Source organism: Juglans regia, chromosome 13 (genome assembly GCF_001411555.2).
Source record: "Juglans regia cultivar Chandler chromosome 13, Walnut 2.0, whole genome shotgun sequence".
Taxonomy (NCBI): domain Eukaryota; kingdom Viridiplantae; phylum Streptophyta; class Magnoliopsida; order Fagales; family Juglandaceae; genus Juglans; species Juglans regia.
Window position 1 is genome coordinate 5,025,600 of NC_049913.1, and position 102,396 is coordinate 5,127,995.

The 102,396-nt window shown below is 34.3% G+C and overlaps 13 protein-coding genes, 1 non-coding gene and 2 pseudogenes across 26 annotated transcripts; 9 read left to right on the forward strand and 7 right to left on the reverse strand.

Moving 5' to 3' along the window:
- Positions 1-10,501: 10,501 nt before the first annotated feature.
- On the forward strand, positions 10,502-12,704 carry LOC109012061 (polyol transporter 5-like). Its single transcript, XM_018993505.2, has 3 exons — positions 10,502-10,785; positions 10,997-11,343; positions 11,530-12,704. The coding sequence occupies exons 1-3, from the start codon at positions 10,632-10,634 to the stop codon at positions 12,652-12,654; spliced, it is 1,626 nt and encodes a 541-aa protein (XP_018849050.1). The 5' UTR covers positions 10,502-10,631; the 3' UTR covers positions 12,655-12,704.
- A 541-nt stretch (positions 12,705-13,245) lies between these two features.
- LOC109012068 lies at positions 13,246-14,348 on the reverse strand. Its single transcript, XM_018993519.2, has 2 exons — positions 13,949-14,348; positions 13,246-13,488 (listed from the first exon to the last, which is right to left on the reverse strand). Exons 1-2 carry the CDS (start codon positions 14,223-14,225, stop codon positions 13,433-13,435), a joined length of 333 nt encoding a protein of 110 aa, XP_018849064.1. The 5' UTR covers positions 14,226-14,348; the 3' UTR covers positions 13,246-13,432.
- Positions 14,349-15,941: 1,593 nt separating this feature from the next.
- On the forward strand, positions 15,942-18,412 carry LOC109012062 (polyol transporter 5-like). Its single transcript, XM_018993506.2, has 3 exons — positions 15,942-16,304; positions 16,628-16,974; positions 17,262-18,412. The coding sequence occupies exons 1-3, from the start codon at positions 16,145-16,147 to the stop codon at positions 18,312-18,314; spliced, it is 1,560 nt and encodes a 519-aa protein (XP_018849051.1). The 5' UTR covers positions 15,942-16,144; the 3' UTR covers positions 18,315-18,412.
- Positions 18,413-18,822: 410 nt separating this feature from the next.
- On the forward strand, positions 18,823-19,635 carry LOC109012069 (annotated as a pseudogene).
- Positions 19,636-20,855: 1,220 nt separating this feature from the next.
- LOC109012063 (polyol transporter 5-like) lies at positions 20,856-23,299 on the forward strand. Its single transcript, XM_035684191.1, has 3 exons — positions 20,856-21,216; positions 21,513-21,859; positions 22,147-23,299. The coding sequence occupies exons 1-3, from the start codon at positions 21,066-21,068 to the stop codon at positions 23,197-23,199; spliced, it is 1,551 nt and encodes a 516-aa protein (XP_035540084.1). The 5' UTR covers positions 20,856-21,065; the 3' UTR covers positions 23,200-23,299.
- A 312-nt stretch (positions 23,300-23,611) lies between these two features.
- On the forward strand, positions 23,612-26,127 carry LOC109012064 (polyol transporter 5-like). Its single transcript, XM_018993509.2, has 3 exons — positions 23,612-24,046; positions 24,420-24,766; positions 25,030-26,127. The coding sequence occupies exons 1-3, from the start codon at positions 23,893-23,895 to the stop codon at positions 26,071-26,073; spliced, it is 1,545 nt and encodes a 514-aa protein (XP_018849054.2). The 5' UTR covers positions 23,612-23,892; the 3' UTR covers positions 26,074-26,127.
- A 7,292-nt stretch (positions 26,128-33,419) lies between these two features.
- On the reverse strand, positions 33,420-34,775 carry LOC109012065. The gene has a single exon (XM_018993511.2). It carries the CDS (start codon positions 34,512-34,514, stop codon positions 33,603-33,605), a length of 912 nt encoding a protein of 303 aa, XP_018849056.1. The 5' UTR covers positions 34,515-34,775; the 3' UTR covers positions 33,420-33,602.
- A 3,487-nt stretch (positions 34,776-38,262) lies between these two features.
- LOC118344412 lies at positions 38,263-38,391 on the reverse strand. The gene has a single exon (XR_004798182.1). It is a non-coding gene; the product is annotated as a small nucleolar RNA snoR80 (small nucleolar RNA).
- A 4,772-nt stretch (positions 38,392-43,163) lies between these two features.
- On the forward strand, positions 43,164-44,310 carry LOC109012067 (mediator of RNA polymerase II transcription subunit 32-like). Its single transcript, XM_018993518.2, has 2 exons — positions 43,164-43,598; positions 44,159-44,310. Exon 1 carries the CDS (start codon positions 43,164-43,166, stop codon positions 43,515-43,517), a length of 354 nt encoding a protein of 117 aa, XP_018849063.1. The 3' UTR covers positions 43,518-43,598; positions 44,159-44,310.
- A 2,308-nt stretch (positions 44,311-46,618) lies between these two features.
- LOC109012066 (mediator of RNA polymerase II transcription subunit 32) lies at positions 46,619-56,852 on the forward strand. Of its 2 annotated transcripts, none has more exons than XM_018993515.2 (3): positions 46,619-46,957; positions 55,432-55,897; positions 56,445-56,852. In XM_018993515.2, exon 2 carries the CDS (start codon positions 55,466-55,468, stop codon positions 55,895-55,897), a length of 432 nt encoding a protein of 143 aa, XP_018849060.1. In that variant the 5' UTR covers positions 46,619-46,957; positions 55,432-55,465; the 3' UTR covers positions 56,445-56,852. The 2 variants fall into 2 exon arrangements, with proteins under 2 accessions (XP_018849060.1, XP_018849059.1); XM_018993514.2 differs by having other exon boundaries at positions 46,625-46,957; positions 55,451-55,897.
- A 5,657-nt stretch (positions 56,853-62,509) lies between these two features.
- On the forward strand, positions 62,510-69,264 carry LOC109012059 (dehydrodolichyl diphosphate synthase complex subunit NUS1). 10 transcript variants are annotated; one of them, XM_035684746.1, is made up of 9 exons: positions 62,510-62,776; positions 65,194-65,278; positions 66,299-66,400; positions 66,934-67,214; positions 67,337-67,398; positions 67,874-68,075; positions 68,175-68,271; positions 68,342-68,424; positions 68,912-69,264. In XM_035684746.1, exons 3-9 carry the CDS (start codon positions 66,303-66,305, stop codon positions 68,917-68,919), a joined length of 831 nt encoding a protein of 276 aa, XP_035540639.1. In that variant the 5' UTR covers positions 62,510-62,776; positions 65,194-65,278; positions 66,299-66,302; the 3' UTR covers positions 68,920-69,264. The 10 variants fall into 10 exon arrangements, with proteins under 10 accessions (XP_035540639.1, XP_018849044.1, XP_035540640.1 ...); XM_018993499.2 differs by having other exon boundaries at positions 62,510-62,758; XM_018993500.2 differs by having other exon boundaries at positions 62,513-62,758; positions 66,299-66,350; positions 66,944-67,214.
- Positions 69,265-69,465: 201 nt separating this feature from the next.
- Positions 69,466-72,016, reverse strand: LOC109012071 (BURP domain-containing protein 9-like). Of its 3 annotated transcripts, none has more exons than XM_018993523.2 (5): positions 71,944-72,016; positions 71,495-71,812; positions 71,145-71,366; positions 70,784-71,023; positions 69,466-70,692 (listed from the first exon to the last, which is right to left on the reverse strand). In XM_018993523.2, the coding sequence occupies exons 1-5, from the start codon at positions 71,995-71,997 to the stop codon at positions 69,619-69,621; spliced, it is 1,908 nt and encodes a 635-aa protein (XP_018849068.2). In that variant the 5' UTR covers positions 71,998-72,016; the 3' UTR covers positions 69,466-69,618. The 3 variants fall into 3 exon arrangements, with proteins under 3 accessions (XP_018849068.2, XP_018849067.2, XP_018849066.2); XM_018993522.2 differs by having other exon boundaries at positions 70,784-71,020; positions 71,145-71,369; XM_018993521.2 differs by having other exon boundaries at positions 71,145-71,369.
- Positions 72,017-77,933: 5,917 nt separating this feature from the next.
- On the reverse strand, positions 77,934-83,200 carry LOC109012058 (ATP-dependent Clp protease proteolytic subunit 6, chloroplastic). Its single transcript, XM_018993491.2, has 9 exons — positions 82,984-83,200; positions 82,818-82,879; positions 81,928-81,997; positions 81,183-81,384; positions 80,976-81,041; positions 79,783-79,923; positions 79,256-79,309; positions 78,589-78,681; positions 77,934-78,242 (listed from the first exon to the last, which is right to left on the reverse strand). Exons 1-9 carry the CDS (start codon positions 83,067-83,069, stop codon positions 78,195-78,197), a joined length of 822 nt encoding a protein of 273 aa, XP_018849036.1. The 5' UTR covers positions 83,070-83,200; the 3' UTR covers positions 77,934-78,194.
- A 592-nt stretch (positions 83,201-83,792) lies between these two features.
- On the reverse strand, positions 83,793-85,242 carry LOC109012056 (annotated as a pseudogene).
- Positions 85,243-90,383: 5,141 nt separating this feature from the next.
- Positions 90,384-91,271, forward strand: LOC109012070 (organ-specific protein P4-like). Its single transcript, XM_018993520.2, has 2 exons — positions 90,384-90,498; positions 90,799-91,271. The coding sequence occupies exons 1-2, from the start codon at positions 90,448-90,450 to the stop codon at positions 91,066-91,068; spliced, it is 321 nt and encodes a 106-aa protein (XP_018849065.2). The 5' UTR covers positions 90,384-90,447; the 3' UTR covers positions 91,069-91,271.
- Positions 91,272-92,781: 1,510 nt separating this feature from the next.
- On the reverse strand, positions 92,782-94,392 carry LOC109012055 (BURP domain-containing protein BNM2A-like). The gene is made up of 2 exons (XM_018993488.2): positions 94,181-94,392; positions 92,782-94,011 (listed from the first exon to the last, which is right to left on the reverse strand). Exons 1-2 carry the CDS (start codon positions 94,238-94,240, stop codon positions 92,944-92,946), a joined length of 1,128 nt encoding a protein of 375 aa, XP_018849033.2. The 5' UTR covers positions 94,241-94,392; the 3' UTR covers positions 92,782-92,943.
- Positions 94,393-102,396: the final 8,004 nt, after the last annotated feature.

Below are 102,396 nucleotides of genomic sequence, written 5' to 3' on the forward strand. Positions count from 1 at the left end.
AAGAGTTTAGTAAAATATTCGAATCATTGGCGCCCAACGATCACCGCCTCCTATTTGGTCCTTTGGCAGTCTCTCTCCACCCCAACCCACGAGTCCCACTTTTTTTATTTTTGTCTTCAGTACAAGAATCACATGTACTCTTTCAAGAGAGTGTGGAGTTTTACGATAACGTATAACGTAATAGAATTTGGGTTATTTAACTAGTTTTTTATTATAAGAGTTGTCTTATTTGATCATAGGATTGTGAATATGAGGCAATGGACTTCTTCAATAGCCGGTTCAAGACAAAATGCAGTCATTATAATCATTATGGCCTACAATCATGGAATTAAAATATCCTCCCGAATTGTATAAAAACTACCACTTTGTACAGCTCTCTCCTAACATAGAAAACATTTATTTATTTTTAAGGCTCATTTATTTATTATTTTTTATATAGTGTTGCATTGGTTAAGAAATTGTAATTATCGAAGTCTCCATACCTCTTATTCATGTATTATAATATATCGAGCTTGGTTAGAAGAAGAAGAACCAAAAATAAATAAAAACAGTCGCTTTTAAATAATTAAGCCCCCTCTTCCTCATATTTCCCACTGTTTTTCTTTTAATCCAAACACATTTCTCCGTTGCAAGTTAGGTGGGCTTCAGATAAGTGAAGGCCTGAAGGGTACCTGACACTTGGGTCGTCGAATCTTTGCTTGCAACGTGTCCAACCGCAACAGAAGCGACATGGCCATATCTTTCGACTTTCATCTTCGCTCGCTCCGAAGCCATGACGGGCATGTTTGCCCTCAGCAGAATTGGGCATTATCCAGCCGCAACAAATCCATCATCATCGTGTCCTGCTCTTCCACTTTTTCATGGCTTCTCTCCTGCCTCTCTTGCAAGTGAAGTACTCTCACTGTATGTAGCCAGCGATGAAAGTTTAAGGTTGTGTTTTTAGGTTGAACTGAATTAACTTAAATTGAATTGACTTAAAATGAGTTGAGTGAAAATGATAAAATATTATTAAAATATTAATTTTTAATATTATTATTTTTTTAAAATTTAAAAAAATTAAATTATTTATTATATTTTGTATTAAAATTTAAAAAAATTATAATAATGAGATGAATTTAGAAACTAAACTAAACTTAAAGGATTCGTTTAAATAGTAAAAAAGTTTCAGCTTAAAGGATTTGTTTGAATAGTAAAAATGTTTCATATCATATCATCATTATAATTTTTTTAAATTTTTACATAAAATATAATAAATAATTTAATTTTTTAAATTTTAAAATAATAATAATATTAAAAAATAATATTTTATTTAACTTTTAATTTTATCTAAAATTATCTTATCTCATCTCATTTTATTATCAAAATGGAACTTACGAGGATGAGAAAAGGATTAGGTTCATGTGGCAGTAAATAAGAGGTGATGATAAAGAACAGGATTTTGATGCGATTTGTACAGTGAATTGAAATGAAAATAAAAATTTAAAATATTAGTAAAATATTATTTTTTAATAATATTATTATTTTTAAATTTAAAAAATTTATTATATTTTATATCATAATTTTAAAAAATCATAAAATAAAATAAAATGAATCATTTTATATCCAAACCGGACCAACTCTCCTTCTTCGATTTTCTGTGAGACACAGACCGTAGTTATCTGTATCACTAATTACAAACTCTCAGATCAACATCTGGAGTTTTGGACTCCTTCTATCTCGGTTTGGGCAGGCATGGGTTTGACTAGGCCCGATTATAATTTGGACTGAGCTTCGACTTAACCCGGAATAAGCCCATTACTAACAGATAGCTGTTCTCGATTTTTTTATAAGAAAAATTATATTCATTATCTTTATATTATACATTACAGATAATTTTTTTATTTTTTATCTTATAAAATATGTGATATATAGATGATGAACAGATGCACTTAATTAGTTTAAAAAACATAAAAAAAAAAGTATAATATATAAGAATAATGAATAGTAAAACTTTTTCGACAATGAATATTTATCTTTCAAAAACTTTCTACATCTTATTCTCTATCCATTTTCTATTATAATAAAATAATATTTTTCTATTATTTCTTTATTACTTTTTTCTTTCACTTTCATTTACAAATTTAACTACTCAATATTTTTTATTATGTTTTGAACTATTACTCTAATGAATATTTTAAATAAAAATTTAAATTTTTTTTTATATTTTCATAATTATTTAAATTATTTTTAAAACTATAACAAATATGAGTATGAGAGAAAGTGTAGATGATTGGAATAATAATTAATTTAATTAAAATGAATAAAATGTTGATAAAAGTGATTTAGGAGATGAATAATGGTTTCTCAAATATGAGAAACTACTATTCATTTCCTAAAATAGGGATTTGAATGGAGGAAGGTTTTGAAAGTATTTTTTAAATTTTTCTTCAAATTATAAGAAAAAATAGGTTATAAAAAACTCAATGAAAATGCTCTAAAAAGGTTATACCCAGAAAATTAAAATAAATTATAAGTGGCAGATTTTTCCATTCAATCAAAGGCAACACATTTTACTCAACATTGACAAGTACTAAAAGCAGGTAATTGGTCCTATTATTGATGGTATTTTCGTAAAGTAGTGTTATTTTTATATGATAATTTACAATAATATCTCTCATTTTAAAACTTAAAAAAGAAATTGTTAAAAATGAATTGTAAAATTATCACTTATTTTAGAAGTTTAAACTGATGGGAAGAGATATACTTTATTATTTATTTTATATTTTAACACTCTCTTTCACTTGTGAGCCAGACTCTCCATTAATAGATGGCCCAACACGTATAATATTTAATTAAATGAGATAGAGTGTAAAATCTGGATTCGAACTCAAATCATCTACTTTGATACTATGTGAAAATTCAAGAATATAACTCATTTCATAAAATCGATTCTGTAAAAGAATATTGGTAATTTCTTATAAACATATTCAATATTTTATTAACAGATAATATTAAATTATTACTTAATATTATTAAAATATAAAATAAATAATAAATTCAACATTCTACACGAAGTACTATTACATAATGGATCACGTGGAAGTGTCAGACTCAAAATAAAGAGCCGCAAACAGAGATTTCCTTTACGTACTGTAGATAATTATGAGCAGCATTACTTTTTATAAGTGCAAATTAAAGACCTTAATTCTCATGCGGTAACGATCGAGAAACACAATCATTTTATAATTAATTGTTCTACAACTCTATTTTCAATATTAAATCATTTTTCTTTTGTACAGTATATATAATTATTCTTTTTTATAAAAATATCTGCTGTTGACAACAAAATAAAAAAAGATATATAATTAAAATTTATATATCCGTCATTATTATATGTAAAAGTACCGTTTATTAAAAAAATAAAAATGATATTTACACCCGAGAGGAGTACCCTCTGCGTACCCGGGGTTACACGTGAGATTAGTGAAACGGTGCGTTCGTATTGTAGAGTCTAGAAAGATCTTCGGTCAATGTTTCTTCTCTGGATTTCTCAAGCTTCAAGGAATGATTTCAGCTTTTATACCAGATAACATTGGTGATTTCATTTCTTATGCTTATTTATTTTCTCTTTCAAGCAATAAATTCAAAAACGAATTGGAGGATACCTGCATCAATTTGCAATGCAGCATACCTCCAAGTTCTAGATCTGTTTTATTTCATCTATTTTTTTTCCAACCACATGCACACGGAAACACCCACACGAAGCTGACGAACAGAGATGCACGTTCATCCATCGAATCTCATATTTGTAGGATATTCTATTGTGATTTTTCTCTATTTTCTCGGTAACCAAACAGACTGTTACAGACTATTGCATGATTTTTCTCTATTTTCTTGGCAACCAATCACACTGTTACGGACTATTGCGTGATTTTTTTCTGTTTTTTCGACAACCAAACACATTGTTACGGAAAATTGCGTGATTTCCCTCTGTTTTCTCGACAACCAAACTAACTATTACAGAATGTTGCGTGATTTTCTTTTGTTTTCTCGGCAACCAAACACTGTTGTAGGAACTTATTATTGTCCGGATGAAGAAGCAGCGCGAACCTGCGGGACAGTTTCTTGTCCATGGCTTTTGGGTGGTTTCAAATACTAGGCGAAGATAATAAAAAAAAAAAGAAAAAAAATAATAAAACTTACAAAAGAGAAGTGATGGAAGATTTGCCTTTGAGATCCCATTTTTCTAGGATGGAGAATTTGTAGAACCCATTTTGATGCTGTGTAAAGTTGAAATTGTCTTTTTTTATTTTTTTTTAATAATATCAGCTGACTAACCACGTCAGCCGATTCCCCAACAGTTATCCAACGCCAGGTACCTGTGTAGCAGAACTGATAAAATAAATTCTAAAAAAATTGTATCTCTATCGCTATGGCCCATGGGCCGAAGGGTTCCTCCACATAGTGGTGATAAGGTTGATTGAAAAAATGAGCCACGTGTTGCTCAGCAAAGCATGCAGCCGTCCATAGTGTCCATTGGCCATCGATCCAAAACGAGCCTTACATACCACCTAACACTGTATGACTATGGCCTGGACGAATGATTGCCAGCGTGAGAACTTTAATTAAAAAAAGGTATAAGAAAAATGCAAAGGTTATTCATTAAAAAAAAAGAAAAGGCCAAAGAAGTCACTATAATAATTGGTCAGTACGTCAAAATCTTTCAGCAGATCATGATGATGTATCTCAGCTAGTTAGTGGTCAGCTAGTTAGTGGTCCCAGTCATAGAGTCCAAGTTTAGTTCCTAACGTGTGATTTGGCTTTTAGATGGGTCCGAGTTCAATTTCCAGATGATAACTCTACCTATATAAGGGATTACAAAAACAAAACTTATAAATTATTGTGATTTTATAAAATCTATTAAATATATATTATAATAAAAATAATTTTACAATCTTACGTATCACATCAAGTCACATCAATTTATAAATTTATTTTTATATAATCTTTATATGACTAAAATATTTTCTTTTTCAGATTAAAAACAAACGTTCTCACTCACTAATCGTTTTCTTTTCTTTTTTCTTCTCGACAAAATAGGAGATTTATAGATAAATTAGCAGTTACAAGATACAAGATTTAATAGGATCAGAGTCTCCTACAGCCTTCCCAAACTAACATATTACAACACTCAAAAAAATATATATATATATATCTAGAGCTAAAAGTATAACTCCCACCTATTTTCCACAAAAGAATATTGTTTGGTGACAATTTTTATATAGTTTGATAAACAGATTATAGAACTGCAACTAGAAGCCGCATTATAGGGTTGCGTGCTACTACTTGCTGGTTTGGGCTGGCTGGAAAAAACTTTTACGTCTACTTTCTCTTGATCTTTAGTTAGGAAAATTAGGAACATAACATAACAACCGAAAATTGTGATGAATCGTCAGCGGAGGGGCTATTACTGGCGGTGGCAGTGCGTGCAGGCTACGCGCCACAACTGGAGTGAAGAGAACAATCAAATCTAGAAATAGTCGAGGCCTTGGTCTCGAAACTGTCACGCGTGCTAGCAAAACTTTCTAAGATGTAACGGTGCGTGAATCTCACGTGCTGCATAAGTCACGTGTGAGGCTTACGCGCTGTACTTATAAGCGTACTTCTTCTGCCTTCTAAACAATCGGCACTTGGAGAAGCTCTTGGAAGGGGGCGTGTCAGCCCTAAGCCGTAGAAAAACAACATATCGACAAAGTTAAATGGTGCTAATGAAATATATATATATATATATATAGATAAAGATGAATTGAAATAAATAAGGTCGTGGCTGGAATAAATAAGGTCGTGGGAAACCCGGCCTATTTTTGGGTGGGGCGATTGAGAGTCTAAAAAAATAATAATAAAAAAAAAATAAAGAAGGTCCCATCTCCTATCACCTGTCGTTTTTCACTTTTCATAATAATTATTTTGAAATTAATGCATGGAATTAGCATAAAAAAGTGACCATAAAATTAATGCGTCCAGTTTTAGATTGCGTTTGGATAGTGAGTTAAGTTGAGTTGAGTTGAGATGATAAAATATTGTTAGAATATTATTTTTTAATATTATTATTATTTTAAGATTTGAAAAAGTTGAATTGTTTATTATATTTTATGTTAAAATTTAAAAAAATTATAATGATAAGTTGAGATGAGTTGAGAGATATTTATCATCCAATTAAACTTGAAATGAAAAAAAGTTAGAAATTTGTATCATTTATTTATAAATTATTTGTAGTTGCACGATTGTCGGACGTAGCGATGGCAACGTTTGGAAAATTGGAAATGTTATAGCCACAAAATAAATAAATTAAATGATAAATTAAATTAATTTATAAAAAAAATTTATAATTTTTTTTTTATGAATGTAATAGTATCTTGAAAAATTCAAAGGCACGAGAGCTAGACCAATGACTTCCTACAAGATAGCACGTGGACCCATTGTTGGCTAGATGCTGCTTTTTCCAGCTTGTCCTGTGAAAGAGAGTAGTGACTTAGTTCAGTACGTCTCCAACCACCCACTCACTTTTAACAAGTTATAATTTTATTTGTAAACCTATTCGTTTTCAATTTCTTTGTGCTCACTTTATGTCCGTCGTTGACGTTTCAATATTAATTTTTATTAAATTTAAAAATATAAAATAATTTAAATTAAGATATTTTATAAAAGAATTATTTAAATATAATTATTATTTTTAAATATCCTCATCTCCTTATAGATATAAATAGATATATTTAACAAGTGTAGTCATCTACAATTTACTGTTAGGTTAAAATGATTTTTTATTAATATTTTTTTATTATTTTAGAATTTTTTAAAAAATATAAAAAAATTAATGTACTAATAATTACTTTGTTAACTATTAAATAAAAAAATTAGAATACATAAAATATCAATTAAATGAATAAAGTAATATTTTTTATTTAAAAATTACAAATAACAAGTTGTATAACAAGTTGGTAATTATAATAGGCGTTACCGGCGTGCGTGCCTTCGTTAACTTTTCGTTTGGATAAATACAAATAACAAGTTGCGGGAAAGGGAGCCAGCTGCAATCAGGATAAACCCAGGAACAACCAATACGAACCGTCACGAAGTCCAAGCTCAAAGGAGCTCTGAATCCAATGAATCTGCAATGCACCCAAAAGGATTTGCCATGATCTAGCTAGATAGGATAGATACGACAATATATAAAATGCCAAATGGGTAATAAAGCTCGCAATATTATAATTAATTACCTCTATTAAAATCTGTGTTAGCCTGTTATTATCGTAAAGTTTTGGTGGCATTTTTCTTAGGGTGTTTATTTAATATTATCATAAGTCAAGGATCAATATGTCACGTAGCAAGAAAAAGCCTACACTGCAGCCGCTCAAGAAAAATAATTTTAAATGCATTAATGTATTTTTTATATATATTAAAAAAATAAAAATAAAAATAAAAACTCATAAAGTATTATACGTCAAACCGAGCGGGCTACTCCTCCACGTAGCAAACTACCCAACGTACCAATCTCCCCCCATCACGTATTTCTGGCGTCAGATTGTGGACTCATATGAGTCAAACAATTCAGTCTGAGATATTCAACTTTCTTGCATCATGATTTGTTTGGAACGGATCAAAGAAACAAATATCTACACAGATATCTACACAGATGCATATAGAAAGGACTAGATATCTACACCCAAATTCATACTCTTGTATATATATATATATGTATATAATAAGAGAAATTATATTAATTGTAGTCTTAATGTGTGTAATTAATTCTAGCATTTCATTTTAAAAAAGTGAGTAAATTTCGAATTTTTGTGAATTTTTTTTTTTTTTTTAATAATAGACTCAAATTAAAAAAAAATACAATATACAAGCTTTACACATCTATTAACTATATATAATTAGTAATTGCTATGATAAAGATAGGAGAACGCGGATAAGCACAAATATATGATAACCCATATATATAAGAAGAAATAAATAGTACTATAGGGTATTAGAGCATTTTCAATGGATTAGTTAAAAGTTAAATTCATTCAGTGTTTAGTTATTAGAGAGTAAAAGATCCTCATAATGGATTAGCTAAATTTCAATTATTTAGAATTTAGCTACAGTGACTTTCAAAAATTTTTCTAAATTTAAAAGTTATTTTACATATATCAAATACATATTTTATCAATCATTTCTCTCCCTTTCTTTCTATAACATATTTTATCACAATTGATATATTAATTTGAGTTAGTGATATACTATTTTAATTAGAATAAGATTATTAATTAATATATAATAGGTAGAATAGTAAAATATGATAAAATTAAATAAATTAATAATTAAAAAAATTAAATATTTTTTAAATTATTAGTTACTCATTACTATATAATGAATAAGTATATAATTTAATATGAAGATTTGATGTGAATAACCAAAATCAAATTTATTTTATATTATTTTATTATTATATAATAAAAAAATAACTACTCTAATATAGAGATTTATGTAAATTGAATAGTTAAAAGTTAAAATTTTCTTATATTCATAAAAAATATCATTTAACTTTAAATAATCTGTCGAAGATACTCGTTTCGTTGGGAAGTTAAGCTCATCTCAACTCATCTTAATTCATCATTATAATTTTTTCAAATCTCAACAGAAAATATAATAAATAATTTAATTTTTTCAAATCTCAAAATAATAATAATAATAAATAATAATATTATAATAATATTTTATCATCTCAATTCAACTCACTTCAGCATCCAAACCCACTCTAAGTACCTCTAAAACGAATCTTGGACCCAATACTGATGATGAGCTTGCACGTTCACCCTTGCAAATAATTGATCCCTAATTCAATGGGAGGAATCCAGTTAGTACTTTTAATTCATTTCAAATCACAGATCCTGATATGTTAATTAAACCTAACTAGCCGATCAGAATGGCATATACGCGTGTGAGCGCGTAATTTTTTCAACATTGTTGACATTAAGGTCCCGTTTAGAATTTAGACGGAATTGGAATCGATTTCCTTCCGTATAATTTTAAATTAAATCTAACATCTAAATACTCAATTTTCAAATCATCTCAATTTAACTCAACAAATATTTATCTTAATATCTAAATACATGTAAGCTCATTTTAGATAGATTCTATAAAACTCATTATTTCATCTCAACTTATTATTATTCATAAAGAATTTAAATCATCTCAATTTAACTCAACATCTTGACATAATTTGTAATTAGTTGTCACTCATTTGTTTATGAATCAAATGGCTAACATTGTTTTATATTTTTCAATAATTCTCTGACGTCCCCTTAAATATTGAACCTTTGACATCATATATAAATATATATATATATATATATATGAGAAATGATAATTACAATCATGAATGTGTAAGTACTGTATAGTCGTTTTGAAAAAAATAAATAAATATAAAAATGACATGAAAATAAAATAATTTTTTAATAATAAATTATATTCTTTTTTAAAATGACTGTACAGTATTTATATATTTCATAATTATATATAACATTATTTTATATATATATATATATATTATATACACCCTTGACTGCCATAAAAGATTTTCATGGTCACATCTCAACAATGCAGGATCATTTTATGTATATTCTACATGCAAGTAGAAAAAAGGTAATTATAATTGGCAGAACTAGTGATCAGCTATAATTGAAGAATGAAGATGATGGGGCATTTGAGGGGCTGAAAATCTCTTATAAAAAGCTTCAAAGTGGGGTCCTTTCTTTGTCTGATAGATCAGCCCATCTTTGTTGACCCAGGAAATGTGAACACAGTTTGTCACTGCTAGAATTGACGATCGATCGACATGCATGTACATGTTCCTGTGGTTGTGGATTAAGCATATCCCTCTACTTTTTGCTGAAACTTCAATTATGTGTTCCTTATATCGAGGGGCCATGACCAACCTGCAATATGTGGACAGATTTCTCGGAAATTATAAAAAGAAAAAGAGATTTGGTGGCCGATGTCTTCAGCGTATTTGTATTAAAAAGTTTACAAATTAATTATTTCTGTAAACTTCCTCTCAAATGTTTTTCAATCATTACGAACTGATCAGCAGCATTTATAGATCATAGCAAGAATAATATTTCTCATTTGAGCATTCATTAATTTACAATATAATGATTTTAAAGAGCTACTAATTTTATTAACTCCAGCTTTTAAAATAATATATATATATATATTAGTTATTAACTCCATTTTAGCCCACAAAAAAGTGCAAGCAGCAACAGTACTAACACACAAGCCAATATATGGATCCACTAGTCTTCCATAAATGACTAATATATATGTTGCTTTTAAAAGCTGGAGTTAATATATGATTTTAAAGAGCATGGATGCAAATCGTGCAAATTAATAACACCGTTCGGCGAGCTAAAGCTCTTTTTCTTGCTCTATGGCCCACACGGTGACGCACGCGACTGTCTATTTAAACAGGCTCTCTGAAACTAAACACTCGGAAATGGCCACTTAATTCCTCTGCCAAATTCCCACCGCGACAAGCCAGTACTACTCGATCCCCTCCTCTGTTTGAGACTTCTCGCTCGCTCCATCTCTGTAACTAACCGACCGATATGGCTGACCTGAGATATCAAAATAATGTCATTTTAGCTGGCCAACCCCCGAAATCTCTGGAGGATTTTGATCCTCCAAAGAAACCCGGAAGGAACATGTACGCTATTGCTTGTGCTACTTTGGCCTCCATGACTTCCGTCTTACTGGGTTATGGTCAGTGATTCTGCACTTGTTGAAGGATGATTATAAGCCTATTTTTAAGTTTACTTTTGCGTTTGTTTTCATTGAGGTTTCGTTAACAAAGTGGCATACTCCTAAAGAAACGAGTTTCCATTTTCTAGATCTCCAATTTTCTTGGAAGTAATTTTCTCTGATGTTTGGAAATTAGTTTTCTAAATATGTACGTCCGCTTATGTTGTTTCAGATATTGGAGTAATGAGTGGAGCAATAATTTACATCCAAAAAGATCTCAAGATTTCGGACTTGCAGGTCGAAGTCCTCGCCGGGATACTTAACCTCTACTGCCTCATCGGTTCCTGCGCCGCTGGCAGAACCTCCGACTGGATAGGCCGCCGCTACACCATCGTGGTAGCCCAAGTCATCTTTTTCATCGGAGCTATCTTCATGGGCTTGGCCACTAACTACGCCTTTCTCATGGTTGGCCGTTTCGTTGCCGGCGTCGGCGTCGGTTTCGCCCTCATGATCGCCCCAGTCTACACCGCGGAGGTCTCTCCGGCATCCACTCGTGGTTTCCTCACCTCCTTCCCTGAGGTACGTATGGAGCACGATAATTATCTCAAAGATATTCCTTCGTTGCATTCCAAAGTTTTTTTTTTTGTTCCAACGTACTTTTAAACCGTATCTAATCATCTAAATGCATCAATGGACACTGAATCTCTTTCACATAAACTTTTCTACAGAACATTGACGAGATTCTCTCGACGTGTTTTTGTACAGGTCTTCATCAATCTTGGGATATTGCTGGGGTACGTTTCGAACTACGGTTTCTCTAAGCTCCCAACTAATTTGGGTTGGCGGCTGATGCTGGGCGTGGGTGTAGTCCCCTCTGTTATACTCGGTATCGTCGTTTTAGGCATGCCAGAGTCACCAAGGTGGCTGGTTATGCAGGGTCGACTCGGTGACGCGAAGAAAGTCCTTGATAAAACCTCAGACTCCAGAGAGGAGGCCGATACAAGACTAGCAGACATTAAAGGAGCAGCTGGTATTCCTGAAAATTGCACAGATGACATCGTTCCGGTGCCTAAACAGAACCATGGTGAGGATGTGTGGAAAGAATTATTTCTCCATCCTACACCGGCGGTTCGCCACGCCTTAATCGCAGGTGTAGGAATCCATTTCTTCCAACAAATAACGGGTATCGACTCTGTAGTTTTGTATGGCCCGAGAATCTTTGAGAAGGCTGGAATCGAGTCGACGGACCACAAGCTACTCGCGACGATGGCCGTTGGGTTCACCAAGACCATTTTCATCTTGGTGGCTACGTTTTTGCTGGACAGGATTGGACGGAGACCCTTACTCCTCAGCAGTGTTGCTGGTATGATTTTTTCTCTTGCAATGCTCGGAACGGGCATGACGATCGTCGAACACTCGGATACAAAATTAACGTGGGCAGTGGCTCTATGCATTGCCATGGTTCTAGCATTCGTTGCACTCTTCTCCATCGGGATGGGGCCCATCACGTGGGTATACAGCTCAGAGATCTTCCCGTTGAGGCTACGAGCGCAGGGCACTAGTATCGGAGTGGCGGTGAATCGGGTGACGAGTGGGGTCATCTCCATGACTTTCCTATCGCTGAGCCGTGGAATCACCTTCGGTGGGGCATTCTTTCTCTACGCGTCGATTGCCACGGTATCATGGTTCTTCTTTTACTTCATGCTACCGGAGACACAAGGTCGAACCCTCGAGGACATGGAGGGGTTGTTCGGAAATTTCGGATGGAAGTTTGCTGAATTCAAGAAGGAGAAGAAGCATCAAAATCATGACCTGAACAAGGAATTCAGGAGTACTGGTAATGGGAATGATAGAGGTCAAATTCAGTTAAGTACTAATGGGCAGATGTAATTATATTAAAAGGACAAGTAAAAATGTTTCGTTACAGAATTTAGATATTACCAGTAATGGCATTGAGTAATGCTACATACAGTCGTGGAATGCGCAAATGCCGTGCAGTCGCTTTGAAAAGAGTGGGGTCTACTATTAAAAAATTAATTTCTTTTCAGGTGGGTCCCTTATTTATTCATTTTTTTCAAAGCGACTGCACGGCGACTGCACGCTCACGACTGCAAGTATCATTTCTCAATGGGATTAATGCTGGAGAAATAATATTTGAATTATGGAGTGTTTAAATTTCGTGTAATCTCTTTACAAAAAATGAATAAATATAAAATTTATGTAAAATAAAAAATCTAACAATAAACTTCACTTTGTTTTTTAAAACAGTGGCCGTGAGTCCGTGACACTAACTCACTCAACATGCATAGCATTTAAAGATATGGAGAAGGCTACTGAAAGTTTATGGCGAATTATATATAGGGAAAAGCTTGTGGCCGGATGGGTTTAAAACCAAATTTCACACCGGCCAATTATATCTTGACACGTAAGCCATCCAAACAGAGGCTTGCTGCATCTCAAAGCAGGCGATTCCCTCCCTTCTCCACACGTAATTCTACCGTTCTCTCCATTCTCCCATTCTCGCTGCACTGCACCGCACCTGCATCAACCCTTCTCCAGACGAACAACCCAGACGTAAATCGTCCGTTCTCTCCAAGCCATAAGCCTCTCCGTTCCCATCAGCACCTGCACCAACCCTTCTCTCCCTCTCAAATGAAAGACTCATCTTTCATCTCTGAGCTTGAAATCTCATCTTGTTCTTCCCATCCCTCTCCAATACCAAGTCTGCACTCCCAAATTCATAAGTGTTAGTCACAGAATCCTCAATGTATAAGATTTTTAGAAAGAAAACGAAGATTCACAAATAACAAAATTGCAATAGTAATCACGGTTTGGTTTCAATAAATAAATAAAATTGATAAATTTAAAGCTTATTTATGCTTTCATTCTAAATATTTAAAAAGAAAATTAAATGAAGGGCACAAATAACTGTAGAACAAAAATAATTTGACAGAAATTCGAACAGGCTATCTAATTAATTTCCTCTGTTCAAGCCCCAAACAATAATCAACAGTATAACCCTTCATTTTCCAATTCTGTAACCTCTGGTTTTGCAGTAGCCAAATAGAGAGAACAAAAAATCAGAAGAAACCCAAGAGAAGGTTGCCCAACAATGAAGAACCCAGAACCAGAATCAATAACAAATAAAAAAAAAAACAATTAAAATCAGAGGGAGAGTGAATACCTTGAGGTTTACAAACTGGAAGTTTTTCAAAGAGAGAAAGGGAGAGCTGTTTATGAGCAACACCAATATCAAACAAAATGAGCCTTGAAGATGGATCGTTAACAATGATATCCTTAACCGGAAGCCATAGAAAGAGTTCTTCCTGAGACAAGCCCAACGTGTGGAGAAGGAAATAGATGGGAGGGAATCGCCTGCTTTGAGATGCAGCAAGTCTTTGTTTAGATGGCTTACGTGTCAAAATACAATTGATCGGTGTGAAATTTAATTTTAAACCCATCCGGTCCCAAGCTTTTCCCTTATATATAGGTGCAATTAAAAAGGAACACAGATGCAAGCATGCATTAATGACTGAATGGGAAAGGAATTTATTACATTATCGTTCTTATTTTGGTATCTTGAATTAATGGGTTGGATGTTTGGCCTTTAATATGAATTATGAGGAGTGGCCGATGTCTGTCATGGGGGGTGGGTAATTAATTAAACAAGAACAATGCTATTCATCAGCTTGCAGTTACAGCATATCTCACGTAATTTTTTTTTTTTTTTTTAACATCCAATGCATTAGTGTGCTGCGGCTATAGGCTGAAGTAAATATTTTTCCATTAAACAATGCTCGATGTAGATATGCACCTTAGAACAAGTGGTCCTATTTTGGTCATGGCCAAAAAAAAGGGTCCTCGCGCGATTACATTTTTTTTCTGTGTTTTTTGTTTTTCCATCTTCGACTTTACGATATACTAGGTGGGTAATTTTCCAATAGCTCGACCTCTGTACGTTACACTTAGCTAGTTTTTCAAGTAATGATGATGTGATCGCAAAGATAATAGTTCAGCAGCGTTGTTTAGATTAAGAAAAAATTTATTCATTATTTTTTTTCATTATTTCATATTAGATAATTAATTTATAATTAAAATATAACAACTAATCTATAATTATCTAATACAACGTGATTTAAAAAAAAAATAAAAAAAATTGAAACGATGGGGCGTAACATTACTCATGGAGTAGATTTTTCTAGTCATTGGAAAAACGATAGGAAAAATTGCGCATCGGTACGAAATAGGTCGCATTCAGACTTTTCATATTAAAATATTGGTATCTTTTCGTGTAATTCTTTAAGTTTGAAGGGCTGAAATTGTACGCCTTTGACTTGGGCTGATAATTAACTTGTGAAATATTCACCACCTGTCACGACTCACGACACAATTCTAGTTTATTTTTATAATTCCTTTAAATTCATATTATATAATTATTATAATTTTTTTAAATTATTATATAAAATAAAATGAAATAAAAAATTTTTAAAATTTTAAATCTTAAAATAAAAACAATATAAAAAAATATATTTTAATAATATTTTATTTAATTTTTTCACAGAAAGCGTACGTTGGACCAAATATATATTGATCTCGTGATCTGCGTATCTATTATAATTGTTTTTGAAAAATCTACACCTATGGTCTGAAATTTTCAATCTAATTAACTAGCTATGTCAGTGATTTATAAATATAACCAACTGCTATACTATTTCCGGCCTCCCGTGCCTCAATGAAATATATACAACACATTATATAATATTTTATATAATAATATTATAAAATAAATATATTGTCTTAAAATAATATAAAAATATTTTTTATTTAAAATATAATTATGTAAATTATTATATATAAAATATTTTTCATTAATCATATATGGAAGTCAAACAAACTGCTTAGTATAGTATCATAATATAACATAATATTTTACCGTATTGCATGGGTGGCAACTCGGTCGTGGAAACTGAGATAAAAATTCGTTTTTACTGGATTTTTAATACCATGCGTAGAATGATAAATCCAGCGTGGATAAGTGTATGGATGATAATCGCTCGCATGGTTCTACATATCCATCTAAAATCGAGAGATCGATCGTTGTGCATGCCTTTGTGGCATTTTCGTCCTTTCCAGCATTTCTTTATTTTATTTCAATAATTGGATGTTGGCCATGAGTTGATGATAATGATGACTAGCATTCTTTTGTTTTCTTAAATCACTCTGATCTTTAGCTCAACACAGAACTGACAGTAGTAGAGCAGAGCTAGCTTGCTTGGTTCATGGCCACTTTCTTGAATACTTTGCAAATATTCCCAACAGAACGGCCCCTCTAATTATACAAACCTCTCGATCCATCCCTGATCTCGATCCTGCCAGCTAAATGATCGGGATGGCTGACCGGAAAACTGAAAATAATGCCATTTCCGAACCCCAGAAGAGTAATATTGTGGATTTTGATCCGCCAAAGAAACCAAAGAATAACAGTTATGTTATTGCTTGTGCTGTTTCGGCCTCCATGACTTCCGTCTTACTGGGCTACGGTAACTTTCACGGCCTCTTGCTGCTTTTATTTATACTTTGTATTTATTTTTCTGGTTGATTAAATTAAGAAGTTTTTGTCGGAAATAAATTTGTTTCATTTTTCTTTGATAAAAGAAAGAGAAAGAAATGGAGACTGAGGTGTTGTTTCGAGTTGAGATGCGATAAATTAAAATTAAAAGTGAATAAAATATTATTTTTTAATATTATTATTATTTTAAAATTTTAAAAAATAAATTATTTATTATATTTAATATAAAACTTTAAAAAAATTATAATAATGTGATAATACATCTTTTTACTATCCAATCTTTTGTTGTTTCAGATTTTGGAGTAATTAGCGGAGCAATATTATACATAAAAGAAGACCTGAAAATCACCGACGTACAGGTCGAAATCCTCGTCGGAATCCTTAACCTCTACTGCCTCATTGGCTCATTTGCCGCCGGCCGAACCTCTGACTGGATTGGCCGCCGCTACACCATCGTGGTAGCCCAAGCTATCTTCTTCGCCGGAGCTATCCTCATGGGCTTTGCCACCAGCTATGCCTTTCTCATGGTCGGTCGCTTTGTTGCCGGTATCGCTGTTGGCTACGGGCTCATGGTTGCTCCGGTCTATACTGCTGAAATCTCTCCAACCTCGTCTCGTGGTTTCCTAACCTCGTTCACCGAGGTTCGCTTGTAGTATACTAATTATCTCAAAGATATATGCTCATCTATTGTTTTCCAAGGAACAAAAATACAAATAGCTATATATTGATAATTACTTTAAAGAAAAGCACTTCTAAACAAATGCAATCATTGTAATTTGGTTCCTGCGCGCTTTCGATATTATGTTTTAAATTCATGAAAAGTAACCACCGTACAACATATTACCACGAAAATTTTCAGATAACCATTTCATTGATGATATATGGCTTTCCAAAACATTCACATGATTATTTCGACGTGATTTTTTAGGTCTTCATCAATGGTGGGATATTGTTGGGATACGTTTCGAACTATGCTTTCTCTAAGCTCCCAACTCACTTGGGTTGGCGAATGATGCTCGGAGCAGGTGCTATCCCCGCCATTATAATCGGCCTCCTTGCTTTAGGCATGCCTGAGTCACCAAGGTGGTTAGTCATGCAGGGTCGACTTGGCGACGCAAAGCTAGTCCTTGATAAAATCTCAGACTCTAAAGAGGAGGCGGAGATAAGACTAGCCGGTATCAAAAGAGTCGCCGGCATTTCTGAGGATTGCATTGACAACGTCGTTCCTGTGCCGAAACAAAGTGACGGCAAGTACTTGTGGAAAGACCTGATTCTCCACCCCACACCGTCCGTTCGCCACGCCTTAATCGCAGCTGTCGGTATCCATTTCTTCCAGCAAGTATCAGGTATTGCTTCTATCGTTCTATACAGCCCACGAATATTTGAGAAGGCCGGAATCACGTCGACGAACGACAAGCTATTAGCGACAGTGGCCGTGGGATTCGCCAAGACCATGTTCATCTTGGTTGGCACGTTCCTATTAGACAAGATCGGACGCCGTCCGTTGCTTCTAAGCAGCATAACAGGCATGATTATCTCACTAGCAACCCTCGGAATCGGGTTGACGATCATCGAAAAGTCAGACCAAAAGTTGATGTGGGCGGTGGCTCTGTGCATTGCCACGGTTCTAGCATACGTGTCATTTTTTTCAATAGGAGTGGGGCCCGTCACCTGGGTATACAGCTCGGAGATCTTACCGCTGAGGCTAAGGTCCCATGGAGTGAGCATCGCAGTGGCTGTGAGTACGTCTACGAGTGCTGTAATCTCCATGACCTTTCTCTCACTGGGCAAATGGATCACAACTGGCGGGGCCTTCTTCCTCTACACGTCGTTCGCTATAGTATCTTGTTTCTTTTTTTATTTCATGTTACCAGAAACACAAGGCAGGACCTTAGAAGACATGGAGGGGTTGTTTGGTAATTTGGGGTGGAAGTTATCCAAATTGATGAAGAAGAAGCAAAATGAGGGAGCAGCTATGTAAGCAAAACTGGTTTAATAACAAAAAATAGTGTCCTTATAAGATATTATAAAAAATTCTACTCATAATCTTGAACTATAGACTGACCGACGTACTTGCTATATATTCGTTCTTTTTTTTCCTCTTTTAAGGTAAGTCTATACTACTTATTGAGAGGGGGCTGATGCTTCGGAGAATTTAGTTGTTGCTGGGTTGGATGTCTCTTTTCCTCCGATTACTCACTTACCAAAGCACTAATTTACATGGTATGTACATGTTGGATAAAAAGCTGGACCGCCTCGTTTTAGGCATTAGATTAATGTTTTTCTTTCTCTTATTTGTCATATAGTCTATTATAATTTTTTAATTTTAGTTTCAGGAGAGAGATTTCAATATTTAAATAGGATGTCGTCCTCGTGATAGTAAAAAATAATAAGAAATTGTCTGGGCATTTGTGGCCCGTTTTCATCCTTCCAAGCTGTTTCAACCAGTTCTTTGTCAATTGGGCATTAGAAAAATAATTGGATGTTGAATGTTACTCATTGATAAAACCTCAGACTCCAAAGAGGAGGCCAATACAAGACTAGCAGACATTAAAGGAGCAGCTAGTATTCTTGAAAATTGCACAGACGACATCGTTTCGGTGCCTAAACATAACCATAGTGAGGATGTGTGGAAAGAATTATTTCTCCATCCTACACCGTCGGTTCGCCACGCCTTAATTGCAGGTGTAGGACTCCATTTCTTCCAACAAATAACGGGTATCGACTCTGTAGTTTTGTATAGCTCGAGAATCTTGGCGAAGGCTGGGATCGAGTCGACGGACCACAAGCTACTCGCGACGATGGCCGTTGGGTTCACTAAGACCATTTTCATCTTGGTGGCTACGTTCTTACTGGACAGGATCGGACGGAGACCCTTACTCCTCAACAGTGTCGCTGGTAAGATTTTTTCTCTCGCAATGCTCGGAACGGGCATGACGATCGTCGAACACTCGGATACAAAATTAACGTGGGCAGTGGCTCTATGCATTGCCATGGTTCTAGCATTCGTTGCACTATTCTCCATCGGGATGGGGCCCATCACGTGGGTATAAAGCTCGGAGATCTTCCCGTTGAGGCTACGAGCGCAGGGCACCAGTATCGGAGTGGCGGTGAATCGGGTGACGAGTGGGGTCATCTCCTTGACTTTCCTCTCGCTGAGCCGCGGAATCACCTTAGGTGGGGCATTCTTTCTGTACGCGTCGATTACCACGATATCATGGTTCTTCTTTTACTTCATGTTACCGGAGACACAAGGTCGAACCCTCGAGGGCTTGGAGGGGTTGTTCGGAGATTTCGGATGAAAGTTTGCTGAATTCAAGAAGAAGAAGAAGCATCAAAATCATGAACTGAACAAGGAAGTCAGGGGTACTGGTAATGGTGGGAACGATATAGGTCAAATTCAGTTAGGTACTAACGGGCAGATGTAATTAGATTAAAAGGACAAGTAAAAATGTTTCATTACAGAATTTAGATATTACCAGTAATGGCATTAATGGTGGAGAAATAATATTTGAACTATGGAGTGTTTAAATCTCGTACAATCTCTTTAACAAAATTGAACAAATATAAAATTTATGTAAAATAAAAAATCTAACAATAAACTTCACTTTGTTTTTTAAAACGGTGGTCGTGACTCGTGACACTAACTCACTCAACATGCATAGCATTTAAAGATATGGAGAAGGCTACTGAAAGTTTATGGCGAATTATATATAGGTGCAATTACAAAGGAACACAGATGCGAGCTAGCATTAATGACTGAATGGGAAAGGAATTTATTACATTGTTATAATTTATTATTATTATTATATAAAATAAAATAAAATAAATAATTTAAAATTTTTAAATCTTAAAATAAAAATAATATAAAAATATATATTTTAATAGTATTTTATTTAACTTTTTTACATAAAGCATACGTTGGACCAAATATATATTGATCTTGTGATCTGCGTATCTATTATAATTGTTTTTGAAAAATCTACACCTATGGTCTGAGTTTTTCTATCTAATTAACTAGCTATGCAGTGATTTATAAATATAACCAACTACTATACTACTCTTTCCGGCCTTCCCATGCCTCAATGAAATACATACAATATATTATATAATAATATTATAAAATAAATATATTTTTATAAAAATATTTTTTATTTAAAATATAATTATATAAAATATTATATAAAATATTATATGTAAATTATTTTCCATTAACCATATATCGAAGTCAAACAAACTGCTTAGTATAGTATCATTATATAACATAATATTTTACCGTATTGCATGGGTGGCAACTCGGTCGTGGAAACTGAGATAAAAACTCGTTTTGACTGGATTTTTAATACCATGCGTAGAATGATAAATCCAGCGTGGATAAGTGTATGGATGATAATCGCTCGCATGGTGCTAAATATCCATCTAAAATCGAGAGATCGATCGTTGTGCATGCCTTTGTGGCATTTTCGTCCTTTCCAGCATTTCTTTCTTTTATTTCAATAATTGGATGTTGGCCATGAGTTGATGATAATGATGACTAGCATTCTTTTGTTTTCTTAAATCACTCTGATCTTTAGCTCAACACAGAACTGACAGTAGTAGAGCAGAGCTAGCTTGCTTGGTTCATGGCCACTTTCTTGAATACTTTGCAAATATTCCCAACAGAACGGCCCCTCTAATTATACAAACCTCTCGATCCATCCCTGATCTCGATCCTGCCAGCTAACTGATCGGGATGGCTGACCGGAAAACTGAAAATAATGCCATTTCTGAACCCCAGAAGAGTACGATTGTGGATTTTGATCCGCCAAAGAAACCAAAGAATAACAGTTATGCTATTGCTTGTGCTGTTTTGGCCTCCATGACTTCCGTCTTACTGGGCTACGGTAACTTTCACGGCCTCTTGCTGCTTTTATTTATAGCATCCCTTTAAATTTGTATTTATTTCTCTGGTTGATTAAATTAAGAAGTTTTTGTCGGAAATAAATTTGTTTCATTTTTCTTTGATAAAAGAAAGAGAAAGAAATGGAGACTGAGGTGTTGTTTCGAGTCGTGATAGATAAATTAAAATTAAAATTAAATAAAATATTATTTTTATTTATTATATTTAATATAAAAATTTTAAAAATTTATAATAATGAGATAATACATACTTTTACTATCCAATCTTTTGTTGTTTCAGATTTTGGAGTAATAAGCGGAGCAATATTATACATAAAAGAAGACCTGAAAATCACCGACGTAGAGGTCGAAATCCTCGTCGGAATCCTTAACCTCTACTGCCTCATTGGCTCATTTGCCGCCGGCCGAACCTCTGACTGGATTGGCCGCCGCTACACCATCGTGGTAGCCCAAGCCATCTTCTTCGCCGGAGCTATCCTCATGGGCTTTGCCACCAGCTATGCCTTTCTCATGGTCGGTCGCTTTGTTGCCGGTATCGCTGTTGGCTACGGGCTCATGGTTGCTCCGGTCTATACTGCTGAAATCTCTCCAACCTCGTCTCGTGGTTTCCTCACCTCGTTCACCGAGGTTCGCTTGTAGTATACTAATTATCTCAAAGATATATGCTCATCTATTGTTTTCCAAGGAACAAAAATATAAATAGCTATATATTGATAATTACTTTAAAGAAAAGCACTTCTAAACAAATGCAATCATTGTAATTTGGTTCCTGCGCGCTTTCGATATTATGTTTTAAATTCATGAAAAGTAACCACCGTACAACATATTACCACGAAAATTTTCAGATAACCATTTCATTGATGATATATGGCTTTCCAAAACATTCACATGATTATTTCGACGTTATTTTTTAGGTCTTCATCAATGGTGGGATATTGTTGGGATACGTTTCGAACTATGCTTTCTCTAAGCTCCCAACTCACTTGGGTTGGCGAATGATGCTCGGAGCAGGTGCTATCCCCGCCATTATAATCGGCCTCCTTGCTTTAGGCATGCCTGAGTCGCCAAGGTGGTTAGTCATGCAGGGTCGACTTGGCGACGCAAAGCTAGTCCTTGATAAAATCTCAGACTCTAAAGAGGAGGCGGAGATAAGACTAGCCGGTATCAAAAGAGTCGCCGGCATTTCTGAGGATTGCATTGACAACGTCGTTCCTGTGCCGAAACAAAGTGACGGCAAGTACTTGTGGAAAGACCTGATTCTCCACCCCACACCGTCCGTTCGCCACGCCTTAATCGCAGCTGTCGGTATCCATTTCTTCCAGCAAGTATCAGGTATTGATTCTATCGTTCTATACAGCCCACGAATATTCGAGAAGGCCGGAATCACGTCGACGAACGACAAGCTATTAGCGACAGTGGCCGTGGGATTCGCCAAGACCCTGCTCATCTTGGTAGCCACGTTCCTATTAGACAAGATCGGACGCCGTCCGTTGCTTCTAAGCAGCATAACAGGCATGATTATCTCACTAGCAACCCTCGGAATCGGGCTGACGATCATCGAAAAGTCAGACCAAAAGTTGATGTGGGCGGTGGCTCTGTGCATTGCCATGGTTCTAGCATACGTGTCATTTTTCTCAATAGGAGTGGGGCCCGTCACATGGGTATACAGCTCGGAGATCTTACCGCTGAGGCTAAGGTCCCATGGAGTGAGCATCGCAGTGGCTGTGAGTAGGTTAACGAGTGCTGTAATCTCCATGACCTTTCTCTCACTGGGCAAATGGATCACAACTGGTGGGGCCTTCTTCCTCTATACGTCGTTCGCTATAGTATCTTGTTTCTTTTTTTATTTCATGTTACCAGAAACACAAGGCAGGACCTTAGAAGACATGGAGGGGTTGTTTGGTAATTTGGGGTGGAAGTTATCCAAAGTGATGAAGAAGAAGCAAAATGAGGGAGCAGCTATGTAAGCAAAACTGGTTTAATAACAAAAAATAGTGTCCTTATAAGATATTATAAAAAGTTCTACTCATAATCTTGAACTATAGACTGACCGACGTACTTGCTATATATTCGTTCTTTTTTTTCCTCTTTTAAGGTAAGTCTATACTACTTATTGAGAGGGGGCTGATGCTTCGGAGAATTTAGTTGTTGCTGGGTTGGGTGTCTCTTTTCCTCCGATTGCTCACTTACCAAAGCACTAATTTACATGGTATGTACATGTTGGATAAAAAGCTGGACCGCCTCGTTTTAGGCATTAGATTAATGTTTTTCTTTCTCTTATTTGTCATATAGTCTATTATAATTTTTTAATTTTAGTTTCAGGAGAGAGATTTCAATATTTAAATAGGATGTCGTCCTCGTGATAGTAAAAAATAATAAGAAATTGTCTATGCATCTGTGGCCCGTTTTCATCCTCCCAAGCTGTTTCAACCAGTTCTTTGTCAATTGGGTATTAGAAAAATAATTGGATGTTGAATGTTATTCATTGATTTTGTTTATAAATAAACCTCCTGCGTTGAGCATAGAACAACAACCAGTACTACTGCCTGGTTCGAATTACTCCGCAAGCTAGTATTCCCAGCCGAATCAAAACCTGGCCTTTTGATAAAAGCCCCTCGCTAGCTCCATATATCTTTAGTCTCTCTGGCTAACCGATTGAGATGGCTGACCGGGAAGTTGAAAATAATGCCATTTCCGACCAACCCCAAATAAGTACTATTGTGGATTTTGATCCTCCAAAGAAACCCAAGAGGAATATGTATGCTATTGCTTGTTCTGTTTTGGCCTCCATGACTTCCGTCTTACTGGGTTATGGTTAGTTTTTTTTTTTTTTTTTTTTACACTTATGGTTAGTTAATTATACCCTTCACCTCTTACTGTATATTTATAATATCCCTTTTAATTTGTTTATGCTTTTCCATTCATCACTGCCACTGGTACTGGTTGATTACAACTTACATGAAGGAGTTTTTGTTGGAAATAAATTTGTTTCCTTTTTTACGGAGAGATATAAATGGAGGTCAATAGTATATCCAAAATTAAACACGTACAAGTAACTCTTCAGGGAATTTTTTTTTATCATATTTAATTCCCACATGGAATCTTACCGGATTTTCTACGGAAAATGTTGTCTAGGAAGGTTTGTGTTTAGGATGCTTTCTCAACAGGTCCTCATTTGTTGCTTCAGATTTTGGAGTAATAAGCGGAGCAATAATCTACATAAAAGAGGACCTGAAAATCACTGACGTCGAGGTGGAAATCCTCGTCGGGATCCTTAACCTTCACTGCCTCATTGGCTCGTTCGCCGCCGGCCGAACCTCCGATTGGATAGGCCGACGCTACACCATCATGGTAGCCCAAGTCATCTTCTTTGTCGGAGCTATCCTCATGGGCCTTGCCACCAACTATGCCTTTCTCATGGTCGGTCGGTTCGTTGTCGGTGTCGCCGTCGGCTTCGGACTCATGATCGCTCCGGTTTATACCGCCGAGGTCTCTCCAGCCTCGTCTCGTGGCTTCCTCACCTCGTTCACCGAGGTTGGCGCGTAGCACAATAATTATCTCGAAGATATTCTGTTTCTTTTTTTTTAAAAAAAAAACATATAGCGTTTGATAGTTATTATATATAAAGAAGAAAACAGATACTTACAAACAGAGCAACCATTGATTGGTTCCTATTTTCAAACTATATATTTCAAATTCAACAACAGTACAAGAAATCATCATGAATTTTTCAGATAGTCATTGATGCTCCTTTTTTCCAAGTATTAACATGATTATGTTGATCACGTTTTCCGTAGGTCTTCATTAATGGCGGGATATTGCTGGGGTACGTTTCGAACTACGCTTTCTCTAAGCTCCCAACTCACTTGGGTTGGCGTTTGATGCTTGGAGCGGGTGCTATCCCTGCCGTTATAATTGGTCTCGTTGTCTTAGCCCTACCTGAGTCACCAAGGTGGCTGGTCATGCAGGGTCGACTTGGCGACGCTAAGCAAGTCCTCGCTAAAATCTCTGCCTCTAAAGAGGAGGCCGAGATAAGACTAGCCGATATCAAAAGAGTCGCTGGTATTTCTGAAGATTGCACTGACGACGTGGTTCTGGTGCCGAAACAAAATCATGGCGAGGACGTGTGGAAAGACCTAGTTCTCCATCCCACAGCGTCTGTTCGCCACGCCTTAATTGCAGCCGTCGGTATCCATTTCTTCCAACAATCATCAGGTATTGATTCGGTCGTTCTATACAGCCCAAGAATCTTTGAGAAGGCCGGTATCACGTCAACGAACGACAAGTTACTAGCAACGGTGGCCGTAGGATTCACCAAGACCATATTCATCTTAGTGGCCACATTCCTATTAGACAGGATCGGACGCCGACCGTTGCTTCTCACTAGCGTAGCAGGCATGATCCTCTCACTCGCAACCCTTGCAATTGGTCTGACTATCATTGACCACTCAGACCAGAAGCTAACTTGGGCAGTGGCTCTGTGCATTGCCATGGTGCTAGCATACGTGGCGATTTACTCTATAGGGTTGGGGCCCATCACGTGGGTGTACAGCTCAGAGATCTTACCGTTGCGGCTAAGGGCGCAAGGAGTGAGCATCGGAGTGGCGGTGAGTAGGTTGACAAGTGCGGCAATCTCCATGACCTTTCTCACCCTAAGCAAAGGGATCACCATTGGTGGGGCCTTCTTTCTCTATGCGTCGATCGCCACTTTGTCTTGGTTCTTCTTTTATTTCATGCTACCAGAAACACAAGATAGAACCTTGGAGGGCATGGAGGGGTTGTTTGGTAATTTCGGGTGGAAGCTCACTAAATTTAGGAAGAAGAATGACGAAGTTACATAAGAAATGAATGAAAACAGAAAATAAATTTAATACAATCTTCTTGTTATAGTGTTACGTCTAGTTTATTTTTACAATTCCTCTCATTTTATCTTATTTAATAATTATAATTTTTTTTAAATTTTTATATAAAATAAAATAAAAAATTAATTTTTTTATATTTTAAAATAAAAATAATATTAAAAAAATATATTCTAATAATATTTTATTTAATTTTTAATTTTAATCTTAAGTCAATTCATTTTATATGTGAAAACAAATTAAGCTGTTTAATAAACTCGCTGTATTTAATCGGTTTATATTGATTAATGATATATATATTGAAATAAAATATCACTGACAATATATCAATCGATAGAAGACAGTAAAAAGTTTTTAAAAAAAAAAAAAAAAAATTTCTCTTTATTTTTATTTTTTATTTTTTGTTGATAAAAAGATCACTTATCATTCATAAAAAAGACATATAAATATGACTTAAAAAAGTCAAATACAAACGTTAAAGCTTCCTAACATACTACAGTTTACAGTGGTTGACATGGTCTAGTCCAGACGACATATCACTAAAGATCGAAGTCTAAAGGATCTGCCGCACACATCTCTATCCTCGATAGAAAAAATGTAACCAGGTGACAAAATCTATACTCCAATTAAGTGGAGTAGGGTGCTCCAACCCCACACACTACCAAAGCAGAGAGGGGACAACACATCATTGGGACGAATGGACAAATTTTATTTTTTTATTTTTTTATTATTAACATATAAAAATACAAGACACTAAATAAAATATAAAAAAACTATAGAAACACTAGAAAAGGACTGCTGGACTGCTATGGTGGCTGCAATGGCGCGTGCAGCACACGCGCCACCCCGGAAGAAATCCGCCATCTCTTTGTTATCACATGCCAAAAAGATTCGAAATCATGATAAGATCGGCGGGGATGACCATTAATAATGGTGAGAAAACGTCAAAATCACTTGAGGAATTAGCCCCACCAACACATGGAATTGCATGCATGAACCCAAAAGCAAAAGAAAGGGAAGCAAGGAGTCAGTAATTTTAATTATCAAAAAATCTTCACAACTTCTTAACATTTCACACTCTATATTATTTTTAATTTTTATTATTATTATTTTTTATTAAATATTTATTATATAAATAATGAATAAAAAATTTGAAATAATATAAAAAGAATAATGACCAGTTGTGTAGCAATGCTCTTTAATTATTAGGTGAGGGAAAGTTGAAATTAATGACCAGTTGAGAACGATGTTTAGCATTGATTGGTTCTTCGTACGAATGTGTAGTGTGACTATTGTCTGTTGGTGAAGCTCTAGCATCCTGGCTAGATTCCTAGCTACATCATCATTTTTCTACTGCATTTATAACATTTTATTTTCGTATAAATTCTTCCGTTGCAAACTTGCACCAGCTTAATTTGGAGGATTAATGACTTCACTTGGACTGAGTTGAGACTAGATAAAATAAAATATAAAAATATTATTAGAATAAATTTTTTAATATTATTTTTATCTTAAAATTTAAAAAAATTAAATTATTTATTATATTTTATTTAAAAATTTGAAATTTTTTTAATGATTAGACATCAATTCATTATCTAAACAACTCCTAAGTTTTTGTTTGACTTCCTCCAATAAGTAACTTCAAACTTCTTGTAGTTTGTAGTTTGAACGACCATTCAACTCAGTTTCAGAGAGAGAGAGAGAGAGGGAGAGAGAGGGTTTTGGGTCAAACTGCTCAAGTCTTCATACCGTACGTGTATACGTATTGGGCCATGCTCTCTAGCCCAAAAGTGGAAAGAAAAGAAGGTGAGCAAGATTACAGAGTCAATCTCTGTACAATAAACAGGAACGATTTTGTTTGAGCAAAACCCATTAAAGTGAGTTTGGGCCAACCATCCTGCTTTGAGGGTAATGATTTTGGTGGATCTCTTGGACCAGCTCTGGCTTTGATTGGGAGTGTGAAATCATTTTGGTCCAGCTCGTGCTACGTTGCCCGAGTCACTCGGTACTACTACTATGAGTAATGTAGATACAATCTTAAGGTATGTAAGTTTTGTATAATTTTTTTGAAATTTTTCATGTGAATGTTAGATTTATTCAAGTGGAGTATGAGAGACTTGCACACCTTAAGACTGTAAATCTCATTTTTCAAATAATATTAATACAAATGAAAATCACGATATAGAAAAGAAAGAAAATGTTGGTCAGGATTCAAGAATCCTAAGACGTACACCTCCAAACTCAAATTAACAAGAAAAATGTTAGGTTGTCCTTCCAAAGTGACCGCTCACTTTGACCACTAGTATAAAAGTGTGTTTTTTTAACATTAAAAAGAATTGCACAAAGTGAGTGGTTACATTGGAGGTAAAGTAGCACCACCCAATTAAATAAACCAAAAGGGGAATCTAATTTAATGTCCACACTTGTAGGAAGGAATGAAGGAAGAACAAAAATAACACACACACGAGAGAGAGAGAGAGCTCTGCAACTTGGTCACACATAATCCTACCCTCTTCTTCGAGATGCTTGCCTGGATGTGCAACTGTGCCCCCAACCCAATATCCATTTTTCTAGATCTCCTCAGATCCCACTTTCTCACTTTGTCGACACATAACTCTCCGTTGAGCATGAAGGTAATTTCATATTTGGACTCTCTCAAAATTATAGTCTGTCATGATCATGAAGGTTAAAAGCTTAACCAAATTAGTATCCAAAATTTTTTGGACTTTTGGATCAATAGTTGAGTCTTTAATAATTAGTATTAGAGCAAAGACCACGTCACAAGTTCAAGTCAAGGAGGGGAGCGACCTACAAGTTGATTAAAATGTTTTGGTACTATGTATGAACATGGTGTTAACTCATTGAATATTGATAGATGAGTGAAGTAGTCAAAAGGGAAAGGGTTACCACCAAGTCAGTGTCGATAGAGTGGGGCATCGTGGACGTCTAATTCGAAAGTGTAGTGGAATATTATGATCCTGAGAATTAAATACTTAACCAAAATTAGTATTCAACAATCCTAAAACTTTTGAATTAATAATTGGATCTTTAACATAGCCATTATATCATCTTTATCGCAAAATGATCATAGTTTTCATGTTTGAAAGTTTGGACCACATTGACAAGGGCATGCATGCAGACTTCCAGTACCTTAGGTCATTGGGATTACTTCGGACCGAGCGTCTATGTTTTCAACTTGAGTGGGCCGGACTAGGTGTGCATCGAGTTATATGTGTGGGTGACTTTAGTATGTCACATAATTTTTGGAAAGGAAATAGGTTAGTCCTAATGCAAGATATTAACTCATAATTCTTACGACCAAGATGATTAATATTTCTAACCCAAATAAAAAACAAATAAGGAGTATGTGAGATTTCTTAAATAAAAAGTAGAAATCCAAGAAAATGTTTGGTATAATTAGATCACAAGAGACGGGGAGATAGCTATTGAAGTCATTTGTGTTAAAAAATGAAGAATTAACATGGTGCTTTCTCAAAATGATAACAATTCTATTAGGGTGTTTGTCCCACAACTTGATGATGGACAACAGAATGGTACACACTCAAATTGTGCACAAATGATCTCTATATATAGACTACATAACATTGGTTGGCAAATGACACAACCATTTGTAGGGAGCATAATCGTTTGACTAAATCAAATGGTTGTATCACTTGACATTTCCTCAACCAACAACTCCTATAGGAACCATCGACATAAAGATGTTGTAAATCTAAAGGGTACTATACCGTTTGGTGTGTGATCACAACCCTTAAATCTACAATTTGTGATGATTTAAAAGTCATATACATCATTTACCAGCACAAAGTCTATTTGTGACTTTTTGTTACTGTATATCTAGAATATCAAAATTTTCATTGACCGATAAATATCAATTGCATCTAATTTTTCATCCAATTAAGAAATTAAGTTATATAAAAGCTTTACAAGAAACTTGCACGCCCTCGTCCCCCCTTCACAGACATGTTCATCATAGGTGGGAGAACTTAAAAAAAATTATATAAACATAATTTTCGCTTTATTATTCCTACAAATCTACTTTGATGTGGACATAGAATGATCTTGAATTCATAAATATTTGTTAGAACTATTGTTAGAAAGGATTTGCATGCACCAACTATTTAGCTAGCTAGGTTTATTCATAATATTTACAAACTTCAATAAAAATTTAGGGTGATATACATGTGTATATATGCTTTAATTTTTGCATATACGTGATACTTATTTAACTTGGGTAATAGCAGTGATAAATACTTCCCCTCTTGGGTGAGTTAGCAAGCTGAACTGAAAAACAAGTTATAATTTTAATGTTATGGCATCATGGTTGTAATACCTGGGCCTAGGGCCCAAGCCCAAACCTAGGCACAGGCCCACGGCAAGCCCAGCCCTTGAGCCTCTACAAGATGTCGTTCGATGAGTTTTCTTCTTCCCACTTTCATTCTCTTCCCTGACGGTTTTTCCAGTTCAGTTTTCTACATCCCGAAATTCCCTCCACCCCGATACCAAAACCCCCACGTCTCTACAGTTTTCTTTTACTCTTTTCCTCACATCAAAACTTCTCTCTACAAACCACTTTTTCTCTCTATGTGCCGATCTCTATCTCTCTCCCTCTCATACAAATTTCTATGAGTGTGGGTGTTACGGTGCATGGATCTCCTTGGATTGGTGTCGCTGTCGAGTCTCCTCACCAAAAGTGTTGAACGACGGTAAGCCCTTCTCTCACTCACTCTCACACGCACCCACATTAATTTCCACTCACGAACTCCTTCATAGATCACTCATCCAAACTGTGTCGTGTTGTCGCAGCGAGTCGCGTCATCACAGGTGGACTTTCCTTTCACCGATAAGCCCACGTCTCTCTCTCTCTCTCTCTCTCTCTCTCTCTCTCTCTCTCTCTCTATGTTCATCGTTCCACCCGAAATGGTTGCATTTGATTTTACTTTAATTTATTTGATTTAATTATTTCAACCTTACCAATTATATAGTCGCGCGGCACTCTTATGTCCATGTGTATTCAATTACTACCAATGCCTCCATATTCTTCCCTTTTCACTATACACGAACTCAAACATTGGTAAGGCCCTTTGCTGTCTTGAATTGTAGTTTGTTGCCCTCTGTGATTTATTTTCCCTTTGTCACACAATATTCCCTCACTATCCCTTGGATTTTATTTCTTACTCACGCAACACATACTTTTGTTAGAACTATAATAGACCAGTCCTTAATAGCACATTTTCGCCATCATTCTAGTTGTATCAATTACACAAGAATTTAGTATGGTATTCAAGCACTAGCGAGATGAATTTTCTGTTAGCTACACATTTTATATATATGGTATATTTTGGAAGTTATGTCGTCTCTTTTGGCATGTTAGAAATGGTAGAATTGGGTTTTTGTTGGTTGAGCCGAAGTGTGGACAGATTATACTTGTGGTGCGTTGGCTGAATTACTGTGATTGTTTAGGTTGACTTTCGGCTGTTTGGAGATGGAGTTACATGCCTGTATTGAGTTATATGCTGGCGGTATTGAGATTTATATATGGTGGATTGGAGTTGACTTGATTGTTTGGGTCAAATGTGATCGTTAGAGTTGATGAAAGATTGACTTGAATCTTAGATTGTTGCTTTTGGGTTGATGTTGGTTATGGAAAAATGATGTATCTGCTGTCTTTGTCGGACACATTGTGATGGTGTGATGTGAGTGCTTAATAAACAGCTTTGGAATCGAGTGGGGGCTAGTTAATGTAAACTAACTAGTTAGGGGCTTGTGTTTTGTTAGTGTAAGCTTGTAAAAATTTTATTGATAAGTTTTGTGCGGGTATTAATGTTTACTTATGAGAGACTAGAATGTTATTTCGGTTACTGTGATACGGCTAGAATGCGGACTCAATACGTAGATAATACACGAAAGTCAGGTAAGCGGCGTTCCTATACTAGACTTTCCATAAAAGAAAATGACTGAGGTTGATTTTAGAAAATATGCATGTTTTGTTATGAAATGAAATGTGAAAACAACCTCATATATATGTTTTGCATACTCATAAAATTTGTATAAAGATGAAGTATTTTTGTCATGACTGTGTAGACATGATCAAACTTATTTTTGGCATTCTACTTTTGAACTGTGCAAAAAGAGCGAGTATGAAATTTGAAATTTTTTGCATGTGATGTAAAGATGTTCTGAATCTATTTTTAGAATATGAGAAATGATCTGAATCTATTCAATAATCAAATTTGATATGATGTGGCATCTGAAAAACCTTTGGCATGACTTTCTGATTCCGTGTCTGGTTATATTCCTATTTTGTTCCGTTAAGGCCCCTCCACGGGTGATATAGTGGTATACGACTCCGTTACGAGTAATAGTAATTGTATGTGGCCCCGCCACGAGTAATAATAGTGGTATACGATCCTGTCATGGATAACAGTAATGGTATACGACCCTGTCACATGTGATAATAATGGTATACGATTTTGTCACGAGTTATAATAGTAGTCTCTGTTTGAGTGTACACCATTTAGTGACAGAGTGAGTTATGTTATGTTTGGCTATCTACAGATGCACAACCCTACCACAAAGGGTTAAATATGACCTATGTTCCGATATGATGCTTGTTCTGCATCCTGAATTATGTAAATGTTCATGTTTATATATTAGTATATGTTATCTGCTTACTGAGTTATTGATAACTCACCCTTCATATTCATAATATTTCAGATGATTTTGATGGTTCAGCTGATGATCAGTAATAGAGTGCATTGGCAACATTAGTTGAGGATAGTAGTTGGGCACCTCATGGTACTATTTTTGTTGAGAGATTTATTTTATTCAGTAGATGGATTTTAGTATGTTTTGATGATTTATGGAGACTTATGTAAACTCAGGTCCTTTTTACTATGTTATTTGAGATATGCGAAGCTGTTGATCTATTTTATTTGATTTATTGTATTAAAGATATGATAAATGAGTATGTGTAGTTAATCAAATTGAAGAAATTTATGTTTGATTTGGAGTCCTTGGAATTATATATTTAGATATGGAGTATATATTAGCATTATTGAAATTAATTATCAAATAATAGTAGTTTACTCCTGGACCTCCACGATCGGGACATTACAATGGTTGCTTCTATGTAATGACATTGAGATTCCCCACTATATTCAAGAACCTCATATACATGAATGATCTTTTTTATTATTTTTTTGAATATTTGATTTTTCAGAAACAAAATCGCCCTAATTTTCACATATATTTTTATCAACAAGTTATAAAATTTAAATTTGAACTAACAACAACTGCATGCAAGACATGATTAGAATAATTCCATTATGGAAGATTATAAACTAATTGGAGGCCGGATTACGAGCCAAATTGAAAAGACAAAGCAACTAGATAGATCTGCATCCAGAGATGATCATCAAAAGCCCGGCAGAAAGAAACGAAATTAACATAGGAAAATAACTTCAAAGAACAGGCCAAGATGATGATCTTTATCGATCAAAAGGTCCACTAAGATCGAGTTGTTTACATAATCCAAGATAAGTGAGATAAAGAACTCGATCCTTAGCACCCGTCCTGTGATTCTTGGTGTGCTTGCAGAAATACTTCAATTGCTCAAGCGTGCAGCAACCAAGCATTTGTCCCAGAAGCAAAAACAGCCAGTTTATCGCCTTCTTCTTCTGCGAGATAATCGGCTTCGCGCTGTTTTCTTGACCGCAGAACTCGCACTTTGGAAGAACCGGATTCATCCATTTGCTCGGCGCCCTGTCATGCATGCTGTTCTTGTTCTCCGCGATATAATGCCCAACTTCGTTAAACGTTTTCTCCAGATTATACCCCATCTCGTACTGACGCTCGCACCGCTTGCATTGGACGAAGCCCGTAATGGTATCGATTTGCTTGGACAGCAGGCATTCGAGACTGTAGACCGTGGCTCGACGTGTTGTGGCCCACGGGAACGGAGCTATGACGGTGTCGGACTTTCCCTCGCGCAGCACCCGTGACTGGTTTCGACGAGCGCGTATGGGGCGAGAGGGGCCGCCTTCTGGACCGCACATAATCAGGGGGGTACTTGAACTCGAGGATTCCGGCACGAATGGTACTATTGGCACCGCGTATAGATGGTGGGGTACTTGAAGTGATATTGATTGAGTCAGTGGCGGAGGGGGAGATGTCGGCGGCGGAGGAAGTGGCTGATCTACCGGCACAGAACGCTTGGGAGGACGATAAAAAAGAGTAAGAGCAAGCTTCAAATCATCATCTTCTTCGTCGTGCTCTTGTTGAAGCTCGGTTGTGAGTATGTATTGATCTGGGCTATTGTTGTTTCTCAAATCTGGGCTACGGCTATGGCTATTGTTCTTTCTCTTCTTTAGTTCATCACGGTCTTCCTTATTCATGTTCATGATGCAGACTTGGAATAAAGAAGAGAAAAGACAAGACCTAGAAGAAGCAGACGTTGTGCAGATAGAATAGAGTTGTATCTCAAATTTATAGGAGATCAGGAGTCCAGGACTATTCAAATTCTTGTTTAATACTGATTTCCCTTTACCATTGTTGACTGGGTCATACCATATTCCGGAGAAATTACCACATGCGTGAATGTCTCCTGTCTACATGCAGCTGTTAATTAAATTTCGGAATGCATGCCAATATTCTTTTCTTTTTCTTTTTTTCTCGAGAAATTAGATGCCAATATTCTTTGTACATTATATTAACTAGAACATGGCACGGTCCATGAACTGCATCAACATTAATTATCATATATATATACACACACATAATTTCTTTAATAATATACATCAATTAATAATTTCAAATCAAATTGTTGGGATTCTCTAGAATTTTTTTATATACCACTTTCTAATTTGAAATCCGAATTTAGATAAGTTATACTTTTAATTAGTGCAGATCGATGATATATAGGATATTGAAGAATTTGAGGAAATTTGTCCTTGATAAAACACTATTTCTGTTATGTTTTAATTAGTGATAGAATTTCAAAAAATAATAAAGAAGACGTAGTTCAAATGCTAGTCATACTCTTTATTTTTTCAGGATCGAGGGAGGGAGTGAGTGAGTGAGTGAGTTCTATTCAAATTCCAGTGTGTCCAAAGTGATCCGATATAATCGAAATGATAGACTCGACCAATAACTAATTTCTCTTGAATTTCGTAGAGTTCATTAATTTAAATTGACTTAATTTAATTACTATCCTTTTTCCCCCCCTTTTCAATCCAGTGCATGCATTTACACGTGGATTTGTTCTCAAAAATTAAGTAATTGTGTGAATTCTTGGAGACGTGCAAATACAACATTTATTTGTGTCCACGCAAGAATATTATTTTGAACTTAATTTCACACGTTTCTTTTCCAAAGGTAAGGATCGGCGCCTATGGAAGAAAATTTAGGGATATATGATAAATTATCATATATAAACGGAAAATGTGCAAATTTGAAACTCGTGTAAAAATATTTATAGTATTTTTTAATTTCAAATAAGTTAAAGAGTACTACGTTTAGCAAAAAGTATTATTCAAATTTTAAAAAAATTATCACTATACAATTAGTTTAAGATAATTACAATTTTTAAATTTTAAAAAATATGATCATTATCTTTAAAAAATCAAATAATCATTATTTTTATTTCAAAAAGTACTTTTTAAATCTGTTTCCAAACAAATTGATTTAAACACATGGTTCCCAGATAACTTTTTAAGAACTTATTATATACTATAAGTTACAAACTTTAAAACTATTAATTATATTTTCTATTACAATCTCTAGCATACGGCTTGACATGACTCAACGTTTATTTATTATTGCAAGGAAAGAAGACATTTGCGGGGTTAGATGATCTAACCCCATTATTAATTTACTATATCATCCCTTTTGTAGTTGTAAAGGAAAAACATACAAATTGAACTATAACGGAATTGAGAGAGACCATGGTCTACGGCACCCGTTAGCTAGTTGGCTTAAACGAGGGGACTGCCCTTCATTTGGCCACGAGAGAGCTTGATTAAGGGAGACGTGGATAGACCAAAATAATTATTGAGCAGTCACAAATTAGATATACACGATAGTCTCATTTTATGATAATTAAAAATTATTGTTTATATAAACAAATTTAATAGTATGATATAATATAAGAATTCTACTACATATAATTATTTTTACCTATTTTTTGTACGTGATGGTCTAAAGTAATTATTTTATATTAAAAAAATAATATAAATAATCACATTAATAAAATATGTAAGAATACGTAAAAATGAGTACACATAAATTTTTTGATAATATAATGTTATAGATTAAAAGTAGCATGCCATTCATATTTTTATACTACTTAAAGGGCTATGACTCCATGACCCTTTCTAGATAGTAGGTCCGTGCATGAACATTGGTAATTAATTATTCAAATTTACATTATCTCAGTTTTGAAAAAATAAATTTACATCAATTATGCCGGAGCAAGCATATTTGTTTATTAATTAATAAGTAACGATACAGCCACGACTCTTATTTACTACTCGTTTCTTAATTAATCAAGACAAACGTACAATTTCATTAATAATTAAATTTCAATTTTATAATCTATAAAAAAAAATCAATTTTATAAAACTATAATACATTCAACGTAGAATTCTAAAAAAATAATGAGAGCTGTTTAATTATTTTCCTTGATCAATTCAAGATGTGAAATGCTTTGGATCGGTCCATCCGAAAATAATGCTTTAACAGCGTCTAATAATACTCTACCCCGTCATCAATTTCATAAAAATTACAATAGACTCGTTACACTGAATAATGAAACACATCTACACATCTCTCCATTCAAAAATTAATTTGAACCCCGTTAAATCGAAGAACACCATCTCCCCCATCGCCCACTGTCACATGACACCATTACCAGTCCATCAACACCATTAGTAATAAAAAAAGAAAAGAAACCTAATTTTTCAAGAGAAAAAAAGCCACTTTCGAATCAGAAACACAAAACATAGGGATATATGATAAATTATCATATATAAATGGAAAATGTACAAATTTGAAACTCGTGTAAAAATATTTATATTATTTTTTAATCTCAAATAAGTTAAAGAATACGTTTAAAAAAAAGTATTATTCAAATTTTAAAAAAAATTTCAATTGACGAAAATATCCATACAATTAGTTTAAGATAATTACAACTTTTAAATTTTAAAAGATATGATCATTATCTTTAAAAAATCAAATAACCATTATTTCTATTTCAAAAAGTACTTTTGAAATCTGCTTCCAAACAAATTGATTTAAAAACATGGTTACCAAATAACTTTTTAAGAACTTATTAGAGCATTATCAATGGCCTAGCCATTGCCAAATCTAAAATTTAGCTAGAATCTTACATTTTAGCTATAGTATTAACTTTTAGCTATCTGTGTCCACATTAGACTAGCCATTTTAAAGTCAAAATAATAATATTATATTATTATTTTAATAATATTTGACATTTTTTTTTTCATATTTTACAAATACATTTCATATATTTTAATAATATTTGATAAAAAAACCCTATGCACCCAAATTTTTACATACATTCATAATGTATATACACTTCACATACACTTGAATGTTTTTTGTTTTTTTCCATATTTTGCACCCAGATTGCTACATACATTCATCGGTTTGAGAGATTCACAAACAAACCCAATCCACAAGCTTCTTAACCATACACATACATTCATCACTTTTTCATATTCACATACATTCCAGAACACATCTCAAACCCAATCCACAAGCTTCTTAACCATACACATACATTCATCGCTTTTTCATATTCACATACATTCCAAAACAGTCCACAAATTAGTCACATACAAGAGTCCCGCAAATAAATAGCTAGCCACATATTTACAATTCTGGTTCTGTTTTGCAAAGAAAAACAGCAACATAATAAACTCTGTGTTCTTGTTTGCTCATCTGTTATGCAAAGATGTTAATGTTCTCTGTTTTATTCCTCATCTGTTATGCAAAGAACAGCAAACTCATCTCTGTTTTTGGTTGGAGCAGTTGATGTTAATGTTCTACTCAATCTAAATAAATATTATCTAAACAATAATAGGCATGCTCACAAATCAATATTATAAGTGTCTTAACAATTGTAACGAATAATATATGTGGTGTTTTCGGGATCAAATAGTATTGAAAGCAACCATCGATCAAGATAGCCACAAACGTTAATGTAGCGCCCAAGCCATTACCCACATAAATATACTACTACATACACACATAAATACACCCTAAAGCATGCTTACATGAAATGAGAACTTAAATTAGGGAAAATTTGTTGATGAGATGCATTGAATCAGCCCAAAATCCTTACAATAGCTTCATTATGGAATGCATCAATACCAAGATCAAAGGCACTAATACATGAACCATGTGGAATGCATCAATACCAAGATCAAAGGCACTAATACATGAACCATGTGGATCGGTGGGCAGTTTTAAAACAACTACAATGAGAAGAATTCAAATTCTAAAGGTCACTTGAGAAGAAAACAACTATTCAACTTCATGGCTTCAATGCCGTAGGGACATTGTCATCCTAAGATTATGGAAGCATTACAAAAGCAGACAGAAGGGCTTACCCTCAGCTCTCGAGCCTTTTACAGAACCAAACAGAACCAAAAGATGAGGTAGAGTCTCAGGACAGTTATGCTTTTTGAGAAAACAACAACAACTTCAGAAAACAAACTGACAGCAACAACAATACAGAACCAAGCAACCAACTTCAGAAAACAGCAACACCAACTCTAATAACTACAACGGATTGTAGTTACTGAAAAAAAAAAAAATATGGACCCTCAGCTCTAAGAATCTGAGAGGAGGTTTGGCTGGACACGAATTTATACTCAAAATACTCAATAAAAATCAGCAATACCAACTGTAGAAAAATCACAATTTCGATAATAACCTTCTGTCCCACAAATTCATACACATTTTACAAATTCACAAATTCATCAATAGCAATCAGCAATACCAACTGTAGACAAAACAGCAACGATAATAACCTTTTGTCCCACGAATTCAAAGTCATTTCACAATTTCACAAATTCATACTCAAAATCGACAATGAAAAGCTTACCCAAATAAAGTTTCGGTAGTCTTACCAACCCAAACCGAGAGAGAGTGTCGCGTTCTTGAGCCAAGCCGACAGAGACGTGGGGGCGAGACCAGGGAGGGGCGAGACCAGGGGGCGAGATGGGTGCGAGACCAGGGGGCGAGAACAGGGAGGGGCAAGACCAAGGCGAGAACCAGGGGGCGAGACGGCTGCGAGACCAGGGAAAGAGATGAGGGGGCGAGACCAGGGGGCGAAACGGGTGCGAGACCAGGGAAGGGCGAGACGGGTGCGAGACCAGGGAGGGGCGAGACCAGGGCGAGAACCTGGGAAATAGACGAGGGGGCGAGACGAGGAAATACGAGGGAAATGGAAAACACGAGGGAAAGAGAGAAATAATAAAATACATCTTTGCTCCTTCAACAGTTACTTGCCAAGTATGACGAGTGTGGTAATTTTACTGTAGTTAAAGTTAGAAAAATATGTATTTGCCGAGTTCAATGCCAGAAATTTTAGCTAAAAATCAGATGCAAAATAGACTTGAATTTGGCAATGGCTAGTCCATTGCCATTGCTCTTATATACTATAAGTTACAAACTTTAAGAGTGTATTTAGATGTTGAAGTGAATTGAGTTGAGATGATAAAATATTATTAAAATATTATTTTTTAATATTATTATTATTTTAGAATTTGAAAAAATTAAATTGTTTATTAAATTTTATGTTAGAATTTAAAAAAATTATAATAATGAGTTTAGATGAGTTTGAGATCTAAACTCACCTTAAAACTATTAATTATATTTTCTATTGCAATCTCAAACGTACGGCTTGACATGACTCAACGTCTATTTATTATTGCAAGGGAAGAAGACATTTGCAGGGTTAGATCAACCCATTATTAATTTATTATATCCGACTCTCTAAATTTTTTCTTAAATTTTAGTTAAAAATGATACTCTCTATAATTTTATTCTAAATTTTACTCATTTTAAAAATAATTTCTACATCTCATTTCTTATTTTTTCTCTATTATATTAAAATAATATTCTTCTATTATTTCTTTATTACTTTTTTCTCTCACTTTCATTTACAAACTTAACTACTTAATATTTTTTCTTATGTTTTGAACTATTATTATAGTGAATATTTAAAACAAAAATTTAAATTATTTTTTTATGGGTTTAATAATATTTTTAAAATTATTATTTTTATATTTTAGTAATTATTTAAATTATTTTTAAAATTATTATTTAAAATTATAATAAATATGAGTATAAGAGAAAATGTAGTTGATTGAAAAAAGAATTTATTTTATTTATTCGAATAAAATATTAATAAAAAATAATTTAGGGAATGAACAATGGTTCCTTATATTTAGAGAACCACTGTTTATCCCCTAAATCAAAATTTTAAAATAGGAAATGAGATAGGAGGGAATTTTTGAACTTTTTTCTAAATTCTTTCTTATAATTTAGGAATAACAGTGATATGAGGCATGAGATGTGAATGCTCTTATACCATCCCTTTTGTAGTAGTAAAGGAAATACATACAAATTGAACTATAGCGCAATTGAGAGAGACCATGCGGTCTAAGGCACCCGTTAGCTAGTTGGCTTAAACGAGGGGACTGCCCTTCATTTGGCCGCGAGAGAGCTTGATTAAGGGAGAGGTAGATAGACCAAAATAATTATTGAGCAGTCACAAATTATATATACACGATATATAGTCTCATTTTATGATAATTAAACATTATTGTTTATATAAAAAAATTTAATGGTATGATATAATATAAGAGTTCTGTTACGTACAGTTATTTTTACGTATTCTTTATATATTTTACTGATGTGATCGTTTAAAATAATTATTTTATATTAAAAAAATAATATAAATAATTATATTAATAAAATATACAAAAATACGTAAAAATGAGTACACATAAATTTTTTGATAATATAATGTTATAGATTAATAGTAGCATGCCATTCATATTTTTATACTACTTAAAGGGCTATGACTCCATGACCCTTTCTAGATAGTAGGTCCGTGCATGAACATTGGTAATTAATTATTCAAATTTACATTATCTCAGTTTTGAAAAAATAAATTTACATCAATTATGCCGGAGCAAGCATATTTGTTTATTAATTAATAAGTAACGATACAGCCACGACTCTTATTTACTACTCGTTTCTTAATTAATCAAGACAAACGTACAATTTCATTAATAATTAAATTTCAATTTTATAATCTATAAAAAAAAATCAATTTTATAAAACTATAATACATTCAACGTAGAATTCTAAAAAAAATAATGAGAGCTGTTTAATTATTTTCCTTGATCAATTCAAGATATGTCACGTAAACACCTCATTGGTTGGCCCCTCGCTCATTAATTTTTAACCTTTTTGTTTTTCTTTCTCCGACTATGCTCTGTCCTTTTTTTTTTTTTTTTTGTCTCTCTTCTGGGTCTCTCTCTACCCGATGTCTTCACACAGAAACACACAACTCACCCCATATACTTAGGTCATCCCCAACCTCCAGCTAGCCCAAATCCCTTCCATTAACAAACTTGGGCGAGCTTTCTGGAGTTGGGAGCTACCCACCCTAGGTTACACACTTTTCAAAAAATTAAGATATTTTCTAAAGTTTCTCTATCACTCACACGCACAGATTCTAAAGTAAAAGCTTAATTTTTCTGTGGATAACTTGAATACTTTTGGATATGAATATTGAATGTGTGGACGAGTGTTTTGACGTTTTTTTTTTTTTTTTCAAGGTCAGAGGAGTGTCACATCAATTATCGGGCTCTCAGTTGGTACTGAGACAAACACAACGGGAAAGTTGTGTCGTCTTTTAAATTTTGGGATATTAGGTGCAATAATCTGAGCGCATATTTAATTCGAAATTACAGTTATTACGAATCTTAATAGATCTAGGATTCATACTACTAGACGTACTCGTTTTACTGTATAGATTGTCGATTAAGCCTTATGTTATTGTGTATTAACTGTGCTCTTAGTTCAAAATATCAGCAATTTCAACTGAAGAGTAAAAAAAATATATTATTTGGACAAAATTTTAACTTGCATGAAGCACACAGAGCATGTTTTCAATTCAAATGACACCCATGTCTATTAAACAAAAAGGGTTTTGTCCTGTTTAATTTCTCCTTGTAACTTCTCATGTACATAACTTTTTATTATTTTGTTGTAATCGTTGCTGTTAAGAAATTCTTTGTATTCTTTTATGATCTCAAGGGTTAAATGTTTAACTAAATATTTATCAAACAGTCTTAGGGATTTTGGTTCAATGGTTGAATCTTTAACAATTGGTACGAGAGCAGCCACCATATCACGTAGTTCAAGCCACAAAATGGGTGGCCTATAAGTTGGATTAAAATGCCTTGGTACTATGTATGGACATAGTGTTAAGTCATTGAATACTGATAGGTGAAAGTCACTTTTAGACCAATGGTTGAGTCTTTAACATATTCGTAGGTTCATGTAGAATTATATGTTGCTTGCCAAACTATTCATTTATATGAGAATAACATGTGTAAGGAGTTATTTTGATGGTTCGCCACATAGAATCACACTCTATTCACTTTGAGTTTAAATTTCAGTATTTGGTAGGATTTTATTGTCATCCGGGATATTATTATTATTCAAATTGAATAGTGCAATGTTAGTGACAGAAATTGTATGTTTTATTTTGTTATCGACCAGCATTTACGAAACCTTAATAGGCTTCTATCTTCATCTTCCATATCCATAAACAATTTCCTCAAAATACAACCAATTCTTGGTGCTGTTGGAAATGGTCACTTTACCTAAAACCACTAACAAATTTGTGCGGTACTGCACTTTTCATATTTAATTCGGTGTTAGTTTCTTCTGATTACTGAGTTCCTCGCAGTTAATTGTTTTTGTACTAGCCTGGGAGCCCAAAAATGGACAACATGGTAGATTCTCTGAACAATGCATATGATCAGGAGTTTGTTGTTGCAGTAGCTAATGTACTTGAAGCCAAGGAGGTTTTTGGTGCTCAGAAAACAGCAGCCACAGATGCTGCTCTAGAAAATTTTAAGCAGAGGTGGGAGTTGTTCAGAGTGGCTTGTGACCAAGCGGAGGAGTTTGTGGAGTCTGTGAAGCAAAGGATAGGATCAGAGTGCCTCGTGGATGAAGCAACTGGCTCACTGGCTGGGAAGCCTGGGCAAGCTGCTACTACTGGTCTTCCACCCATTAGTGCAGTCCGGTTGGAACAGATGCGTAAGGCTGTCGGATGGCTTGTGATTGAACTATAACATGGTTCTGGAACTGGTGCTTCCCATTCCCATCCTCCTGCTCATTTTGATGCTAGGTTCTCTGAAGATGCAGCTCAATAGGTATATGAAGTATCCTGACAAAATAACTAATGCTTTTCTTGCTTTTTAATTTGTTTGAAAATGAATGGAGTTCTTCTTTCATCATCGGAGGCATTTATCTCATTGTCATTACCATTCACTAGATTCGTTATTTATCCTCTGCTTGCTTATCTCTACCTCTAAGAAATATTTTCTGTGCCTCGCAAAATAATTTTTTGCAAATAGCTTCTTAAAGATTGTTTATTCTTCATGGTATTGCTGTACTAGTTTTGCAGCTCCACTGGAATTTTCTTGAACGTCCATTAATTAAAGAGATCCCACTTATCTACAACCCAGATCTTCCATTAGCTTCCAAGAGCAAGCTCACAATAAATTCAAATGCACTTTTTTTTAAGGACCTAGTGATTTTTTAACGAGACTAATGATACTGGCACATCCCCCCATATGCTGTATAAATAGGTGGATAGGAGCAATGTGCATGTACAATAGGCACCTGGTATGTGCAAGTGCCAACTTTATCTATTAGAGCCAAAACTCTGAAAGAAGTTTGTTGTGCATTGTGGTTTTTGTTTTATGCTCAGAGAGTGCTGGGGAAATAAACACTATCAAAGCACATGGGGGAAGCATGGCCTGGGGATTTTATTTTCCGGTGATCTGTTCTGCAAAGACTGAGGATATAAGGGTGCACCATTAAGGCTCTTTTATATACAGTTGCCGACAATTTTATCGTAGAGCTGCAAACTGTATTACACAATACACATGAAGCCCAAAGTCAAGTTGCAAAAGCCGAAAGACAAGCTGCAAGTCGTCTACCTCTCACAGCCACTACAAGTTACTTAGCTACAACAGAGAAATGGTAAAGGATGATTGATCATTATATTAGATTCCATCTGTATATTTACTTTTCCATTGTCTTTAGTAAATATTTCCTCAATTAGCTGTTATTCATTCGATTTCTGGGTAATGCACAGTAAAGTTTTCCAGCCCTTTCATGCATCATGCTCTCTGCATTTTAGTTTTCTTCTCCATCTTATCTGTTCCTTACAGTTTAACTGTGGGCAAGACTAACAATCTTGTGGAAATGACAAGTTCACATATGCGTGGGAGCCTTTATTTTCTATGGAATCTTAACCCTGCCTGCGGATTTAATGTGTTTTGGGTGTATAACATTTCATTTGCAATTTGTGGTTTTGCTAGCAAGTAAAACAATGCTGTATTGTTCAAATTGTGGTTATATGTACCTTTTGTTTTTGGTCCATTAAAGTTATTTAATCTATTTATTAATTAAGGGGTTTTGATTTGGAATTCAAGTTGAAGTTGTGACGAGTCCACTCACACTATTCGCTCGAGTCCTGGGTGAGAGAAAAATCTACTTCCGACTCGAATTTATTAAACATATTGCCAATCCGACCTGCTTCCGAGTGAGTTTATTATTTATTTTTATTTTAATCAAGATTTAACAATGAGGTTTAACATATTTTTCGGATAATAAAATGTAGATAATTGGGTATCGGCTCAGTTAGTTTGATGACTTTTAGAGATAGAATAAAACTTTTTCCCAATTTTCTCAAAAAAAAAAAAACTTTTTCCCATTCCAACTCGTTTCTTATTGGGCCGGATATATTTTGATTCGAGTATTCTTATTGGTTTAGATAAAGTTTTAGGCAAATTTAAGTAATATGTCACTTTTGAACTTTTGATTAACTACTCAAAATTTGAACTATACATCGGATTAATCATCTCACTTTTATAATAATAAAATAATATTATTTTTAAAATTCTTTTATCTACTTATTTATTGCATTATTTATTTTTTAAATACTTTTTTATTTTTATTTTCATAATTTTCAACAGTCTATATATTAAAATACATAAAAATCCATCTATCAAGTTTCAACCTAAATTAACTTCATTTTCAAATACAAAATATATTCACAAATAAGTGAGAAATAATATAAAATTCATCTGGCTAAGTTGCTGTAACTCAAATACTCTAACTCCTAATCAAATTTACATACCAATGCCTAATACAATTTGGGACTTTTAGAGTACTAGTAGTGTCCTAACTAGAATTTGACCAAATTTTAACTAAAAAATTTATTTTTATAAATTTAGCTAGTCAATTTTCAATAACTTCAAGTAACAAATTCTCCAAATCTATTACTATTTTATTAAAATATTGATTTTGACATTTTCATTTATTTTAATTTTAATTGTAATATTTATTCTATTAAAATAAGAAACTCTCCAAATTTCATTGGAATATAAATCCTTGCTCGATTATTATTATGTTCACTTGCAAATTTTACATCCTAGGAACACTTGTTTGTGGATTTTTTCGGAATGGTGTGAATTTTTTACGGTTTTTGTTTGCTGTGTGATGAAGATTTACTAAGAAGGAATATTTTCTGTCTAAAATATAATTTGGCCAGCAATTTATTCGGCCAGTGACTTAGGTGTTGGTTAAATATATTGTAAATTTATTGAGTTTGGTGTTAATAGAATTTATGCACTTTAGTTAAATTTTAGCCAAATTTTAACTATAACCATCTCACTGTTAGTATTTTTAAGAGTATTGGTATTAGACTCATCAAATGAGTCAAATGTTTAAAATTTGATGAATTTGACTTAAAAATCACTGTATTGGATTCACCCTACTTCAAAATATGAAACTATGAGTTACAATATATTTCAATTTATTTTCAAATTTGAAGACCCACTATTCATTACTATCCATATTATTTTATTAGCAAAATTACAGTATTTTGCAAGGTTTTAAATTTTATTTCTTACCAGTTGATACTATCGAAATATACCATACATAAATAAGGATATAATTTCGTATTGGTCAGAATTTTGACCATATTAATTGATACTGGCCAATATTTCGAATTTTGATATTTATTTAGTTTTTCTTATTTTCAACTCCTAATTCAAATCAGACTATTTATAATTTATATAATTTATTTACATATAAATTATTAATTTAAAATTAAAATATAATTTATATATTTATAAAACGATATCCGAAACGATTCGATATCGAAATATCTCGTCAATCGTCGGTCTCCTTCGCCCTTGAAATCGTTGCTTTTTCCCCCCTCTTCCTCTCCCAACAGCCCAAAATCCCCAAATCCCCTATCTCTTCCCTCCCAACAGCCCGTGAAATCGATTCCCTTTCTTCCTCTCCGTCTCTTCACTCCGTTTCCTCTCCGTTTTTTTCGCCAAGCTATTACGATCCCTTTGCCGTGAGTCACCAGTTCATCTTCGTCCGCCGTGAGGCACCAGTTCAAGTTGCTGCCGTGTGTTTCAGCTTCACGGACCTCCATCACCTCCATAGGCGCACTGTCAAATCTCCGCTCCGACCGTTCTCTATCTCCGTGAGTTCACTCTCTCCCGTCTTTATATATTCATCATATACGAATGTATGAGAAACTTTGCACTCCATGTATGCTTATGTATGTATGTTTGTGTAGTATGTATTTATGGCCTTTCTTGGATGTGCTTTTACTTAGTCTGATTTCAATTCCAGTGCATGCAATGCGCCCCAAAGAGAGATGGAAACTCCTATATCTGTCTCTCTCAATTCTCTCTTGCTCGCTCGCTCGCTCAAATCTCTTCTCTAAATGGCTATCTGTATATAAAAGGGTTGGGTTTTTTTACCGTTGTGGCAGCGGACAATATTTTTCGGATTTATTTTTTAAAATTCAAAGGGGATGGCATCCGTCTGCCGTGAGGCACCAATTGAGAGAGACAGAGAGTGCATAGAGATTTGGAGACAGAGAGTGCATCTGTCTGTATTAAGAATAATACAATCACAAAGTAAGAGAAGAAGTTGCTGCCTTGAGCTAGTGCAGAGCACAGCAACGTAACAGAATGCAGAGAGCAAGAATTGGACGTGGAGAATTCTTCAGTATTCTCTTATTGCTTTTAGTTGTTATGTACAGTTACTATTTATAGTATAAGTGACCGAAATAACAGAATAACAATAAATGAATGATTCTGTACAGCTCATCACATGCAAATATTCTTCTTGTTACGTCTAGTCTGGTGGCCTTTCAAGAGCACGAGAATTTGCTTCCTTTAACTTTAACACCCCCCGCAAGATGGAGAGTACACATTGATGACTCCCATCTTGAGCAGCAGTCGAGTAAAAACTGGTGAGTGCAAGGGCTTGGTGAGCAAGTCTGCTAATTGGGCAGAGGAAAATACATGCATAGTTTTGACTTGTCCCGCTGCAATCTTGTCACGAACTAGATGGCAATCTAGTTCAATGTGCTTCGTGCGTTCGTGGAATACTGGGTTTGCCGCAATGTGCATGGCAGCGAGGTTGTCACAGTACAGAGTAGCAGGTGCTTCAATGGTGATGCGTAAATCTGTAAGGAGGTAGCGAATCCAAGTAAGCTCACAAACGACAGCCGCCATACCTCTGTATTCCGATTCAGCAGACGATCGCGAAATGGTGTTCTGTTTTTTTGATTTCCATGAAACTAGAGAATTGCCGATGAAGACACAAAATCCTGTGGTGGAGCGCCGAATGTCGGGGCAATTTGCCCAATTTGCGTCTGAATATGCAACCAGTTCCATGGCTGAATTAGCAGAAAAAAAAATGCCTTGCCCTGGAGTTCCCTTGATGTACTTGAGAATTTTAATAACGGCATCATAATGTGGCACTCTCGGGTTGTCCATAAACTGACTTAACAAATTTACGCTATAGCTCAAGTCAGGTCGCGTGTGAGTCAAATAAAGTAATTTTCCAACCAATTTTCTGTAAAGTGCTGGGTCATGAAATATGTCACCTTCATCCCTTCTAAGTTTGATGTTCGGTTCCATTGGTAATGGAGATGGCTTGGCTGCTAAAAGGCCAGTTTCAGCAATAATATCTAACGCGTACTTGCGCTGGCGTATCTGGATTCCAGCATGTGTTCGACCTATTTCCATGCCAAGGAAATACCTCAATGCACCTAGATTTTTGATGCGGAATTTGGTCGCCAAAAATTGTTTAACAGCATTGCTTGCACTGGTGTCCGAGCTCATGAGGATAATATCATCGACATACACGAGTAGTGCGATGAATGAAGTGGGAGTGTATTTGGTGAAAAGGCTATAATCAGCCTTGGATTGGATAAAACCGAACTCAGCTAGAGAGGAAACCAGTTTGGTATTCCATTGGCGGGAGGCCTGTCGAAGGCCATACAAGCTTTTTTGTAATCGGCAAACTTGAGGAGTTTTGGCTGCAAAATGACCGGGTGGTGGCTTCATGTAAATTTCCTCATCTAGCTCGCCATACAAGAAGGCGTTATTGACATCGAGCTGTTGTAGTTCCCACCCTTTGATGGCAGCAATGGCTAAGAGGCAACGAATGGAAACAATTTTAGCAACTGGTGAAAAAGTATCGTGAAAGTCGATACCTTCGCGTTGAGTAAATCCTTTAGCAACCAACCGAGCGTTAGCTCTTTCAACCGAACCATCAGCTTTGAATTTTAACTTGTAAATCCATTTGCATTCAATTGGTCTCTTGCCGGGAGGTAAATCCACTATGGTCCAAGTCCTATTAAGCTCGAGTGCAGCAAGTTCTTGATCCATGCCCTCATGCCAGATTGGCTGTTGAATGGCTTGAGTATATGATGTTGGTTCAGTGTTGATGGAAACTGACGTGGTGAATGCCCGAAATTGAGGAGACAAGGATGCATAAGATAAAACAGCGGAAATGGGAAAAGAGACATGTATACCTGATGGAGAGGATGATCCAGAGGCTGTCATTGTGGATGCTGATTGGTGAGGGCCAGTGGCAGAGACTTGTTGACAATGGTACTCACGGAGGAAGGCAGGGGCTTTTCTTTGTCGTGTAGATTTTCGAAGGACTTGGGTGGGTTCATTATGGTTTGAGGTAGGTGTTGTTGTGGTGGTATGATCATTTGAGGTGTGTGAGGATAATGGTGTTGGATTATTTGTAGAGTCATAAGTGGATGGTGAGTTTGAGTTGTCTGTAGGGGTAGTGGGATTGGGATTGGGATTAGATGATGGTGTTGCATCATGAGGTGTGTCAATATGTTGAGTGTGTAGGTGAGGGTCGAAAATTGGAGATGAGAATGATGGTGTCTGGATAAGGGTGGGCAATTTAGGTGTAGGTTTGTTTGGTTGTTTGAGGGGAAATATTTCTTCATGGAAGGTGACATCTCGATAGATGAATATTTGCTGAGTTGTGAGGTCCAGTAATTTGTAGCCTTTGACTCCGTATGGATAGCCAAGAAACACGCATTTTCGAGCTCGGGGTTCAAACTTGTATCGAGCATGTGAAAGCGTGGAGGCAAAGCAGAGGCATCCGAAAGTTTTCAAGTGGGAGTAGGAAGGCTTGGTTTGATAAAGAAGTTCAAATGGGGTTTTGTAGTTGAGTGTGGGGGTAGGTGTCCGATTGATTAAGTATACGGCAGTAGTGACAAAATCAGACCAATATTGAAGGATAATCCAGACTGAAATTTGAGAGCACGAGCTACGTTAAGAGTGTGGGGGTAGGTGTCCGATTGATTAAGTATACGGCAGTAGTGACAAAATCAGACCAATATTGAAGAGATAATCCAGACTGAAATTTGAGAGCACGAGCTACGTTAAGTATATGTTGGTGTTTGCGTTCGGCAAGTGCATTTTGTTGAGGTGTGGCGATGCATGTGGTTTGATGGACAACACCTTTGGAATTATAGAAATCTGGCATTTGAAATTCAATGCCGTTATCGGATCGAATGGTTTTGATTTTGGTGCTGAACTGAGTTTCGATGAGAAAGAAAAAATTTAAAATGGAGGTCCGAGCTTCAGATTTTGCTTGCAGTAGATAAAGCCAGGTGCACCTTGTGAATTGGTCGACAATGGTGAGAAAGTATTTAGCACCATTGTATGAAGGCGTCTGGTTAGGTCCCCAAATGTCCATTGAAACAACATCAAACGCTTTGGTGACTTTGGATTCTGCATCCGGAAATGGTAGTCTGTGTTGTTTTGCAAGAGGGCATATATCACAAATGAATTTCGATTGATCCGAATGATTAGAACTGGAATGATCATCATGCAATATATATTGAACCATGGAGCTATGTCCAAGTCTATAATGCCATAATGCAAATTTATCCAACTTGAAAGCAGTAGTGTGATTGACTGAAATTGAAGGAAATAATGAATGAAAATGGTTTTGCAGAGTTTCTGGTTTTGGTCTGGACAGTTGTAGGTGATACAAGCCATCATGCACCGTCCCCACTCCAATCGTCATCCATAATGAAAGGTCCTGAATATAGCAAGAATTTGAGAAAAATAACAGACAGCAATTAGAGTGATGTGTTAAGGATTTGGCAGAAATTAAATGGAAAGAAAAATCAGGTACATATAAAACACGGCGAAGAATTAAGTGAGGTGATAGTTGCACATCACCAATTTGTGTAGCAGTAGTGGTAGATCCATTGGGAAGCTTGATGATGCGGGAAATGGAATCGATGTTATGAGTGAAGAATTTGGGGCTACAGATCATATGATCTGTGGCACCCGTGTCAATAATCCAAGATGTTGGTCCTTTTAATGTTGAGTTGTGTGTGTGCATGACAGTGGAATGAAAATTACCAGAGACAGGAGGTGAATTGGTATGGGTGGTATTTGCAGCAGGCGTGTTTGCAGTAGAGATTGTAGCATCACCACAAGGAGGATGGAGTAAGGCAAGGATATGGTTATACTGCTCTCGAGTAATAGGTGGACCATTGATAATTTCCTCCTGCGCAAGGGAAGATTGATTAGCTGAGGATTTAAATTTGGAACTAGACTTGTGGCCGGGAGGGAATCCATGCAATCTGTAGCATTTGTCCTTGGTATGACCAGGTATGCGACAGTGTGAGCACACGGGTAAATTCGGATTTGCTTAGAAGCAACGCTCCGGAGAGTGGCCTGGTACGTTGCAGTGTGTGCAAAAAAGACGATCTCTGCGATTGGTGCTGCGAGGATCGGGTCCCTTAGCCATCATGGCTAGTGGTGAAGGTACTGAATGGAGTTGGCGTCGTCGTTCCTCTTGTTGAACGAGAGAGAGAACTCGGTTGAGAGCTGGGAGTGGTTCATGGAGTAAGATTTGCGCACGGACTGAGTCATAAGAATCATCAAGTCCAACAAGAAATTGCATCACCTTGTTGCGATGGTTGTATCCCAGCATGGTTGTGATAGCTCCACAGTTGCAGGTAGGCATAGGCTCGTAAATCTCCAGTTCATCCCAAAAAACTTTGAGTTTGTTGTAATATTGACTGACAGAATCATTTGCCTGTGTTGATGATGAAATTGATTTGGTAATTTGGAAGATTCGAGGAGCGTTTTGGATAGAGAATCGCTCTCGAAGATCACACCAAACACTCTCGGCAGTGTCTGCATGCGCAATGCTCGAGCGATGTTCTGAGCTAACCGAGTGCTGAATCCATGCTATGAGCATGTCATTGCAGCGCTCCCATGGTGCGAAAAGGGGATCAGAAATAAGTGTGGGCTTGGTGATTGTACCATCAATGAATCCAAGCTTATTTTTGATGTTGAGAGCTCGACGCATCGTTCTTGCCCAGGTTACATAGTTCTCGGTGGTAAGTAAGTCAGGAACCAAAGGAGATGATGCTCCTTCTCCCGGTTGAATGTAATAAGGGCTAGCAGGATGATGAGGGTTGTTCTCATTTTTGGAGTGCTTGGATGATTCAGTGTTTTCTGTCATTGCTCTGGTACCATATTAAGAATGATACAATCACAAAGTAAGAGAAGAAGTTGCTGCCTTGAGCTAGTGCAGAGCACAGCAACGTAACAGAATGCAGAGAGCAAGAATTGGACGTGGAGAATTCTTCAGTATTCTCTTATTGCTTTTAGTTGTTATGTACAGTTACTATTTATAGTATAAGTGACCGAAATAACAGAATAACAATAAATGAATGATTCTGTACAGCTCATCACATGCAAATATTCTTCTTGTTACATCTAGTCTGGTGGCCTTTCAAGAGCACGAGAATTTGCTTCCTTTAACTTTAACAGTCTGTAGTACTCTTCTCCATTTCTTTGTGATCCATTTCCCTGATTTTCCAACGGATCAAAGAGAATTGGAGCCACAACCCTACCGGTCTGACCCAGTGCAAAATCTTCCAACATTAACTCGCCATTGTTGAGTATATCCCTCACATAACCTACTTCCCAGTTGCTTGATCCCATAAAACCCATAAGACTGAATGTTCTACTTACATGCTTTCTGCTCATATCCATTGTAGACACGGAAGAGGCTGAGTCAGATAATTCAATCTCACCTCCCACTTGTAGAGATTCATTTGTGGAGTGCAATTAGATGATTCTTGAGCTTGCTCCGGTAAATACTTTGTGCTCTCTGAAAAAAGGTATATGTCGTGGTTAAAACATTCATTTGGTCAAAAGGCAACAAAACATTGTTCTCAGAGTCATTTATATACTACCAAATTAAATTATTCATCATTTTCTCATACTACCTTACACAATGAAAGTAATTTAAATCATGCAAAACTCCACTAGCTGGTACATATTCTCCGATTGCTTAAATTCTTTCCCCATTGCGTGACAACTTACATCCCTGAGACAATAGTTTTTATTTTCTTTCCTTGGACATCACTTCCTTATGCACAATAGGTTCCTGGCTGTTTTTCTGAGAGTTTTCAAGATTAGTTTTGAGAATAAGATTAACTTATCAAAAAAAAAAAAAAAGTTTTGAGAATAAGATTAATTCACATGACCGAATTATGCTCTGATCTCATATGTATCGTTATCACGTGTAGTGAAAGAAAAATAAGACTAAATTTACCAATGGTACTCTGGCTATTATCTGGGACACTTTCACTGACAAAAGAGTGTTCAAAACTTGAAGCAGGACTGGGGTTTAGACAATCAAGATCTTCTCCAGTTGCACTGTTGTTACTGCAGCTGCTATGCACTTCCATCCATTCAGATCCCTGAAACTGTTGAAGAGAACATGAGAGCTTGCAACTAATATTTCAAGCATATGTTCAATGTACGAAAAATAATTTGAAATCATAAATGGAAAAAAATATCCAGAAAATTGACAAAGGAAATCCCACTAAAATACGCTATGGAAATTCAAATATTGTTAGTTATGATTATGATTCACTTGTTGGCATGTATGGATGAAATTTAATGGTGCCAATAGCTGACATAGGAACTTTGCAGTAAACTGTGACTTCCAGAGTATGAACTTGTACTAGTAAGAGCAAGTGTCTGGACTTGCACATAAGATGGACATGATGCAACAGCAATACTTTAACTAACTATAAGAATCAAATTTACAGCAACCATCCTGAGATTATAGTAACAATAGTAAAAATCATGGACATTTTACCATCCTCACATTAAAATAAACATTTTTTTTTTCTTTTTGCCTAAGTACTACATCTCAGAGAATCATACTTAACTCAGAAAGGTGCTCCTAAAATAGATAAGTAATTACAGAAAATGCCTAACTTTTGTACAGTTGGGTGGTTGAACCAAAGAGAGGTTGGAGATGGGAAGTTTATATAAAAGCTCAAAAAGTTGTGGGTTTGTTTGTGGGCTTATTTGTTAGTTCCCACTTGCCACCAGTTCAAACCTAAGGCTTCTATCCGAGGCACTAGTTTCTCCTAATAAATTAGTGTTCAAAATTATTATTAAGGATGATGGATTTTGGACCCTTTCTGGTGGGATGAAAGGATCTAATTATTGGTATTGGTTTGTTAGGATAAGTATAAGTCGAAGAGGCATATTTGATTTATTTATTCCAAGCACTTTATGGATCACTATTAACCTTTTATTTCCATTTTTAAAAAATATTTAAGTCTGTTTTTTTCTTTTGTTACTTTAATTAGTTTTCTTCATGAATAATTATGGGCAGCAAGGACTACTCCATCTCCATGCATGCATCGCTCTAGAACCTAGTCAGTCTGCAATAGTCATGAATTATATATGAAGGTGTGTACTGTATAGTCTCAGTTGAATTGGGCATGCTCGTACGCTTGAATAATTGCTGCTATATATGCTATATATCGTAATGTTTAAGTTGGCAGACAAGGCAGCACATATGTCACGTAACTTCGTAAGCACCTCATTGGTTGCCCCCTCGCTCACATTAATTTTCAACCTTTTTGTTTTTCTTTCTCCGTCTCTGCTCTGTCCTCTTTTTTTCTCTCTTCTGTGTCTGTCTTTTTGCCCGACGTCTTCACACAGAAACACACAACCCACCCCATATACTTGGGTCATCCCCCACCTCTGGCCAGCCCAAATCCCTTCCATCACGAGTTCAAGTCACGGAGGGGGCGGCCTATAGGTTGGATTAAAATGCCTTGGTACTATGTATGGATATAGTATTAAGTCATTAAATACTGATAGATGAGAGTCATAGAGCTTTTGGATCAATGATTGAGTCTTTAACATAGGTTCATGTAGAATTAGATGTTGTTCGCAAACTATTCATTTATATGAGAATAACATGTGTAAGGAGTTATTTTGATGGTTCGCCGTGTAGAATCACACTCTATTCACTTTGAGTTTAAATTTCAGTATTTGGTAGGATTTTATTGTCATCTGGGATATTATTATTATTCAAATTGAATAGTGTAATGTTAGTGATAGAAATTGTATGTTTTATTTTGTTATCGACCAGCATTTACGAAACCTTAATAGGCTTCTATCTTCATCTTCCATATCCATAAACAATTTCCTCAAAATACAACCAATTCTTGGTGCTGTTGGAAATGGTTACTTTACCTAAAACCACTAACAAATTTGTGCGGTACTGCACTTTTCATATTTAATTCGGTGTTAGTTTCTTCTGATTACTGAGTCCTCGCAGTTAATTGTTTTTGTACTAGCCTGGGAGCCCCAAAATGGACAACATGGTAGATTCTCTGAACAATGCATATCAGGAGTTTGTTGTTGCAGCAGCTAATGTACTTGAAGCCAAGGAGGTTTCTGGTGCCCAGAAAACAGCAGCCACAGATGCTGCTCTAGAAAATTTTAAGCAGAGGTGGGAGTTGTTCAGAGTGGCTTGTGACCAAGCGGAGGAGTTTGTGGAGTCTGTGAAGCAAAGGATAGGATCAGAGTGCCTTGTGGATGAAGCAACTGGCTCACTGGCTGGGAAGCCTGGGCAAGCTGCTACTACTGGTCTTCCACCCATTAGTGCAGTCCGGTTGGAACAGATGAGTAAGGCTGTCCGATGGCTTGTGATTGAACTACAGCATGGTTCTGGAACTGGTGCTTCCCATTCCCATCCTCCTGCTCCTTTTGATGCTAGGTTCTCTGAAGATGCAGCTCAATAGGTATATGATGTATCCTGACAAAATAAGTCATGCTTTTCTTGCTTTTTAATTTGTTTGAAAATAAATGTAGTTCTTGTTTCATCATCGGAGGCATTTATCTCATTGCCATTACCATTCACTAGATTCGTTATTTATCCTCTGCTTGCTTATCTCTATCTCTAAGAAATATTTTCTGTGCCTTGCAAAATAATTTTTTGCAAATAGCTTCTTAAAGATTGTTTATTCTTCATGCTATTGCTGTACTAGTTTTGCAGCTCCACTGAAATTTTCTTGAACGGCCATTAATTAAAGAGATTCCACTTATCTACAACCCAGATCTTCCATTAGCTTCCAAGAGCAATCTCACAATAAATTCAAATGCACTTTTTTTAAAGGACCTATTGATTTTTTAACGAGACTCCCCCCCCCATATGTTGTATAAATAGGTGGATAGGAGCAATGTGCATATACAATAGGCGCATGGTATGTGCAAGTGCCAACTTTATATATTAGAGCCAAAGCTCTGAAAGAAGTTTGTTGTGCATTGTGGTTTTTGTTTTATGCTCAGAGAGTGCTGGGGAAATACACACTATCAAAGCACATGGGGGAAGCATGGCCTGGGGATTTTATTTTTCGATGATCTGTTCTGCAAAGACTGAGGATACAAGGGTGCACCATTAAGGCTCTTTTATATACAGTTGCCGACAATTTTATCGTAGAGCTGCATACTGTGGGCAAGACTAACAATCTTGTGGAAATGACAAGTTCACATATGCGTGGGGAGTCTTTATTTTCTATGGAATTTTAACCCTGCCTTCCGATTTAATGTGTTTTGGTGTGTAACATTTCATCTGTAATTTGTGGTTATGCTAGCAAGTAAAATAATACTGGATTGTTCAATTTGTGGTTTTGTGTACCTTTTGTTTTGGGTTCATTAAAGTTATTTAATCTATTTATTAACTAAGGGGTTTGGATTTGGGAATTCAAGTTGAAGTTGTGACGAGTGCACTCAGCCTATTTGTCCCAGGCCTGAGGGAATTTATTTATGTTTATTTTTACTTCCGACCCGACCCGAAAATAAAATGCCAACCCGTCCTGCTTCTGAGTTTGTTTATTATTTATTTTAATCAAGATTTAACAATGTGGTTTAACATATATTTTTGGATAATAAAATGTAGATAATTGGGTATCGGGTCATGTCAGCTGGATGACTTTTAGGCCTTGTTTGTTTTTCAAAAACATCTCATCTCACCTCATCATTACAATTTTTTCAAATCCCCACACAAAATAAAATAAACAATTTAACTTTTTCAAATCCCAAAACAACAATAATATTAAAAAATATATTTTAACAATATTTTATTCAACTTTTTAACTTTAATCTCAACTCATCTCATCTCATCTCTGAAAACAAACGGGCCCGTTTTAGAAATAGAATAAGGCTCGATGAGAAATATTTTTAATCTATTTTATTTTATTATTATAATTTTTATCAATTTTTATATAATAAATAATTTAATTTTTTTATTGGGCTGGTTATATTTCAATCCGGGTCGATTTGGGTATGGGTCTTTATTATACTTTATTGTACACTCCAAGAGCATTCTTATTAGTTTAGACAAAATTTTAGATAAATTTGGTTAATATGTCATTTTTTAACTTTTAACAAACCGCTCAAAATTTAAACTATCGGATTAGTCATCTCATTTTTTATAATAAAAAAATATTATTATTTTTAAAATTCTCTTATCTACTTATTTAATGCATTATTTATTTTTATTTTCATAATTTTCAACATTCTACATATTAAAATACATAAAAACTCATCTATCAACCTAAACTCACTTCATTTTCAAATATAAAATATTAAAATATATAAAAATTTATTTACAAATGAGTGATAAATAATATAAAATTTATTTGGCTAAGTTACTGTAGCGCAACATATTTATTGAGTTACTGTAACTCATAATCAAAATTACTGTAGCTCAACATATTAGTGCGCTCGTAATGACGTAACTAAAATTTGACCAAATTTTAATTAAAAATTTTATTTTTATAAATTTAATTAATCACTTTTTAATAATATTAAAAAACAAACTTTTCAAATTTATTACAATTCTATTAAAATATTAATTTTAACATTTTTAATCTTCTCTCGAAATTTTCAGATCTATTTATTTTCCTTTAAAAGGACTAGAAACTAATATTTTTAATTTCGTACCGTACCGGCCGGTACGGCAGAAATTTTTCGTTTCGGCCGTCCGGCCGGTACAGGTACTAGATATATACTGTACCGGCCAAAATACCGGCCGTTTCGGCTGTTATATTTCGGCCGGCACGATATTCACTGTGTTTTTTTTTTTTTTTTTTTTCAAACTACAAGTTTATTTTTTGACCCCCAATTTAGATTAGACTATTTATAATATATATGTATGTATGTATTTATATATAATTTATTCATATATAACTATTATTTTAGAATATAATTGTTATATATATTTATATATATAATTTATTCATATATCGATTATCTCGAAACGATATATGAAACCGTACCGATATCGAAATATTTCATTTCAGTGTCTTGACCGGTACGTCTTCCGGTACTGTATTCAAAATATTGCTAGAAACTCCCTTCTGGAATATGCACATGACCTTTGTTCGACATAGAGCCCTGCCACCGCATTATCACCGTACTAAATAATAAATTCTTTAAATTTATTATAATTATATTAAAATATTAATTTTAACATTCTCTCTCTTCTCTCGACGTTTCCAGGTCTGTTTATTTCCTTCTAAAAAGGCTAGAAACTCTATGCTGGAATATGCACACAACCTTTGTTCGACCAAGGAGCCTCGCCACCGCATCTAGTCTCGTCGGCAACAATGCCACCGCACCAGTGCACCACCGCACTCCAACTCCAAGCACTGAAAATCGCGTGGGGCAAAAGAACCAAAACCCCCTCTTTCTCTCGCCGAATCTGCCCCTGCTTTCGGTTCCTTTTCCTCTAATCTCTTTATTCTCCGTCCTCATGTCGATGCTCCTCTTCCTTTTTCCCTGAAGGTCTACATCCAATCTCAGCTCTTGTTTTTCTTTGGATTTGCTTTTTTCATAGTAGTGGGTTTTGATTTTACATGAGTTGTTACCGAGTTTTTACATGAGTTTTTTTTCATAGTAGTGGGTTTTGTTACTGAATTCTTGCATGAGTTGTTACGGGGTTTTTCATAGTAGTGGGTTTTGATTTTTCATGGATTTGCTTTTACATGAATTTTTTTCATCGGTAGACTCCGTCTTTGTTTATGTGACTGTGTGAATAAACGCCGCTGCTTTTGGTTGGTTGGCATTTGGAAGTCCCTTTTTGCTTTTCGAGTCTATAAGAACTAAAGATTTCATTCTCAAATCCTAGTTAAGATTTGGATCAAAGACTCTGCATAATAAATAACTATATAATCACCTCCATAATACTTACAGTTTAGAAATCAGACCAACTTACATTCATAATCACACTGGAACGGGATTTTCTTCGAGGATTTCTGTCCCCGTAATGCCATCCTTAAGTTTTGAAATATACATTGTAATCCTTCTCTGGTGGCGGGTTTTCCTGTGAAATGTTCGCTAAATGGAATGACATTTTTAACCTGCAGAAGACACAAAAGTACCCAATAAAATCCAAATCTACAATTAGAAAGGGACCAAAAACATACCTTGGGCAGCTGTGTTCACAAGTATAACTCGTTTAAGCTCAAGAGTAAATAAGAGAGCATCACAACCTTAGATATTCTCACACTTTCAGTTCATGTCATAAACAGTACATGAGTGTGTATATATGTCTACATCCACATCTTCATCCACACCTTTTGGAGGGAAGTAACCGTTTGGCACTCCTACTCTTTTATTTGTTGTCTCCTACTCTTTTATTTGTTGTAAATGCACATTAATGTAGTTAGATGGTAGACTCTAAAATTCTGATTTTAGTGGCTGCCTAGCCATATATGCTGGAAATACATGTGGCTGGACAACCACTATTGATGTTTTTTGTGGATGTATTTTGGCATAGTTGTTCAAGGACAGCTCGGATGCTGAACCGATTTAATTTTGTTTAAAATACTTGGGAAGTTGGCTGTATAATGGATAATGTTTTAAGTCATCTATTGCTTTGCATTTACTTCAAATCGGTCAGAAGTTGACAAATTGGGAGTAAATTCTTAATAAAAGTTGGCTTTATTTACGCATATTCCCCACTGAGAAGCAGCTTTTACTTTCCTTACCTCATAGTTTTGATGACATATATAAAAGATCCAATCTGGGGTTCTTTCAAGCTGACCCTCCTATTAATTAATCCCTACATCTGTTCCTCTGTTTATCTATGTAATGCAGATGTTGAGGTGGACAAGATTACTAATTTGGGGTTATTTCAAGCGGACCCTCCACTTGAATCTGTGAACTTTGCAATGTTTTGGTAAAGCTCCAAATATGCAAATTTTAGATATGATTACTAATTAATTAGAATATGATTACAAATTAACATATAATAGGAAGAATGGTAAAATATGATAAAATTAAATAAATTAATAATTAAAAAAATTAAATTAATATTATTTTATTATTATATAATGAATAAATAGATAATTCAATATGAAAATTAGACACGAATGGAATAAATAAAGTGAAATTGATTTTATATTATTTTATTATTATATAATGAATACATGAATAATCTAACGTAGAAATTTGATGTAAATAGAATAGTTAAAATTAAATTTATCTCATATTATCTAAAATTTGAGTTTCTTTGGTTATTCCAATAATAGTTTAACTAAGTCTCGTTTGGTTTCGTAGGACATCTCAGGTCATCTCAGCTCATCTCAACTCATCTCACTACTATTCAACAATTTTAACTCACAAATCTCACTACTATTCACAACTCATTTCATTACTATTCACAATCCATCTCAACTCATCTCAACTCATCTTCGAATCCAAACGTAATCTAAATTTTACCTAAAGTTGGAGTATTAGGCCAATGAAATGCTCCACACTCCTTAGCCCAACGAGGAAGCCTCTTTAAAACATTCAGGCTTCGTTTGGTTTCCAAATCCATCTCAACTCATCTCAATTCATCATTACAACTTTTTTAAATTCCAATACAAAATATAATAAATAATTCAACTTTTTCAAATCTCAAAATAATAATAATATTAAAAAATAATATTCTAATAATATTTTATCATCTCAATTCAATTCAACTCAACTCACTTCAACATCCAAACACTACCTCAGTTTTCGTGCATGTGGGCCAAGGACAATTGGCTTTAGTATTATGAGTTACGCTGCTTCAGAAAATTGCTGAGAAACCTAATTTAGTACATTTTTAAAATTGTGAAACTTTTTATTATTATTGATGTGGCAAAAGCACGGTATTAAAAAGTTGTAAAAATGGTTAAATATAAGTCATTTTTCTATTATACAACTTATTCTTACAATTATTTATATAATCATGTTTTAAAATAAGCCTATTTATGTAAAATAGTGTTATTTTTATAATTTATTTTATAAAATATCCTCTCATTTAAAATATAATTATTCTATAAAAAAAATATAGTTTAATAAAATGTTATAAAAAAAATATTTTCCTTAATTAAATATGAGTTGAGAAATATTTTAATTACAAAAAAATCTCACGAGAATAAATTTACAAATTTGATATTATACGTTAAATTATAAAATTATTTAATATATTATATCAAATTAGGTCAAATTATAAAATCTTTTTATTACCAAGCGTTCCAATTGAGAACATTAATAAATATCAGGATTATTTCTGGAAAAAAATATACACGCAATTTCGGGGACACACCGATGCTGTGCTTTTTCCACGCCAATAATAATAAAAGAGTGATGCTAGAGCCACCGCTGGTGGCTCCCGCTGGAAGCCACCGCTGGCTCTAGTATGAGTTTTTTTATGTGTTTTTTTTATAATTATTTTTATATAGATGTTTTTAATAATTTTAAATATTTAAAAAAAAAATAAATTTATAATATAATTAAAAAGCACTTCTTTAATCATGAAGTAAAAAAAATTATTAAAAAATACTTCCTTAATCACGAAGTAAAATAAAAAAATAATTTTTTTTTTACTTCATAATTAAGGAAGTATTTTTTAATCATATTATAATTTTATTTATTTATTTTTTAATATTTAAAATTATTAAAAATATCTATATAAAATTAATTATAAAAAAAACACATAAAAAAATACATGATAGAGCCCAGTGGTGACTCCCAACGGGAGCCACCAGCGGTGGCTCTGTCATTTTCCATAATAAAAAGTTTCGGCATTCAAATAATCCATTTTCCCGAAAATCAAAATCCATTGTTTTAAGAGCAATGCTAGATACAGTCCCCATTTGGGGACTACAATGCAAGTTTAGGCAATTTTATCTTTAATTTTTTTAAAAATTACAAAACTATCCCTCCTGAAATGATGCTTTTTCTCATTTAAACTGGCCAAAGGAAAACGCTATTTAGCGCAGCGCATTATTCTACAATCATTTGGACTGTTTTTTTTTTTTTCATTTCAAACGTTTTATGAAGAAAAGTTCAGTTAAAAAATAATTTAAAAAAGTTCAGTTAGGAAAAGAAAATAAAAAATGAGGTAGTTGGGCAAAAATGGAGGCTGAGTAGCATAACTGCAGGGTCCACGGCGAAAATCCGTTCTTTCCTTCCGAGCTAAAAAGCTAATTAAACTTGAGCCCAGAACTCTCACCAATTAGATGTATTCAAGGCCAAGCGGTGAAGAATACGAAGAGATTTAAAGGAAAAGTGACGGCTTTGGTTGAGGGCATCAGCGATTCAGCATAGCCAAACGCTTCGACTTGGTAGGAGTCTACATTATTGTATGTTCTTGGAAAAATGTTTGTGGGTTCGGAAATCTTGAATTTTTTAGTTTCTTATTTGTCGTCCTTTTACGCTTGATTTCGTCTGGGATATCTATTCTTGCCAAATCTCGGTGTTTTTCTCCCTTAATACACTGTCATTGGATTATATCTGATTGGATTAGCTAAGGAATAATTTTATGGTTTTGAGTACAGTACCAAGCACCTACCAGTCAAACCGCCCTCTCTCTTTTCCCATTTTCTCTTTTTTGGCCCAATTTTCCTTGTTTCTCTCCCTCCTCTCCATAACTTTTATCTTACCTCTTCGCCATTTTCTCTCCGTGTTTGCTTCCAGAAATTTGTTTGTCGTTTCCTTACTGGTGGTTGTCGTCCCAGGTGCTTGAGATTTCATTTTCCCTCTCTGATTTTTCGTTTTCCTTGCTGGGCTGACTCTCTCTCTCGGTAGCAAGTGTCCTTGGGTAAAATTTCGTGCTTCTCATTTTTCATTTACTGGTAAAATGTCGACCCGAAAACCCCTGTGATTTCATTGTGTTTGGCGCCCTGAGTGCATTTACAGAGTATTTCTCAATTTAGCTTCTTACCTTTTTAGCAACCTAGCAGAACATTACTGGTGAGAACGTGATATTCTCACTGAAAATTGTTACATTTTTTTCGGTGGGAGTACTTAACGTAGTCTTCCAAATATGAACATTTTTACGGTTAATTCTTCAGTACGTATGATGCAGTTCCTATGTGGAATTATTAGGTATTGTTATTTTCAAATCGTTAGTTTTGTTTGAATATAGGTCTTTTGATGTGGACGGGTTGGGGATTGAAATAATATCATTAGAATTTCACAGCTTAAGTTGTATCATTTTTCTTTGCTCGAAGCAGGGTCGGCATGTTGAGAACTCTGGGCGGTGTAGCTCATTGACGCCATGGCCCATTTGATTTGAGAATTAATATATGTGTATCATGCGGTCTTATTATATGGATATGCATGAGATTTATATCCAAATATCGCTAGTTGATTTTATTAAGGGCAGGACTATCTGGTGGTCTTATTGTGCTTGTTTGTTCTTCTGGTTTGTTTTTTTTTTTTTTATAAGAAATTTCATTGATCGAATAAGACTAGGCAAAGCCCATGTACACAGGAACGTGCTTCTGGTTTGTGTGTAGGATGTGTATATGTGATTTTCTTGGGATTAACTGGAGAAGTGGATTGATCATTGTTTGCATTGATGAGACTGTGTTGCTGTAAATATACCATAAGAAATTATCTTGCTGTAAATATACCAGAAGAAATTATCCAGTTTGTTCCCTTGAATCTTTAATGGTTTATACATTCCTGAAACTGGATTGATGTGTGTACTGTCTTGCTGTCTTGGCAAACCTTAACCTCAAGTCCATTGTTTCATAATGCTAATGTGATATTGCTCATGAGAAGAACAAATCTGGTTTCCATTTAGGCTAAAATTACCAATAGAAGCAGATTATTAAATTACAAAATGAATTTAATCAGGTTTTTCCACTCAAGTCCTGGGTTACGTTCATTGACACACAAAATACCAACAGGAATGTAATCATGGAATTTTAGATGTGTTTAATAAAAAATTTGTAGTTATTAGCGTTAAATGACCATTTAAAACAATAATTTAATTAGAGTATGATTATTAATTAACATATGATTGGTAGAAATGCAAAATATGACAAAAATAAATTATATAAAGAAATAATAAAATATATTAAATTAATAATATTTTATTATTATATAAAGAGTAGGTGGATAATCCAACATGGGAATAGGCAAAAGGCAAAACATGTAATATTAACAAAATTGTGTCTTTGCCTTTACCTATTCCAATGCTAATGCTCAGTGTTTGAGGTTTCTCTGTGCGTCCCACATCCCTCTGTCATTGAAGTGTTGGGTGTTGTTTGTCATGTGTCAATTGCACAATAAAGGAAGAAGCTCATAAACAAGACTCTTCAAGTGAGATATGAAAGCATAAATTGATATTTCGCTTATAATTTCTACTTATAAAAAAAATATTTCGCATATGATTTCTGCTCTGGAAGGTGGACAAGTTCAACAACTAGGTTTGGGTGGATTAACTACGTTCATGATGGATGTCTTGATACTAGAGGACTCTGTAAATATCAGTTGATAGTATACAATACACAGAAGTTTATCTTTCTTAATAGGGAAATTTTCTTTTGGACATGAGTCAGCAGCACAATGTGTATTTGGTTCTCTTTGAACGAATAAATGAAAAATCCTCTCTTCGGCTTTCGTTTCATTCAATCAATGGGCTGCTAGATCCGACAAAAATGATTCTACAAACTGCCTCTAAGTTATTATTTTTTATTTTTATTTTTTCTGTTTTTCATTTTTACCCCTGCATTCCACCCTGGCCTGACTCCCCTTCCCATCCCTCCAGACCGGAGCTCACGCTAGCTTCGTCACTAGTTCCCGTCAACAGCATTGACACTGACGTTGCTGCCAGTCCACTTCTGCACTGCCAGGTATTTTATTGACACAGCCATCTCTTCTTATCTTTCATCTCTCTCTCTCTCTCTCTCCCGATTCCACTACTCCTAATTCCTAGACCCATCTGATCTTTTTGCCTCTGAGCTCATCACCAGTTCCTAAAAGGTAAGTCTTTTTCTTTCCCAGATTTTGTTTTTTGTTTTGTTTTATTTTTTATGAAAATGAAAGTGTTTTTTGGAGGGTGGGTGAATTTGCTTTGGATCCAAAGATTCGTGGATTGCGTGAATTTCCTAGCTTCGTTGTCGGAAAACTGGCTTCGAGAATGGTCGCTCCACAATCAGGAATATTGAATCAGAAACATTTTGATATGGTTGCAGAGACAGAGTAGGAAAATTGTGTCTTTTCCAAACCTTTGATATTTTATTGATTGGGGACCCGAGAAAGCAAAAAAAGACCTCCACTTGGCAAAACCCAATTCAACTGCTTTAGCTTATTTGTCTTACTTACCCACTGCTTTCTGGATAGCCAAACAGCAGGTCAAAGAATCCAGAAAGTATCAACCTTTAGACCTTTCTAAATTACTGAGAAATGCAAAATAATATGCCAACTGGCAGCGAGATGGTACAGCGCTGATGGGGGTTGGGGGTTTGGGAATGCAGGGAGACATGGGGAGCAGGGGGGCTCTGTTGGGAACAGAGGAAACGTGGGGCTGGGGGGAGGGGGAGAGAGAGAAATTGGAAAAAAAAAAAGTAGAAGATGTGGCACTGTGCTACGTTAGTTTGTCTCTAGCAGTTTTCTTCAAAGAATCGATTCATTTTCTTTTCATTAATTCCCCTTTTGCATAAGCTATTTTTTGAACTGAGACAATTCTACCGTGATCTGACCCTGAAAATTTGGAGGTTAACATGCAGGAAATCATATTTGAGAAAGCTTGTTCTCTCTCCCCCTCCCCCCCTTCATTTTTCTAATTGCTTCTTTCTGAATTTATGTTCCTTTTACTATTTGCGCATTTGGGTTTGATGGGTTTTCTTTTTATTTTATTATGAAATTTTCAGACTAATGGACTCTCGAGAAGAAATGCAGAAGGCGAAACGTTCGATTGCTCAAGTAAGATGCCAAGAGCATGAGCTTCTTGTTTGGTGCAATTTATTTACTAGGTATTTTTTAGGGTAAATGCACCTTCACCCCTGTTCTTTAATGCAGTCCTACTGATATCCTTGGCTTTATGATGGATTCGTGGAGAAAAGTATTAAATTATTGCATGGATTGGGATCATTGTTCAAATTGATAAATAAAAATATTTGTATCAGTACTTATTGTTATAGTTGCATTTCTTTTTACATAGAAAAGAATGGGATTAATTCAATTATGATATACTGGGAAATTACTTCCATCTGGCAAGAAGAAGGAAAAAAAAAAAAAAAATAGAAATCCCACAACACATTTGAAATGAAGAATAGGTGAGGGTGTAGTCTAGAACTGGTGAATAGGGAGGGTATAAAAATCAGCCCCTTCTGGGCATAAAAAACGTGACTCATTATGCTTGTTAAAGGGTTACAGTTGTAATATTGCTGGTTGAGGAGAGTAGGCTCAGAAAAAGATGATTTTAAGGATGAATCTGATTGACCTTTTTGATCCATGCCATGCACTTCTCTTCAAATGAAATACGATGTTTATTCTGGTTTCTAAGGCTGGTGCAGATTGGCAGTTTTGGGCTTCAATTCCTGTGGTGTATTCTGCATTTTATTGTCAGCATATGGTACTTTCTGTTGGAGGTAACTCATGTGGTCGAAAGTACCCTTATTTCTAGTGGACTACTGAAGAACTACAAAGCCCTTGATTTAGGCAAGCTCCGGTACCTCGCCATTGTGGTAGGAAGTGAAGAAGCTTACCAAACTGCTAAGGTCACTAAACTTTTACAGTGGCTGGAAGCAATTGGCATGAAGCATGTGTGCCTTTATGATATGGAAGGTAAGGACCCATGTGTTTAACAAGGTGGAAATTCTGGAACAATTGCTGAGTGATGATGCAAAGGTTTGTATGCAACTATTTTAATGTAAATGATGTGTATTATACCATCTTTGATGTTATAGGAGTATTAAAGAAATCAAAAGAAGCCATCTTGGAGAAAATGAGCAATACAACAGTATTTCAGGTATTATTTTCTATCTCCACAGTAAAGTTACACTTTATCCTCAGTTTGCCCCTGTTTAGTGATGGAAGTTACTCACCATATTATGATCAATATGGTTTTGATAACTTTTCTTGCCATATAAATCTTCATTTAATGCTTACTACAGCAACAGTGGGTAATTCCTAGCTTGTTTTGAAATACTTAACATAATTGTTTATTGAAAAATTTTGATGTGCATGTATGTGTATGCGCACGTATGGTGTGTATATTATTCACTAGACTGTAAATAACTTTTACCTGTTCTTTTGAATATTTAAAAGAAAAAAAAAAACCATTTTTGTGGTTATTCATTCTTGTCATGATGAAGGATAAATATATATGCATAGACATACATATAGATACAGCCCCCCTATATATATGCACGTTATAAACATAGTCAGCATTATTTGTGCCCTCAGAAAGCGTTCTCACCAAATTTAGCATTTATTGCCTACAGGAAGCTGATGAAAATGATAAGCTACTTGACCAAAAACATATGACGCTAGAATTTGCTTCATACTCTGATGGAAAGGAAGCAGTGGCTAAAGCAGCTAACTTACTTTTTGCCAAGTATTTACAATCAGCTAATTCTGGTGGAGATCCGGATGAAGAAAGAATATTTAATGAACCTCACATGAATGAGGCGCTAAGAGCTGTTGGTTTGTTCTACTTTTCAGATGTGTTCAATGGTTTAGAGGATTGATTCTATTTCGGTTTTAATTTACGAACTTTTAGTATTTATGTTTACGGACTATCAGGTAGTGGAGGACCAGAACCTGACCTCCTCTTGGTATATGGACCTGCAAGATGCCACCTAGGTTTTCCTGCATGGAGGATTCGATATACCGAGATTGTGTGAGTATTATTTCTTGTTGTAGTGTATTTTCTTTTCTGGGAGCGAATTGTGACCATTTCTGTGTTGCAGACACATGGGATCATTGAAGTCCATGAGATATGGTTCCCTAATAAAGGCCATTTACAAGTTTACCATGGTGCGCCAGAACTATGGTAAGTGGCTTTTCCTTGTGTTGTGCAATATCTATTTGAACTTAATAATATGAATGAGAACTAATGGTCAAACAAATTATTTCAAAATTTTGTTGTAAAAACTTGCACGGTTAATTTAAATTTGAACTTCTTCCACTTTGATCTGGGATAGCAATATTTTCATACAGTTTTCTAAGTGAGCTTTCTTAAATTATAAATAAATAAATAAATAAAATGACTTTGCAGTGAAGTATTTATATTTGTGAAGTTATAGAATATGATAATCCTTACTTCCTTTATTATCATAAGTTCACCAATTTATTTCATTCAGATTGGATCTGAGTAAGTACGCTGGATTGCTTTTGTTTCTGTAATATGGTCATGTGCCTTTTTTTCCCGTATTCACTATTGGTTCTTGGAATGGGGGCGGAACAGTAAAAATAGAACCATCTATTGAGTTTTATGGTGCTGGTATGTATAATTGTGTGATCTTCTTTTCTTGTTACAGGTAAGTGAGAAACTGTAGTTGGAGGTCATCATCTTGAATAAGTGGTGCCATTGAATACTGCAGGGATTCTCAAGTTTGTCCGCTTTGTATCAACTTTTGTCTTGTACATGTTGGCTGTTTTGGACACAGGATCCCATAAGTGGATATTAACATACCTTAATGCTGCTGAGAAAAAATAATATCTCTACAGCTGAACACCTCCTACACCCCCCCGCTCATGCCTGCATCATGAATAATGAGTCATCATCTTGTATTTATTTATACTACTACTCTACACTTCGTTTCTAATTCCCTATTTTTCTCTGAGGATTTTTACTATTTGTGAATAATAAAGTTACAACTATCTGATGTTATTTTTTGTGGATTTTTTTATTATTATTATTTTTTTATATTTAAACTAAGCAAAACCTATTGGTGCTGATGTGATGATGTCGGCTTTAAGTAATTGTTGTTGCCTATCTTTCATATGCTACGTGTGAGCAAACAGAGTCCAAACCTTTTGTACATAAAGTCCACTTCCAAGTGCGTGACTTTCACCACACAAATTACGAACAAGAAGCTGGAAATTAATCACCACCATAAGCTTATATTAAGGAAAAAAGAAACATGTACTATCACAGTACAGAAGCGCAAGGTCCACTATGTTACAGGTTATTGACCTTTATTCGACATCTACACAAGATACAGGAAGCAGAGCTACCCTTAGTCTAGATAGAGGCTGTTGCTGGTGTTGGTGATGGAACCCAAACAAGATGATATACCGGGAGGAAATGGCATATTGGAGAAGTCGAGCCGGGCTTGATCCCAAGTTGGCGAAAGAGAATGTGATCAGGGTCCCAATCAGACGTGTCCATGTGGCATACAGCAACTGCTTCCACCTTATGTTCATTCTCACCCCCTAGTAAAACCTTGAATATTTTGCTCCTTTCTATGAAGTGGCAGTAGAATACTTTGTAAGGGTACTGCAAGGGATGACAAGCTACCCATTTAGGAGCATAAATTTCCTCTGAAATTCTTAGAACAGAGTAATTCTGTTCCGAGACAGTTGCCACTGTGGGGTGGGTGATTGTTAGGACATCCAGGTTCGCCCATGAGCCCATGATGTTGTGTACAAAACCAAGCATGGACTCTAAAGAGGTAGCACAGTGCTTGATCTCCCCCTTGGTGGGTAGAGATTCGCACTGTTGGAGTGTGTTTTCCATGGCCTGGGCACTGGGAGAACCTGGAAGGATTGAGTAAAGTTGAAGAACGTTTGAGAGTTGGGCCATTGAGAAAGGAATGGAATCGGCTTCTTCTCTTGGCAAGAAGTGGGGAAACTCTTGGATGGGAAAGCGGAGGGGCATTGTCTTCCCCACAAATAGATCATCCATGGTGAAAAAGCCTGACTTGAATGCTTCCGAGCGATCCAGTTGGGATGATGGCTTTGCTGCCATATGATTTTCATGCACCATGCTCGACTCTTTAGAGTCTTTCCCATCTCCATATGAACTAATGTAATCTAACTCTTTCACGTCTTGCGCACTTCTATAGCCAGCAATGTAAGGGCCCTGATCACTCTTCCCTGTGTATCCAGCAATGTAATTGTCTTTTGCATACTGCCTGTTTCCGTCCCCATACTGTTTGTTTCCGTAACCAGCCCCATACTGTCTGTTTCCGTAACCAGCCTCATACTGTCTGTAACCAGCTATGTAAGGTTGGTTCATCTCTTTTTCTTGTGCCACTTCCACTTGTTGCAAGTTTTGATCGGCTACGTCCTTCACATCATTATCAATCTGGCCACACTGCAAACAAGATTACAAATTTTGATCAATTTTTTTAAGAAAACATAAACTCTTAAGTAGTGTAATGTGCAGACACGAAACAAAAACTAACATGCTTTTTGTACTGCATCCCAGAGTTTTTCAATGCTTCTTTAGCTGTTATGTAATTGTCTTTTGCATCTTTCCTGGTTCGATAACCAGCTATATACTGCCTGTTTCTGTAGCCAACTATATAGTACTGTTTGTTTCTATAACCAGCTATGTACCGTTCGTTCATCTCTTTTTGGTTATCCGCCTCCACTTTTTCCAAGTGTTTTTCAGCTACATCATTCATTCCATGAGCATGGTTCTGCTGCAAACAAAAACTCAAAGATCAGTGGTCACACTGCAATGAATCCAAATTAAGATCAACGTATTGAAGGTGCAAACTTCCAAAATGAAGCGTTATCGCAGATGCTGGAACAAAAACTTACCTGCTTTTTATTCTTCATCCCAGAGTCTTTGGAGTCTTCTTTTGTACCATAATTAGCTAGGTAAGTTTCTTCCCCATCTTGTCTGGTTCGGTAGGCAGTAATGTAATTTGCTTGTTTGCTTGTGTACCCAGCAATGTAGGGTTGGTTCATCTCTTTTTGGTTTGCCACCTCCTCTTGTTTCAAGTGTTGTTCATCTACGTCCTTCACTTCATTAGCAGGGTTCTGCTGCAAACAAAAAACTCAAAAGATCAATATATGGCCACACTGCAGGGAAATTAAGATCAACTTTAGATAACATGTAAACTTTCAAATTAATAAAGTGTGATAATCAGTTCTTGGGAATCACTAACATCCTGGGGAACGTCCTCCATCTCTGCGTATTTCGCGTCTAGATCTTTAGTATCATAAGCAGTGATGTAATTAGTGTCTTTCGCATCTTTTTTTTTTTGGTAAGCAGCTGCATAACCTGAAGCGTAACCAGACTGATCTTCCAAAATCTCTTTGGAACCGTAAGCAGATTCATAAGAATCTTTTGCAACCTTTTGAGTCCGGTAAGCAGCTGCATAACCTGACGCGTAACCCGACTGATCTTTCAAATTCTCTTTGGTACCGTAAGCAGATTCATAAGAATCTTTTGCAACATCCCTCGCTCCACTGATGTGGTCACACTGCATGCAAACAATTGATGCATAGGTAAAAACTTAAGAAATGCTTAACTTCATGATGTGAAGCTCGAGATTATGGTACAAAACACTACATGCATGCTTGCTGTCGTGAGAAATTAAGTATAAGGATTTACCCTTAAGAGCAACAGACAAAAGAGGAGGACCCCATATGCAAACCGAAGAGCCATATTCTTCCTACGAAACTGATGTCTCCACTCTCTTAGTTCAGTGTGCGAATTCTCAAGGAAACTATGCTAGCTTTTATAGCCATCTGATGGCTTTTCAAGTTGATTAAAATAGATTAAAATAACTCATCAGAATGCTGAGAGAGAGAGAGAGAGAGAGAGAGAGAATATTTTAATGACGTAGGTTTATACATACCCATGTGCCTAGAAAGGCCAAAATTGATGGTTAAAGTTAGGCATGATAATACATGACACGTCTTATTAATCTAACATTAATACTAACACGATCACGAATACAATATAATAATAACGAGTTTGGATTTAGTTTTAACGGATTTGGATCAAAATGAATTGATTCGTTAAGAAAGTTAAAATTATAATTATACCCTTATACTTAAAAGTAAAATTGTTGAGATTTTAATTTCGATATTTTTATTATTTAGATTATAATTTTGAATTTATAGTTAGTTTTATATTTTTTTTTTTATAGATATTGTGATTTTAGCATTTATAGAAAATTATGCTAAATTTAATTAGGTCAAACGGGTTAATTTCGGGTCTGTTCAACCTCTTTATATAAATGGATTAGAACGAATCGAGTCGTGTTAATCTATTTTGTTTCACTTACGGATCAAAACGAGTTGACACGACATAATTCATTATGTTAATAGGTCGTATTAAGGTTTGAGATTTTAACAGGATAAAATTAACGAGTCGTGTTCATATCTTAACACGACACATATACAACTCGATAACACGATTTGAAATCTCTAATTATAAACTTTAAAATTACTAATTGCCAGTAGACAATATTAATGTCAAAACGAGATAATTGGTACAACGTACGAGGTAACTTGGTAGAATCCCATACACTCGGCCACTTGCCCAATAATCAGAGTATTCATTCCCCTTTTCTTTTATTTTATTTTTTCCTTTTCTTTTCTTTTAAGAAGATTCATATTCCTCGATCCGAATAAAGCATCTCAAGTTGTAAAAAAAAATTGTTTTTTAACCAAAATCGAATAAAGTTGACGTAGAAAATAATATATAATTTCGCATGTGTGAATATTCTATCCACCAAATATATATGAGCAGCAAACTCTTACATATTTTATTTAATAAACAATATTTACAAAATGTACAATTTACGGGAAATGTACAATTTACTAGAAGACCGCAACCATGCATGCCCATTAATTGAGAAGGGGCGGTTACTTGCATGCATGACACCTTGTATGGGTAGATGTAATTGGGAAGAGTCGAGCCGGTTTTTGATTTGTCGAGTTCAATTTGACTCAAAATACTTGAATTTGAATTTGAGTTCGAAATTTTTATTTATTCTTTATTTGAACTTGACTCGATAAACTAAATTCTCAACTCGAACTCGAACTCGAATTATTATTTTTTTTTAATTTTTTGAATAAGATTTAATAATTAATAAATTAGATAAAATAAAATAAAAAACCTAATATTGAATTTGCACAACTAACAAATAGAACCTATATTAAATTATAAAATTTTAAAAATTTATAAATAATTAATATCTAACTAGTTGATATTTATCCATAATAATAATAATATATTATATACCTACATATATTATTAATACATACGTATAATATGATAGTATATATTTATTTCATATGTAATTCCTACATAATAGTATATGAAATTATTAAATCCTATCGACTAATTATTATGTAAATTATAAAATATAACTACCAAATATATTCAATATATAGACATAAATAATTTACTTACATATTATATATTTAATTATAAAAAAACCTTAAATCGTCTGACATCATTATATAAATTGCTAAAAAGACCTTAAAAAAACTAAATCTACATAAGTTTGGATAGTGAAATAAGAATTTCTTATTTTAGATAAAAGTTTAAAATATTATTTTTTAATATTATTAATTTATTATTATTTTGAGATTTAAAAATTTTGAATTAAAATTTAAAAAAATTAAATTTTATATAAAAATTTTAAAAAAATTATAATAATAAGATAAAATAAAAAAATAATTTTGTGTCTCACTCTGCTGGCCAAACCTGCCCATACATTGGAAGAAATTAACGGCCCGGCCTGCGAATGATCTACATAGCTCAGAGACGTGTGCCGTCCGCTATACGGCATGCTCACCCCATGAGAAACAGTGATCGACGGCTACACAGCTCTTCGATCGAACGCATATGCGTAGCTAGCTAGACGAGCGGCGCCACTCAAGCATGCATGAAAAACCGTACCACACATTATTTAATTAGGTCAAAATGATAACAAATTATTATTATTATTATATAATTGCTTAATAAACATTCATTTTGTGACCAATATTATTAATTAGGATGTGTTTAGGAACGTAACTGTTTTGAGGATTTATTTATAAATAATTTTTTATTATTTACAAATTATTTATTATTATTTATAAATTATTCTATTATTATTCACGGATGATCTGAAATACTATTAAAATTCAAACGAAACCTTAAAATCATAAAAAGATACATATAAATTGATCTATTTAATATATATAGTGTTAATAATATAACATAAATAATTAAATTTATCTTTATATTCTTTAGAAAAAGTAATAATTTCACATATGGCTGGCTGGCTAGCTAGCTAGCTATTATCAAAGGACTTAGGAGATGCATGCCTCTTTTACTAAATTTTATTTGTTTGTTGGTCGAGTACCATGCATGGCAGTAGTGAATTTAGCTGCAATCATCATATATATCATGACTCCTCTAGTTAAATTATTTACCGGGAAAATTAAGAAAAGTCCAAGCGAATGATGCTGAATCTTGGATCAAACAAATTTCAGATTAGTTTAATTGAAAGATAAAACAAAAAGATTAACATGATCGATCATGATTTCATTGATCTGTTGAATGAATCTTATCCACGGCAACGGAAAGTCAGAGACTTTTTTTATTCCTTTTCTTTTCTATTTTTAAATTAATAGCTAGATCAAACCTTATCATTACATTTTTCCAAATAAATTTAAGTGTCTACAAAATTCAAATGATTCGTTGAAGACCTTAGAAGATGTCGACGTATAACCTGCAACCACGACAAATTACTCTGTGAAGATGAACATGAACCAAGTTATATACCTCGGAATTAGAGTTAATAAATATATATATATTTTTTTTTAAATTTTTATCTTAAATTTTGTTATCCCTAATCATGCTATGCTAACTAATGTATCATATTTTTAGCATTTTTTATTTTATTTACAACAATTAACTTATAAAACAGTACAAATTAATTAATGTGTCATATCATCAATGATTGTGATTTAAAATGATAAAAGAATTAAGGATGATGACATTGATGAGTAGCATTATTTAACTAATTAATAATTGATATCAAATGATCAAATGGACGTATGAATAGTACTTAATTAATAATCTGCATGGCGTTGAGATCTCATGTATACCTGATCAACCTTTAAGAAAAACGAACCTCAGTGATATAATAGCCTTCTATCCTCCATTAATCATAATTTCAAACTGACCTCTCAAATTTGACTTTTATATAATCTTCCCCCTAAAGATATCAAGAAATAAGATAATACGTGCTTGCTGCTGAGCTCATAACCTGTTTGAAATCACAAGCTCAGCTTTCAGCTGATCACAACTAGTATGGCTGAGTCGCTATATATATATATATATGTTATATTATTATATTTGGCATACATTCAGGAGTAACCATTAGGTAATCTCGGAGTATGGATACATGGTAGTCTCATCCTACCATAGAATACCATATATATCATGAATCAAATTAATGTTTATGTAATTTTAATTACATGGCATGTTGTGATAGGATGTGAATATAATTACAACATTCATATCCATACAACTCGAAGAGTACCTAATATTTCAACACTGAACCTCTAGTTTAAATTTTTAATTGAGAGCTATTGATCGTCAATTACCTTAATTTATCATTATTAAGAATTAGTGTTCCTTGTTTATGGCGCTAGCTCTTCGAACAAGAAATTGTCTTAGTCCGTTTCGTTTGGATGATAAGTGTATCTCGGATCATTTATGAATATTAATAAAATAATTTATAAATAATAATAAATAATTTATAGATAATAGTAAATTGTTTATGAATAATAATAAAGTAGTATGAAAATATATAAAAACAATTGTATTTCTAAACAAACCTTAAAACTCGCTGACAGTTGTTTGGATCGAAGGACTGTACGTATGGGTAGCTTTGAGAGCTGCCATGGAGAGTTAAGAATTGAGAAGCCTTTGGCTTCAAGCATGCACAAGCTTGATCGTGTTTTGCAAAACAGTGTCGGGAAATGTCGCTTTTGCGAAAGCATTGCAGGATCCTAAACCCCGATTCTTAGGAGATGTGACATAAAACCATAATAAATAAATAGGAATGCTTGAGATATAAGCTACAAGTTTTATTATATAAGCTTTATAAACTTGTGTGTCATAAAAAAAAAAGAAAAAAAAAAGGTAAGTCAAAACTATATATATTATATAGTGATGTAACACCAATTATATGACCGATTAATTAGTCATACATAAATCAATGTAATTAAAGAATAAGAATGCTCTAGGCCCTCTAGCCTCTAGGTACTGTTTTTTAGCTTACTTATTGAGTTTTTTTTATGAGTAATATACTTTTACAGTTATTTATGTAATTTTATTTTAGTGGAGGATAATTATGTAAGATTTTAAATTCCAATAATATTTTTCAATATTTCTAATGAAATGACATTATCACATGAGTTCTCCTACTAGGTCATCTGAAATTTCTCGCTCAGATGATCCTCTTGACATGGCACCATCATATGATTTATTTAAAAAAAAAAATTAAAACAAGGGTGTCAAAAAATACAAAAGAAAAAGGCTGAAATTCTAAATTCTCTGTACTATTTTTGTGTTTGTATTTTTTTTCTTAATAAATCACGTGGCGCCACATGGTGGTATCACGTCAAGAAAACCATCTAAGCGGTAAACTTTAGATGGTCCAATAAGAATTTTCTATCATATTAATTAATTATAAAATAAGGTGTAATATATTATTATTATGTTTTATTGTTAGGCACTCAACATCTTTGGGCATATGTAACAACTTATAACCAGTCTATTTAAAAAGTTTCCATCTTCTAAGAAGAAAAGTCATAGGCCGGAATGGATATTATTAATTTTGCCCAAGTACAAGAACAGCGAGATCCTCCCCATTCCATCAAAGGATCCCTAGGTGGTTTTGTAATGTGTTGTTATAGTTTAAGCAGTCGTCCTTATCTCTTATTGTAATTTCTAATTGTGATTTTCCTTTTTTTTTTTTTTTTTTTTAAACCCACGACTTTTGAGGTAAACTCTTATCTACAATTTACCTATTTATTTGTTAATTTCTTCTAATTCCCTAGAGGCTAGAGATGTAGGAAGAGCTTAAAAAAATTATCTTAGATGATAGGGAGTTGAATTTATAATCTTCTTCTTCTTTTTCTTTTAATAAAAGGTTTATAATCTTGACAAGAAAAACAAATTGATATGCTTTCTTTCTTTTCAACGATTCGATAGAAAAGATATAGGGAGATATTTAAACTGATGGACAATCGATTAAGATAATAGAGTTACTGTATAATTATCATTAGTCCCACATTGTTTCCTTTATGTATAATTAAACCTACAAAAAGATCTCACAAAAATAAATTCATAAAAATAACTTAATAATTTAACATACCATATCAAGCCACTTTGTGAGTTTACAGTTTACTTTTATGAGATTTTTTTATAGCTAAAGTATTTCTTGTGAAACAAATTTCCTAGTACACAAAGATCAATAATTATGAAAAATTATTTTCTTCGCCTAGTATAGATTACACGCTGATCATTTAAGATGTTGGAGTTCTCAATTTCTCGAGGGTTATGACATCTGCTTAGACCAAGATCCGTAACAACACAAGCTGTTCTATGTTAATATAAAGCAATAGATAGCAACTTCACCCAGAAGAATCAAGAATGAAAACCCAAAACAGCCAGCCTTTGAAGATCAGAGCTTAATTTAATTGAGATAAGAAATACAAGCGCCGCTTGACATGTATCATTTGATGAAATATCATATGCAAACTTGAGGCAACCTGAGGATATCTGTTTGATAAAAAATTGAACTCTGATGTTCCCAAGACATGAATGGTTAGGAAAAATGTCGGAATTCAATATTCAGTTTCTAGCACGCCATCGATTAGTCCAAACTCCATAGCCTGCAATTAGAGGCAGCAACCGCAAGAAAACGGTTAGTTTTGGTGGAGAACATGTACTGGAGCAGCAAGGGTCCAGGAAAGTTGGGATAAGAAAAAAAAAAATTAGGAGCAGAGAATGGAATCTCTTTCATTGTACTGGGCTTCGAATCTCAAATCTTGAGTATGCAGGGTCTACACTCATTACGTCTCAAAAGCAATATCTTCATGAGGTACCGCTTAATTGGCCTATAAAGTTCTAGCGATGCAGACAGCTTAAATTTCCCTTGGCCATTTCCTTAACTCATCCGAATGATACGCAAGTAAATAAGACATAGATTAAATAGGAAAACCGGCCGAGCAACATTACCTCAGAAACAGACAAGAAACGGTCCCTTTCAGTGTATTGTTGCACTTTCTCAAGAGATTGACCAGTAAAAGCAGCATACATTTTGTCAATTTTCTGCATAATATTCCCACACAAAAAAGAAAAGTACAGTTATGTTCTGTAACAGATATTCTAGAAATTGGAAAATTCATTTGGGGTGGAGAATGGAAAATAATCCTAATCTCAATTGTTATGGAAATTGTAAAATGCACTAACGCTATATTGATATTTTCTGTCAAAGCTCTGGAAATCATGCAAGTTTCAGATCATAGGCTTTTACTAAAGGCAAGAATGCAGCAAAAGAACGTAGGTTCCTTGTTAAACATTCAACACTTCTTATGATGATCAAGTCAGTTGTATTTACTAGTCCAACGAAGGATTAGCCTGGTTTTTCTAACAATCATGATGCATATCTCTATTGTCACCTTCAGTGGAGGGCAGAGTGAAATTAATCTGAACAGTCCAGCCCAGTACAACGGTAAACCTAATTTTCAGTTTCTCGAATGCTCAAAACTTATATTCAAGTTATGAGTCATGTTCTTCATTTTTTATTCAAATTGGAGAGAATATAAGAGGCATCATTTGAACCACATTCTAACTGTCCAGAGATAATTCAGAGCATGCAACTGAGAGGAAAAGGGAGACTAACATGGCGAGATTGAACTGCTTCGTTCACTTGGCGCCTCACATCTTCCACATGACCCTGTAAGCAAATATATCTTAGCAAAAGAATCATGCCACATCTACCACCATCTGAAATTAGCTGTATCACAAATGCCAGTGAGAAGACATTTATGGATTTAGTTACACAGAGGGACCACTTCACCCAGCCATACTCATATTGTCAGGACATGAGATGGTTAAGAATGGAACTTCATTGAAAAGCAAAAGAATCTGATACTAGGGCTTGTAACCAAACCCGATACCAAATCCCAAATCCATTTCATATGATACTATTGTGATTTTCTATTATCAAATCACTGTAGATAGGAAAAACTAACGTAAACATTAACTTTCTAATCTCAAACACCAGCAAAATTATAAAACAGCAAAAGGACAAAAACAAAAGGCAAACATAAAAGAGGAAATGAAATTGGATTGGAAAAATGGTATATCCTGTGACAAGCATCTCCTTCTCATAAAATGCCATAAAATACACTAAAAGGCAATTCATACCCCACATCCACCCTGTGGTTGATGTATCATAATACGTGCATTTGGCATTGCATAGCGCATTCCCTTTTCTCCACCAGCAAGAAGAAGTGCGCCCTGGCTTGCTGCTACTCCAAAACATACTGTGCCAACCTTGGGCTTTATCTGAATATATGAGTTAATATATGCTCTCAAAGTGAGAAATCAAGGACTTTTCTTTTACTTTTATTTTTCAAAGAAAAACAAGAATGATAGTTGTATACACAGTAATGCCATTTGCAAATGGGGTATCTTGCAATACATGCTTTTACTTACAAGTAACACAAAACATCTAATGACCGCATAATCCATTCTGATCATCTAATGCCAAATAGATAATCAGATGAACAGTTTAGCATGCTAGCCTGAGTGCTTAACAGGATCGTATGAGTACATGGGAAGCAACTGTAAATATCCAGTGACAGTCTGGTAACTTGCTCTTACAATTTAAAGGAAGATGATCCTTCTGTTTGTAATCTATAAACTACGGTTTGCATGAGCATGGGGAAAAAAAGCCCAATCACAGAAACGTTATCAGTTGTTCCCCTGTTTGTCTGGAATGTCCCTTATAAAAACTAATAACTACCTAAATGAAATAAAAGAAATCAGACAGAGAGAGAGAGGGACCTATCTTTTTGTTTCCTTAGCAATCTTCTTCCTTTAGTTTCCGTTCTCCATAAGTGCTTTTTCTTACATTCAAGTTAGGTATTTTGGTCAGTAAAATGGTCAAGCCACCTTTTGGAATTAGCAAGCATGAAATTCACATACATTGCCATGTTACTTACCTTTGTGCTCCTCATTTGATCTATTTTCTCCTTTTAGATCTCCTCCAATCATTTCAGTCACTTAGACAACAGTTTAATTCATCATTATTGCTTTCAAATTGAGGATTATTGGGAAAAAAAAGAGTTCTTAATTTGCACTTAACAACTTTATGTGGGATTTCTAAGACATAATATCACAACCATTGCATATAAGGAGATACGCCAATACAGTGTTTATGATTAATCAAAATTTTCTCAGCTTTTAATAGGTCATTACAATACCAGAGTACCAAGAAAAAGTTAATATTCTGCTAGAGGTAGCAAATACTAATAATTTTTCAATTACTAAAGGTGGCAAAAACTAATTAAGAAAAAGGGAGCAGAGAAATGCAACAGTTTTCTTTTTAATCTTACCCAAGACATGCAATCATATATGGCCAGCACAGAGTATGTACTTCCACCAGGGCAGTTCAAATACACCTGACAAGGTACAGGACTAGCTCATAAGCTGTAAAGAGTTATCTTTATAAATAAAAATAAACTAAAACAAAACATGCTGTAGAAAATTGAGTTTACATTCCCAATGCATCAATTCAAATATTACTATCAACACAACCACACCAGAATATCTGCATCCTCATCAACAGTTGCCAGAGTTACAAGCTGCGATATGACTCGTTGAGCCACCTGTGAGGTGACTGGCTGCCCAATGAAGATTATGCGATTCCTGAATAACACAGACGAGAGATCTAAAGGCCCTCCTGGGGTCATCACAGCTGGCATTATGGGTGGATTCCCCGTTTTGGCTTCTATTGCATCATAACTGCATTTCAAATGCAGTTTAAATGGCTTATTTTTCCATCAAATAGTTAATTAGAGAAGGAGAGAACACGGAACCAGACCAAACATCTACCATTATAGGATCTAAAAAGATTGCTTAATAGATCATAGGCATATGTAACATGTTTCCTATTAATATCGTGAAGATAGATCAAAACAAACAAGGCTTGGATGCAATGCTTTTTCCTCAACCCAATTCCAACACATGCTTATTCATTTCTCTGATGTAATTTTCTATCAGATGGATGTAACGGTGGCACTGTTGTAACACACTCCATTATAAGTAAAGAAAACCTCTAAGTGCAACAACATACTATTCAAATGAAATAATCACTTGAAAATTCATGTGTAGTCGATACAAAAGATGTACAGACCACCATTATATAACAGATACGCATACATACAAGTGTTTGTAGCTTGTACATATGCCTATATACATGTGCGCATGTGTAAATATTACCAAAAACAAAAAAACAAAAGAGGATAACATTGAGCACTTTAAGCAAAAAGGGAATAAGTCACACACCTTTTACCAACATCATGAAAATCCTTCTCTGCATGCTTACGAGGTAACCCACAAGTTTTACTGGATAAGCCTGAGCACCATGATACATATATTAGAACTATCTTTTTATGCAAAAATGCAAAAGTTAATGCATTGGCCATCACGGAGGCATTTATGTATCTTTACAAGATTTGGGACTAACCAAACATATTCAGTAGCTCAACAAATAATCAATAAGCATTAATGGGAATTTTCAATTAACAAACCAGCGAGAACTGGCTCTGACCATGACAAATTTTTGGATGAAATGAAAGACCTACCCTCAAAGTCCAAGCTATGGCAATCCCTAGGGGTTGGCTCAAGTGGTAAAGGCCTTGGTCGTGGTGGTATGCTCCCTCTAGGTCTAATGTTTGAATCCTCTTGAGTGCAAATAATTCCTAGGGGGAATCGGATGGGGGGATTTTTCCCTTGAATTGCCCGATGTGCACTTGCGGGAAACTCCTTGCCGAAAGCTTGTGCACCCTTGGGATTATATGGGACGCTGTTCTCGGACACCAGTGCCAATAAAAAAAAAAAATCCAAGCTATGGGAAATGACCACAATTGAACTCATGAGCACTTCCTCTGTTACCAAAAGGTTACCACTTGTAAATTTTGATACCAAAGGCAAACCATTATTCTAAGTAACTCTAAAAAAATGTTTTCACCTAAACTACTTATCACAAAAAAGTAACTTCAATAAACTGCTTCTTAGCACAAATTAGCTCAAAAAAGACAACTCGATCGTCCCAAAATCAAGTTGTAGCATATACTCAACCACTGAGAATGAGATAAAAAAAAAAAAACAAAAAGGAACTCTTACACTACATTAATTATAAAAGTAGTTCCAAATTTTCGAATTGTAAAAGATACCAGATGTTAAAGAATCTCGGTAGGGACTTGGCAAGGCGCAGACTATCGACCTCCTTGAGTTTCTGAAAGAAATCCAACAATTGACACCATAAAGCAAAATCAAAATTTCCCAACTGACTGAAACTATGCAATTGATATGTTTGTGCGTGTTTGCGCACATATCTACCTGCGGGAAAATAAAGGAATGGACGAGTCTCTGTCACAAGAAGCGATTGAGAAGTTTAAACGCACGGAGATAGCTGAAGCTACCATCTTGCACTCGGCGAGAGAAGAGAGAGAGAGATCGAGACAGTAGCGATGGCGTCGTTGGGATAGATAACAAGTTCTATTTTTTGGTTGGAAAGTATAAACCGCGAAGTTGCTGTTAATTAATGTTATGAACCCTACTTTTTTCTTTTCAAATTTTTTTTTCATGTATTATCGTTTCTTTAAAAACCAAAGCAATGTTTTTGTAATTTCTCATGATATATTTTAAATCATTTTATTAATTAATTTTTTTTGTAATTTCTGTTGATATATTTTAAATATTTTTTAAAATATACGGATCTCAAAATAAAAAAGAAAACACAGATAAAATTAACAACACCAGTTTGAATGGCCATATATTTCCTTGCGAATGAGATTATAAATGCCTGTATGAAAAATTAATGCAATCAAATAACTTTTCTTAATTGAAAAAAAAAAAGGACTTTAATTAATATGATAAACTAATTGTTGGAGTACGGCCCAAAATAAAACAAGGACGACCAATCATTCTGGGCTGGGCTGGGCTGGGCTTGGACAAGGAAACTCCGTGGGCGAGTGGAGTCTTCAGGATATTTTCCACCGAAAGGAGCTGATTTGTCATTTTTATTATTTTATTTAAATACATACACATAAATATATATCTAAATAATAACGTATATTTTCATCATTTATAACAAAAAAAAGTTTAGATTTTCAGAATTTTTCTATAATTAATGCCTCTAAAAGCATTACACCAGCGCCGTCGTTGGCCTGAATTTACGACTTCTTAACTTGAAAGTCCACTTCATTGGACACCTATGCATACGCATTATTACATAAACAGTTCGATATGTATATTGAAGCACAAGGGCTTCAATATAATCTAAGCTGACATGATGGGCACCCAAATTATATTGCCTGCAGGAAAGAAATGGCACACGGGAGAGCTTCCAGGTTCAACTCCGAGCACACGAAATGACACGTGTTCAGGATCCCACTGAGAGGTATCCATGTGGCAAATAGCAGCTGCTTGCACTGTCTCTCCATTGTCACCATCTAGTGAAACTTCAAACAGCCTATTCTCATTCTCTTGGCCATGGCAGTAGAAAACTGCATAAGGGTAAGGCATAGGATGACAAGCTATCATTTTGGGTGCTGAAATCTCCTTCACTCCCAAAAAGGTATAGTTCTGTTGAAGTACTGTTGAGTTTCTGAGATCAGTAGCGGTTATAACTTTTAGATGACTATCCAATCCAAAGAAGCTACGTGGCAAATCAAGCAAGGACTCAAAGGAGGTAGCACAGAACTTGGTCTCTCCTTTAATGGGTTCAAGCTCACATTGTCCCAGTGTGTATTCCATAGCCTTGGCTCGGGGTGACTCCTTGGAGAAGGAGAAGAATTCAAGAAGGTGTGGAAGCTGTGTTGATGAGAAAGGAATGGAATCAACTTCTTATCTGGGAAGCAATTTAGGAGACATTGAAGGATCCTTTCTCGGAAAATAAATTGGCATTAATTTCCCAACTTTTAGATCATCTATAGCCAAATAAATATTTAGCGCGGGGTCCATGTGATCCATGTGCATTTCTGGATGAGCATGCGCATGCTTCTTTAGGATCCTTTCATTACCATTCTCCTCATGTACCTCTTCGCCTATATGCTTACGATTGATCTCTATATGACCACCATTGCTCTGCTCAGAATCGTCTCGAAGGCTTAGATGGCCATCCATGGCATGTTGATGTATATCAAATTCCTTCTTCATGTTAACATCTTTTCCATATCCTGTAACCAGCTTCCTTGCATTACTCTCTTGTGCAGTCTGCCATAATATCATTAGCAGAAGATAACAAGTCGTCGAAATTATAAATACCAAAGAAAAATGGAGTAAATTGAGGTTTTAAGAATTTTGAAGTTTTTGCTCAAAGGCAACAGCTAATTATCAGGAATTGAGAAGGATGACCAGATTAGTAAGGTACTATGGTTAGGAGCATTTCAATCATGTGAATCGGTGGAAATTCAGTGATGTGAGAGATAACAGGACAAAGAGCTTACCAATAGAACAACTAGTGCGTAAACAATGACGCCACATGTACAAGAAGCAATCCGGAGACGCATTTTTCCCTGATCTTCTTTTCTTAGGAAGTCTAATTTTTCTTGTCTTCTCTGCTATCTGGGTATCAATCTGTAAGCTGCAAGTAACATCAGATATAGCACTGGGGTTTATTTATTTTAATGATTACATCTTGACTTAGGTATTTTTAATCCACAGAGCTAAAGTTTGTTGAGTGTATAAACAATTGGAACATTAATATTGTAAATAAATGGGACACAGGTGGTAGTGGAGGCCGGAAAGCAAAACCCACTGTAGTCGGCAGCAGACTTAAGCTTGGGCATGAGTGCTTAGTCCAAAGTGGTGTCATTTGATTCAGATATATAAGCTGTTCCTATTGATTTTTCCTTGAAAATTCCTGCCCTAAGTCAACAGTTGTTATCTTGATGAATTGGTTTTTTCCAGAAAGATGGTTTGTAAGTTGACTCTAAAGTTGATTCCTTCGGAAATGGGGCTCAACCAAACTGATCAACTTAATTTCTCTCTCTTTTCTTTATAAAGGTGGACCCTTAATTAAAATTAAGGTTCAGAATTTTACAGAAGGTTGTACTACATCTGGAGAAGCCATGTAATTCTGCAGATTGTCAGTCCTTGCAAAGAAAATTGAGGGATTCTTCCATGCCATTGAATGGCTACGAAACATGGCTAAAACACAGGCCATCTTCATAGAAATGATTGAAGCATCCGAATAGTAGTAGCATGACTATAAATATTTCCCATGAGTGAATTATCTTTCCTAGACAGGCCAGTTCTTAGATGGACTTCCTCTTAAGCTGGGATTGTTTCCTTGAGTTCGGTGTAGATTTAGATATTTTTTAACAACTAAACACTCAATTTTTAAATTATTAAATTCATCTCAACTTAAAATCTCTTTATACGTGAGATGCATAATTTTTTTTAACTCAATACTTATTTATACATAGAATTCACAATTTTTTCTAATTTTTTATAAATATATCTAAATTCATTTTAATATTTAAACACATTTAAATTTATCATATGTCACAAAACTCATTTTATTATTTTAACTTATTACTATTAAAAAAAAATACTTAACTCAATTTAATTCAGCACAATCTTAAAATAGAAACAACAATAAAGTGATATGAATCTCGGCAATAGTTTGCTACAATATAGATTTTAGTACAGCTAAAAGTTGTACGTTCTGCGGAAGTCCAATTATTAGTACAGCTGAAACATACGTGTTTTGGCCATTCAATATGGATTTGGTCACAATCCAGTAGTACTGTAGATTAAGACATTGAAATGGGCATCATTAAACTATTCAAGATGACAAACTCTGTCATATGAATTTGCGTGCGTGGAAAAATACTATTTTACCTCCTATTTTGACCACTCAAAATGGCTGTTTGATTTTTATATTTAATAATTAAAAAAATAATTTTAATATATTTTTTTAAATATTTAAAAATATTAAAAAATAAATAAACTTAAAAAACACTATTGGTCACTTTAAGCGGACTACTCTAGAGTAGCCCCACTCATTTGCGTGGCCATCTGCTCACCAATTGCAACCTCAAAGCAGAAGTCAACGAAGGATTATCATCATATCAAATCTAGAAGAGATCTACAATATCACTTCCATCGAAATCTAACAACAGTACTTCAACTTCTTCCCCACGTCTGTTTCCATTGCATCAAATGATCTACGTCATGCCACCACCATTGCACTTCTCAGTTGCATATATAGCAAGAGAAAGTAATACTAGTGTCAGCCATGACTGCACAGCCAATATTCCGATCACCAATCCAGTAGCAGTTTAGTCGTTTACTTTGGGCTAATTGTCACTAGAAACTATAATTATGAAGCCCTAGAGAGCTAAACGCACAGCCAACCCATGATGCACCCAATCGGCCAAACCCCATGATGCACCCTACGAAGTTGACTTCTGCAGACAAAGACAGCCCAGTCTGCCTTATATCTAGAACAACTTCTTTATTTTTGGGGATAAAGCAAACTCCATCTACAGGTAGACATTTCATATTTTGATGCACGTTTCAAGTTGACTTTTAGCCAACATAACCGGTTTCATGCTGTTTTCATCTCCTGAATCCGCTAATCTTGTCTCACATGATTATCGGTTGAAGTTTGCATTTTGTCCTTCATTAGTTTTGTCTCGCAGCCACTGAGCCGGAATCTTCTTTCCTATTTCCCGCAAGTCAGCTGAAGATCAATGGTGCATGCACTCGGGACGAAACCAGGGGGTACGCGCGCTCCCCGGTCCATAGTCGGGAGAAATAAATAAATTAACAGCCTTTTTTTTACGTCTTTTGCATTTAAAAAATAGAAAATTTTAGGATTTTTTTTAATATCTTACTAATAAGTACAGTTTCCTCAAGGAAAATACGAATTTCACCCACTTCTTGGATTTAAATCTAGGTTTGATTGAATCCTGGCTGCATGCAATCACTAATATTAATATACCGTACAACTAGTACTGCCTTTTCCATTTTAATTATTCTTGACGAGAAAATATATGAGAAAGGATGATGTAATGTAGAATAAATTGGACATATGATATTCGAAATAATTTTATTTATCCATCATCATAATTTTAATTTTGATACCATAGCTAGCCTAATTGCCTTTATAAAGGAAGCTAGAGTACTAATCATGATCACTTGACATGCATGTGATAAAAAGTAAACTTCTGCCAAGACAATTTAAAAAAATAAAAAAAATAAATAAAAATATGTTTTTTATGTTTAATAAAATTATTAAAAACTGTTCAGATATTTTGTCTTTCAGCAGTCTTGTTTTTTTTCTTCCTATGCGAAAAATAAGAGCCAATTAAACAGGTGATCAGCTTTACTTATATATCTTGCATCGGCAAATACAAGTACACAACGTCCATGCCCCCAAAGTAGCTCGACTCATAAAATAAAGAGAATTTACTCTAGTAATTATTTAAAAGTAATTTTACAAATCGATATAATTTGATGTAGTTTGTCAAATTATAAAATTATTTTTATTATAAAATAGATCGACAAATCACATAAATTTACATCAGTTTATAAAATTATTAATATTGTATAATTTTTTTATGACTGTAGAACTCATTCGTAAAATCATTTTTCTAGCTATTAGCCATGCATCAAGAAGTAATTGGTGGAGGGAATCATCTAGGCCACCTGCTCACCAAGGCCTCACAAAAATGCAAGTTATGCAACTTGTTAATTAATACTTACAGCAAGTAGTGTTAAAATTAAGCTGGAAATGTTACGTACTAAGAATAAATAAAATTATATTAGAGTTTAATTATGAGCATCTTTCTTTTTGTTCTTTATAGGCATCCAAGCTGTCTGTAAATAAATAAATAAAAATAATTAAATTTACATCAATTACAGTCACGCATGCAGATCATCATCGTTCCCATATAATAATAAGCTATCGTTTTAGGTCAACCTATAACATGTGGGTTCGACGTTATTAATCTTCGGGAAATTTCTAATATCATCATAATAATAAAAAGAAGAAAAAAAAATAGAGAAGAAGGTGACCCTCGAGCATGACATGCTCCCTAGCTAGTTATATGACATCTCAGGAAAACACATCTGAATAAAAGATAATATATTTTGACAAGAGGTAGTATATATGAAGATGTAAGTTCTATGCATTTTATTTAAAAAATAGCGAGATCACCATTAAAAGAGAAACTTTTACGTAGATTTGAAATTTATTAATTATTTTAAGAAAAATAAAAAGGTGAAATTCACGTATTTTAAAACTATGCAAAATATTTTTCCAAGTAATTATTAATAAGTAATAGGAAAAAGTTACTCTTTTTGCTGATAGTTCTCGTTGGTTTTTTTATTTATTTAATAAATAAATGAATATTTGTTAATAATATTATAAAAATTTTAAAAAAATATTACAATATATATATGTACAAAAAAAGAAAAATAAATAAAAAATAAATTAGCAGGAGCCTCAACAGACGCTCCATGATGAATGTAGAGTCACCCATAAGTAATATTCATGTTGCATGTCATGATATAAATTAGAAAAATGTTAATATTTTGTCTGATTTTATTTACTTATTTTGGTTGTTTATGTATTTAAATTTTTTTAATTTTTAATTTTTTTAAAATATTTAAAAATATTAAAAGAATATAAACATAAAAAAAAAAAGAGATTCGTGGTATGGGGCACGCACTGCCCTATGAATTAATGCGCCAGAAATTACGGCAGTCGTGTGTTCATATTGCAGAGGACAGACCGACCGTTGACCATGTACTTGGTCCGCAATTAAATTAAAAATAAAAATACTAATTGGATTTATATATATATATATAGGCTAGAAAAATACTATATATCATATTATTTAGCAATAATATATAATACAATATTATTGAACAGTAGTTGCACATTTTTCCGTTGAATTTAAACCTTATCTGTTTATATAAACACACATACATAATACTGGAGCCAGCAGGAAGCTAGCCGTGAATATCTCAAATAATTCTACTGATGGAATTTAAACCTTATCTGTTTATATAAACACACATACATAATACTGGAGCCAGCAGGAAGCTAGCCGTGAATATCTCAAATAATTCTACTGATCTTGTTACATTTTTTTTTTTATAACAATCTTGTTGCATTAGTAGAACTGCGCACTCTGAGATTTCGAGCTGCCCATGGTGCAAGTATATATCCTCATCGTGGACGAGTATATATCTAGCCGCCATATCATCAGTGGTGCTACTTTGCCGTGTGCTACCTAATATAAATTATATATATTTTTTAAAAATATTTTTTAAATATTTTTAAAAAATAAAAAAATACCAATACATTAATAATCACTTCTTTAACAATAAATAAATTAAAAATTAAAAAAAATTAAATATATGAACTTTATGAAGAACCAAAATGAAGCCAAATATTAATATTATTCTTATAATGTTTCACGTGAATTTGTGCTTATATTTTGAATAGAAAACTACTTTTTTTTTTCGATTAGTCACATCGACATGTCAAATTTTAAATAATTTTTTATTTAAATAATTTGTAAAAAAATATTTTAAAAACCTTACACTAACCGATATAATTTAATATAAATATAAAAATTAAGATAAAAAATAATGACTCTTTTAAGGATTTTTTTTTTTCGTTTTTAATGCTTGAAATGAAGTGTATTAAAATAATAAAATTGGCGTTTTCTTCTTGAATGGCCTATAAAAGGTGTTAGTCATACGTTGATGAGCGTACCATTCAAAAATAACAAATCTGAGCGTGTGCCAACAATTAAGCTACACCAAAGCTAGCTAGAGATGAGGTCTGGGATCTTTGCTTTCTTGCTTCTGATCTTGTCCCTCCTCTTGGTGAGCTTTTCATTACTTGCAACATTGATTTCCCCTTTTAGCAGTGATTTACTCTGTTAATTGCATCTATCTAGTCTCCTGATTCATCTGAGCTAACTGGGAATTCACCATGACATTAATTATATCCAACCAGATCAAATTACAAGTAAATTGGCTTAATAATTTTATTTCCCATAAACATGCAATGATGTCTAGCTAGCTAGAATTCTTCAAGCATGTTGATCTTTTCATTGATTTTCTCATTATGCATCTGTACATGCATTCTTCTTTTGCTAAGTACTCGTGTTTTCTTCGTTGTAGTTTGTTAACCTCAACGATGCCAGAGAAGAGCCAGGAGATTACTGGAAGAGCATAATGAAAGACCAACCAATACCAGAAGCAATCAAAACCCTCTTTCATCGAGATTCCCCACATCTCTCTGAATCAATAAAAAAAGACCATTTCCTTAGAGATTTTGATGTCACACCTAATGCTATTATCTATCATGCCCGTGTGGAGGGGAAAGAAGAGAAGAAGCCTTGTGTCCAGGACTTGGAAACAAAGCGGGACACAGAGCTGATGCAGGGCTGAAGCTTCCGAAATCTACTATATATATGTTCATGATGCTGTCATATGCAATATGATTTAGACGAATCATGAAACAAATTAAGTAGCTCATGTCTTTACAATTTCATGTTAGCGTGTTCTCAGTTGTTGAAGCTTGTCTTGAAGGCGAACGAGTGGTGTAAAAATCTCTCTTATGTTGTTGAAATATTGGAAGTAGTTTCTCTCTATGGCCCATTTAATTATTTGGCAAAGTCTGTTTGGAGGTTTAAAGTCCTCCATTCAAGATCGTTGAAAATAGTTTCTATTTATGGTGCCCCCTCATTAAAATTGCGAAAACCATGCGATTCTTCTTAGTCAAACTTCTGTTCTATAGAGTGTTCGTGCCTAGCTAGAGATCATTTGCAAGCTTAATTAGGATGAATTTCTCGCTCCATCATTCCCAGATCGACTCCCCAGGGCCAGGGATACGATCATAAACCCAACATACTCCACACCCCTATACTGCTGCTGAACAAATTCAAAAGAGATGCTATTGCCACAAATCGGGGGAACAAATTGATATTCGGACGTCCAGTTATCTTTTCTGGTTTTTTTTTTTTTTTTGGTACTTTCTCGGTGAAACTCCGGTTATCAACTACCATAGCAACTCATGCTATGGCAAAAGATTAAAAGAATGTACACTGACATATATCGTAGAGATGTAGACATGCATCTCTCAAAGCGCTGGAATCCATTCTCGATGACCAGCCCACAACCTTTTTTTTTAGTGCTTTGCGTGTTTCTTGTTGCAAGTTCTCGTTTACCAAATCCACTAACTATGAATTAAATGGATGCTGAAATGATGACGCTGGAAAACTTAGAAAGAGATGGTCACTGTTGGGGAATCTCATTGTTAAATACAAGCTCAGAGTCCGACGTGTGCTAGTGCTTACTCAAATGCATGCTCTGGCGCGGACGCTAAACTCAAAAGTGGTTATAGCGTATCAAATAAAACTTAGGATGTATCTTACTTTACGTGATTAGTTGCCCAACTATTGTCATGAACAGAGCAGCCCATTTCATTTTGCTGGACAGGCTTTAGAATAGATAGTCAATTTACTCAATTGTATTTCGGAGTTTGTTGAGAAGTTTCACACGACTTAGGAATAAATTCATCCTGGTCTTTATAAAAAATTATCCCACTCTTCCTATTAAGCTTTTTAGGAGAAGAAATTAATATTTTTATATAATATCAGAGTAGGTTAATTATTAGAAATACCAGCCCACACGTGAGGGGACGTGTTGAAAAGTCTCACATGACTTAGGAACAAACTCATTCTAATATTTATAAGAAGTTATCACACTCCTCCTATTAAACTTTTTATGGAGAGAAATTAGTGTTTCGATAGAGCTAAATTTTTCCTTGTTTTTATGAAAGGTAGTTCAAATGATGAAAACTTGAGAATAACTAGGCAAAATATCAACTTTTACTTTAGGCCTCCACGTAAGAGCCTAAACTGTGCCCCTTTGTAGCTGTAGAAGCCAATTGAATTCAGAATTCTGTCTTGATCGCCGTCTGTTTTAGAGGGATTTTAAAACCACAGATTCCAGATCGATCCTTACCAACCTAGAAGAGGTGGGCAAGAGTTACTGTGAACTCGGGGGAAATGAAAGCAGAGGAGCATAAATGATCCTGTCATATTGGTTGGGAAATGCACACGGGATGTAATAAACGTAGAAGCCAAAGGTGGGAACTTGTTACACAGCAACACTTTTTTCTTCATTGATGCAACGCCAGCTATAAAATATTTCTCTTACATGAACGACCTTAGTGCAAATATATTAACACCTCCCAGGCTCCTGTTCCCCACTAGTATTTATTAGGACTAAAACTTGAACAAACACGTTGCAATTGGACTACTAAACCGGTACAGGTGTTGGAACCCACACGAGATTGTCTGCTGGGAAGAAATGGCAGACGTTGGAGGTCCCTGGCTTGACCCCAAGCACGCGAAATGACACGTGATCGGGGCTCCATTGAGAGGTATCCGTGTGGCAAACAGCAATGGCTTCCACCCTATCTCCATTCTCACCACCTAGGGTAACCTTGAATCCCTTGTTTTTACTTTCTTGGCCGTGGCAATAGAAAACTGCGTAAGGGTAAGGCATAGTATGACATGCAACCATCTTGGGAGCTGAAATTTCCTGTGGCATGCTTAGGAAAGTGTAGTTCTGGAAAAGGGTGCTTGACTTGGTCAGATGGGAAGTGGTCAGAAGTTGGAAACGGGAATTCAGACCCACCATGCCACGTGCAAAATCAAGCATGGATTCCAAGGAGGTGGCACAGAGCTTGGTCTCTCCTTTGATGGGCTCAATCTCACATTGTCTGAGTGTATCTTCCATGGCTTTGGCTTGGTGAGAGTCTGGGGAGAAAGAGAAAATTTCAAGAAGGCGTGGGAGTTCGTTTAATGAGAAGGGTATCGAGTCAGCTTCTTCTCTAGGCAAGAAACGTGGAGAAGTTGAAGGATCTCTCTTTGGGAAATAGACTGGCATTGTTTTTCCTACCTTTAAATCCTTCATGGTGAAGAATATCATTGAAGAAGGGTCCATGTGATCCATGTGGGACGAATGGTGAGAATGAAATACATGCTCTCTATGTAGGCCTTGATGGGCATCATGGTCTAGCTTAGCTTGATTGTCCATGTCATGGTGGTGGGAATAATACAGCCTTATGTGGACATCAGTACGAACCTTGCTATGATCACTGTCCATGCCAGGTACATGCACATCATCATCATGCGCTGAAGATACTGAATTGCTGCTTGTTTCTTTCCGGTGACTATCATCATGATCAGTAAGATATCCCAAAATGATCTTGCGTTTGGGTTCTTGCAACTCTCCATGCTTGCTTGCATGAGGAGTATGTTCTATAAGCTCTTCCGGGTGCTTTTTGGTGATCAACTCTCTCGATCCACTTCCATGAGCACACTGCAGAAAATTTATTGACATAGACTGCTAAAGATTTACAATAAATTCCGAATCAAGAACTTCAAAAACTGAAAAATATTAAATATTCAAGAGTTGCAATGAATTGCTAACCATTCTTCCATGCCTGTATAATTCAATATTAAAGAGCAAAGTACAATTTCGAGATTACCATTGTAAGTAGAAGATGAAGGAAGAGGCTGATCCAAGATGCAAAGTACCCAATACCCATTGATCTTTCTTCTTTTTTAAGATCTCCAATTTTGTTTATCGTTTCCTATTGACGAGAGAAGGTAGAAGCAACAAGAATAAACGTTTATCGTTTCCTATTGATGTGAAATCCTTCTTCGCGTACAAATGCATAGATGGCCCCCATAAAATACTCCAAGTGCCCTTTTCGAAATTCCATTCTTGTTCACACATATTGGCATATTGCCTTGTAGGGGCATGTATAGGCAATCAATTACCTTCATAGTCACCTTGGAATTTGCCAGTTGGCAACTTGGCATTGACTTCATAGGAAAATCACTCGAAGATTCAAAAGAAAGTTGAAAAACAGGAAAATGACAAAAGGTTTTATTCAAGAGAAGTGCTACTAGTACTACCTCCTCAATTTGTCCACTGAGTATCCCCTACTATTGCACTTTTTTTTTAAAAATAATTTTTAAACGTGTTTAAATATTTTTCAAAAAATAAAAATATATATATATAAACAATGAAAATGAAAATGAAAATAGACATAATAGCATTATTTTTTATTTAAATATTGGGCCACGATTTTCACAAGCTCATGGATTTGACAAAGGTTTTATTTACTTATTTTTCTCTTGGGCCAATAGATATATACAAAATTTAGCAGGCGTGAAACTTGTCGGAGGCAAAAGTTTTAGCAATAAATTACAATATAATATTCAAATAAGAGGGGCTAGATGTAAGAGTTTTATTAAAAGTATATATCTCACGCACCCATATCTTAATAAGTTTAGATTAATTTAAATATTATTACTTAATTAATAGGTCATAGTGATAGTGGGATAAGAATACCTCTATTTTAGTCATATTGGGACACAAATGTTTCTAGATTTCATGATGGTTAGAAATCTATAAATGACACTGAAGGGTTAAGGGTTCTCACCTATAATATTATTACATTATTGTGCCTCTAGTGATCGAGAGACACACGGAGGTAGAGTTACTAGGGTGATATTTCTCTCATAGTCAGGTTAGATTATTTATCAATATGAGATGGAGTGAGGTATGCTTTCTAATTATTAATTATTATCGTTGATCATAGAAAATCGAATATCTTAATATTTTATGTTTCATGTTAAAATATATAACATATGGTATCAAAGCAACATGTTACAGATATTTTATGATCCTGATAAAATATACATTAAATAAATGTCTATTTGATTTTATATGTGCCTCAGTGTGTCTCTCTCTATTTTTATCATGTTGTGGTTGACTGAAAACAATGTGTGACCTTTCGATCTCAAAAATACATTTACGATGGTGTTTGAGAGTTTCAAGTGACTGATTTTGATTCTCAAATGAAAATTTTCGCAATGATATTCATGCATATGTTTCAATTTTTTGCTTGAGTTTATTTTCCTCTCCTTTTGTTTGTACTATGTTTGTGTGGGTTGAAGAGACAGTTGAGGTAAGGGTCGCCGTATGCGTTAGCAGTGGGCAGCGTGGAGGTGGTCGGATTTCCCTTGTTGGTACTCTGGGATGGAAGAACGTTGCCACCGCTGTAAAGACCATCTCGGTTTGGTGGCTCGATCCATCTCTAAGTTGAGTTTTTGGAAAATATGAGGTACAATGTTTAGCGCTGCGAGAAGGCTGAGAATCTCCTCGTCGATTCCTCTGTGATGGTGGTGCATAGGGCTTTAAAGCCCAGTGATTGCGGCGGTATTTTGGTAAACTAACAAAGAAAGGACGTGGACAAAGGCGGCAAGGGATGCCATGCCGACCTCTCCTCGCCGACGACGCCCACAGTTGTGCCAAATCAGTGGTTGGAAAACTAACAGGTGCGGCGATTGCTTGAGGGAATAAGAAAGGTGAAATGGGTAGGATTTTCTTAACCCGTTAAGGATCATGGGGCGATTGTGGGCCGTTGGGTTTTGGCCCAATCCAAGAAAATAAAGAGGGAAATCATGTATACAGGCTAGCATAATGGGCCAAAAAATTGGCCCAACCCAATGACAAAAACAAGAAAATAAAAAGCGGCTAAATGGGTTGCGGGCCAGCACAGTGCGGAAGTAAAACCAAAAAAAAAAAAAAAGAAAGAGGGGCCAAAGAGTTAGGCCTGTATAGTAGGCTCGACCCAGATCAAAGGGTCATGTGTGACCCAACCCACGGTATCACAAATGAACTGGGTTTTGACCCAAGTTACTAAACCGTTCCAGTCCGGACCTGAACCAATTAGATTATAATATAATAATATTATTTTATAATATTATTTTTTAAAAAAAAAGAAAAAAATAGTTCTTTATTTCTCTTCTCTCTCAAAGCATGTGCTTTATTGTTTATTAAATGTATAAATTATTTAAAGTTGAATTATGGCTATTAGTTATAAACTTCTCAATTATTGTTTTTTATGAATTTTATTCTATGGTAGGCCATATAAATATATGAATTATTTGCACTTGAATTATGACTATATGTTATAAAAATTCTTAATTATTGCTTTCTATGAATTTTATTGTATGGTAGGCCATATAAATGTATGAGTTATTTGAACTTGAATTATGGCTATTAGTTATAACATTCTCAATTATTAACTTCTTTTCATTGATTTTAGTGTATGTCTGGCCATATATATATATATATATATAATTGTTTATCTTATATGGGGTAAATGGTTTGCATTAAAATTAAGAAAAAAATTAGTTGCCCAAAGGTACAAGACATTTCTTAATTTTGGATAGAAAAACCATTAAACTCCATAGTAAATATGGGTATGATGAAATAAACAATTTTGTGTATCAAGATCTAATCTCAAAGGAGGACTTTGATAACACTACTAGTTCATCCATCAAAGTAAAACTGGAGTGAACAATTTGTGTGTCAAGATCTACTCTCAAATGAGGATTTTGATGACACTACTCGTTCATCCATCAAAGTAAAATTGAAGTAAACAATTTGTATGTTAAGATCTACTCCCAAAAGAGAATTTTGATGACACTTCTAGTTTATCCATCAAAGTAAAGTTGGAGTGAACAATTTGTATGCCAAAGTTTACTCCCAAAAGAGAATTATGGTAATACAACTAGTTCATCCACATAATTTAAGGTTGGAGCAAACACGTTGTATGTCAGAATTTACTCCCAAATAAAAATTTTGATGATACTGTTAGTTCATCCATAGAATTTAAAACTGGAAGAAACATTTTGTGTGTTCGAGTTCACTCTCAAACGAGGGATCTCGATGATACTATTAGTTAATCCATAATGATTTAAATTCTGTTATTGTTTGTGAGTATCGAACTCAAAACATTAATGTGATTAAAATGTTTTTCTTGCAGTAAGTATACAAATATATTTACAAGGTTTCATGTACATAATGGAATCTAATTTAGATAAATATGAGCATCTCAAATTTACACTAAGAGTTTTAGACCCTGGTAAGTCTAACATAAATTATTATTTAGAATAATGATAAGGGTAAGAAAAGTACAATGTTTAAGAAGATCGAATTAATTGCTATATATCAAACTATAGAGATTTCTTAATTTTGTGCATAATAGTTTACTCTAGGGGCATTATTGTTTCATTAAAGTAATAAGATATAAACAAGTTGGTAGCATAGTTGTTAGCTAGATATAAATTTATTTTGCTAATTTGTATGAAAAATAACTGTATCTTTTGAAAAATCAAGGAAATGATGGTCACAAAAGTGTAAGAGCTGTGTTGATTGAATTTTGAAATAAATAAGGGCATATGAAGATTTATGTGTCCTAAACATAAGACTTGATTCGAAGGAAATGGTAGACTTTTTTTTTCTGTATAAGTTTCAAATAAGATCTTATATATATTTTTAGATTAAACTCAAGTGCAAATGTTCATCTTTATTTTGTCTGTATAAATTTCAAGTCAAACTCTATAAATGTTCATACTTATTTTGGTGGTTGAACTTGAGCACAAATGTTCAAACTTCAATTTGTTTTAAAGTGTCATTTATGTTGGTTTCATTTATCTTCCAATAAGACTTTTATTTTTTATGCCTTCATAATAATATTTTTCTTAAAAGTTTTTCCTTTTTACTCATAAGGCATGTATTGAAATCAAATGAAAAATGATTTATGAAAATTTTTTACAATTTTTGGCATAGAATTTGAAACATAATTTGTAACATAAAAGTTTGGAGAATATCTCCAAGAATAATTGTAGAGGTTAGTAAATAAAATATTATTCATATTTAGATTTTCTAATCTTAGAATGTGTGTTGATTTATATAAAAAGAAAACAAATCAAATATATCAAGAAAAAATAGTACAAGAAATAGAGAGTTTATTGAGGTAGTGCATATAGACGCACGTAAACATTTTTCTCTATAATGTTTGATAGATAGAAATATTTTATTATTTTTATAGATGATTTTCATGATATGAATATATCTATTTGCTACATGAGTAGTCTCAAGCTATTAGTAATTATTGTGATACTTCTCATGGAGAGGAATTGCAGTTAGATAGAAATGTGAAAATCATTAAATTGAATTGAAGTAGTGTCATGAAAAAATATTAAGAGTTGAGTCATAACCCTAACCTATTTCGTTAACTTGAAAAATTGTGTAGCAAGATTTTTAAAGACAAATGTATATATCTTAGATTGTGTTTCTAATAAGTAGTTTTAGATTTATTTTGAGTTGTGAAATGATAGGATACCTGATTTAAGGCATATACATGTAAGAATAGTCAATCTAAAGTAAGACTTTACAATCCAAATGAAAAAAAGTTAGATCATATAACAATTAATGGGTACATTATTGATTACTCAGGGAGATTCAAATGATTTATAATATATTGTCTCTATTCATAGTTTGAATTTTGACGAAATTGAAATGTCAAATTTCTTATGGTTGACAAAATCAGTGGGAGTATAGAAACTAGAGATGTGATTTTTATAAAGTGCATTCTTGTATTTTGAAAATGATTGTAGTTCATTTTTCTGATTATCTCAATGATAACATGGAACAACAAGCAAATGATCATCTACCTCATCAAAGAAACACTACTGAAGAATTGGCCATGGAGACATCAGAACAGGTAACCTCATATAATCTTCTTGATTTACTATTTGATTAGGCTGCGTGGTATATTTTCAAAATTTGAATTTGATATAAAAATAAATGAAAATTTACATATGTTTTCACAAGTTATAGAAATAAGTGATTCTATAAAAGATCGATGCATAAAAGAGTAATTGAAATCCATAAATCAATGTAAAATTTGTAATTTCGTCTAAATTGTCTGGAATGTATAAAAATTTGAATTTAAATGGGTCTTAGAGACAAAACCCTAACTTTTGAATGATATAAAGTTAGACTTGTAATTAAGAATTTTACCTAGAAATGAGCATTGATCAGAAATAGAGATTTCCTATTATACCTAAAAGGATTCATTCAGGATTACTATAACATTAGTAACTCATTACAATTTAGAGTTACTTCAACTGGATGTGAAAACAATTGTAAAGTAAGAATTTAAAATCTACAAGAAACGAATAAAATGATTACTTAGAAAAAATAAAAGAATTTTTAAAAATGGTATATAAAATTTAATAATACCAATACTATTTTTGAATTTATTGTTAATGTATATACCCGAAAGTTAGTAGGAGTATGTTTGCATTTATGGTCATGTATGTATATAACTTTTTAGCATGTATAAATCATGGTTTATAGTGTGGTATTATAGTTACGTTTTTAAAGAATTTTAAAAATGAAATTTATGAATTCTCTCATTAGTAATTGGGATTGAATTTTAACACTAAAACGAAAATAGTTAGGATTGTCTCCATATATTTGGATAGAGTTTTGAAAGACTTTGCAGACTTGTTGGTCAATAGATGCTTTAAAAACAAAATATGACATACTCAGTATTTTACAGCTTCCTCGAATTGATTATGTTGTTAAAGAAATTATGTATATGATTTTTATAATGAATTTGATGATTGCACAAATTTGTATAATGTTAAATATCAGTTTTTCAGTTGGCATTCTTGGTTGTTGCTAAAGTAACCCAATGATATTTGACCCAAAAGCTGTGAAAAGAGTACAAAGTTATTTGCAACAAATTAAAGATCATATTGTTGCCTAAAAAATAACTGATGCTCTTGAGGTAATTGGACATTCAGGCTCTATTTTGTGAGATCACTCTATTGATGAAAAATGCAGTTATGGTTGTGTATTTTACTATCTAGTAGATTTATTTTATGGAAAAATATGAGATAAATCTCTTACTGCTTCATATGCAATACGGACTAAGCTTGTGGTATGCTTTGAGGCCACAATGTATGGTATCTGACTAAAGAAAATTATCTTAAGACTTAGAATTGTCGACTTATAGCTAAGCCGCTAAGAATGTATGGCAAAAATTCTTCAAGAGTATTTTTCTCCGAATGATGAGAATTTAATGAGATTTTAAATACTTAAGTGTTAAGAAGAAAGTACAGAAACAAATATGTTCATATCAATAATGCATTAATGATTATACTTTAAGAACATGTTGAAAAGATGGGTTTTATGTTGATACTCATTATGTGAACATGTTAAATAGATCATTGATATGCTAAATATTTTGTTACTGGACATTGAGAGATATCTATTATGATTGTTTCTGTTTTCTTGTTTTTTCACTTTATATGTATATTAAATTGTGTAAATGAATTATGACAAGATAATGTCTGAAATAGACATGAATTGAAACCTAAGGCATTAAAATATTCGCCTTAATTGTCCCAATTGAAGATCGTGTTAAATTAAGTTATTAGTGTTGTGGTACATGGAAATAAATTTGTTAGTTATATAACAGAGGACCACCATGACTCACATTGGTAGCTGATTTTACGTGGATATTACAGAACTCATGTAATGTATTTTTAGCTAGGAAAGTTTTATGGAAATGAACATGTGCAGTGTGATTAATTTCTTGCAATAAATCCATGAACGAAAAATATTATTTTATGGGCGTATGGGCCAAGTAAGAGAATGTAAGAGTTTTATTAAAACTTTATGTCTCACACACTCATATCCTAATGGGTTTAGATTAGTTCAAATGTTATCATTTAATTAATGAGTCACAGTGGGGCAAGAATACTTCTATTCTAGTTATAGTACGACACAAATGTATCTAGATTTTATAATGACCAAAAGTCTATAAATAACACTGAAGGGTTAAGGGTTCTTACCTATAACATTATTGTGCCTCTAGCCATTGGGAGATACTCGAGGTAAAGTTCCTAGAGTGATCATTCTTTCATAGTCAAATCAGATTCTTTATCAATCTGAGATGAAGGGAGGTACGCTCTTTAACTATTAATTATTATTTATTATCGTGGATCATAAAAAATTGAAGATCCTTATATTTAATGTTTCATATTAAAATATTTAACACTAGATGCATAAAGTGATCACATAAAAATAAATTGATAAACTGATCGTATGACTTCATATGATATGTTAAATCTACTTAATAATAAAAATAGTTTTATAATCTAACGTACTATATCAAATCACGTCAGTTTATAAATTTATTTTTATACGTAAAATTTCTTTGTGGTTAAAGGATTTCTCTATCCAAATGCACATTATATCATTTTATTAAAAATCAGTGCTCACATAAGTAATTTTTTTAATATAAAATTTTATAATAAAATATGAAGAGTAAATATTTTTTGAAAAATTATTGTTTAACTTTAATATCTCACAATAATTGATGCGTGCTGTAGAAACTGATCAACGTTATTTAGTATAGAAAAATTTTATTTACAGTTTCTACTTGAAGATTTATGTGTAGCCTTTTATTAAATGAGACAAAATATCATTTTAGTTGAAATATTTTTATAATTTTAAAAAATTTTAAACATAAAATTATCTAAATTTATATTATAATCTTTAAATAGAGATTATACGTAGCATTACTCTTTAACATATGTGCCATGTACATAATTGAGGACATTCCATGTGTTTTATATGCTACAAAACAAAGTAATTATTGCGTTCATTATGTAGATATCTCCTCTGAAAATCCAGCTTTCTGCCAATTTTTATAACTCGAAATCAGTTTTTAAAGAAGGGCCGGGCCCCCCCATTATCAAAAGTTGGGATCACTACCATCAATTATTGAATTATTTTATTGTCCAAGTTAATTATAAGGTTCTT

Excerpts from the sequence above, each read along its gene's own strand:
- LOC109012061 (XM_018993505.2), top strand. The coding sequence starts at position 10,632 with ATGGCTGACCTGAGATATCAAAATAATGTCATTTTAGCTGGCCAACCC. Across the intron at positions 10,786-10,996 it reads TTCCGTCTTACTGGGTTATG|ATATTGGAGTAATGAGTGGA; the intron begins GTCAGTGATTCT and ends ATGTTGTTTCAG. Across the intron at positions 11,344-11,529 it reads TCCTCACCTCCTTCCCTGAG|GTCTTCATCAATCTTGGGAT; the intron begins GTACGTATGGAG and ends GTTTTTGTACAG.
- LOC109012068 (XM_018993519.2), bottom strand. The coding sequence starts at position 14,225 with ATGGGTTTAAAATTAAATTTCACACCGATCAATTGTATTTTGACACGT. Across the intron at positions 13,489-13,948 it reads TCCAGTTTGTAAACCTCAAG|ACTTGGTATTGGAGAGGGAT; the intron begins GTATTCACTCTC and ends TTGGGAGTGCAG.
- LOC109012062 (XM_018993506.2), top strand. The coding sequence starts at position 16,145 with ATGATCGGGATGGCTGACCGGAAAACTGAAAATAATGCCATTTCCGAA. Across the intron at positions 16,305-16,627 it reads TTCCGTCTTACTGGGCTACG|ATTTTGGAGTAATTAGCGGA; the intron begins GTAACTTTCACG and ends TTGTTGTTTCAG. Across the intron at positions 16,975-17,261 it reads TCCTAACCTCGTTCACCGAG|GTCTTCATCAATGGTGGGAT; the intron begins GTTCGCTTGTAG and ends GTGATTTTTTAG.
- LOC109012063 (XM_035684191.1), top strand. The coding sequence starts at position 21,066 with ATGGCTGACCGGAAAACTGAAAATAATGCCATTTCTGAACCCCAGAAG. Across the intron at positions 21,217-21,512 it reads TTCCGTCTTACTGGGCTACG|ATTTTGGAGTAATAAGCGGA; the intron begins GTAACTTTCACG and ends TTGTTGTTTCAG. Across the intron at positions 21,860-22,146 it reads TCCTCACCTCGTTCACCGAG|GTCTTCATCAATGGTGGGAT; the intron begins GTTCGCTTGTAG and ends GTTATTTTTTAG.
- LOC109012064 (XM_018993509.2), top strand. The coding sequence starts at position 23,893 with ATGGCTGACCGGGAAGTTGAAAATAATGCCATTTCCGACCAACCCCAA. Across the intron at positions 24,047-24,419 it reads TTCCGTCTTACTGGGTTATG|ATTTTGGAGTAATAAGCGGA; the intron begins GTTAGTTTTTTT and ends TTGTTGCTTCAG. Across the intron at positions 24,767-25,029 it reads TCCTCACCTCGTTCACCGAG|GTCTTCATTAATGGCGGGAT; the intron begins GTTGGCGCGTAG and ends CGTTTTCCGTAG.
- LOC109012065 (XM_018993511.2), bottom strand. The coding sequence starts at position 34,514 with ATGAACATGAATAAGGAAGACCGTGATGAACTAAAGAAGAGAAAGAAC.
- LOC109012067 (XM_018993518.2), top strand. The coding sequence starts at position 43,164 with ATGGACAACATGGTAGATTCTCTGAACAATGCATATGATCAGGAGTTT.
- LOC109012066 (XM_018993515.2), top strand. The coding sequence starts at position 55,466 with ATGGACAACATGGTAGATTCTCTGAACAATGCATATCAGGAGTTTGTT.
- LOC109012059 (XM_035684746.1), top strand. The coding sequence starts at position 66,303 with ATGGACTCTCGAGAAGAAATGCAGAAGGCGAAACGTTCGATTGCTCAA. Across the intron at positions 67,215-67,336 it reads GTGCCTTTATGATATGGAAG|GAGTATTAAAGAAATCAAAA; the intron begins GTAAGGACCCAT and ends TTGATGTTATAG. Across the intron at positions 68,272-68,341 it reads ATTCGATATACCGAGATTGT|ACACATGGGATCATTGAAGT; the intron begins GTGAGTATTATT and ends TCTGTGTTGCAG.
- LOC109012071 (XM_018993521.2), bottom strand. The coding sequence starts at position 71,997 with ATGGCTCTTCGGTTTGCATATGGGGTCCTCCTCTTTTGTCTGTTGCTC. Across the intron at positions 71,813-71,943 it reads TTTGTCTGTTGCTCTTAAGG|TGTGACCACATCAGTGGAGC; the intron begins GTAAATCCTTAT and ends GTTTGCATGCAG. Across the intron at positions 71,024-71,144 it reads GGATGAAGAATAAAAAGCAG|CAGAACCATGCTCATGGAAT; the intron begins GTAAGTTTTTGT and ends TTTTGTTTGCAG.
- LOC109012058 (XM_018993491.2), bottom strand. The coding sequence starts at position 83,069 with ATGGTAGCTTCAGCTATCTCCGTGCGTTTAAACTTCTCAATCGCTTCT. Across the intron at positions 81,042-81,182 it reads ATGAGGATGCAGATATTCTG|GTGTATTTGAACTGCCCTGG; the intron begins GTGTGGTTGTGT and ends GTACCTTGTCAG. Across the intron at positions 78,682-79,255 it reads AAGCAGTTCAATCTCGCCAT|AAAATTGACAAAATGTATGC; the intron begins GTTAGTCTCCCT and ends AATATTATGCAG.
- LOC109012070 (XM_018993520.2), top strand. The coding sequence starts at position 90,448 with ATGAGGTCTGGGATCTTTGCTTTCTTGCTTCTGATCTTGTCCCTCCTC. Across the intron at positions 90,499-90,798 it reads TGATCTTGTCCCTCCTCTTG|TTTGTTAACCTCAACGATGC; the intron begins GTGAGCTTTTCA and ends TCTTCGTTGTAG.
- LOC109012055 (XM_018993488.2), bottom strand. The coding sequence starts at position 94,240 with ATGGGTATTGGGTACTTTGCATCTTGGATCAGCCTCTTCCTTCATCTT. Across the intron at positions 94,012-94,180 it reads TTCATCTTCTACTTACAATG|TGTGCTCATGGAAGTGGATC; the intron begins GTAATCTCGAAA and ends AATTTTCTGCAG.